The 135,073-nt window shown below is 36.6% G+C and overlaps 2 protein-coding genes across 2 annotated transcripts; both read left to right on the top strand.

Moving 5' to 3' along the window:
* The first annotated feature begins 13,831 nt into the window (after positions 1–13,831).
* Positions 13,832–99,956, top strand: LOC5575188 (cytochrome P450 4C1). The gene is made up of 5 exons (XM_021852746.1): positions 13,832–14,297; positions 98,196–98,451; positions 98,515–98,641; positions 98,851–99,505; positions 99,566–99,956. The coding sequence occupies exons 1-5, from the start codon at positions 13,943–13,945 to the stop codon at positions 99,733–99,735; spliced, it is 1,563 nt and encodes a 520-aa protein (XP_021708438.1). The 5' UTR covers positions 13,832–13,942; the 3' UTR covers positions 99,736–99,956.
* Positions 99,957–116,894: 16,938 nt separating this feature from the next.
* LOC110679214 (cytochrome P450 4c21-like) lies at positions 116,895–128,753 on the top strand. The gene is made up of 6 exons (XM_021853353.1): positions 116,895–117,314; positions 127,363–127,612; positions 127,668–127,794; positions 127,857–128,003; positions 128,065–128,485; positions 128,550–128,753. The coding sequence occupies exons 1-6, from the start codon at positions 116,969–116,971 to the stop codon at positions 128,705–128,707; spliced, it is 1,449 nt and encodes a 482-aa protein (XP_021709045.1). The 5' UTR covers positions 116,895–116,968; the 3' UTR covers positions 128,708–128,753.
* Positions 128,754–135,073: the final 6,320 nt, after the last annotated feature.

The raw sequence follows: 135,073 nt of genomic DNA, 5'->3' as shown, positions 1-135,073 counted from the left end.
GATTATTAGGCATTTCGCAGCGAAATTCTCTCTCTTTCGCTCTTCAACAAATTTTGAAAACAATGGAACCGTTGTTTTCAGATTTTCCGAAGGAGGGAAAAGAACGATTTTCTGATGACGTCACCGTGCAATGGGAAATTGACTGTTTAACGAGAAACTGGCGACTATCTACGCGCCTCCTTTATATATTTAACGGATGGAATTAGAACTAAGTTGGTGGTGATGGTTCCGAAATTTGGAAGTAAACATCACCTCCAAACACTAGCGATTTTGCGGTGGGATGTTGACGTTTAATTACAAATAGGCAAACGAAAGATAAATAGAAAAAGTGCCCTCCTGAACGGCAATGCGCATAGTTTTGCATCATTTGTTTGGTTCGGAAAGGGGAAATTGGCCGAATATCGTGTTCGTGTCCGGTCGAATCGTGAGCTTCTGGTGAAGAATGAGGAAGCAAAAGATCGTGTAACCGTTGGATACATTCGCACGGTTCAGTTCGCTCTTCTTTTACGAGTCACTGAATTGCTAAAAAATATGTGATTCACCGAAGTGAGTGATTTGGGATCGGATCGGATCCGTTCACTAAAAGAACCGTTCTGCCCATCTATAATCTATACAAGTTCCATTTCGAAAGTTAAAAGAATCTTCCTTGCTGGAATACAGGAAAAAATCACCCAAAGACTGCCTTGGAAGAAATTTGATCAGAAGTCCCAAAAGAAAATCCTGTAAAATTTTTGTGAATACCATTGTTAGCATTTGAAACCAAACACAAAACAAATGTTTGGAAGAATCTCTGGAGGAGCCGAAGAATAGATAATTCCTTTGAAAAATGTTTTGAAATATCTATACAAAAAATACATAGAGGAATTCTTATAGTTTATCTTTTGAAAGAATCAATGTGAAATAATTTTACAAATGGTAACATTTTTCTCAGGCATTTTGAAGGTGAAGGAGTTTTTTGAAGAAAATCCTGCAAAAATCCTTATAATATTTCTGAAAAATCATAGTATTTTTTTTTTTTCAAACAAACCTCAAAAAGTTACTTGGATGAATTTCTGAAGAAATAACCAGAAGTATCTGGAAGACTATTAATGAAAAGAACTCCGAGAGTAATTCATTTAAAATTGGAGCATAACTAAAAGTAATTTACGCGGAAAACGATTAATACATCGTGGCAGTTAAACCTTGATAGAATAAATAATACCGTTTGATTCATATTTCGGACACTTAAGGCATCAGCGAAGTGTAACTCAGCATAGAGCATACAAAATAAATTATGTGGAGCAATCGACTGTATATTTTAATTGTGGAATTTACGGCTACGCAGTCTTGAAATGATTGAAACGAGTTTTATTTCAACCCAACGTTTCGACACGGGGATTGCGTCTTCCTCAGGGGAGCTGTATTTTTTTTTTAATTGTTAATAGTGTTTTACACATTTGTGTTATTTGACTTACATTAATTTGTCGTTTTTTATCTAATGTTTGGTTTAACTTTAACTGTCCAATGTTTGAATTTTCGTTGGTACATGCTGTGAGATGGATATTGCTCGTTATTACTTGTCCAAAAATATAAAATAGTATGAATAAATTTTCGAAAAAGATCTTACACTATTTGGAACCACTTTCAACTAACGTATTTTTTGTTTGGCACTCTCGTCTAAATTACCTTCACTAGTTGTTTCGTTTTTTTACTTGTGTTCTTTATGCTATGAAGTACTCCTGCATATGTTGTACTTAGGTTATCTATGTCTGTTCGTTTGTTGACTGTGTTGTTGGTGTTTGTAATATGGCACATTTCAAGAAATGTGTAGTGTGGATTGTTTGTGGTTGTGATCTATAATTTTAGTTTATTCTAGATTGAACCAGTGATTGTGTTCAATGCAATTGCCCATTGCACGGTGACGTCATCAGATAATTGCTCTCTTTCCCTCCTTCGGGAGATCTGAAAACAACGGTGCCAGTACCAGTCAAAGTTGATAGGTACTGGCACCATTGTTTTCAGGTTTTGTTGAAGAGCGAAAGAGAGAAAATTTCCCCGTGAAATGTCTAGTGTTCAATTAATGCTGTTATCGTTTCTACAAGTGTGGCTCTTGCTGCTCTAGTATTAGTGTTGTTTCCGTCCATCAGTTTGTTCAATTTGTTTACCATTATTAGCTGGTAGTGAATCATTTGGACTATAAGAAAAAAAATATACACTGAAAAAATATTTTGTTTATTTTCATAGAAAATTCCAAAATAAAATTTAGATTTTAAATTACACAAAAACCCCATTTTTAATATTTTTAAATTTTCACCATAGAATCTTGATAGTAGACAGATGTTTGGGACATAGTTTCATGATGGAGAAATTTTTAATAAAAAAGTTTTTCTAGGAACAACTCTTGGTCGATTTTCAAAATTTTGATTTTTTGTCAAAATAAATACGTTCTGATGATACAGTAAGCATTTTGACATGATTCTAAGCCATAATGATTACAAAAATAATTTCTCTAAAAGTAGCCATTTTCAAATTATATGAAGTTTAATGTAAAAATATTGTTTGAATATTAAAATAGGCCATTTTTATAAGTTATTTGTGTTTCTCCAAAAGTTGTTCTTAGGAAAACTTTTTTATTCAAGATTTCTCCATCATGAAACTTTTTCCCAAATATCTGTTTACTATCAAGATTCTATGGTGAAATTTAAAAAATATTAAAAATTGGGTTTACTACCACTTCTTCGTAGAACATTTTTCTCTAAAATCAACAGTTTCGGAGTTACTCTAGCGACGCAGAAAAAAAACGACCCCTTTTGCTTAGGTTTCACCAAGCGCACTCATTCATATAGAAAATCTTGAGGAAATTCCAGAAAGTATCCGAAGAAAAATCACTGTAATAGTTCTGGATGAAATCCGTAAAATGATTCCTGAAAAATCCACTGGATTAAGTATTCAACCAGTCTAAGACTGTACAAACTCAGGACAGGACTTCAGATTCTTCAAGAAAAAAAAATTAAAAATTCAAAAGATATCGGTGAGGAAGAAAATCGATTTTATTCAATCTTACATCGAATCACTGATATTTTTTCTCAAAGTGCAACTTTTCAGATAGTACTTTTTATAACTGAAACTGATTAGAAGACATCATTTTAATGAAATTCAGCGTTTTTTAACTATACATTTTTAAATTATGAAAACATATGATAGGCATATTTCAAAACGTATCCTAGATTACGATTATTTAGCAAAATTTTGAACGGAAAATTTTCTAAAGCAAAGTTTTGTTCAAGGTAACGTCCACGTGATTTGCGTTTTGAGCTGGAAATACTCTTGAGAGAATCACCTATACGTAACTTAAAGTGAAGGAATCCACTCCTAACTATCCTAAAGTATGAAAAATTTCCATCTAATGATAGTCCACGGCCGAGAACCTGCACAATGCGCAGTGCACATTGTCGCAAGGAATCCCCCGCTCCAAACAGATCGAACCAGTTTGCAGACCTCTATGATTAGTTGCACCATTGCACGCTGCGCCTGAGCCTCTGAGCTTCCGTTGTTCATTCCTGTGCTCAATCGCATTACTCCCGTTAGACAACTATTTAATTACATTGTTTAAAAAACTATTAGCGTCAATGTTTTCGACGAAAAGTAAACGTGATTCAGGCTACCGGTGGAAAACGTGTGATGACGTGAACTATTTGTGTCTGGGAATATTTCTGTTTGCGTGTGCCACATGCCGACACTTGAAATGAGGATAGCGTACCTACTTCAATTAGCATAGAGAGCAAAGACTAATTTGCGGTTGTGCTGACAAAAGCCAATTGACTGCTGAACTCCTGATGACGATAGCGATTGGCCTAGCTTCGGTACATGCCAAGCAAGTGGATAATGATTGATGCACTCCACACGTCTCAGCTATTATTCATTAACTTACAACTGAGAAAACGTCATTATGCTCGATGCAGTAACTGGTAATCTACGAGATCACTGAAACAATAGTTCACCATTAGTCTAGCAAACATAACAATCTTAAAAAAAGTAATTCCTTCCTATTTAGTTGGTTTTCGTATTCTTAACAGTTGATTAATATATAGGGTGGTTTGTCAATTGGTCACCCGCATAGCTTCATTTTTTTTGTGTGCTGTTCTCATACTACCTCATTAACTTGTTCTTGAATTATTGTTAACTTGTTCTGTTATGATGTTTCGTCCAATATTTAATTCATTGCCGATTCTCTCTAGTATCCACGCTTAGGCAGCATCCACAAATTACGTAACGCTCTAGGGGGAGGGAGGGAGTAGTCTCAAGCGTTAAGGCTCATACAAAAATTTAAAAAATTTCATACAAAAAGCGTTACGTAGGGGGGGGGGGAGGGGGTCAAACATTTCCAATTTTAGCGTTACGTAATAAATGGACGCCGCCTTATCAGATCCTTTTGCATCTGATCAAACCATCTCTCTGGGTACCACGGTCCCTGTTTCTATTAGATTAAATACAAATACCATTTTTGCAGGCGTCAGAAAACTTGCAACATGCAACATGACATGACCTTCTTAACGTACACTTCCGGGTTTCGTCAAATTCTAGATATTGAGTTTTACAGTAGAATTGGTAGAGCTTCGGGTTTATTCAGCGCCACCATGCACCGCTGTACGGAACTTATGGAAACGTCAATCGAACGCCCCAAGTGCCTACCGTTTTGACTCATATTCTGAACATTTAAGGCCAACAGTGACTTCAAATGCATCTGATAAGCATTACTTTGCTGATATTTGTGAACGATTTAATTTTTACACAAAACATAACTGTTAGCTGTTGGGTTTGCTGATAAAATTGTTTATTTAAACTTTTTTGTGCATATATTAAAATAGTATAGGTTGAGGAACAGCATGATGCTAAAATTAGCTGCTACAACTTGCAACTTTACAAGGTTTGCACACTTCCATTTTTTGTGTAAAAATCAGAAAATCGTTCGTAAATCTTCAAAATGAAAAGCTAGCGCTCCAGTGTCTTCGGCAAAAATGTGTATTTTACAGCACTTTTATCATTGTAGAACATTGTAAAAATGTAGAAATTCAAATTTAGAGGTTATGGACAAAATATGAATTCTAGAGATAGAGCTTTTCCTTCTTCAACAAATTTTCATGAATTGATGCCGCCTACAATACAGACAGTTTTCAATTTTGACAATATATAAAAAAGTTATATTTTTTCTCAGTGTATATCACCTTTTTTTTCAGTGTCTAAATGAAGTATTCTACAAATGATGAAACTTTGTAGAACATATAAAAAAGCTAAACCCAATTGTAAGAACAACAACAGCAGAGTAACATTGAAATTGCTCTAATTTGAGCCCCTTTATTGCCATGGGCGTAAATAGCCATCAGACTTGAGGGGGGCCACGGCCCCTTCTCATGAGAGACAAAAGTCTTAAAGGATTTATATAACTTAAAAATGCTTGTTTCGATAATATTTGTGAACCGTTTATAGTGGCGCAATTTCATACAGAGGTAGATCAAAACCTGAAAATCGTCCAAAACCGATTGATGAACTTTCTAAGTTACCAAATGTCACTTTTATGGAAAAATAGTAAACGTATTTAAAAATCTTTTTTTTTTCGTTTCATATTGCCAAGATGACGTATTCAACCCAATCTAATAGATCTCGAACCGAATACAAGGATTTAAAAACAGACTATAATCAGGATTTACCTTTCCAATTCGATTTAAACTAGGATTTTTGGAAATTAATAAAACAAGATAAATATTTAAATGTATCAGGTCAATTAAGGTTCAAGATCAATGTGAAATTCTAACCTCTTGAAGCCAACAAGTAAAAAAAAAACCAAGCCTTTGAAAAAAACGCTTGCTGGTTTGAAAATATGGATTATTGTTGCTCAGTATAACTGTAGCGAACGATTCATTTCTCTAAACCTCTCGAAACCAAAATTTGAACATAGGATTGAATAATACCTTTTTTGTTAGAGTCAAAAACTTTAAATCCTAAAACTGCTTGGCTACCGTATCATATTGAAGAATTCAAGGTTTTTTTTTGTATTCGAAAAAAGCTGTCGTCAGCAAATTCGTACCATAACATTTGTTTGAAGAAAGCAGGATGGAAGGTATTTTGCTCATGAATTTATTAATATCCAATCAGACTAAGGTAGGGCAATAGTTCGACATTAGTGGTATAATCAAAATGTTCATAAAAACAATAGCAGTTGAAAAGAAATTACTATACAGTAAGCCTTCCAAATATTTGCTATAATTTCACTGATTGTCTTGAATGAACTTTTGCTTCACCTGTGGGGCAAAAGTTCGCTGGCCGAAACACAAAATACCGACACTTTTACGACAGACATACTTTATACGAGCCATAAACTTATGTTTACAGATTACTTACTAATTTTTCATAATAAAATTGCCCAAAGCTCAAACTTACTAACTTACAAAACTAAGTGAAAATGTGAAATGTTGGTGACTTTTATCGCACGATCGGACCAATTTCGCTAATTTTGAAGATAATATATGAATTTGGGGTCTCGTTAACAAAGACAAAAAAATAATTGATGTAATGTCCATATAACCTACGTAAGACGCCAAAAAATGTTGCGTAGGAAAAATAAATAATTAAACGTCATATTTTAAACACTTATAGCAGAATTAAAAGCGTGTTTAAAAATGATCTTCAGTATGAACAAAGTTTTACGTTTGTTCTACAGAAACAAATAGTAACATGGTTTTATTATCTTTTCAATCTAAAAACTTCAGAAAATTGGTGTCAATATAACATTGAAAAAAAAAATGTTGCGACATCTAGGGGGCTCAGATAGCCGTAGCGGTAAACGCGCAGCTATTCAGCAAGACCAAGCTGAGGGTCGTGGGTTCGAATCCCGCTGGTCGAGGATCTTTTCGGGTTGGAAATTTGCTCGACTTCCCAGGGCATAGAGTATCTTCGTATTTGCGACACGATATACGCATGCAAAAATGGTCATTGGCACAGTAAGCTCTCAGTTAATAACTGTGGAAGTGCTCATAAGAACACTAAGCTGAGAAGCAGGCTCTGTCCCAGTGAGGACGTAATGCCAGAATGAAGAAGAAGAAGGGTCGATGTACCAATAGCCGCATAGCTAAGAACAAATATTCGTATAAAATCGAAAAATAACGCTAGCGTCATTATTTTTACATCATCTGAAAGCTTTTTATCTTGGTTTTGTGAGAAAAATATGAAAACTGCGAAAATTCATATGTTTGCATTTATTATCGCTTGTGCCACTATAGGAATACATGTGCCTATAGTAGCACTATTTCTAATTTCTGTTCCTATAGTAGCACTAGCATCACGGCGTTGGCAAAATACTAATCAAAACCGTATTTTTACAAAGCTTTTATATTTTTCCGTCAAAATGTGGATCAAAAGCTTTCGTTTGATGTAAAAAAAAGTACTTAATTCATTAATTATTTCGTATAATAAAAAATAGTTTCTCTCAGTAGTGCTACTATAGGAACAATAGGTTAACTATAGGCACAAGGGAGCTCAAATTTTAAGCAAAACTAATTATTTCGATCATTTTTTGAACAAAATCAAGCTGTGTATCAATGGTACTTAGATAAATAGCTCCTGACCTTCATGTCAAAAAATATTTTGAAAAGATTCATAGCAAAACGGCCGTAAAAAGCCACTAGTGCGACTATAAGGGACTGTCCACTAAGGGAACACTGACCCTACGACTTTACACGGTTCACGGTGTTGTTTTGTACGAATCCACCACTATTTTACTATACGTAAAGGGATTTCAATGTTCACAGTTTTGCTGTCACATTTGAATACAACTGCTTCACTGTCGTCTACTTACCAGCAGTTCAGATCTATTCCCGACATCTCGGAGACAAATTTATCTAATGACCCACAAATTTGAAAATTAAACATTTAAAAGTCCGCGAAAAATGTATACAAACTAAAGTTTACTTGCCGCACCATTGTTTATTTTTGAGTTTTTTTGTAGAACTTTACCATAACTCTCACACACAAACATTTCCCAGTAACAACGATTCGTTCTAGATAATTGATCACAAAATATCGCAGCTTGATTCAAAATATGAAGAGATTTTGGTTTTCTAATTAACAATACCACTAAAAATGAATCAAGCTAGTTCTACTAATTCTAAAACATGCTTCAATAAACTTCAATATCGGGAAAAGGCAAAAAGGAAACAGTATGGCAGTATGTGACGTTTTAAAATTACATATTGCTATTGCCTATCAAACAATGATCATCCAGAAATTTATATTCAAAATGCATTTAACGCATCATAATGTTTGATACTAAAAACTAGTTTTAACTATATTGTCATTTCTTCTCTTTTTTTTTTTTTGGGGGCCAAGCCCATGATTCGGGGGGGGGGGGGGGGGCCAGGCCCCACCTGGCCCCTCTCTATTTACGCCAATGTTTATTGCGAAATGACGAAGTGAACTCATGGAATATAGTTTTGTCTAGTGACATTGTGGTGTCCGAACATTTGACTGAATGCCACTTGACCGAATGCCATCTGGCCGAAAGGATCATTTGGTTAAATGCCGTTTGGCAGAATAACGAACAAAAAATACAAATTGCTACAATGCTGATGTGCAGGCTTTATAAATGTAGCCCAATAACTAATTAATTTGTTGATTTGTATGATGTGACGGGACGTTATGTTTGTCACTTTTTTAATTGCTCCAAGAGAACGATAAAATTGACCTGTTAATTCAGAACAGTTGTAGATTTCACACATTGCGTAAGACTCAGTCAGTCATTCTTACATCAAATTAAAAATTACTTTATAATTAAGGTACCGTGGGGTAAGTGGATACAGAAAAATCAATAGTCAACTTCATTGTTATGTACAGCTAACGTTCATAATGTATTTCAAACTTTTTTCTGTAAATGACAAATGAGGGACTATTATACTTCAAATCGTCAATTATTTTGATTTTTCTGATTGTTATCTGTTGAACATGAGGGACTTGAAAATTTGCGCCAAATGATCCACTTGCCCCACCATGGTGGGGTAAGTGGATCACCTATAAAAAACCTCTATTCTCAAAGCAAATGTGATGTAATCATGTATAGTAAGAATGATATTACTGTCATTATTGTTACTTGTGGTATGTTATATATTTTGATAGCTTTAAAATTAAACAAATCTTTATTTTATCAAAATATTACAAAAAATATTTGTACATTAGTTTTCACTTATTTGAACAAAAACAAACACTGTAACTATAATATTTTGGAGAAAATTCATCCATTTTATACACCTGAGTTTTACAAAAGAATTGAGGATTATTCCTAACGATGTTTTCGAAAGACACTCGTAGTTTAAAAATATTAATAACATTTACTTTTGTTTAACATACTGAAATCTGTTTATTCTATTTATGGAAATATTTATATCATCTGCCTAGAACAATCGATATGGTAAAAAAACGTACGATAATATGCTTTCAGCTGGAGAAATTGTATTTTTTGCTCTATTGCATTTCACCTTAAAAACAAAGAAAAAATTTGTTTGAATTTTTCAATTTTCATTTATTTTTTGTACTAGAAATACTGTACAACACTTTTAGGTGGATTGAATGAAATTTTCTCAGATCAATTTGACAAATTCAAGCTAGGAATGAAAAATGTAAGAGGAAAACAACACTTGGTGACACTAAAGCTTAATCAAATCCGCATAAGAAGTCTGCCAATATTTGATAACAATAGTTGATCCACTTATCCCATTAAAAAGTGCGGGTAAGTGTACCATGACCAATATATCTGTATTTATTTACAAAAATTACATTTTTTAATTGTGATTCATACAATTAGAACTGAAATGATCACCATGTGTTGAAAAAACTAAAAGTATTCGATTTTAGACAGAGATACAATGGATTTTTTATCGACAGAAAACAACTTTAAATGAATTGATTTTTGCAGTCAGCAAGTTTGTTTGTGTTAGTGCACGTGTAGTATCAGTTTTGCAGTAGTATTAGTGTGTACGTGAGAATATAACCTAAAATAAAGCGTAGGTGTGAAAACATTCGATATATTAAAGTATTTATTCTTATTACGGACGAATGATCCACTTACCCCATTGCTACACTTCCCCCACAGTACCTTAGCTGAAATCCATCCGAGAATTCATAAGGAACAACATAAGTATCGTAATGCCAGATAGAACATAATTATCGTAATGAGAATCTTCGTACCTGCCACACGATATTCACATGCAAAATTGTCAATTGACGTTGAAAGCCCTCATTTAAAAATTGATAGGAATAATGAGAATGATAATAATAATAATAAGAACAATAAGCTGAGAATTGGGCTCTGTCACAGTTGGGACGTAACGCCAGAAAGAATACCAGATCTCTCAAATAAATTTAAAATTCCTTACCGGAATCTAAAAATTCTTTTCGAAATATCAAAGTTTCTACGGAAATCTCAAAACACCTTTCGAAATATCAAAGCTGACGTCGTTTTCCCATGATATTTACTCAAATTTCAATTATTCCATTCATTTCAACAATCTCAAAGCATGAGTAGCAACCTCTGAAGCTAACTACCAGTAGCTTTGTAGTAAATGCAACCTTTATTCATAGCAACGTGTTGTATGTAGTATATTCGAAAGGTGTAGAAAGAGAAATTACACGAACATGTTCCACTCGTGTTCCACTTATAGCGTTTTGAAAGACAAAAACGTCCGTTTCTTCTTTTTATTAATTACTTGACCTATCGGACGTTATTGCTTTTTAAATTTTAACAAATGCTCCATTCTTACTAGAACCTTCATGAACATAGATTCCAATTTTAAATTTTTCAAAATTTATTTTGAATTCATTGGGATTTCGAACATGAGGGACCCATCATTAAAGTTATTGAGATATAGCATTCACACTTAAATTTGATTAAAAATACTATGTGTTTAAGTTACAAGCTTTCTATTTCCATCTCTTTTTGCCCCGAGCTAAGGTACCCCGGGGCAAGTGAGAATCTGGAAAGCGAGGCGTTCCTTCATCGCTCACTTAGGAAACGTTTTCCATTGTGGTATTGTTCTAGAAAGTTGAATATACAATGACAAGGAATGTATTGAGGTGATTATAAAACGAAGCCAAATTTTAAGTTTTCAAGTGCACAAGACTGGAGAATAATATTGTTATTTTTATTACCATGTGTTACATGTAACAGTTTTCAATTCAGCGCTATTTTCAACTTGCATAATAAATTGTGACATGTTTAACGTCTTGCATTGACCCGCAAAAAATAAATGTGTTCTAAAACGAATTTCCACCAGTAATCCACAATTTTTATTAATATTACAAGCTGCTAACGATAAACCGGTATTTTGTTTTCATTTCATACAAGTGGTCCCGGCAATCTTCGATTTGCCATCAAGTAGGCTGTTGAAAAACGTTATGGATTGTCCCATACAAAATGACAGTTCCCTTCATTCTCATTTTTCCGACTTTCCCGGTGAATATCCTAGGATATTTATACACACAAACACGTCGAAACCCTTGACGAACAAAAAGGAAAATGAATCATTTATATCCGTTGACCGAACGGTAAGCCATTTCGAGACATACAATCACCATTCCATCTTTATTTATATAGATGAAATGTTCGACGGTCTAACTCATCAAAAATAAAAACAGAATCAAAACTTTTTCTAAACGTTTCAATTTTTTCCTAAAGAGTAGCACTAAAACATTCAAACAAATGATTTTTATCAAAAAAGGTCAATCTTAAATTACGTAATTGCATAAGAGAGAGAAAAATTGTGTAATTCTTCTATTTTTTTAAATACGAATTCAAAATTGAACACAGCGATGAAATTAAAAATGCATCGTGAGAACGAATTATTTTCAATTTTAATTGACCTTTATTTGTTATTTCTACCAAATTTATTAGTTACGGAAAACAATTCCATCCCATTAAGTGTTTTTTTGTTATGCATTAAATAATAACAGAACATATTTATAACTCCGTCTATCATTGAAAGTTTATGTGCTACTTTTTAATTAATAACTTTAACAATGATGTATTTTGAACACGTTTTATTCCTCTTTACGCTTGTTTGAGCAATTTTCTGTTAGTATTAAGTGTGATGTGACATACTATTAAATAAAAGTTTTCTTCCTAAATCATTACGTTTTTTATGGTTGATCTCTTATGTACATCAAAAATATATTTAAATTAAAAATCTATGATTTATAAGTCCTATTATTGTAATGGTTGACTTACTGATGTGGATTGACGCATGAAACTGGATGTGTCCCACTTGTCACGTGCAGTGAGCTAACTGCGTATAATGGCTCATTCTAAAACTTTCTTCTAAGGTTTTCACAATTTCGAAATGATTCGATCAAACTCATGCACACACCAGTTAATATGTTGCCAAAATGTGATTATGTTGTTGGATTGGAAAAAATATTGACGTCTGAAAATTTCATTGAATAATTTGCTTGAACTACCTTTTTTTTCAGGTCCCACTTGCCCCGGGGTTGCATTTATTATTCATTTTTGTGTTTCAGGTGACCTGTGAAACCTACACAGCTAAAAATATGTTGTAAATTTAAATTTATTTTCATGCACATATTTGGAGCATCAAAATAAACCTAAATTTTGACGACCAATCCATTATTTTTCAATCAAATTCACTTTAAATTTACATGATCATGTAATATTCAACCATTTTTAGTTGAATATTGAATGTATATTCATTTGAATTTACATTAAGCTATAACAACACACGAATTTGATTTATTTTTACAGTAGACTTCAGTTTACATCGCATTGAAAATTAAATATTTTATTCTGTGTTGGGAAAGTGTACTAGTTATGGCTATAGTGGTTCCCTGTTTAGCCATATGTGTTTTCTCGAAAACTATCACATTTTGAATATTTTTGAATGTTTTAACATCAAGATTCATTTCATATTAAACTACTCAACAGACAGAATGTTTGAAAATTTGAAAATTATCAAATTATCACGTATGGCGAAATAGGGAACCATTTTTCCATAACTGGTACACCTACCCTATATCCAAGTGTAGACCAAGGTAACACACACATTAATTTAAAAACTATGTGCGATAAAGAGAAAAAAAAAACGAAATATGAAAGTGTGCAACTCTAACCCAAACCTGTGCTATTTTAACACATTCTCTGGGTAACAATATGTATTGTAAATGAACGGAAGACCAAAATTTGAAAATATTTCAAATTTTAGTCTTCCGTTCCTTTTTTATAATCATATAAGTAGAAATTGATAAGCGTGTCATGGCTGTATCAAGTAGACCTAATGTGGCTGTAAGCGCCGTTCGATATGCAAGTACTGAATTGCTGAACAACGTTGCGAAAGTAATACACTAGCATGCATACCTGTTGTAAGATCAACCGTTTGCGGAGACGAGATCACGTTGTCGTTCCATTGCATTATCCGTAGATGATTCTATATGCTGCATATTTGTCCCATCAGGATAGGAAATTCAGGGACAAGTTTGGCGATCACGTTAGTATAAGGATATGAGCTATAAGCTTGAATGACAAAAGTATGTGGAATATTCATCACAGTGAACCGCCACACCGTTACGGAGCGGAGCATTCACGGCAATACACACCGGTAGCATCCGCGGATAAAGGAGACAGCGATACTATCCCTACAAAGTATGCGATCGCGTAGCGGCTAGAACGTTGTCGCAAATGAGTTTCTATCTTATGCGCCGATTCAGCAATGTTTCTTTTTCGGGTGAGTTTATTGATCGCCCGAGTATAAGCATTGTGACGATTTTCTGGTCTGATTGTGAATTGTATTGACGTGTGATCAACTATCAGTCGTGAGGTAATAGTCGGTGACAACGGTATAATTGGTCTGATCAGTTTCGTCCCGGTTAGGATCAGGATCGCTTAACGTCGGTGTCGTTGAAACGTGTCAAGATGTTTGGGCTCACGTTCGCATTGATCGTGGTGTATTTGTTGGCGCTCTATGTGTATGCCAAATTTAAATACAGATTTGCGAACAAAATTCCATCCACAGAACCGATGGTGCCATTCTTTGGAAATGGGTTGGAGTTTGCGCAGAAAAATTGCTACAAGATTTTCGTGAATTTGAAGCGGGTTTTCGAGAACAACAAACACCATCGTCTGTTCAAGTTGTGTTTTGGACCGATTGTGGTTCTATGTCCAACGCATCCCGATTTGATCCAGAAGGTGATGACCGATACGGGTAGCATGGAGAAACCGTACGTGTATGAGTTTTTGCGCGTAGATTTGGGGCTGCTGTCGGCGAAGTGTAAGTTGAAGATTGGTTTGATGAGCTGTGGTGTGATAAAAGCTTTCAGTAATTCTGTGACAAAAATATCGAAATAATGGCCCGGTGTAAGCACTTCAGTAGTGTTGTTTTTCAAGGAAATAAGAGAACAATTATTACGATTTCTACAACTGTATGGTGAGTGAAGTACAAGCAATACGATAAATTTGTTTTGCTTTGTTGGCAACAATTCGATTGGTGACGATTCGAGAAAAAATAAAAGTGAGTGGGTAGAGGTTTAATGCCGGGTGCCTAGAGCTTTTACGAAAAATTGTCTTGTATTAAACATAAGAGGTGGCCCAAGAATTTGAACAGGAACTTTGGGATTTATATGAATCCCTTGTTCTAGAAATCCAATCCTAACAATTTTGAAGTTCCATAGCGGTGTAGAGATTATTGGGTACTTGATGTTATTTTTTTCTGGAATGGCTTTTATCTTTTCAAGTTAACCTTCGTAGTGTCGCGCTATTGTACTTCGTACAACTGTTGTGGTTTATGTGCTATCATTTTGCAACAAAGATATTCATCTACACCAAACCAAAATGTATTCCTCAAGAACCTTCTCAAGAACATTACTTGACAGTTTTTATTTACAGTATGTCCCTTTATAATGCGGTAAAATCAACAAATGTACATGGAAGTCGTATGATAATGAACGCACTATATACGGTTCGAGTAAACCACAGTTTGAAATCGGTAATCTCAAAATCCAGATAATTGGGAAACTTGGGGTCTTCAGTCAAGTTGTTCTGGAGGTGAAGCGCTATCTGATGGTACCTCATTTAATTCGGAATTCGACCGCTAGGTGGCACTAATGGTGGTGTCTTCGACAAAGTTGTTCAGTAGCTCAAGTGCTATCATTATTTGAGCCATGAAATAGGATATTTTGTCACCAGGTGGCGCTAGTGAGTATGAAATTGTTGTTTTGGGAATGCTGCAAGATCTTGAATTTTACGACGCTTGAATTCTGCAAGCGTATTTGTGTCGAAAAATGTCTTATTGAACAACATTGCAGAAGGAAATTTAACTAGAAAGAATTAAAACTGATCTAGATGATATGCACATCAAGAGCAATAAAAGTTTTGGCATGCAAAATCCGTAATCTACACAAATCTGCCTTGTTAAGGATGCTAAAATTTGGTTTTTGCATCACATTCATTATTTGTCTAGTTATCTAGAGTCGTTCGGGTTTGAAATACATTAGATTATGAAATTTGTCATAAAATAAGGCACGATTCTCATGTCACTTCTACGTGCGAAACAAATTTTATTGGTTTAATTGCTCTTGGAGAAATTTCATCACCTCTATAAACGTTTTTTTCCTTTTTTTCTAACATACTAAGCTATGGAATATGGACATGAGATACTTGAAAGAATCGGTTGAACCGTTGTTGAGATATGGCTGATAGAAATTTAAGGTACAACTTATATTTGACCCCGGGGCTCCTTGTGTTAAAAATACTTCTTCTAATATTTTTTATTCCTTTATAAGGTGAATTTTAGCACACTGACATATGATTAGTTGATCACCAGGTTAGGAGCATCGTAAGGGTGCTTTGTAAATAAATTTTCATTGAATAACTTATTTCACAAGTGTCGGATTGTTTCGCGGTCTTCGGCAATATTCTTCATTATAAAAATACCTATCGAGGCCTGTGTTCAGAATTTTTATAGAGGCGACCTCTGACGATTTTTTTTTGCAAAAGTAAGTTTTCCCATAGTAAACCATACAAACTTTGAAAGGCTGGCGCTAAAATATAGTTTCACCGTTCGAGCTGAAATTTTGCACAGTTGTTATAGGACCTAAATGCAATCCAAAAAGTGGACTGGGGCGAGAATCTTAATTTTTCATATACCCGTGTCCCAGGCTAATGGACAGTAGTTCTGTTTGATCTTTCGACCTTGACACTTGCTTTTCCCGGGGCAAGCGACGAGGGCAGGATCAAACATGTCGCGCGTCGGTCTTGTTAGTGAAAAAGTGGCGTGATCGGTGAGTTCGGTTGAAGAAAGTGAAAAAGTGCCGCGATCGGTTAGTTCTGTTTAATCTTTCGACCTTGACACTTGCTTTTGCCGGGGCGAGCGACGAGGGCAGGATCAAACATGTCGCGCGTTGTTCTAGTAAGTGAAAAAGTGGCGTGATCGGTGAGTTCGGTTGGAGTAGCTGAAAAAGTGCCGCGATCGGTTAGTTCTGTTTGATCCTTCGACCTTGACGCTTGCTCATGGGCAGTGCGTCAAAAAAGCCCGAACAGTTTTTTTTTATTCTTTTTGGGTCGCGCGCTTATTTTTTTTCCTGAGTGCTTTTTTTTATAGCCGAGCAAACGAGTGAAGCCGAAAGTGGATTGTGGCTGCTCAGTCAAGGATAACGGATCAATTGGTGAGCTCGTTTCATGCTACTATTTCTAATCTATAAAATATGTATGACTGCACATTCAATCGTTACAATGGTGGGATGTAAATATGATTTTTCAACAAACTATGGATGGTTCGTCACTGTGAATGTCGACACAAACTCTGATTCATGATTTATTTATGTTTAACATTTTTTTTTTCAGAACACCTCTTATATACCTTTATTTTTGTAATTAAAAAAACTTTGAATGGTTCGACACTACAAGTGTAGACTTGCGAAAGGTTCACTTTATTCAACAAACTTTGGATGGTTCGCCACTGTAAGTGTCGGCATAAGAATAAGAGTGTTCTATGATGTCCCAACCAATCGAGTTTTTTGTTTCTTTTCAAATGAGTAAAATATAATAACACATGCTTTCGTCCTGACAGCTGTAGGAATGTTACATTTAGGTATTTGTTCAACAAACTTTGAATGGTTCGTCACCTCAAGTTTCGGCATAATTTTCCTCTACATAGAAATTGTTCATATCAAATGAAAATATTATATTTACGTATAAGCATGTATATATCTCACAAATCATTGTTTATCATGGTCTAATCGCTTATCAAAGTGAATCCTATGACCCAACGATCCTCCCCATTAACAAACATCCCTCCCAGTAACCTTTGTGGAGATGCAGAGGCAAACACGGTCTCCAAAAAGCAAAGGTTACACACTAACATTCCTTCCCCCAATCCCACCTGACTGCAAGGACGTGGCCGGCGCCGTTATTGACCCTGTATAAATAGAGGCACTGAATTATGCACACTGAAGAAGATTATGGCCAATCCCAGCCGAACTTCTAGTTGATTCTTTGTGCATTTTCACTGACTTCGGTCAATCACGGAATAGCAACCATTGATATGTGTAGTCAGTCTAAGCTAAGCTAAGCTAACCGTGTCCCAGGCTAATGGACATCCCATGAAAAAGAGGTAAGAAAGGATGGCCAGAGGGACCAACCTTTGAGCTCTACCGATGAGTCTCACCATTGTGGGTTTTTGACAATAAAAATGATTTTCCAAACATACCGTTCAGAGCAGTTTACTTCTAGCTTTTGCACGCTTTGGAAGGCGGCTAGCAGAAGGCTAGGACGGATCTGTTACAAATGAACTTTCAATCAAACTTAGACGTTAGACGATGGACAACACCACTTATTAAAAGCGGGACGTTCGCCTTTGCTGGTCCGACGACTTACTTACTTACTTACTTATTTGGCTTTACATCAATTATCTTGATAAAGCCTCGCCAACAATAATTCGCCAATTCACTCGGTTCATGGCTGCTTCTCTCCATCCTCGACTGTGACCCACGCTCTCCAGGTCCTGGTGCACCTGGTCAATCCACCTACCTCGCTGCGCCCCACGCCTTCTTGTTCCGACCGGATTCGTAGCGAATACCATCTTTACAGGGTTGTTGTCCGGCATTCTTGCAACATACCCTGCCCAGCGTATCCTTCCAGCTATAGCTACCTTCACGATACTGGGTTCGCCGTAGAGTTGAGCGAGCTCGTGGTACATCCTTCGCCGCCACACGCCGTTCTCCTGCACGCCGCCGAAGATCGTCCTTAGCACTCGGCGTTCGAAAACCCCAAGAGCTTGCAAGTCCTCCTCGAGCATAGTCCACGCCTCATGCCCATAGAGGACTATCGGTCTTATGAGAGTTTTGTACATCGTACATTTGGTGCGAGGGTGAATCTTTCTTGACCGCAGTTTCTTCTGGAGCCCATAGTAGGCACGACTTCCGCTGATGATGCGCCTTCGGATTTCCCGACTAACATTGTTGTCAGTCGTCAACAAGGATCCGAGGTAGACGAACTCGTCCACCACCTCGAAGGTATCCCCGTCTATCGTAACACTGCTTCCTAGGCGGGTCCTGTCGCGCTCAGTTCCGCCAACCAGCATGTACTTTGTTTTCGACGCATTCGCCATTAGCCCGACTCTTGTTGCTTCGCGTTTTAGGCGGGTGAACAAATCTGCCACCGTTTCAAATTTTCTCCCAATAATATCTATGTCGTCCACGAGGCAAACAAATTGTCCGGATCTCGTGAAAATCGTGCCTCGACTGTTAAGTCCGGCTCTCCGCATAACACCTTCAAGCGCAATATTGAACAACAGGCACGAAAGTCCGTCGCCCTGTCGTAGTCCCCGCCGAGACTCGAACAAACTGGAGTGTTCGCCCGAGATTTTCACGCAGTTTTGCACACCGTCCATCGTTGCTCTGATCAATCTTGTGAGCTTCCCGGGAAAGCTGTTCTCGTCCATGATTTCCCATAGCTCTACGCGGTCGATACTATCGTATGCCGCCTTGAAATCGATGAACAAATGGTGCGTAGGGACCTGGTACTCACGAGTTCCCACGAACTCGTTTGCTATAGGTGATAGACGACGGAAGAGAATCTGGGATAGCACTTTATAGGTGGCGTTTAGGATGGTGATTGCACGATAATTTTCACACTCCAGTTTGTCGCCCTTTTTGTTGATAGGGCATATAACGCATTGCTTCCATTCCTCCGGTAGTTGTTCCGTTTCCCAGATTCTGACTATCAGTCGATGAAGACAAGCGGCCAACCTGTCCGGGCCCATCTTGATGAGTTCGGCTCCGATACCATCCTTGCCAGCGGCCTTGTTGTTCTTGAGCTGTTGAATGGCATCCTTCACCTCCCCCATCGTGGGAGCTGGTTGGTTTCCGCTGTCCGCTATGCTGACGTAGCCATCGCCTTCGTTGTCGTGACCTTCTGTGCCTGTGTTCTCTGCGCCATTCAGGTGTTCATCGAAGTGATGCTTCCACCTTTCGATCCCCTCGCGTCCGTTCGTCAAGATGCTCCCATCCTTATTCCAGCACATCTCAGCTCGCGGCACGAAGCCTTTGCGGGATATGTTGAGCTTCTGATAGAACTTCCGCGTTTCTTGAGAACGGTACAGCAACTCCATCTCTTGGCATTCCACCTCTTCCAGGCGGCGCTTTTTTCCCGGAATAGGCGGGTTTGCTGTTTCCGCTTCAGTCTGTATCGTTCCACGTTTTGCCGCGTGCCATGCTGCAGCATTGCAGCCCGCGCTGCATTCTTCTCCTCTAAAACCTCCTGGCACTCCTCGTCGAACCAATTGTTTCCTGAGCTCCGTTCCACTGCTTTCGTCAGCGTCGTTAATGGCTGCTTTGACTGTCCTCCAGCAGCCCTCAAAAGGGGCCCTATCGAACTCGCCCTCATCCGGCAACGCTGCCTCAAGATACTGCGCGTACGCATTGGCAACATCCGGTTGTTTCAGCCGCTCGAGATTGTACCGGGGCGGGCGTCAATACCGTACATCATTAATGACGGATAGTTTTGGGCGCAGTTTCACCATCACCAGGTAGTGATTAGCGCCACGATAGGTTCTGACGTCAGTTATGTCGGAGAAGTGCCGTCCATCGATCAAAACGTGATCGATTTGCGTTTCTGTCTGCTGAGGTGATCTCCAGGTGTACCGATACGGGAGACGGCAAAATCTATCAGTCGTAGGCCGTTCTCGTTCGTCAGCCGGTGGGCGCTGAACTTTCCAATCGTCGGTCTGAACTCCTCCTCCTGGCCAACCTGAGCGTTCAAATCTCCTATGATGATCTTGACGTCGTGGCTTGGGCAGCGGTCGTACTCGCGTTCGAGCTGCGCGTAAAATGCGTCCTTGTCATCATCAGTGCTTCCGGAGTGTGGGCTATGCACGTTGATTATGCTGAAGTTAAAGAATCGGCCTTTGATTCTTAACTTGCACATTCGTTCCTTGATCGGCCACCACCCGATCACGCGCTTTTGCATATCACCCATCACTATGAAAGCTGTTCCCAGCTCGCGTGTGTTGCCGCAGCTCTGGTAGATGGTATGATTACCTCTAAACGTTCGCACCAATGCTCCTGTCCAGCACACCTCCTGCAGCGCTACGATGTCGAAACCGCTGTCAGTACATCGGAGAGTATGCGAGTACTTCCATTGAAGTTGAGGGATTTGCAGTTCCACGTACCGAGTTTCCAATCGCTAGTCCTTTTTCGTCCCTGTGGTCTTTGCCGATTGTTCCGGTCCGTATTCTCTCGTTAACGTTCCTGTGCTGATGTGTTTTTACGGTTGGCTTGCAGGGCCTGACACCAACCCACTAGATTTCCGGAGAACCATTCCCCCTAAATGTTCGGAGGGCCATAGTGCGCAGTTTAGCTTAACCCATATCCGCCCAGCGTCCTAAAAATAGGACAGAAGCCCCGAACGCCCAGCGTCCTATAAATAGGACAGTACTTGTAGTGTAAATATCTTGAAAATAAAAAGGTTTAGGAAAAAACTGTCTTCTGCAAAGTTGATCACAGGATTGCTGACTTCCAATTGGTAACTATTTTATTTCAGAATTAACTCACCAGGTGGTGCACAGACGCCGACAAATGTCGCATTTATAAGCAACATATGAAACAACTTTCCAGCGTACAAATATTTGCTTCGTTTATATCTCAGTCCAGCTATGAGATACAAAATTGGTGTCTTCGACAAAGTTGAACAACTAAATAATACCTATTCGCGTAGAACCTTATAAATTCGGAAAACACTCCCAAGATGGCGCTAGTGAGCCAAAACTTTATTTGCTTATATCTTAGCCCAGTTATGAGATACAAAAATGGTGTCTTCGACAAAGTTGAACAACTAAATAATACCTATTCGCATAGAACCTTATAAATTCGGAAAACACTCCCAAGATGGCGCTAGTGAGCAGAGATTTTATTTGCTTATATCTTAGTATAGTTATGAGCTACAAAATTGGTGTCTTCGATAAAGTTGATCAACTAAATGAGAACTATTCGCCTAAGACCTTATTTGTTCGGCAAACACTCAAAAGATGGCGCTAATGGTAGAACATTTTGATTGTTTATATCTCAGTTCAGTGATGATATACAACGTTGGTGTCTTCGACAAATGTATTTAACTGAATGAGATCTAGTCACCCGAAAACTTATTAGTTGGGAAAACACTCATTAGATGGCGCTTGTGAGCAGAGATTTTATTTGCTTGTATCTCAGTCCAGTTATTAGATACAAAACTGATGTCTTCGACAAAGTTGATCAATTAAATGAGACATATTCGCCTAAAACCTTTTTAGTTCGTAATACACTCAAAAGATGACGCTAGCGATCGAACATTTTGATTGTTTATATATCAGTTCAGTGATGAGATACAACATTGGTGCCTTCGACAAATGTGTTCAACAGAAAGAGATCTTTTCGCCCGAAAACTTATTAGTTCGGAAAACATTCACTAGATTGCGCTAGTTGGCAAATATTGTATTTGCTTGCATCTAAGTTCTGTTATGAGATACAAAATTGTTGTCTTCGACAATGTTGAACAACTAAATTATACTTAGTCACATAAAACCTTATAACACTCACAAGATGGCGCTAGTGGGCAAAGATTGTATTTGCTAATAACTCAGTCAAGTGATTAGATACAAAGTTTGTGTCATGGACAATGTTGAACAACTAAATGAATCCTATTCGTCTAAAACCATATAAGTTCGGAAAACACAAGGGGGCGCTAGTGGTCAAATATTTTATTTTGTTTATATCAGTCCAGCGATGAGACTGAAAAAAATCGAACTCTCGAAATTGGTATCTTCGACAAAAGTGTTCAACTAAATAGGATCTTTTCGCCCAGAAACATAGTAGTTTGGAAAATTCTCCCAAGGTGGCGATAGTAGACAAACATATTATTTGCTTTTATCTCAATCTAGTTATAGGGGATTTTTTTTTATTATCGGACAATTTGGGCCGGAGGTTCTCCGATTTGCATGAAATTTTCACCAGAGGTAGAGCTCGTGGATACATGATCGAAAGTGAAATTCAAATAAATTATAGTGGCCTATTTTCCCGGAAAACTCTAGATGAATTTTCACGATTTCTCTATACACCTCAAACTTTGAAAATTCATATCTCCTGAACTATGCATCGTAGAACAAAAGTTTTTTAGTGAAATCGAAAGGAAATTTTCTCAGCAATCTATTGAAAATATAAAAAGAAAAACATTTCTCGGAAAATTTTTCACCATGGAGAAAATTGTCAGAAAAAATGCGAAAAAACTATCGTCTGTATCATGAAAAATTTTCAAAAAAATATGTTTTGTTTCATCAATCCATACTCTAACTTTCGTCCATAGACGCCAAAGTGGTATCTTTTACCGTTTAGGCGACAGAACTGAAAAACCGATGACCACCCGAACGCTTCCCATAGAAAAATGTGTTCTATTGTGGGCCTCATAACCGTGCGCTAACGGCGGCAGTAATTTACACGACACATCGACATTGGTAAACATTGGCTTTGCAAGCCGCTGTTGAACCCAATTCAACTCGATCACGCTCACGAATACCACTATCAGGAAGAGCTAACACCAATCTTTCTGATAGTGGGGTTAGTTTGCGTGGGCGGGCTAAAAAGGGCTCAACAGCAACGTTTCTGAAAAAGGCTCAAGACCTCTTGGGCCCTTTTCAAATGTTTGTCCTTTGTCCGAATTTTGGTATTACATTCGTCGACTGATCAGATGCCATTTTTTGTTTCGCTTAGTGCTCGCCGAAGAAGCAGAATGGGAACGGGAAATTGAAACGTTCGGCTTGGTTAAAAAAACGGCTTTCTCGCTCCCGACTGTGCGTGGAAGCGAGTGAGGGAAACACAATAACTGAGTGAGTGTTTCCCATGCTTGACCCTCAGTATCATATAGTTGCCAAGCAAAAAGGATATTTATGCATACATAAAGTGCTATTTGTAATGTTCTTGCTTTTTTCCAAATTTTGTTCAATTTATCAAATATTTAGATAATTAACTAAAAGCGCACGAATAAATTTTCAGTTTTGTTTTCTATACAAAGTGAAATATTTGATATAAATTCTGATTGTTCCTTGGAAGAATATAGTATAGTATTTGCATGTATATAATATCAATCAACTGTATAACAGTCAGGGACGCTATCTATTGTTCCATTGATGGCTGCTGTGGAATATTCCACTACCAGTCAGCTTGCAGCCTCTACAGTTGGCGCCAACCCATCAGCGCGCCAAACTGTATTGAGAAGCGTACGCGCGTAATGAATAATTATTGTATGTGTTGTCTGGCCGTATCGTGCGCCTATATAAGGCACACCCATTGAATTTGTAAGAATGTAGTTTCTTTCGTTTCTCCACCGAGTAGGCATGCTGCCTCTCAGTGGTAATAAATCTGTTAAAGTGAAGTCGTTCGCTTGATTTGCCGTCCGTTGTATCGTAAAAGACACAACGTAGGAAAGACGTCCTGGCCGAAACAACATATTAACAATATATTCATAAGATTTCAAAGAAAGTGGATCTTGAGATTTGATCCTTCAAACGTTACCATAATGATTGATTGTAACAAGAACTTCTCGTGTGGCTTTCATAGAGGCTGTTAGCTTTAATACTAAATAACGTTGCTGATGAAGGGCACACAAAACACCCAACTGACCAAAGGAGAGTGGTCCGATTGACGAAAAGCTTCTTCTGACTGGAAAGGAAAGGATGGTTTACTGTGTTACACTTAAAATACGTGTAAATTACTGCCGCCGTTAGCGCAAGGTTATGAGGCCCACAATAGAACACATTTTTCTATGGGAAGCGTGCGGGTGGTCATCGGTTTTTCAGTTCTGTCGCCTAAACGGTAAAAGATACCACTTTGGCGTCTATGGACGAAAGTTAGAGTATGAATTGATGAAACAAAACATATTTTTTTGAAAATTTTTCATGAAACAGACGATAGTTTTTTCGCATTTTTTCCGACAATTTTCTCCATGGTAAAAAATTTTCTGAAAAATGTTTTTCTTTTCATATTTTTAATAGATTGCTGAGAAAATTTCCTTTCGATTTCACTAAAAAACTTTTGTTCTACGATGCATAGTTCAGGAGATATGAATTTTCAAAGTTTGAGGTATATAGAGAAATCGTGAAAATTCATCTAGAGTTTTCCGAGAAAATAGGCCACTATAAATTTTTTGAATTTCACTTTTGGTCATGTATCCACGAGCTCTACCTCTGGTGAAAATTTCATGCAAATCGGAGAACCTCCGGCCCAAACCTGTCCGATAATTTAAAAAAAATGCCCTATACGAAGTTAGTGTTTTTGACAAAGTTGAACTGAATGAGACCTATTCGCCTGGAAACTTATTACTTCGGAAATCACCTAAATGGCACTACTGGGCACACATTTTATTCGCTTATATATCAGTCCGCTGATTAAATCCAAAGAAAGCTATTCGCCTAAAACCTTCTTAGTTCGGAAGTCATTCTCATAATTGAAGTCCAGTGATGGAAAATTTGGTATCTTCGAAAACGATGATCAACTAAAGGAGATATTTTCGCAAAAAAAAACATATTAACTGGGAATTGCTGTTATGTGCGAATCATCAAGGAAACAACCAATAAGAAATTGGTCTGCCTAGATCAAATCAATGGATACTTACTATCGATTCGAGCAACAATCGCTTATTTCGGATGCAATGCTCCTTACATTTTTAGATAAACCTTGACACCATTTAGATCTTTTGATCTTTTTAAGGGAGTGAAGAACGAAAAAACCGACAAATTGACTTATCCATCCATGAACTGAACTCCAAGGGTGAAGGGCGGCTGTCAAATGAGAGTAAAATTGAATAGCCGCCAACCTAAGTCAAAATATTTGATGTAAGATTTTATTTTGTTTTTGGTATAAATGGTTTAAGTGTGCATAATTGTACATGTACATGTATGGAAATGTATGTATGTCTGTATCTTACTTACGTGGTAGAGCAGAAAATTGAATTGAAGTCACTAAATGATTTAGTTCTGGCATGCACCTTTCGCCTCTGAATTTTTTATTCTTTATGTTGCAATTTCTTTATCAGGGTGCGTTCATAAATTACGTCACGCAAAGTTTTGCCATATTCATCTACCTCAATTTTCCTCTTTTTTACACTTTTGGTATGGATTCCAATTTTTATATGGGTAGTCACGTTTCATTGTAACCCCCTCCTTCCTCTTCTGTACGTGACGTAATTTATGAATTACCCCCCACCTGCAGTTTTTTTCCAACTTGTTTACATTGTAATGGATCGAACTGCATGAAAATATATTTGATTAATCTCGAAAATAAACTTATAGAATAACTAGATATGGACGACACACTTTCAAGAATTTTTTTTGGATCCTAACCATAGACTTGAAAATTTTTGGTGAAATAAGGTTTAATTTATGGGAATACGACTATGAATAAAAAAAACGGAGCTGAATTTCAATTGTGAGATACCTTGGGCGTTAACGGGTTAAAGTCCTTCTCTGGTACTCGGACGATGATCAGCCGCCCCTTACATGGGGAACAGACGCTGTTTTGAGCCGCTCCTAACATGAAGTACAGACGCTCCAGGTTTGCAAAAGCAAAAGCAAACCCCCCCGGACATTGTCCCGTAGATGGGCTACATCGCGCCCAAAACCGGTCGACAGAAAGGTAATTTTTAAAACTTTTTAACGATAGTAAGAACTATAAGTGTTATGTCTTGTCTCGCGTCGCGTTTCGTGAAAGCCCCCCTTCCCTGTCAGCATACGACCAAAGTTCCCACCGGGGGTTGGTTACCCGATCTTCCCCAAGGTTACTCGTACCCCGGCCAGTACCACGAGGAGGTAGGGATAGGAGTTGCTGGTCCGACGACTTCTGCAAGCCGAAACGGAAGAGGAGGGATCGTTGGTGTGGTTGCAATGATGATTTTTGTTGTTGGTTGTTGGATGGGCTTTACCCCCGAATTCGGAATCTTTCAGGGAGCCCACAGATCGTGTAGGCGTGATGATTCTTGCAGGTTGGTTGACCTAATGGCGCGGTTGTGCATGGAGTGAGACGAATCTGGCTTCCTTAAGAAAGCAAATTAGTGCCACCAATGAAGCGGGATCGTTTGCAGGGAATCACGAATGCTTCCGGGAATGTTATTAGTACTTCTGTGATGTTCGTACAGAGGGCAGTGACAGATTACATGTTCCGCTGAGTTGTGTACACCGCATTGATCACATTCTTGACGGAAACATCTAAGTTGTAGGCAAAACGTGTATGTCCGTTCCTAAGGCGTGAAATAATTTGCTGGTCGTGGAGCGAGGAGAGCTCTTCCCAGCTAGAGGTATCTCCCTTTATCTTTCGAAGCTGTGCCGAAGTATTTTGATGCCACTCTTGAGCACGTCTGAGGGGAGATCGGAGAGGGTAGAGCGAGACATTTGGTGTCCAGTACCAGCCAGTACCATGCCCAGGACTCATGTAAAGGTGACTGTCCCAGGAGTATGGGAACGTATACCCTGTATCGACGGGTGGGACGGCCACTGCGACTGTAAGGCTGATAGAACGCTGTTGAAAATCGATGAGAGGATCTCGAGACCGTAAAATAGCCTGCTATCTACTATAGCTTGTGGTACCCTGAAGCGCGTAGAGCGATTATTAGACCTATGTGGCTTGGATATCGTTTTAATGATATTCAGACGAGAACGGCAGTTTGTCTTCACAGCATTGAAATGCTCCTTGAATTGCCGGTTGAGGGATTCCACGGAGGCATGCAAGTCAATTCTGATTGACCATTTCAAAAATATCTGAAACTTTGCACAGTTTTTCAGTTCCATCTAAATCGATTAGCTATCTACCATAAAAATTTGGTGATGGTAAGCCAATAAACAAAAAAGTTATGACATTTCAAATATTTCACAAATTTGACACTTAGTGAAATTTTTTTTTTTTCATTGTTAATTTTTTTTAGGACCGCAGTTTGTTGCTGATTTTTTTGTTAAGGGTACCACATGAGGTTAACAAGTTGTTTTCATGATATTTTATTTAATTATTCATAACTATTATAGCATCTATTAGAAAGTTAGACGCGATCCAGTGTTGTGATCTAAAGTCTTGATAGTGTCATATTTTTTATTGTACGTAACTGAAGAAAAATTCTCTCAATAGTGTTGAAACCTTTTGATAAAAGAAACCTATAAGAAATCTAATATTGAAGACAAAAGCTACAAAAAAAGTTTTCTATACAGGTATACGACTAGTTTACCTGCAAAAAGTTTACCTCGTAGAGAACAAGGCGGGTCTATACCCAGGTGATCTAGTATACGTAAAGCAGGTCGGTTTTCTCGGCGCTGGTTTTCTCCACAAAGTTAAAATCTGATTACACCTGGGTATAGACCCGCCTTGGTAGAGAATAGACTTTGTTAATCATATTTGGGAGAAAGCGAGTAACTTCAACAACATCAAAAACATGATAGGTACATACCATGAACATACTCACGAAAAAGCTAAAAATATACTACCACTATGGTTATAAAAGATTTAATTGTAAAATTTTTCTTCAGTCAAGCAAACGACACCAAACTAGTCAGTAAAAACTTAAAAGTGATTTTGTTTATTAAAATCTAACGAGCAACATGAGTAGTCGCTTTCTCAACTGTTGCAGGCCGTTTGCAGAAAAAAAGTGTTCGAAAGAGCTACGAAATCTCACCGAAAGCACCATAGATAAACTGAAAGCGGCTGGTTATGCTCCAATGTCTACATTGAATACAAATTTACGCATTTGTACGTCCTGCCGTTTAAACGTTGACAAACGGGCAATCTGTACATCATCGGTGGATCAGGTTGCAGGAAGTTCGAAAACAACAACAACTGAGGAATTACTAGATGCACCGACAACAACTGAGGAGTTACCAGATGTACCAAGTGCAGATAGTCTTGCCACGGTACCATCAGCGACATCTGTTTCAACAAATCAATCAGAAGAATGATCGCTTCAACGAAGGGATAGCTGGAATAAAAGTGACTCCGATTAAATGGACGAAGATGGGTTACGTCAATTATCCCGGGAAAAAATACCGTGAAATCAACGAAGCTGTACGAAGAAACCTCTTCAAATTAGGACCTGAGGATGTGGAAAATACAGACTACGATGAGGTAAATATGAATATGAAGGAAAGGTTCTCGAATCTAGCCACGACAAGGAAAGAAAAATTATTGATTTTGTCGATGCTGCCGAGCTCGTGGTCTATTCAAGACGCCATTGATGAGTTCAAAACCAATAGAAATACAGCAAAAGAGGCAAAACAATTCAAAAATAACTGTCTTGCAACCAAAAATGCTAGGTCGAGTACTTCATTAACAGATGAGACATAAGAAAAAATAATTCAATATTTTGAAGACGATGAAGTAAGTAGAGCTATGCCTGGCCAAAAAGATTATGTATTTGTAAAAAAGATGGAAAGCGTAAAGCAATCCAAAAACGATTAATGATGACTACTTTGAAAGAAGCGTATACACGCTTCAAGGAAATTATCGAAAATATTAAGGTAGGTTTTTCCTCATTTGCAAGCCTTCGTCCAAGGCAATGCAAGCTTCTATCCAATTCAGGAACACATAATGTTTGTGTGTGCACAACACACGAAAATATTAACCTAATCTTACATAGTTTGAAAAGAATCAATTTATCAAAGGATATTAAAATGTTAACTGGTAGTCTTTTGTGTGAAAATACAACATCAAATTGCTATCTACGATCTTGTTCGGATTGTCCAAGAATCTGGATCATCATTGGAAAATACTTTATTCGCTGAGTTTGAAGAAAATTATATTGATCAGTTATCATTTGAGCAATGGGTGACCACGGATAGGTGTGACCTAGAAACTATTGTAAAACCTGTAGATGAGTTTGTGTCATTTTTTTGCTTGAAATTAGAAAGTTTAATTCCTCACGACTTTATTAAAACAGAGCAATCCCGCTTTTTAAAAAATACGAAAAATACATTACAAGATGGTGAATTTTTAGTCATTTGTGATTTTTCTGAAAACAATAGCTTTGTATTGCAAGATGAAGTGCAGTCCCATCACTGGAACGTACAACAAGCTACAATTCATCCATTCGTTATTTATTTCAATGGAAGTACGCAAATTGAACATTTTAGTTTTATTGTAATTTCCGAAGATTTAAGACACGACTCAGTATCTGTAAATTTGTTCATTGCCAAAATGATTAACTTTTTACGCGTTGATAAGGATAAAGAAATCAGAAAGATATATTTCATGTCTGATGGAGCAGCATCGCAGTACAAAAACCGTAAGAATTTTTCGAGCCTATGTCAATTTAAATCAAAGTACGGAATTGATACAGAATGGCATTTCTTTGCTACGTCACATGGCAAAGGTCCTTGTGATGCTATTGGAGGAACCATAAAGCGCATGGCCACAAGAGCAAGTTTATCCAAAGAACGTGAGCATCCAATTAAAATTGCAAAAGAACTATTTGATTGGGCGAATCGCAGAAAAGAAGAAGATTTAACAAAATTATCATTTTATTTTACTACTACTGAAGAGTACGAATTAACGGCATCAGAGCTCAGCGAGCAATATAATAACGCGAAAACGATCCAAGGAACCCAAAAATTTCACTGTTTCATTCCATTGTCAGAAAATAAAATTAAAGCAAAACTATACTCGAACTGTACTGATAATGATGCAAAAGTGTTCGATATTGTAAAAAAAATTGAATAGCAATAAATAAATAAATAAGTATTAATAAAATGTTTTCATGATCTCATAACGCATACCCAAATCCAAAACTTTTAAAGTTTATATATAACATTTAGAAACTCATCGATCATACTCTAAAAAAAAATATCCTGGTAAAAAAAAATTTATTTTCGTGTAATCTGTTAATTCATTTTAATTTATACATATATACATATACATATAATTTTTATACATATACATAATATTTATACATATCATATACATAATACTAATGAATACATGAAAACGACTTGTTTAATTCACGCAAGGCCCTTAACAATAAAATAAGCAACAAACTGCGGTTCCCGTAATAATTTACACCGAAAAAAAAATTTTTTTTCTACCAAATGTGAAAATTGTGACATGTTTGAAATGTCATAACTTTTTATGGTAGATAGCTAATATAATGGACCGTTTTCCCTCAAAAAATTACGTTGGTATTCCGATAGGGTTTTGAGATATTTGAGTTTTTGTGTCAAAAATTACTGTGTGTATTTTTACTGTGTGTATTTTTTTTGGAATCTTTATTTAGTTGTCTAACTTTGTTTCTTTAGTTGTCTAACAATCGAACGAACCGTTTTTGCTGTGCAGCTTTTTGAATATTTTTGAACCATTTTCACATACACCCTTTTGAAAAGTTAGTCGTGACTCAACTTGGAGATTTGATATCGGAAAATGACGATTTACATGGAACTGGAAAACTGTGCAAAGTTTCAGCTCAATAGAAAAAAATGAATTAAAAAATTTACCAAATTTTGGTGCTGTTGCTTGGAATCACTCGGTTACGGTAAATCAGTATTCCTTACGTCCGCACAGTCATCCTGTTTGAAATGGGTTCCCGTCAACTTTGATTCCTGGACTTTCTAGTTTGTGTCGAGTCATAAACGTGACCGCGGACGCTTCAAGCTTCCAAGAGGGAAAAGAGCGATTCCTCTGAACATGACAGGGGACGGACCTGGTGTAGTGGTTAGAACACTCGCCTCTCACGCCGAGGACCTGGGATCGAATCCCATCCCCGACATAGTCACTTATGACGTAAAAAGTTATAGTGACGACTTCCTTCGGAAGGGAAGTAAAGCCGTTGGTCCCGAGATGAACTAGCCTAGGGCTAAAAATCTCGTTAATAAAGTCAAACTGAACATGACGATTTTTTTTTTAATTTAATTTTTGTATTTTTTAAATCGCCTGAAAATTTGCATACAGATTCTTTATGACCAAAAATGCCATTTTGCACCTTCAGACCGCCATTTTGAACCTCGCCTTATTTTTGAGAAGGGCGTATCGGAAAATGCATAGCAAATCTTCAAAAAACTGTAACTCGAAAACGGTTTGTCCGATCTATTTGAGATCTTCTACAAAGTTGTAGGTATTGCTAAGGACTATATGGAGAAAAATATGCACGGTAAAAAAAGTTACAAATTATTTTTTATTTCAAAAACAAAATTTTTAAATCAATTTTCTCCAGAAACGCAGTTTCGATTTTTTTTATTTTTGGATATGTTTTAGGGGACAACTTATGTGATTTATTGCACAATGTTTCAAAATGAAAGAATTATGGAGAAAAAAGTTATGATTTAAAAAAAAATACAGATTTTGAAAAAAAATCGAAATAGGAGAAAACAATAATTTTTTATGTGATTATTTGAAAGTACAAAAAAATTGCAATCGAAAAGTACTTAAGTAAACTTTTTCTAGGTTGCATCAATTTCGAGATATACTCATATTTACATAAAAATTTTCAAATAAACAAATATTTCGTGTTTCTCCATCCCAGAAATATTTTATTTTGATTGAGTGAATCGTAGCTGAATTTTTTATTGTTTGATCAAAACCTATATACTAAAGTATTTAAAAAAGTATGCACGGTAAAAAAAATATAAACGAAATTTTCAAATGAAAATTTGAAGTTTATTGTTCTTAAAAACCGCAAAATTGATGTTCTGAATTTTTGGATATGTTTTGCAGCATATTGTTTGTAGTTTCTTGCACAATGCCTCAAAACGGAAAATTTTTGAATAAAAAATAAATTATTTAAAAAAAATAAATAAAACAAATTCATGTAAAACGATATTTTTAGTGCGTTTTTTTTTTTTTGAGTACAGAAATATAACTTCATATTTTAAAATATGAAAAATTTCTATCGAAAAATACTCAAGTAAAATTTAGCTGAGATGCATCACTTCTGAGATATACACGGTAAATCTAAACGTGGCATTAAAAATGTGATTCTATCACAACGGTGTACTTTTGGTCCCCAGGGCTAAGCCCGTCTAATGGGTAAAGCAATCTCATCGCGGCAAGATCGTACAACCATGGAAAAGGAGTTTGTTTTTTTTTTGTTTTTTTTTATATATATATATATATATACTGCAATTTTATTTCTTAATTGTTCAACTACTTTCTTGTTATCGTCACAGCTCGAAAATTGTCTAACTTCAAATTGTCTTTCAGAAATAGGGATAAACGAGTGATATTTCTGAGTGCCTTGAACTGTTTTTGCACTTGAAAATAGTTGGTTAAGTTCTTGTGCAATGATATCATATTTCTCAGTAGTTGAATAACAAAAGAAGATTTGTGTAAGCTGCTCTTCTTTCCGATTTTGAGCCCAATCATATAGTTCCTTAGCATTTTTTTATCGGATGTTCACGTTCTTTGGCAAGACTGGCCTGGCAGCCATACGTTTTAGTGTCCCTCCTATGGCATCGCATGGCCCTTTTTCATGTGATGTTGCAAAAAAATGCCATTCAACTTCTATATCATATTTGATTTTAAATTGACAAAGAGTTGAAAAGTTCTTCCTATTTTTATACTGTGATGCAGCTCCGTCAGACATAAAATATATCTTGAAGACAGTTAATTTGTGATCCAATCGCAAACAATCTATCATTTTAGATATGAATAAGTTGACAGATACAGAATCGTGGCGCAAATCTTCTGAAATTACAACAAAACTTTAATGATTGACTTTGCCATCTTGACGATAATATATTACAAACGGATGCAAAGTAGCTTGCTGAGCATTCCAATGATGGCTTTGAACTTTATCTTGAAGAATAAATGTGTAGTTTTCCGAAAAATCACAAATTACCACAAATTCACCTTCTATCAAATTGTTTTTTGTGTCATTTAACACTTGTCCGCCTAAGATATTCGTCACTTACACGGACGACGGAGCCTCAAAATCAGTTGGAACGCTAAATTCAACCCACTATATCTCGGCTGTCCTAAGCCCGATTTACAAAATTTTGGCACTTACAGAAATGTATGGGCTTCTAGATTCATGTCAGATTTTTGAAATATTTTTGGGAACTACTGTTTGGTTTGTAGTACTTAAAACACCGGAGCAAGTCCTAAAAAAAATTCTAACCGGCGGTAATTTGTAGATAACTTAAAATTTATCGCGATAACCTATAGATTTTTTTATAGTATGATGCTCGTATTAGTGTAATCTAACAATTGGCATTGAATTTTTGATTGTTAGCCGTTCAAAGAACTACAATATGTTCACAAAACTGCGTAGAATACAGAAAAAATACATTTTCAATTATAACTTGAAATTCATCGCGATAACCCAAACATTTTATGATCTTAAAATATACTCATATTTAAGGCCATCAAATTTGCAGAACACTGATAATATATTTCTGTTGGAAAAACTACAATATTTTCACAAAATAGTGAAAAATACAGGAAAATACAGGTTTTCTACAGTAATTTCATATTTATCGCAATGACTCATCAGTTTTATAATTTCAATCTCATTGTTTGTTCATGAGAAACAAATTTTCAGAACATTTTTGATCGCTGTTTGTTCAAAGAACTACAATATATTCACAAAACTGCGTAGAATACAGAAAAAAATACATTTCCAACTATAACTTGAAATTTATCGCGATGACCCAAACATTTTATGATCTTAAAATATACTCATTTTTAAGGCCATCACATTCGCAGAACACTGATAATGAATTTCTGTTGGGTAAGCTACAATATTTTCACAAAATAGTGAAAAATACAGGAAAATACAGGTTTTCTGCAGTAATTTCATATTTATCGCAATGACTCATCAGTTTTATAATTTTAATCTCATTGTTTGTTCATGAGAAACAAATTTTCAGAATATTTTTGATCGCTATTTGTTCAAAGAACTACAATATATTCACAAAACTGAGTAGAATACAGGAAAAAATACGTTTTCAACTATAACTTGAAATTTATCGCTATGACCCAAACGTTTTATGATCTTAAAATATAATCATATTTAAGGCCATCAAATTTACAGAACACTGATAATGAATTTCTGTTGGAAAAACTACAATATTTTCACAAAATAGTGAAAAACGCAGAAAAATACAGGGTTTTTACAATAATTTCATATTTATCGCAATGACTCATCAGTTTTATAATTTTGATCTCTTTGTATGTTCATGAGAAACAAATTTTCTGAACATCGTTGATCGCTGTTTGTTCAAAGAACTACAATATATTCACAAAATCTTGTATAATACAGAAAAAGCTTAAATTTCTGCTGCAATGTATTGATTGCCTCTAGATCAATTAAAAGATTTGAAGTATTTTTAGTTATGAAAATAAATACATTTACAGAACATTTTTGATGTTTTTTAAAGAACTACAACAATTTCACAAAACTATGAATAATACAGGGAAATTACGATCCTAACAACAGTTTACAATTCATTGCAATTATACATGGATTTTGTGATTTTAAAATATTGTCATATTTAGGGTTATCAAGTTTTCACAATATAATCGATGAAATTTTATTGAAAGAATTACAATATTTACACAAATTACCATATAATACAAAAATATTCTGTTGCTGCCGAAGTTTGAAAATTTTATCATCTATATAATTTTTCAAATCGTTGTGTATTTGCAATAAAAATAAATGTGCTCAAAATTTTTAGAAGCTGTTTGTTTGTTTGTTCCTTTGGAATATTGTAAGACTTTCTAATTATGAAAACATAACCCAATTACTGAACTGTAGCGGAAATAAATCCGAGGTACATTCGATTTGCATAATCTGCTGGTTTAGACATAGCGTGATATATTCTAGCAATATTAACAACTTTCAAATGAAGTCGTCTGACTTTATTTTTATGTGTCAAAATTATTATTTATATTAAAAACACAAGACGCCTTGAGCGGCTATTGGATCAGTAGGTATTTTTAAAGTTTCAATATTCGCTCATTCAAAAACTATTATGTATACTAATTCTTTTTGCTGAAGTAGGTATAATTTGACCATAAAAAATAGCAGGATAAATAACGAAATTCTAATTATGTAATCCTTTTTATCCAGTATGTTCGTCACAAAATCTGTTTACCGTGAGCGGAAAAGGAACACTTAGATGCAGTAAAACAGTTTCAATTAAATATGTTTTATGAATGTTTTTAAAATAATTTCTATATTAACGCTGATCATCTATACTTGGAGCTACATTGTAACATAAAAAAAAAGTATTGATCGACTCAATAGTTATTTTAAAATGAACCTTCGAACACCTTACTTCCCTTAAATGAAGGGAATATGGTGCACAGATGGTACTCTATTTCTTTTCCCTGCGAAATAGGAAAACTACGGTGATAGTAAACAGTACGATGTGGTTAAAGATTAAAATATCTGTAAGTTTTCCATAGCAATAGGTAAACGAAAGTTTTTTATTGCGTTCAACATTCTATTGTGATTGTAGTTCTTTTAAGAATAAAATGATAGTATTTTGAAGCAGATTTTTTAAGATGTGTCATGTTCAAATATTATTATAGTAAAGCTGGTTGAATCGATTCTTACTGTTTAACTTACTACATGGTAGTCAAAAGTATATGCTATTAGTACAAAATAAAAATTGATCTGAAAAAGTGACATGAAAATGGGTTTTCAATTAAGCCCTAGCTGAGACAGTGATTAGGGTAACTGCATATTTGAAATATTTACCTTTATATTTTTATTCTTAATTCATATTATAGGTTATTAGATAGATTATTAGATTAGATAGAAATTATTAAATTACAAAAGAGTTCTTAGTTTTGAATAAATTATTTAATGAAAATATGTTAGTTCATTGAACTAACACGTATCAATTTTCATTTATATTCTTTTCTCGTGAACATGAAAATGGTTTGAATTAATAAAATCAATGCGTCATCGCAATGAATATCAAACTACACTAGATATGAGAAAATATATAAATTGTAAAATTCATGGGTAATAGCGATTATTTTAAACTATTGCTGAAACTTTTTTTTCTGCCATATGCTACGCAGTTCAATATATATGTTGTAATTCGTTAAATGTACAAATTACAATGAAAAATGTTTGGTAATATAAATTCGAACTTAATTGTTAGATGAGTTCCAAGTTGTGTACACACAAACGCTAAATTTTTATAGACTAGCTCCAGTGTTTGTAGTACTACAAATCAAACAATAGATTCCAAGCACATTTCTATAACCGCACATGAATCTATAAATAAGGACAAACTAGGGTTGGAGCGATCAACTTTTTTTAACACCGTCATCCATGTAAGTAAAATATCATTAATTGCGTTATTATAAGTAAATTAAAAAATGATGTCATTGCGACAATAATGGATTAGCTACAATTTGTAGTTGTAAGTCAAAAATATGAGAATAGTTTAAAACCACAAAATCTATGGGTCGTTGCGGTGAACATGAAGTAAGATTGTTGAAGGTATTTTTTCTGTATTATTTACAATTTTTTGAGAATGGTTTAATGCTTTGGAGAAACTATAAAATTTGCTCAGTTAATTTATGGTTTATAATATGAAAATATATAATAAAATCATTAAAACGATAACTCCTTGCCACAATTATTATATTGCAACGGAAATCTGATATACTTCTGTTCTTCTTCTTCTTCTTTCTGGTGTTACGTCCCTACTGGGACAAAGCCTGCTTCTCAGCTTAGTGTTCTTATGAGCACTTCCACAGTTATTAACTGAGAGCTTTCTATGCCAATTGACCATTTTTGCATGTGTATATCGTGTGGCAGGTACGAAGATATTCTATGCCCTGGGATGTCGAGAAAATTTCCAACCCGAAAAGATCCTCGACCGGTGGGATTCGAACCCACGACCCTCAGCTTGGTCTTGCTGAATAGCTGCGCGTTTACCGCTACGGCTATCTGGGCCCCATTTCTGTTATAATACATAATAATACATAGATATGATTTGTGCAAATATTATCAATAAATAGAAATTGTTATATTACCAATCTTGTAAACTGTTTGTCGTGCTTTGAAAACAGAAATAATAACTGCTCTATTTTTTATATTTATTACGTTGAGAATATTTCAAATCGTAAACACAACTATTATGAAAACGCAACCATAGTCAGAAACTGTTCTGTATTATTCGTGATTTTGTGAAAATATTGTTAGTTCTTAGAGCAAATAGCCATTATAATTGTTGAGAAAGTTTGTTTTTATTTTCAAAACTTAATAACGGTTTCGAATAATAAAATCAATTAGTCATCTTGAATAATATGAAACAAGAAAAGCAATAGTATATTCTTGTATTACATGGTATTTGGTGAAAATATTGAAGTTTTCTAATGAAATTTCGTCGGTTAATTTATACAAGCTTACCAACGACAAAATGAAAACATTTTATATTACATTTTCATATCATAAAATCCATGGAACATTGTGGTCAATTTCAGGTTTTTATTACGATCTGACTTTTCTGGTATTTTCCACAGTTTTGTGTAAATATTTTAGTTCTTCAGAAATCACTCAAAATGTTCTGTAGATATATTTACTTTTATATATAACTAGTGGTCCCGGCAAACTTCGTCTTGCCATCAAGTAGGCTGTTGACAAACGCTATGGATCGTCTCATACAAAATGACAGTTTCGATCACTCTCGTTTTCCCTACTTTTCCGGTGAATATCCTAGGATTTTAATACATGCAAACACGTCGGAACCCTTGAGCAACAAAACGGAGCAATTCTCATTCAAATACGTTGACCCGTTCGTGAGCCATTTCGTGACATACAAACACCACTCCATTTTTATTTATATAGATTATGCTCCAAACCCTTAAAATTATATGGTCTGGAGGCAATCAGTTATTTGCATTTGGCTGACAAAACGTCGAAAGGTGGGACTTGGAAGAGAACGAAATGATCTTGGAAGAATTATTCTCTTCCGAAAAAATAAATAATTCGATTTTTTTTCTTTTCGATGTGTTATTCCTTTAGACAGTTTGACATTCAACGTTTGTTGTTGTGTTTTATCAATTTATATAAGAATCTGAAAAATTCTAAACCGTGGAGATTATAAGAAAATGCAGCAATTTTGAAATTACAGGAGAAATTTTAAATGTTTCTGTATTATACATGATTTTCGAGCACACTTATTTTTCTTGAAAATTTACAACAATTCAGAAAATTATACAGATGATAAAATATTCAAACTTCGGTAGAAACAGAATATTTTTGTATTATACGGTTATTTGTGAAAATATTGTAGTTCTTTCAATAAAATTTCATCGATTATGTTGTGCAACCTTGACAACCCTAAATATGAGAATATTTTAAAATCAAAAAACCCATGGATCATTGCAAAAAAATCAAACTGTTGTTAAGATCGTATTTTTCCTGTATTATTCACAGTTTTCCTAAAAAGTTGTCGTTCTTTGAAAAAACATAAAAAATGTTTTAAAATATGTTTATTTTTATATCTCACAATTGAAGCATTGTCTTTAAATTGATAAGGTCTAGAGGCAACCAATAAATTGTAGAAGAAATTTCAGAATTTAATACAGAAAATTACAATACAAGATTTTGTGAAAGCATTGTAGTTCTTTGAACAAACAGCTATCAACGATGTTCAGAAAATTTGTATCTCATGAACATACAAAGAGATCAAAATTATAAAACTGATGAGTCATTGCGATAAATATGAAATTATTGTAGAAACCCTGTATTTTTCTGCGTTTTTCACTATTTTGTGAAAATATTGTAGTTTTTCCAACAGAAATTCATTATCAGTGTTCTGCAAATTTGATGACCTTAAATATGATTATATTTTAAGATCATAAAACGTTTGGGTCATAGCGATAAATTTCAAGTTATAGTTGAAAACGTATTTTTCCTGTATTCTACTCAGTTTTGTGAATATATTGTAGTTCTTTGAACAAACAGCGATCAAAAATGTTCTGAAAATTTGTTTCTCATGAACAAACAATGAGATTAAAATTATAAAACTGATGAGTCATTGCGATAAATATGAAATTACTGTTGAAAACCTGTATTTTCCTGTATTTTTCACTATTTTGTGAAAATATTGTAGTTTTTCCAACAGAAATTTATTATCAGTGTTCTGCAAATTTGATGGCCTTAAATATGAGTATATTTTAAGATCATAAAACGTTTGGGTAATCGCGATAAATTTCAAGTTATAATTGAAAATGTATTTTTTTCTGTATTCTACGCAGTTTTGTGAATATATTGTAGTTCTTTGAACAAACAGCGATCAACGATTTTCAGGAAATTTGTTTCTCATGGACACACAAAGAGTTTAAAATTATAAAACTGATGAGTCATTGCGATAAATATAAAATTACTGTAGAAAACCTGTATTTTTCACTATTTTGTGAAAATATTGTAGTTTTTCCAACAGAAATATATTATCAGTGTTCTGCAAATTTGATGGCCTTAAATATGAGTATATTTTAAGATCATAAAATGTTTGGGTTATCGCGATGAATTTCAAGTTATAATTGAAAATGTATTTTTTCTGTATTCTACGCAGTTTTGTGAACACATTGTAGTTCTTTGAACAGCTAACAATCAAAAATTCAATGCCAATTGTTAGATTACACTGATACGAGCATCATACTATAAAAAAATCTATAGGTTATCGCGATAAATTTTAAGTTATCTACAAATTACCGCCGGTTAGAATTTTTTTTAGGACTTGCTCCGGTGTTTTAAGTACTACAAACCAAACAGTAGTTCCCAAAAATATTTCAAAAATCTGACATGAATCTAGAAGCCCATACATTTCTGTAAGTGCCAAAATTTTGTAAATCGGGCTTAGGACAGCCGAGATATAGTGGGTTGAATTTAGCGTTCCAACTGATTTTGAGGCTTCGTCCTCGGTGTGTTAAAAATGTAGCTTGCTCTTTTTTGATGAAATCATGAGGTATTAGTTTCTCCAATTTACGAGTAAAATATGATAAAAATTCATCAGGCTGCATTAAAAAAGTTTCAATATCACACCTGTCGGTTGTGACCCACTATTTAAATTGTAATTCGTCAATGCCATTCTCTTCGATTTCTGATAACAAGCTTCGTTCAAAGGTAGTAGAATCTGAACATTTTTTACAACAATGTAAGGTGCAATCCACTGTTTTTGTTTCACATAATAAACTATCAGTAAAAAAAATGTAAATCATGCAGTAAATTATATTTCTTTAAACTATGGATTATCAAATTAACATTTTCGTGAATAGTACATACGCACACATTATGTGTTCCAGAGCTAGTTAACAATTTACAATTCTTCGGTCTCAATTTTGCAAAAGATGAAAATCCTATTTGAACACCACTATGTAATTCAGTAAATCGATTAAACGACTCTCTTAATGTAGTCATCATTAACCTTTATTGAATTGCCAGCCGCTTTCCGTCTCTCATTACAGAAACATAATCACGTTGGCAGGCATCACTCGGCTAGTTTCATCATCTTCGTAAAAGGTTACTACAATTTCTAGTACGAGATTTACTTGTTCCTTCTAATGACTGTTTAGCTTGTGTTGCCAAATACCTGGATGTATTAAATAAATCCATTATTTTCTGAACCGTTCATGACTTCGGCAATATTGAAAATAGTTGGAGTTTTTCGTTCCTGGTGATACCGTCTTTAGAAAATTTATCTTTAATTTGTGCAACCATTTCATCAAACTCGTTAACATTATCTCTGTCAATTTCATCAATTGTATTTAACTAGAATATTTCTCTTCATATTGTTTTATTAACTTCTTCATATTTTCGCTTTACATAATTTATTGAATTCATTTTTTTACGATCAATTGGAGATGTTAAAATACTGGAAATTGATTTGTTAAAAATTTCAATATTTACACTTTGTGAACATTCACCTATACCAGAATCAGTCATATTGACCGAGGTCATTGATGGTACAGTTACCAAAGACTCCTGACTTGGAACATTCATTTCAGTATTAGAAGTTACATGTTCATCACTGCTCGATGAGTCATCGCTACTAGATAGTTGAGTACAATTAGACAGTTTTAAACGACAAGAATCGCACATTTTAAGCTTACTATTTTATTTATTCTGTTCAGCAAATCCCAACAAAACCAATTTCTTAATATTATCTTCCGTAAGATTTCGACAATGTTTAGAACAACTTTGTTTGAACACTTTAATACATCTTGAACTGATATAACTCATTGCGAAAAAATAATATTTGTACAGCTTCACGCACAACAAAAATAAATACCTCTGTAAAACGCCTCCTTAATCCACAATATAATGCTGTATCTTCTTTCGTAGCACGTCAATTTCACAGGCAAATAAACGTCACCTACAATCACTGAACAATCACTGTTGATACAACACTAATGCTCTCACGTTTTCAGACTTACCTTATATTAAGGGTATGCGATATGGATTTTTTCCATGTCGATACGAAACGAAACGATACGCGGAATATCTTGCGCTGATAATTACGAAACGAAACGAAATTTAAAAATGTTTCGTGCAACTCGATACGAAATCAAATACCTGACGGAACTTTTCGAAACGAAACGAAATTTTTAAGTTTGTTTCGCGGAATACACGTTTATGTTTTTTTTTCTTGTCAAAAGCTGGAAATTTGACAAAAGGCTTAAAAAACGTCTTTTTAAATCCTCTACCATATGGAAACCTTAGTGTTGCTCAGCGGAATCTTTACATGTTTTGATAAGACTCTTTTTTGTTTGAAATCTTCTTAATAACTTTCTAAGGTTTCATTTCAACATAGCTGACACTCACACAAGGGAATAAGTGGGTTTAATTTAAATGTTACAACTAAGAAGTGGATCGAAAAGCAGTTACAAACATTTAAAACAATCTCAAAAATATTGAGTGGAGCCCAAGATTAATTTAATTTTTAATCATGTGGATCTGATGTTATGCCAATCTATATCATAATACATGAAATAATGATTTTCATTTTTTTTTTGCTGTACTGTATGCTGCGTGGCTTGAATGAATGTGATTGGGGACACAAGTCGATAAGTGATCATGAAAACACTAAACTGAGAAGCAGACTTTGTCCCACTTGGAACATAACACCAGAAAGAAGAAGAATAATAAGTAGAACAGAGGAATCACTGGAATATTTGCTTTAGTATTTACTGGAGTATTGAATTAAAATTTATTTTAACAAATCCTTCAACACATACCTAAGAAATCAATCAAGATAAATTTAAAAGAACTGCAAGAGTAATAAATTCCAAAAGACATTGCGGCAGCAACTTAACCAGGATTGCCTTTTGGGGTTAATTTAGAAGTTCCAAATAAATTTTCTGGAAAGGCTTGCATAAGCTGTGAATCAATTCTTGGAGGAATCACTCTGGAGGATCAAATCTGGATGAATGCCAAATTTTAGACTAAACGTTGTAGAAAATACTGAAGGTATTTCTATTATTTTGTAGAGCAAATAAAGGAGAAATGATCCTATTCTGTGAAGGAATTTCTGAACGATTTCTGGAAAATTAAGAATTGTTGATACTATCTCATTTTCCGATTATTTGTTTAAAACTGACTACAAAATCACATTTTCACTAAATATTTGAAAATTTCGAAAAAAAAAAGTTTTGAACTGGACTACATAGCATAGAGGAACCGCAAATAAGATTGACAAGTTCACTCATGTTCGTTCAGACGGATTTTTCAATGAGCTAAATATAATGTTTGGCATTTTTTTCTCGAGATTTAGATGTGCGAAAATCGAAAAAAAAAAATTGTTGCGCTTTTCCATTGTGGAATACCCTAGGTACCGTAATCCGGGGGCAAATTGATCACTATTTTACAACTTTTTGTTGTGTTATCCTTCGGAATGCGAATGTTGTCAAAAAAATTTCGACAAAATCAGTACTCCATTGATCTTTATCAGTTTATGTTATCGAATTTTCATGAAATAATATTTAACATATCGTAAAAATAGTTTTAATATCAAAAAATAAAAATGACACATTGGGGTGAAATTGATCACCCTATAAGAAAGCATGCTGAAGAATAAAAAAATTCCCTATCTATTAAATTTGGGTCTCCTGAATCTGGAAATGATGTCAAAATTCTTATATCTCGAGTATTTGATCAATTTATTGCAAAATTAAAATTTGAAAATCTGCCTAATACGCCTAGATGTAGGCAGTTTCCATTGAAATAAGCACATTATACAGAATAAACGGTTTAATCACCAAATAATTTACACACTTAGATTTTTTCACGAGCTCGGCTGTGCAGATCTCGGTTTCCCGATTTTAACCGAGACTCAGCTAACAAATTGTCCGGTTGCTTAGCAACGAAGCACGATTTATTGATACTTGGCTTTAATTTGCTGAGATCCCAGGAAATTTGTTTGCCGACTACTCGGCTGTGCGGATCTCGGTTAAAATTAGCCGAGACTCGGCATTCTAAATTAAGTGTGTACGTGCTATGCTATATGATTTCAAAAATGAGTTCAATAGTTCATACTTAAGCTTACACAGCATTTTAAACACTCGAAGTTGACATGTAGGCAAACCACCAGTGGATTGTTTAGCACTGATATTTCCAATTGCATTGTATGACATGTATGACACAACAACGAAATCGCGGCGATTTTTCGTCGCCGTCGCGGAAAAAATCGCGTTGATTTGGGAGAGCCTTTACTCATGTGGCGCGAATAATTGATGCGTGCTATTAGTTTTCTCTTCTATTCTCCCACTGTTATTATGCAGAGTTAAAAGTGACGTCACAGCGGGAAAGCAAGAGAGAGAACTAATGCGCGCATCAATAATCTGCACTACCTGAGCAAATCCAGCACATCAGGGACTCACGCTCCGCACCTGTTTTTGACATTTGTGTACAAACAATTTTTGCGATATATTAACGGATTTGCTCAAAAGGACACGCGATGTTCCCCGGAGGAAACGAACAACCGTGGTTTTGCCCTCTGCTTTCGGTAGTTCATCAAACGCAATTGTTCCTTTCCTGGGCTATTCGCCGCGAGGACTTTAGGACAAATCTCGAAAACTTATTCTAACAGACTCAAGTCAAAAAAGTATACAAACTTACTTTATCGATTCTACGTGTTTCGCAGACGAAATTCTACACGATGCGCTCTGAACCAACTCGATTTTTCACTTTTAAAACGTTTAATTTCCGGATTTACAAAACGACGAAAGTAAGATTCTCAACTTTCGCAACCTAACCACTACTTTCGCCGCCCCGCTGTATGGAGAGACAAAGTGACTTAACCACGAATCAAAACAAAACACTACTTGAGCCGATTTTACACTGGTAGAAAAACGTCGAAAGTAACTGAATAAATCGGCTTATCATTTTGTAATATTTTTTTTTGTGGGAAATAACAGGAACTCCCTAGTTTTTGAACGCGAGCTTAATGTATGCAAAATTTAAGCGATGTACACGGCGAAAAAAATTTAAAAAGTTGAATAATTTTAAACCAGTTTTAAAAGACAGCTTGTGGTTCTTCTGAATTAATTTTCTCAAAACCATATGAAAGTTACTTACGTCGATTTGAAAAAGTAATCGAGAAATAGGCGTTATTGGAAACTTTACAACAGCAGTGCAGTTTATCATATCCTGCGGACCAGTCAATACTACAGTCACCCCACAGTTATGGACAGCACTCAGATATGGATCAAAGTAGGATTAAACGGAGATTATATAGAGAGTTGCAATTACGCAGAACCCATTTTACCTACGCGAACCATAAATCTATACAGCATCGCAATCAACAATAACATGCTTAAACACATTTGTTCCATTCGTATGAAATAAAATGTCATACATATGCCTAGAAGCGTTGATTCATATCAGTGGGGCATTGGAACCCATAGGTACCACAGTTATTAATCTAAGATAAGATGATGCCTAAAGAAACGCCAAAACGTATGCTTTCACTAGCACACCATTCGTTCGCATCGCAGATAATTTGCTGTTATAGTGTTCTGATCCATGATTTGAGTCGATTTGATCCATAATACGGACTCATTTTTGACTGTAGCTAGAAGTAGAAGCGAGCGCTTTGCCTTTTTTGTTCGAAATGAAACTCGAATTTCGCGAAATTCCGTTTTATTCCGTTTGTTTTCAATTTTCCGTGGAAATATTTTAACAATTTGGCGAAACGAAACGAAATAGCAAAATACAAATTTCGCCTGTATGAATTCCGTGGAATTCCGCGGAATTTCGTTTCGAAGCGTATTTGACGGAATCATTCGGTATTTCGCATACCCTTACCTTATATACTACATAGGTACTTCACACCACGAAGTTTTTGTATTTTGTATTTGTAAGTTTTTTTCAATGATGATTGCTACAGTGATAAAACTTGACAACATAGCGCATTATTTTCGTATTCATGAAGTACGTTTAAAAAAAGCATCGCTTTTCTTTTATTCATTTACCATGTCCAAATGTATGGGTATCGGAAAAACGTGTTTGTTCATCATACCTACTAACACAGGCAAAAGTGATGAAAACCCTTGTGGAGCCTGTTTAGTAGAATGCCTGTAAATATACAAAAAGATGAGTAGTACTGTTCCTTTTAATTCTACTATTGTATCCTTCGACAGATACGCGTATTTCAACCTCAACTGTAAAGCCGTCTTCAGTATTGTGTTCTTGACTTGACTTGGTTTGTGTTGTTGAAATCAAAATAAAATTTTCCGGAATGGAGAAACACGAAATATGTTTGAAAAGGGCCTATTTTTCTTTTTTTATTTGCAAATTTTATATACAGTGGTCCAATTTCATATTCGTACAGGATACTGTTTCCACATCAAGTTAGTAAAAAACTCTTAAACGAAGTATTGAGCTACAAATACTTTATCCACATTGAAGGTAACAGGTGTCATCTATTGTTTGCCAATCACAAAATGTTTCCATTTACATTTATCTTTGGATTAATAGAAAAGTATTGAATTGATGTCTAAAATTCACCCAATTCCATATTCGTACACCTACCAAAATTCATACGCACAACGTTCAAAACTAAATTTAGAAGCTCTATTTGATTACTGAAATGCTTTATTATGATGTTCAGATGTAGTGAAATACATTTGGACAATTTATTAGTGGACATATATGAAATTTAGGTAATGTTATGAGAAATGCCAGTTTTCCAATGATTTTTGCTATTAAATCCTATAATTCGAATAATAACGTTTATTTTTGTCATTGGATCCAATCTATAAATTATACTCGTAAGCTCTGATAGAAATTTAGTTGAAATATATATAGTTTACAAAAATCATAAACAGTTTTTATCCCTTTTGAGTTCAGAAAATTGTTGTGCCATAAGTTCAAAACTCTTCTAAAATGATATTTTTAATCAATGTAAACCAAATTTTCATTCTAAACAACAGGTAAATGTTAATTTTGAATTTGTCTGTAAAAATAATTTGAACTACGAACTTCGTTTTACAATAAAGTACCCTAAACTACGCTATACATTCCTCCACATAATTGATGTCATCGTAATATTAAATTATCTTTGAAATAATATTCAAAATTGCACCCTATTTTGCAATTTATTGATTTTATAAGAAAAATACAAAATAACTCAGGGCTCAGATAGCCGTAGCGGTAAACGCGCAGCTTTTCAGCATGACCATGCTGAGGGTCGTGGGTTCGAATCCCGCTGGTCGAGGATCTTTTCGTTAAGGAAATTTTCTCGATTCCCAGGGCATAGAGTATCTTCGTACCTGCCACACGATATACACATGCAAAAATGGTCATTGGCATAATAAGCTCTCAGTGAATAACTGTGAAAGTGCTCATAAGAACAGCTGAGAAGCAGGCTTTGTCCCAGTGGGGACGTAACATCAGAAAGAAGAACAAAATAACTTGAATGAGCAGAGAGCATTGATATACTATTTAATAGAATATATTCTGTTGTTTTCATCATTTTAAAAAACGTTTGTGTTGCGGTTATGACAATAATATTTATTCTTTAAATCTCTATAATCATGTTTGGTAATAAAGTGTAAATTAAAAATGATAATTACGCAATGTTTTGATTGGAACATTAACTATGGATTATGTATATACATTTAGGAGCCAAACATAAAGAAATTGACTAAAATTTTTGGTTTTGGATTTGTTATAAATGTTATACTACCTAAGATTCAAAAGTATAAGTTGTCGATATCCACTTCTAGCTACTCTAAAACTGATTATAATTTTTTGAAACTTGTGCAATATTCGCAGTTATCATTCTTAAGGAAGTGATGTTGAAAAAAATGCAATTTATTGTTCGACTTACCGAATATTTTAGCAAAAAACAGGGGAAAACTGGTATTTTTCTTAAATTTACCTAAGTTTCAATATGTCCGCTTTTAAATTTTCCAAATGTATTCTACTGCATCTGAACAACACAACGAAGAGCTTAAGTAATCATCTAGTCCATTAAAAATTAGTTTTGAATGCTGTATATTTCTTTTTTGTTAGGTGTACGAATATGGAATTGGGTCAATTATAGACACAATCTCAATACTTTTCCATTATTCCAAAGATTTAAGCAAATGAATACAGTTTGTCATTGCCAAACAATAGATGACACCTATAACCTTCATTATTGATAAAGTGTATCGATGTCCATGCACCATTTAATAGATGTATACCAACTTGATATGAAAACAGTGCTCCGTACGAAAATGAGATTGAGCCACTGTAAGTATGAGTATATCTCGAAATTGATGCAACCTAGAAAAAAATTATTTAAGTACTTTTCGATTGCAATTTTTCTGTACTTTCAAATAATCACATAAAAATTATTGTTTTCCTCTATTTCGATTTTTTTTCAAAATCTGTAATTTTTTTAAATATTCTCCATAATTCTTCCATTTTGAAACATTGTGCAATAAATCACATAAGTTGTCCCCTAAAAAATATCCAAAAATAAAAAAAAAATCGAAACTGCGTTTCTGGAGAAAATGGCATTTTTGGTCATAAAGAATCTGTATGCAAATTTTCAGGCGATTCAAAAAATACAAAAATAATCGGGTTTGCGAAACGGCGTGGAACCGCTCAAAAGCCAATTAAAAAAAAAACATTTGTGTACAGTCGTTACGGCTGCTTGCGCTTAGGCTACGTTGTTTTTGGGAATAGGGATGACGAGACTTTCTCTCCATTCGTCCGGAAATAAATATTTTATGAGAGGGTAGTCGATACCATCAGGGCTGGCGGATTTACCTAGATCCGAGAGCAAAGTTGAACTCTCGCATGGAGAAGGAGTAATTCATCGGGGAGGTGCCATGGTCCTCCGGAATTACGAAATTGGAAAAGCTGGCTTGGGTGTTTGTAATTTTACGACGGAAAACTGGATCGTATACATCGAGGCTGATTAAATAGGCTACCCTAAAGTAGTTTCCTAGTGCTTTGATAACCACAGATGGTTCGGTGATCGTTGAGCCTCTGATGTCCAAGGAAATCGACATGATTTTCTTTTTACCACTAAGAAAGTTAATCTTCCCCCATAAATCTGCCGAGGTTTGGGAAGGATTCATAGAATCAACCTTAGCTTCAGACCACCAGTGGAGAGCTATCCTCCCTGGTCTGCTGCTACTTTTAGGGATGGACGGGGCAGCTGCCTTTATAATGACATTGGAAAAGCTGGCTTAGGAAGCAGAACCTTTTCTTACTTAAAAACAAAATAAATTTTAAATCACATAAAACCCCATTTTTATTATATTTTATTATTTTACCATAGAATCTTGATAGGAAACAGATGTTTGAGACATAGTTCCATGATGAAAGTCCCTTTTATATAAATAGAAATGGAATGGTGTTGGTATGTCACGAAATGGCTCAAGAACGGGCCAACCGATTTACGTGATTCCTTCGCGGTTGCGTTCCTCCAGGGTTGCGATGTGTTTGTGTGGAATCGAAGTTGCGAAAACAGTTATCGAGAAAGTTGAAAGAAACATGAGAATTCAAATTTGATCTATATGGAAGAGTACATGCCATTTTTCAACAGTTTTTCTAAGAACTGGTTTTAGTCGATTTTCATTTTTTTTTTCATCAAAATAAATACTTTTGATGACACAATGAGTATCGTTTCGCTTCGAATTGCCGGATGCTTCGAAAGCCGGATACTATGATAATTTTTGCATATTTTTATAACATAGAATTAGATTTTCTTATAACGTTTATGCAATAAAATATTCTTTAACTTCAATTGTATGTTATAGATATTAATGTATCGCTATAGGCATCATGATATTAATAACAAAAATAAAAGAACGAAATGCGTATCGATACTCAAACATTTTATTTTAAATATTTAACAACGTAAAAATTTACAGTACCATATGGAAATAATTCCAACAAAGCCCCCCATATCGATACACCTGGAGATCACCTCAGCAGACAGAATCGCAAATCGACCACGTTTTGAGCGGTAGACAGCACTTCTCCGACATAACCAACGTCAGAACCTATCGTGACGCTAACATTGACTCCGACCACTACCTGGTGATGGTAAAACTGCGCCCAAAATTAGTCGTTATCAACGATGTACGGTACCGACGCCCGCCCCGGTACAATCTAGCGCAACTGAAACAACCGCCAATGCGTACGCGCAACATTTTGAGGCAGCGTTGCCGGATGAGGGCGAGCTCGATAGGGCCCTACTTGAGGATTGCTGGAGGACAGTCGCAGCAGTCATTAACGACGCTGCCGAAAGAATTGTCGGATATGTGGAACGGAGATCAAGAAACGATCGGTTCGACCGACGAGGAGTGCCAGGAGGTTTTAGAGGAGAAGAATGCAGCGCAGGCTGCATTGCTGCAGCATGGCACGCGACAAAACGTGGAACGATACAGACTGAAAGAGAAACAGCAATCCCGCCTATTTCGGGACAAAAAAGCGCCGCCTAGAAGAGGTGGAATGCCAAGAGATGAAGTTGCTGTACCGTTCTCAAGAAACGCGGAAGTTCTATCAGAAGCTCAACACATCCCGCAAAAGCTGCGTGCCGTGAGCTGAAATGTGCCGGGATAAGGATAGGTGCATTTTGACGGACATACGCAAGGTAATTGAAAGGTGGAAGCATCACTACGATGAACACCTGACGTGCGCAGAGAAAACAGGCACAGAAGGTCAGGGCAGAAGGCGATGGCGCTTTTTGCACAGCGGACAGTGGAAACCAACGAGCTCCTACAATCCATTCAACAGCTCAAAAATAACAAGGCGGCTGGCAAGGATGGTATCGGAGCTGATCTCATCTAAATGGGTCCGGACAGGTTGGCCGCTTGTCTGCATCGGCTGATAGTCAGAATCTGGGAAACGGAACAGCTACCGGAGGAGTGGAAGCAAGGCGTTATATGCCCTATCTACAAGAAGGGCAACAAATTGGAGTGTGAAAATTATCGTGCAATCACCATCCTAAACGCCGCTTACAAAGTGCTATCCCAGATTCTCTTCCGTCGTCTATCACCTATAGCAAACGAGTTCGTGGGAGCAGGCTTGGGAAGTTATCAAGCAGGTTTCATCGACGGCCGCTCGACAACGGACCAGATCTTTTCCGTGCGGCAAATCCTCCAGAAATGCCGTGAGTACCAGGTCCCATTTGTTGCACCATTTGTTCATCGATTTCAAGGCGGCATACGACAGTATTGACCGTGTAAAGCTATGGCATATTATGGACGAGAAAAACTTTCCTGGGAAGCTCACAAGATTGATCAGAGATACGATGGACGATGTGCAAAACTGCGTGAAGATCTTGGGCGAACTCTCCAGTTCGTTCGAGTCTCGGTAGGGACTACGACAAGGTAATGGATTTTCGTGCCTGTTGTTCAATGCTGAACAACGCTTGAAGGTGTCATGCATCAGTCGAGTGTTCAGTGAAGGTGTCAGTCGAGGGACGATTTTCACGAGATCCGGACAAATTGTTTGCTTCGCGGACGACATGGATATTATTGGGAGAAAATATGAAATGATGGCGGTTTTGTTCGCCCACCTGAACCACGAGTTCGCCCAACTCTACGGCGAACCCTGTATCCTGAAAGTGGCTTAAGCTGGAAGGATGCACTGGGCAGGGAATGTTACAAGCATGTCGGACAACAACCCTGTAAAGATGGTGTTCGCTACGAATCCAGTCGGAACAGGAAGACGTGGGGCGTAGCGAGCTAGGTCGATTGACCAAGTGCACCAGGACCTGGAGAGCGTGGGTCGCAGTCAAGGATGAAGAAAAGCGGCCATCAACCGAGTGATTTGGCGAAATATTGTTGGCGTTATATGGATGGGTGGACAGAAATTGCAACAGTTTATGTGTAGACAGAGCGGACCAAGTTTTGAAAAGCAATAAAATGATTGATAACTGCATTTTTTGAGTCAATTTCAGAGCCCGATAAAAGCTTATGGTAGTTCTGTGGTGTATTTATGGAATGTGCTAGAACCCGCTTACTGGACCAGTATATTTTGGTCGGTACTCAAGATTTTCACTTAGTCCACTCTGACTGAACGCATGTTTGAATATTTCTGGTCTTCAATGCCCTGACCCTGCGATACTTTAATTTTCAAGCTATTGTAATGCCTTTGATTTGGATCGAGTTTGATGAGCATTGTTGACAGAGAAACAACTTGGTAGCTTCCTCATGATTCAAAAACGATATATTTATCTATTTTTTCAATTTGTGTTTTGATCGGTTTATTTTTTATAAAAACTTCTCGGGTTTCGAATGGGGTTCGGGTTTGTAAAATGTGGAACCCGACCATCTCTATAAGGTAGGTCAGCTATTGAGTATAATAAAGTCAACTATTGACCTCAGGATTAAAACTTCAATGATGAGCGAGTTATAAAACAACTCAACTCAAATCTTCTTTTGACCTGATAATGATTCGGGCTGATGGCCTTCTACCAATGACCCTCAGGTTTGGGCCAAATGATCGAACACCCCTTATGTTGATGTTAGTCCGCGTATACAACTAAATAAGGGTTAAATTGTTTTTTATTTCAGCATATAGTTTAGTCAAAATTGAAACCTATTTGTAAGCATAAATATGACCACTAAGTTAAAAATTTTGTTGCAATCCAGTGGCCTCGCAACATTATACACTCTCATTCAAATTGTTAAATTTTTAATATAACTTTGATAAAAAAAATTGCTCAATTTCTAAGTAATGAAACGACCAAAATTTTATGTCAATGCCCCATTAAACTCTATTTGCTAATCCTTTAGAAAGCATTTGGAAAATTCTGGCGGAAAAAAATCTTAAAACTATTCAAATTAATAGTTCAGTCGTTCATGCCTTCTTGCAAAAGTCTACTTAGAGCACAAAATATCTGTTAATTTTTTTTCTAGATATGTAATAACAGATACATGCACAAAGAATCTGTAGAGATTGCCTAAATTTATGAGAAAAATCCTTCATCGAAACCCATTTTTTTAAAGGATACAAACAATTAAAATTTGACACACATTCAAACTTTGGTGGATTGTCAATTTTACGTTTGGGATTATCAGCTTTTCAACTTTGTATGAATAGTGTTATAATCATCCAGAATATATTGTACATACAAACTTCAAGCTCGCCAAGCCTCTCCTTAGAGTTGATGGATTACAGTCAAATTTTCACAGTTGCTTGTGAGGGTTCAAATGAACTAATATAAGGGTTATCTCATGCTTTTACCTAGTTGTTTTTTTATTATTCACCTATAAAAAGGGTCACCTTTTTAATTTAAAATGGTCATTTTTTCGCATTCCTATGTCGTGTTGCAGATACGATGATATTTTATCCCAGAAGATAGTCACAGAACTTCCCATTACGAAAAGATCCTGAACCGACTCGGAATTGAATCCAGACACCTTCACAATGGCTTTGCAAGAACGCCACTAGGCTTATGCCCCTTGGAATTTGAATTAGGTTTTCCAAGTTTGTCTATTTAATCTGTTTCAACTCAACGACGCGAACTACTCCAAGTACCTCTAACAAATTACCAATAAAGTTGACCAGCTGCTCAATGAAGTACGTTTACTCCACTGCAATTTCAAGAGCGATAAGGCTGCACTTTCATCGCTATTTTTACTACTGGTAGCATGCAACTGCTTCACTTACACCATCCTTTTTTAATTCTCACCAAACTCACTTAGGGGTGGTTTATAAATAACGTTCAACACTGTTTGACGATGGCAGGCCAAACATCCCTTGAACTTATTTGTCTTTACCCAAAATTTTCAACAACCCCACATCCTCATATTGTGCCATTTTTTGACACGACCCATAAGCCACCGCCAAAAACCCTGTAATCAGTTTTTCGCATTTCACACGCACACAACTCGAACCCATCCAACTTGGGTAACTACACCGGATCGGACAGTAGGTATGTCGGCAATCGCCGACTTCTTGAGCTCATTCCTATATCGATCGAAATTGAGTCACTTTCGTGAGGCTAAGCTGCGAACACATTTCTCCATTCAACAACACCACAAGTTCTATCGGCCGAGCCCCGCACCAATGCACAATGGTCCGAATGGACAATTTAGCAGGGGAAAAAATTCTCTGTTATCATATCCTTAGAAAAGTTATTTGCCTTCCTTTGCCAAGTGTTCGCGGCTACAAAGCATAGCCATGCTGAAGGTGTCGGGGTTCGATTCCTGGTTGATCCAGGATCTTTTCGTATTGGAAATTTCCTTGACTTCCCTAGGCATGTAGTATAATTGTACCTACCACACGATATACGAATGTGAAAATGGCAACTTTGGCAAAGAAAGCTCCCAGTTAATAACTGTGGAAGTGCTCATTGAAGCTGAGAAGCAGGCTTTGTCCCAGTAATGACGTAATGCCAAGAAGAAGAATATATTTGTTAAACTGTCGATTCGGACCATTGTACAATGCGCTTTTCCAGCTGATGCTTTCACTAGTCCGGTACCCCAAGAGTAGCTATACAAGCACCTACCCAGCCTTCGAAGGCGCAACGCTGCGCAGGGTTTAGGCCAGCCATCGATGGTGGGCGCAAACCATGATTCTTGAGTCAGTTTTTCCTCGGCCTTTGGCGCGGTAAAACCGTTCTTTTTCGCGACTAGCCATAACATCGCATGTGATCGCGCGCGAGTTCACCTGATAGTCCACAGATCGACAATGGCCTTGCTCATCACGTTGGCCCTCCTCGGGGGGATCTGGTTGGCCCTGTACATCTACTGCAGGATACGGTTCGGGTTTGCGCGGAATATTCCGGAAGTGCGTCCGCTGAAGTTCTTCTTCGGAAATGGGTTGGATTTTGCGCAGAAGAATTCGTACGAAATTTTCGTTAGCATCAATAGGGTGTTTCGGGAGAACAAGCGTATCTTCAAGATTAGCTTTGGGCCGATCAAGGTTGTTTGCCCGACGCATCCTGATTTGATCCAGAAGGTTTTGTGCCAGAGTGCCAGTATGGACAAGCCGTACGTGTACGATTTCACGCGGATGGGATCCGGGCTGCTGACTGCGCCATGTAGGTGGATTATTTTTGGTTTGCTTTTTGATGCACGATGGTGGAGGAATGGGGGATTGAACTGGTGATGATACGATTAAGGACTGGAATTCGAGGACAATGATAAGTGCGTTTACGTGTTCTGGTGATATTTGTTTTGAAATCAATGAGTACAAGTGGTGGAATTATTTCTGCAATAATGGTAGGTAATAATTAAAGATTGCTTCCATAAATGGAAGAGATTGACGTTGACGAGAACTTGGCATGATAAAAAGAAGCACATTTATGGATGCTGATGCTGTGCCCGTCAGTAATAAAAATTCACTTTCTTAATAAATGTCTCGGAACAGAAAATAACAATCGTCACGAAATGTGGAACCCATAAATTAACCTTCCAGTCGTCGCGCGGTTTGCCACGGTCAGAACCACCACGCTGCTGCAGCATGTTGTTGTAATTGAAAAGCGAGGTTTTTTCAACAGCGTTGTACAAAATACAACAGCGCGACAACTGAAGTGTTAAAATTATTGTTTTATCACAAACTCAGAACTATCATTCTGAACAGATCAAATAGTAACTTGATTCGGACTTCGTAGCCGTGCAGTTTTTTGGCGTCAGTCGTTTAAGCGTATTGTGCTATGGAGTGTGAGGTCGATTCCCGCCCCAGTCGGGGGAAACATTTTGTCTTACGAAAAATTCTTCACCGGTCCACTAGTTGTTTCGTGTTTACGTGTCTAATGTAAGCTCTGTGCGGCCTGTGCAGCATTGTGATGACGAAGCTGTAAGTTTTCTTTGTCTTAACAAAGTATTGGCTTCAACTTTAAATTAGTAAAGATGACAAACAATTGGAATGACAAGATATCATGCTCTGATTAATTTGAATTCGCCTGCTTCTTCGCTTAGTGTTTCACGCGCACTTCCATAGTTATTGACTTAAAGATTAGTCAGAATAAGTGTTTTCCATAAATAAAACGATTATTTAGACTCAAGAATAACTTCTGGAATCGCATATGAGTAATTTAATTTATTTGAAAAGTTCTTGTTCCGACACTATTGAGTTTAGAGGAAATTGTACAAATGAAAAGTTGTAGTGAACCGCTTTAGCCACAATTTTTATCATTATTATTTTTTTTATTTCACCATAGAATCTTAATAAGAAACAAATGTTGGGGTCAATGCACTATGGTCCAGGAATCAGCTTTACGCGGAAAGATGCATTTTGAGCTTTATAATGAAACATTAGACAAAAACGGTCGTCTACAAAGTTGTTTGTATTAGTAAGGTCCTTTGTTTGGTGTTATTAAAAATTAGGGTGGACCACATTTTCATAAAAATTGTCTAACTAACTTTCTCATTTGTAGAAATTATATTATACATGCTTCAGCAAAGTTGTAGACCATTCAATTTCAAGCAACTTTGCCAAACAAGTTTTTTTGTATCTCTTAAATTGACCGATTTAGAGCAATTTTCCTACGGTGACATAGCGTGGTCCGAACAAAACTGGTTTTCTGGCTCTAGAGTTTTCAATTCAAATTTCTCATCAAAGTAGTCTATGAAACACTTTTAGAGCTTTAAAAAAGCGTAACTTGGTGAGTGAAGGAACTCGCTATCTTCTTCCGTTTGGGAGTTATTGTTGCTTTTCTATTAAAAACATGCCTATTTTGATTGAGAATATCTCTGATTGAGGCAAACATAAAAAAATATTTTTTGACGGCATTCAAAAGACAAAATAAAATTGTATATTATATCAAAAAATTTCAGGTGTGTTATTTTTATAACTCTTATAAAATGTCTTGAAAAACAAATATTTTTTATCACAAAAACTTCAGTAACTTTTGAACTTAAATAGATATCAACAATCTTTTTGCATGAAAATTTGCATTTTATTATGTTCTAAAAGTCGTTCATAGACTACTTTGACGAGAAATCTGAAATAAGAAAGATAGGGCTCTAAAACTATTTTGAAGATTTTCATGGTATATATTTTTTATTATTTTGCATTATGATCATGTAAATAAAATTTTAGACAAAAATGATCTTCTACAAAATTGTCTCTTAAAATGTAAGCTTTCATACTGTGTCATTTAAAACAAGAGTGGTCCACAATATCACACAAATCATATAATCAACTTTTTTATTTGCAAAAATACTGGTATATACTCTTCAAATTTAATCATGCGGACGTCAAGTTCAATATCTGTGTGATGAAAGCTTCTAAAACATCAACGATGGCGTGAGATTCTTCACATGCCTTGTCTCCAGCATACGCCCATATAAAATAATAGAATCGGGCCATACCTGGGTAATTGGAGACTTAAACATATTTTCGAAAAAAACGGCTCATTTCGGAGAGCTTTGATTGAACCTTCATATAAGTGTGATAAGCGGCTCCGTTTTGCTCAAAACCTTTGAGCTAGTATTGATATAAGTTGTCTCTAACCGAAGGAACAAATTTTATCCTCAAAAATCTGTTATAGGCCTTCGTATTTATTTTTTATTCAACTTCAACAAAAAACAAAGGCATATCAAACCTTTAAGACCCAAATGCCCTCAAAACTATGACCCTGGCAAAATATTTTAATGTGATCATGAAGAACACGTTCTCTAAGAACTCCTCCATCCTCTGATACCAAACAAACTAAAATTTTAAACAATAAGGTGTGATTTTTGAAGGTGGAAAGTTTATCACCAGAGTATACGACAATCAGACGCTGTTTCTAGCTTTGGGCGCAAAACCCCTTTGAGCTTATTTGCTTTATTACATTATTTAGGATAGTAAAAAAAATATGACAAAATTTGTCCTGGATAGCGAAGTTGTGTCAGAATATACTACAATTATCAGAAATTACATTCACTATCAAAAACAATGAAAATAACGCCTGTGGATGCTATATTCACGTTCAAACAATTTTCGCATTTTTTTATGGGCCATACTGTACAATTTCATTTTGTCTTTTGAATGCCGTCAAAAGATATTTTTATGTTTGCCCCAATCAGAGATATTCTCAATCAAATTAGGCATGTTTTTGAGCGAAAAACAACAATAACTTCCAAACGGAAGGAGATAGCGAGTTTCTTCACTCACCAAATTACGCTTTTTTGAAAGTTCAAAAGTGTTTGATGAGAAATTTGAATTGAAAACTCTAGAGCCAGAAAACCAGTTTATTCGGACCACCCTATGTCACCGTAGGAAAAAAGCTCTAAATCAGTCAATTTAAGAGATACAAAAAATTGTTTTGGCAAAGTTGCTTGAAATTGAATGGTCCACAACTTTGCTGAAGCATGTATAATATAATTTCTATAAATAAGAAAGTTAGTTACACAATTTCTATGAAAATGTGGTCCACCCTAATTTTAAATAACACCAAACAAAGGACCTTACTAATACAAACAACTTTGTAGACGACCGTTTTTGCGTAAAACTGATTCCTGGATCACTGTGCAATGTTCCATGAAGGAGACTTTTTTTAATAAAATAGCTTTTCCAAGCACCACTTTTCGTCGGTTTTCAAGTTTTTGGTTTTGTTAAAATATATACGTTTTGATTATTGAATAATATTAAATCAACTTTAAATAATTCGGAACCAAAGTGACTATCATGTTTTATCAAAGAATTAATACGTTTTTTAAATTAATAATCATGCTTATCAACTAATTCATACGCCATCATCATCAGTTATCCGCGATTGTCCATCAAAAACAAAAGGTTTTCGCGAGTGAAGGTCATATTTTCACGATTTGCTAATGTTTTATCGTTTATTCATTAATTTTTTGCATTGAAATTGAACTTGGAGATTCCCATCCTAGTCGGAGGAATCTTTTCGCCAAATGAAAAATTCTTCACTGGTCCACTGGTTATTCCGTGTGTCCGTTATCTAATGTAAGTAATGTTCAGTCTGTGCAGCATTTGGATGAAGACAGTGTAAATTGTCTTTTGTATTTTATTTTATCATCAAAACGTATTTATTTTAACTACAGTCACCTCTCTCTAGCTCGATATTGTAGGGACCATCGAGTTCGAGAGGTATCGAAGTACAGAACACATATTTTTTCCGAATTTTGAAATTTTCGTGAGTTTTTCAAATTGCATCGAAAATAATTATTTTAACGTGAAAAATAGAAGAATTCTGACACAATCACCTACTTTACACCTTCTGAACAGTCAACAAAAATTTAAAGTTTCATCACCCTGAAACAATTTAGCTTGCATAGGAAACTCAAACATATCGCATCTAGTTATGGAACATCGAGTAAGAGAGGGCTCCATCCAATTACCACGAACGCCACTACCCCGAAAGCCATTATCCCGAATGGGTCATTACCGCGAACGCCACTACCCCGAATGAGCCATTACCCCGAATAGTATGAGATACAGTACAGTATCTCGTTTTGTGGGTAATCAATCTAATGGAACTGGTAATCAATGGTACGTAAAATTTGTCGGTAAAATGTTCATGATATATTTTCCCTTCTTTTGTATGTCAGCTATTCTTCCGAAAAAATCTTGTTGGCAACTATCTTCTTCTCATTTTTTGCGAGACAGTATCTGTTTATCAGCTCAGCGGGCACATTCGCAGTACAAGGGTTCATTCACAAATTTCATAACGCCAAAAATTGCCATGACACCTACCCACCCCTCGTACCATTTTTTGTATAGCAATTCTACATATTGTGTATAGACTGTAACGTTTTGAGGGCAATTATCCACAACATTTTTTGCCCCCTTCAGCGTTACGAATGGGCTTGTGATAATTAAGCCTTTAATCGACTGAGAACTTTTCTTGTCAATTTACCATTCTTTTACATGTGACTCTATGCCTGGGGCGTCAAGGAAATGTTCAATGCATTAGATCTGCCACCGGAGGAATTCGAATCCATAATCTTCAATATGGTCCTGCTGAACAGCTGCGGGATCACCGGTATTTGGACTATTTGTTGGTGTTCATATTTCATTTTAAACATTTTTTTTTCCTTTCTTACTAATATAGGTTATGCCATAGCACCACGTTGTTACAATGATCATTTACGTCATAGCTGCAAACATTTCACCAGAAATTTGTCCTTCTGTCTTAAATAGGCTGTTCTTTCATGTTTAAGTTGGATAAGCTGGTTACTAATATTTCCATATAGGAATATATCCTGGAGTCATTCACTAAAGTGAATCCTGCTATAATTCTAATCAGTAACTTTCCCTTTCTTCTATCTTCTTGTATTAAAACATTCAGGTCCCTTATGGATTTGCTCACCACTTTTCAGCCAACATCATTTCTCCATTGTCAAAAAAAGTTGGTTATCACATCGAAAGTCAAATTAATGATTCCACAAACCAACGAATGTTTTTACTGCAGCGAAAATCAGAGGCCGCCGTATTTCTAACATGTACAAGTGTATTAAAGTTTCCTTGCTATAGCGGAACGGTTGTCTATCAGGTTGGTCTTTACATAGAACAACAGTTTCAACGACTAGCGTAGGGTTATCTTCCATTACCATCGTTAAGAAACAAAACCTTTAGGAAGATCTTAATGCTAATAGCCCGACATCTATAAAACTGAGTAAAGGAAGTGGGTACCAATGTCCAATAAGAGACTTTACTATATCCCAATTTTGTGCATGTTTTAACTATCCATTTCATAATAAATTCACCCTTCTTTTCGAAATAAGCTGTTCTTTAGAGCATTGCAATGTGGCTGTGTGAATCTCACCAAAATAAGAGGACAAATCCAAACAAAACTTAGTATGTAAATATTATTTGCTGAAAGACTAGCTGCATTTTTCTCTTCAAATATTTGAAAATACATTGTTGAGCCAAACTCATATGGAATCATACAATTATCTCCCCACTCTCTAACTAGAATAAGTCTCAAAATGTTATGCATTCGGGGAAATGGCATTCGGGGTAGTGGCATTCGCGTAGTGGCGTTCGGGGTATTGTCATAGAGTCGTTAGAGAGATACCGACTTACAGAGGGATCAAGGTACCGTAATTCGGGGAGTAGTTGATCAGTGGGGAGAAGTTGATCATTCCCGTACCCACATGTATGAACTGCCAAGAGAGCTATTAACCGTTTTCAATTATCACAAGTTATGCCATATCGTATTACCTGATAGCTGCTCTTGATGTTTCTAAATTCGTTTCGTCGTTCAATATAGTTATACCATGGAAAAAAGGATTTTTAAGGAAATGTTCGATGAACTGTTCAAGGGTTCTACTCTAAACATTCGACTATTGCCAAGGCTATGAAAAGACAACATTTAAATAAACTGTTTTGTACATTTCATATATGTTCGATGAACCCAGTTTTATAATTGCATTGAGTATAAAAAATCATTTTCAGAGATAAAAATGTTCTTTTTGTGAGCGAGTTGCCAATTTCAAAGAAAATTGCATACCTTTAGGTTTTTTATTTGGTGAATTCTGGATTTCACAACATTCAATTCTAAAATTGACCGATTTATCAACAAGTAGTAAGATTATTGAGACTTGATTCGGGATCAGTGATCCCAAATTTAGTAATTAGCATGTCTTTTTATTTTAGGAAACATGTCACAGTAATTGATCAACTTCACCCGGAATCAAAAATTCCACTTTTTGATGTCTAAAAACTATTTTTGATATTATGATAACAATTAGTAAAAATATCATTTCTATAATTCGATATACACCCAACCAGTACAGGTTTTAAAAATATTTGGATGAGAATACATGCATCCTACAAGGAATTATAGAACAGAATCGCTCAAAAGTGATCAACTTCACCCCATTTTACGGTATGCTAAATTGAAGAGACCGCGCATTCCATCGAGTTAGGGGAAATATCGTGGTACAGAATATCGAGTAAGGGAGATATGACTGTAACACCAACATTTTGAAAATCGGTCAATTCTTATAAAAACTTTTTCAGTTCTAAAAGTCTCCATTATGAAATCTTGTCCCCAACATCTGATTTCTATCAAGATGTTATGCTGAAAAAATAAAACAAAAATGGAAGTTTTGTGGAATCAAAAATTTAAGTTTTATTTTAAAATTTTAAATAATAGAAAACAGTGAATATTTTTTTCACGTAGCCAAAATAGAACTTTGCTCCATAGTATTTTTTTATTCAAAAATGAACAGTTTTGGAAATTTCTTCAAGCAAAAACTTTTCGACCATTTTCAAAAGTTATTCTTGACTCAAAATGATCGATTTATTGATCGAAAACACGTATTCCACCATACTAAAATCGACTTATTATGGATGGAATTCATCTTGTGTACGAAGCACGATCATTATCCATAATTCATAACGTTTGTAGTGAAAAATATGCAGAAAAAAATGGATGTATTTATGACTGATTAAAAGAAAAGTTGCACTTAATAGAAAAAAAAACTGTCATAAAAAATTGAGGTTTTTTTTTTGTCCCAGAACATGAGAAACCATTCCGCGAATTCCAAATTTTTCATTGCTACATACATAATTTCAATCAGTGTTTTATCTCCCACATTTTAACTTGTACCAATTTGAATTATTTTCCCGACCTTAGCAAAATAATTCACCGACGACCCAACAGCTAATAATTTGGTAATTTTCAATACCGAATCTCGGTACTTATTTTACCGAGGATGATATCCAAATTTAAGTTTGTATGCCCTAATATGAGCTCAAAATTTATTTAATAAGCAAACATTCCATCAACGAGATTTCTTGATTTTTTTAAAATACTCTTATGAGTTTTTCCTCAATACTACAATTGAAATAGTTTTTTATGCAACAATTTGTAAAAGAGGATGATTTCAGCACGAGTCGTACGATACTTTTCGAGATGGATCAAATATTTTCCATATCGAGTTTTGCAACGAGGTGAGGCAGTGTCCATTTATTACGTAACGCTAAAATTGAATTGAACTCCCCCCCCCTCCGTAACGCTTTTTGTATGAAAATTTTATATTTTCTGTATGAGCCGTAATGCTTGAGCCTTTTCCTCCTTCCCCCTAGAGCGTTACGTAATTTGTGGATGCCGCCTAACCATTGTTTTTCCAATTACGAAAATTGTATGTATTGCAGGAGCTTCGATCTTATTTTCAGTCAGAATCCCTCACCTGAGTGGTAGTTGGTGGATCGTCCAATGGATGTCGAATCAGTAGCAAGTTAACTAACTCATTAAGAGATCTAGAGCAATTCGGTGGTGACTCTCACATATAAATTTGCGGACTCCCAAAACAGAACTGAAAAGTACTATTCTCAGCACCGATATCAAACGGTGCTTAAAAGTAGTACTTTACAGTACTGACGAAATCCATGTAGAACTCCACCTTCGTTGATCTTGGGCGATACTTCTCAAGTTAACTCGAACGTTTAGCGTCGCCAGGTCCTCTTCCACTGTGTACAGCCAGCGTATTCGTGGTCTTCTACGAAGTCGTCTACCTTCACCTGGTTCCCTGTCGAATATTATTTTCGCAATTTTTTCTACCGACATTCGCACTAAGTGACCAGCCCACTTAAGTCTGCCTTATTTTACATTTAATATTCGCATCTTTATACACTTGACACAATTTTCCAAACATGTATTGCCCGCAGCACTTTTGCCTCTTTCAACTTTCAATGTTCCGTTTGCAAGCTACGGGACTTGAGCTGGTTACGTAGTCCTTAAAAGGCCGTGTGTCACATGTCACAAGTGTTCCAAGATAATCAAATTATTGAACAACTTCAAACACATCCCCATTGAACAATACCACAGCACCTACATTACCAAGCCTACCTCTATTTCTACATGCAACCATGTATTTCGTTTTGGTTCGTCCTCCGAACCGTTCAGCTGTTGAGATTTCACAGGAATCCGTAAAATAATTTTAGTGTGTATATAATTATCATACGACATATTGCTAACAGTGCAACTAAATACTTTCAAAAAGGCTTGCCTTTCTATAAGCAACTTGTTTTGATTCCGGATTAGAATCACTCTCTACGGTACCACCGGTCTACATCCTATTGCAAATCGATCATGACCATTTAACACACTTTATTTGTTGCCTCATGCAACTGTCTGCCTAAACAAACCGATAGAATGCAATCGTTTTACCGGTTGTGTTATTTTCCGGTGCAGAGGCACGTAAGGGTATGCGAAATACCGAATGATTCCGTCAAATACGCTTCGAAACGAAATTCCGCGGAATTCCACGGAACTCGCACAGGCGAAATTTGTATTTTGCTATTTCGTTTCGTTTCGCCAAATTGTTAAAATTATTCCACGGAACATTGAAAACAAACGGAATAAAACGGAATTTCGCGAAATTCGAGTTTAATTTCGAACAAAAAAAAAAAAAAACAAAGCGTTCGCTTCTACTCCTAGCAGCTATAGCTATAGCTGTATACCAGGCCCATGGCACTGGACGACTTTTAGCGTAGTCAACATCTCAATGTGTTTACTCATTTTCGGGTAATTTGAATCGAGAGTGCAATCAGAATGCGAAGTTTTGTTTGATGTTTATGATCCATAATCGAGCAAGTTTCGCAATAAAATCATTGATTGCTTGCTTGGAGGCTTGCAGGATGCCTTTCAATGTTTGCTCTCGTTCCAAAACCATCGAAATGTTAAATGTGCTTCAACTTTTTGGCACATTATTAGCTGATTTAACAATATCAAATATTGATAATCAAACCATAACAAACAATTAAACAAAACAATGGTCTTTATTTTCATAGTTCTTACATCTGACAGTGGTCGATATTCACTTATCGCCCGGGACATCCTGGCTACGAAGAACACTGTGTATCGATATATGGTTGTCATGGGCCTGCTGTATACAGTCAAAAATGGGTCCGTATTATGGATCAAATCGACTCATATCATGGATCAGAACACTATAACAGCAAATTATCTGCGAGACAAACGAATGGTGTGCTAGTGAAAGCATACGTTTTGGCGTTTCTTTAGGAATCGTCTTATCTTAGATTCATAACTGTGGTATGGGTTTCAATGCCCCATAAATATGAATCAACGCTTCTAGGCATATGTATGACATTTTATTTCCTACGAATGGAACAAATGTGTCCTAAATTCCTCGCGGCGAATAACCCAGGAAAGGAACAACTGCGTTTGATGAACTACCGCAATGTTATCTTCCATAAGAATGAAGAGAGCAAAACCACGGTTTCCTCCGGGGAACATCGCGTGTCATTTTGAGCAAATCCGTTAAAAAATTGTTTGTACACAAATGTCAAAAAAAGCTGCGGAGCGTGGGTCCGTGATGTTCTGGATTTGCTCAGGTGGTGCAGATTATTGATGTGAGCATTAGTTCTCTCTCTTGCTTTCCCGCTATGACGTCACTTTTAACTCTGCATAAGAACAGCGGGAGAATAGAAGAGAAAACTAATAGCAAGCATCAATGAGTTAAGGCTCTCCGCGATTTCGTTGTTGTGTCATAAAACTCTAACATTTAGCAGCGAAATCGCAGCGATTGTTTGTCGCTGTCGCCGTAAAAAATCGCGTTGATTTGGGTGATTCAAAGCTACACCTCAAATCTTCAAGAGCACAAATCTAAAGAACCAGACGTCCATTCAAGCTGAAAACTCTATTGATTGGTTACTCGATGGCCAATCGATCAAGTGCTCAGCTTGAATCGCTGTCGGGTACGTTAGGTTTGTGCTCTTGAAATTCTGAGGTATGCCTTCGATTTATATTCACCTTTAACAAGGAAGATGCATACATTATTTTATATCGAAAAATGAATCTAGGTTTATTCACGTTGTACCGCACCACCAACTCCTCTCTTCTCTTATAACGTGACATAATTTCCTCACGACCCCCAATTAAAAAAAATATGCGAATATTGATAATATATCATTACAAGTATTGGAAGCCAAATGCCGCAAGGCAAAGGTCTTAACCTTTTGAATACCGACATCAAGTTTCAAAATTCTCTAGTTTCGCCACACGAAACGTATTTTTTCTCGCTAGAGATCAGTATTTGATCGATATTTACATAATCGGAAGGTTTTAAAATATTCTATCGGTGAAATTTTTTCCATACATTTTGTATGGGCTGAAATGCGCCGAAAAACGAGGTTTTCATAAGTTTTAGTATGAAAAATAGCTGAAAAGTGTAAAAAATCAAAATTTTACCGATAGAATATTTTAAAACCTTCCGATTATGAAAATATGGATCAAATACTGATCTCTAGCGAGAAAAAAACTGATATACATTCGATTTTTATAATCGTCTGGTTCAGACATAGCGTGCGCCATCTTTCGATCGATTTTGATGATTTGTTTAAAATTTGTAAAAATCACAAATCAGTTATAAATTTGATTCATGCATTGTAAGCACCATCAAAATTGGTTCCGGATTTAGATTCAAGTTTGGTGGGGTACCTAGGGTATTTCACAATAGAAAAGCGCAACATTAAATTTAGCTCAGTGAAAGACGGATTGTCTGAACGAACATGGGTGAACTTGTCAATCTTATTTGTGGTTCCTCTATGCTATGTAGTCCAGGTTCAAAACTTTTTTTTGAAATGTTCAAATATTTTTCAAAATACTCTCGAGGTTCAAAATTCAGTGAAAATGTGATTTTGTAGTCAGTTTTAAACAAAGAATCTGAAAATGAGATAATATTAACAATCCTTAATTCTTCCAGAAATCGTCCAGAAATTCCTCCCCAGATTTTTGAATAGGATCATTTTTGCAGTATTTGCTCTACAAAATAATAGAAATACCTTCAGTATTTTCTACAAGGTTTACTTAAAAAGTTTGCATTCATCCAGATTTGATCCCTTCAAGAATTGATTCACAGTTTATGCAAGGCTCTTCCAGAAAATTTATTAGGAACTTCTTTATTACTTTTGCAGTTCTTTTAAATTTATCTTGATTGATTTCTTAGGTACCGTAAAACGGGGTAACTTTGATAGTTTTTCGAAGAAAACTTCATTATTTATGCATGCTGTTTCAAAGAATTACAATTTATATTTTTAAAACAAGTACTGACATCCTAGCTATCGATTGCACTTGATAGATTGCAAAAAGATTTATTCTGAATGGTTATATAATTTTTCATATAATCGAAAGTCGGTTTTCTGTTTTGGGGTAACTTTGATAATGGAGTATAAATCGAACAAGATTGAATGAATTACGGAACATTTATAGGGCGTTGCATACCTCTAGGCGTTTAACACTATATGGAAATTTCTGACTTAGATTACAAAAATGGTCCCAGTTTGTAAAAATGGTTTTCGCTAAGAGATTTGAGACCGAATTCATGTTCTACTATAATTAGGCTATCATGTGTAAGTGACGAACTCATTATGACTTTATCAAATAGTGGTCGTAGAACAGATTGTTTGTAAGCGTTGCAAAAAGGCTAAAATCTTGTAAATTTTGAATATTTGCATAAAAATCCTAAAATGCACTTGATTCCAACAAAAATAGCTTTGACATGAAGTGTCATATTAATACTCTTTACTATAGCATTCGTTTTTCTTAACTAATTGACAGAAACTTCGTTATTTCGTTTAGTATGTTGGGGGGTCTCGCACTATCAAAGTTACCCGCATTATCAAAGTTATCCCGTTTTACGGTATGTGTTGATGGATTTTTTAAAATTTAATTTAATTCAATACTCCAGCAAATACTAAAGCAAATATTCCAGTGATTCTTCTGTTTCACTTATTTTTCTTCTTCATTCTTGCGTTGTGTTCCAACTGGGACAGAGTCTGCTTCTCAGTTTAGTGTTTTTATGATCAATTATTGACTTATGTCACATTCATTCAAGCCACAAAGCATAAAGTACAGCAAAAATAAATGAATATCATTATTCCATGTTTTATGGTATATATTAGCATAACATCACATCCACATGATTAAAAAAATTGTAAGGCGTTTCTAAAAGTCAAATTAATGTTGGGCTCCTCTCAATATTTTTGAGATTGTTTTAAATGTTTGCAACTGCTTTCGAGAAGTGGGTCTTAGTTGTTACATTTAAATTAAACCCACTCATTGCCTTGTGTGAGTGTCAGATATGTTGAAATGAAACCTTATAAAGTTATTAAGAATATTTCAAACAAACAGAGAAGAGTTTTACCAAAACATGTAAGGATTCCGCTGAGCAACGCTAAGGTTTCCATATGGTAGAGGATAAAAAAAAAGGTTTTTATGCCTATTGTCAAATTTCCAGCTTTTGACAAGAAAAAAAAAACTTAAACGTGTATTCCGCGAAACAAATTCAAAAATTTCGTTTCGTTTCGAAAAATTCCGTGAGATATTTGATTTCGTATCGAGTTACACGAAACATTTTTAAATTTCGTTTCGTTTCGTCATTATCAGCGCAAGATATTCCGCGTATCGTTTCGTTTCGTATCGACATGGAAAAAATCCATATCGCATACCCTTAGAGGCACGCACGCCATAACTGCTTATTACGGTCTGGAAATGCGTGAGCTACTTGGGTAGCATAAGTACGCAATTTTCCACACTATCGATGCGTGGTGTTCTTGCAGTAAGCAAACACGGGTGGCAAGTTGTGATTTGATTTATCGAAACGAAATTATTCTGATTTGGTATGTTTTCATGCTGCGATGGACGAGATGAGTTTTCTGGGTATTTAAAATACCATTGCAGGAAGTGATAATGTCAGAGGTTAGAAGCTTTTGTTTTAATAAAAGCATTTGTAATTCACATAGTTCTAGCTCCGTTGCACATTAATATCAAAAGCTGATAAAATTTCATTGCCGTTCCAATGAACTTGCATTTCACCCTGTGTTTGAAGTTTGACATTATTGAAACGACAAGATTTGCTGCAAATGCCCAGTCAAGTTTATCAAGCTGTATTCAGTACCTTTTCAAACAAACTCTTGCAACATCTCTAAATTTACCGATTTAGAAGTTGCGTTTCTATGTCAAAAGCTGCACTAAACTACATGTTTGACAACTAGAAGTTTGTTGATTTCAATCCAGTTGCGCCAATCGTTGAGTTGCACCTTACGTAGCATGTAATAACGGAAACATAGCTATAGTTTGTTTTAAATGGTATTTCTCAAATATTGCGCGAAAGTTTTTGCAAAAGTTTTGATTTATTTGAGGCGTGGCCTAATTTTACTAGTAATGAACTTCTTTTCCGAAGGGTGCGTTAAAGTAAGCAGTGAGAATTTTTGATTGGTCATGAATCAACAAATAATTATTAATATGAGAAAGGTCTTTTAGTAGTAGCTGACAAATGTATGTAACAGTATCATAATAGTTCTAACCATCAAAAGCATATCTCTTACCTTCAAAAACACTATGGCGGGTTGAATGAAACGCTTACTTTTCCCATAGTAATTCTTATACAAACTTTGAAGGGCTTTAAAGTTTTCATCAAACTCGCTTTTCGGGATTTTAGCCAGGACTACTATAAAACTTAATGCAAGGCTTAAAGTAAATTTAAATTCATGGGCGAACACGAAATCATTGCGACACTGAAAACGTCATGCCAATTTTCTTATAATGTTTAGAATCAAACCAAAATTTTAGGGTAGTTTTATCCATAAATTTACTTCAAAAATCAAAAGAAAAGTTAATCTATGGATCATTGAGTGTAAAATTCAAGGCATTTTCGCTTGATGCCCTCCATCAAAGTCTTTACAGTGTCATCCGGTGCCAGTTTCTCAGTTTTTTTTCCATTTTCTTAACATGTCCTCGTATTTAACTGTATTCTTGCTCTTCCGAAGTTCCTGCTTCATTATTGCCCAGTACTGCTCCACCGGGCGCAGCTCTGGACAGTTTGGCAGATTCATGTGCTTTGGAACAAAATGGACAGAATTGGCCTCATACCACTCCAGGACACTTTTAGAATAGTGGCATGATGCCAAATCTGGCCAAAACAGCGGAGCTTCGTCGTGCTGCTGCAAGATCGGAAAAAGGCGCTTCTCGAGACACTCAGATTTGTAGATCTCGCCATTTACTGTGCCCTTTGTCACGAAAGGTACACTCCTCAGTCCGCAAGAGCAGATGGCCTGCCAAATGAGATATTTGGAGGCGAACTTCGACATTTTATTCTTCTCAAATTTGTCGTCCACATCGAACTTGCTCTTGCCGGTGAAAAACTCCAACTTCGGAATTCGTCCATCACACAGCAGCCATATTTTGTCAGCATCTTCTCGTAGAGCCTCCGTGCCCGAATATTAGCCGTCGATTGTTGCCGCTCATCACGGTTTGGGAAGTTCTGTACCTTGCATGTATGTAGTTAAGCTCTCTTCTTTGCATTCTGGACGTAGCTCTGCGACATGCCGATATTTTTAGCCAAATCACGGCTTAAGACGTTGGGATTTGCTTTAAAAATCCGCTTCAACTTCCCCTCCGTCTTTTTGTTCTCCGGTCCCGGTTTTCTTCCAGCTCCTTTGCCGTGGTCCAACGTCAACCGCTCCTGGAACCGCTTCAACACTCTGGAGACGGTTGAATGGTAAATGTTCATCATTTTTCCCAACTGCCGGTGCGACAGGTCAGGAAATTCCAGGTGTTTGGAAAGAATTTGTTCACTCGACTCACGTTGGTTCACCTCCATTTTCGTTGAATCGTAAAACACGACTTCGAGTTTGACAGCATGTAAACAACACATATCAATGAGAGTGTGCAAATTTTGGTTGATTTTTACCCAATGGTAGAAAAGTTATGCCCAGTTGAATGTGTCGCAATAATTTCGTTTTCCCCCCTTATAATGTGTTAGCTGGCGGGTCGGAAGGACCTGCCTTAGGGGTGAGACTCTTAGGGTCGGCACGTTAGAGCTGGTCAAGAACCCAAGTAAAACTCACTGTCTTGGTTTTAAACTTTATATTTTTTTAACTTACTGGTGTGTGTGTAGTGTCTGGGAGTGGAGTGTGGAACGTTGCGGCCGGCCGGAAGTGGAGCACGTGAGGGTTGTCCTGGGGTTGCTGGGCTGAATTCGGGTTTCTGGGGCGAGCGGAACGCTCTTCGAGCTCACGGATGCTCTCAACGACGGTCTGGGTCTCTGGGACGACTCCTGAAGCCACTTGAATGCTCTGGATGGCTTGTGTACCAGGCGGAATTGGCCTATAATAATGGGTCCTGAAGGGGGAACGGAATCGGGCAACGGTTAAACCGAGCGACAGGATTTACTCCTAACTGTCGTTGATAGTTGGTTCCTTCATACCTGATTCGGGTATAGTTTTCGAACAAACTTTAATTTCAACGGTTAATTTGAGTACACTGGGTATACGGTTTAATCTGAGAAGTACTAAATTGAATAGGCTTTGCTCTTGGCTCAGTTCGGCCCAGATGCCTGTCCCTTTCCCTCTATCCCTTTCATCCTTTATTTTCCCTTTTTGATGTGTGTTTAACTGTGGCAACCCGTTTTCCCCTTTTTGGCTCAATATTATGTGTGTTGTCTTAGACTTGTTCAGTGTATGGTGATAGTGTGTTAATAAATTTTGTTCTCATATATCTTAATTTTCTAATAGTTTACTAACATTTAACAAACAGAAGGATAACAATTAACGCAATATAATATTAACTCTACTAACAAATACTAACCAATTAACAAACTTATTCTTAACAAACAATTAACAAAGTTAGCGTATCTCAACGGTAACAAATGGGCAACAAAAAGCCGAAAATTGTGTATTTTTTATCTTATAGCAAAATCAAACTGTAAAATATTGAGTGAACTGATGCAAATTATGTTTTACCATGTTTGCCATTTTTACCATGTTTTTTAACCAAAAGTGTAGAATATAACTTTGCTTGAAATACCCTGCTTAATCTTTTTTTGCATTTTTTTAATATTCCGAATATTTTGACTAAAATTTCGAATAGCATAAATTATTAGCATTTGAATGAATAATATTACAAATTATTTCATTTGAACCATGTACCATGGACTACATGATCGTCACATCTCCTTGAGTCTAAATAAGTGTTTAAGGCATTAAACATGAGATTCGAATAATCGTTCACCGAAAATTTATTGACATATTTTAATCGAATGTTTAAACGAAATCTTCATACAAAACTCGAGTGTTCGGAACATGAATCTGTCTTAATTTTGGATGCGGTCGATGATATTTATCTAAAAAGATAAAGAGATAGTGCCATACTTTCTTAGTAATACTTCTTATGTGTTAAAAGATGCACTAGAAAATTTAAAAAAGTTCATTGCAAACATCACTGTTCTGCATTAAGAAAGTTACACGAATTCGTTGCATTTATACAAAGCTAAAAATATTGTAAACTTAAATATATTTTCAGGCACATATTTAAAGCATCAAAAGACACACAAATTTCAACTACAAATCACTTACTTGTTTTTAATTATGAACCGTGGTTTACGGCTAACCAGCCGAGTGGAAGTTTAACATCTACCGAAAAGCTAAACATTACATATAATTTGCAATTGGATTAGATGGACAAATTGATGTGAAGATTTGCGAAAAAGTTACACGTCTTCTCAGTGAGAATCGAACTCACGACTCCCCGATCTCTAGTTGGGGCGCGTTACCACTACGCCATGAGAGGACTCATGAACGCAGAAGTTAACCTGAATTCGATTTCAGGTCAATAATCACGTGGTCTTTTTTCGCAAAGTGCACCTCTTTCGGAAGAATTAGATGCCCATCCAAACACAACCCTTTCTATATATATCCAATGCCTAGCCCGAGAGCGCATTGTTTTTTAGGTATAGGAATAGCACACTACACAAGCCAGCAACTGCGCTGGCTGAGGTTTCTATTGTGTGGGCTTCCAATGGGTCGCGACGTTCTCAAACGCCCGGTTACGGAACATGAGTCCGTTGCTCGATAAATACTTGTTTTTAATTATGAATCGTGGTTTACGACTAACCAGCCGAGTGGAAGTTTCACAACTACCGAAAAGCTAAACATTACATATAATTTGCAATTGGATTAGATGGACAAATTGATGATAAGATTTGCGAAAAAGTTACACGTCTTCTCAAAGAGAATCGAACTCACGAGCGCTCTCAGGCTAGGCATTGGATACATATAGAAAGCGTTGTGTTTGGATGGGCATCTAATTCTTCCGAAAGAGGTGCACTTTGCGAAAAAGGACCACGTGATTATTGAGCTGAAATCGAATTCAGGTTAACTTCTGCGTTCATGAGTCCTCTCATGGCGTAGTGGTAACGCGCCCCAACTAGAGATCGGGGAGTCGGGTTCTTTGTTGAATATTATCTTTGCTTGTCGTTCTTCCGGCATACGGGCAACGTGACCAGCCCAACGCAGCCTGCCGTGTTTTATGCGCTTGAAAATATCCACCTCTTTATACACTTGGTACAACTCGTGATTCATGCGACGCCGCCAGATGCCGTTTTCTAGTTTACCGCCGAGTATTGTTTGCAGCACTTTACGTTCAAACACCCCGAAAGCTCTCCGGTCGACTTCCTTCAATGTGCATGATTCATGGCCATATGGGACAACCGGAAGGATCAGTATCTTGTATAACGCGAGTTTTGTTTTCGTTTGCAGGCTCTCGCAAGATATTCAAAATAAAATACAAAGGTACATCGAAGAATCTCATTGAAAAATACAAGAAAAACATGCCAAAGATCATGGAATGCACCAACGGATATCTTGATATCCTTGGCACAGTTCTGGTATCTATACATAAAATTTGTCATGATTCTCTGCAGACATCTACTGAGAATCTATAGAGGAATCTACTTAGTATCTTTCTGACAGTACGTTCACTAACATCCATAATTTCTCCCAAATTGTACAAATATTGTGCAGGTGAGTTTCTTTGGAAGATTCCTACGAAAAATTTAACCAGGCACTCCCAGGAATTCAATGAGGTTTCACTGAGGAAATTTTAAGAAAGATTTTTTGGACGTTTCCAAAGAATTTTACCAGGAATCTCCTCTAGCAAAGAAGTTTTACAAAGCTATTGTTTTGAGTTCAGCAAGTATATCACTTCTGGCGGCTGCTTTGAATGTTTTAACTTACTATTAGGCTTTATAGGAGCTCATTGTTTACAGTAGAAGGTATCCGTCAAAATATGTCAAGAATCTCTCCAGAAACACTGATAACTTCGATTAAATAAACTCTGAAAATCTGAGAGGTAACAGAGAAGAATTTCAATTTCAATTTCAATTGCTTACCCAGAAACTTTCTAAACACTTTCCATCCAGTTCTCTAGGAAATCGACAAAAATCTTAGATGAAATCTGTCAAGTTATTAGGAAAAATATACCGAGAATTGTCTGTTAATACTGCCAGAAGTAGTTTAAGTTAAATTTTTCAATAACTGCTTAAGGAAATCACATGAGTAATGTTCATTTTTCATGATTTCTATGTGATTTTCCGATTAATTCCTAACGTGTCATAAACCTATTGAAATTTCAATTCATTCCAATATATGGTAGGTTGCCAATCCACCACTCTCATTGCTCGTTTCGTTTTTGTTCGTTTTTGGCGTTTACACACTATGCCACCTGTTGGCAAATTGCACAGTGCTGCGAGGGCGGACAATTGTAGACAAACTGACTTTCACTATTAATTCCCAAGATATTGCTGTTTGCGTTTGCGTGCAAACCTTGGCTAACAGGGCTTCAAATGCGGGAACACAAAGCAACCATGGACCATATCATCGCCAACCGAGCAAAGAAAATCAAATTTTGACTTCGCCTTCCTTGTAAAAAATCTTACCGCGTTTGGTGCTCCCGCATTTGATATTTGCGTTTCAAACGCACACAGCAATATTTTTTTTTATTTTGATACAATAGTTGAAAAACCTTTTTAAAGGCCTCAAGAAGATTGAGAGAAAATTTAAATTTTGAAGAACACGACCGACGCAACCGTTGTTTTTGCTCCTTTGTTAAGTATATGGGAGCAATTCTCGCTGAAACCAGGCAGCCATCGCCGATGCATCGGCACCCATCGTTAGAATTCTAATTTTATATCTCTAATCGCTAGTTTTCGATTAAACTTAAGGGTGCTCCTTTCGGTTTACTCAAATTGGTGTACCCCTCGTACGCCAGCTAGCTAAAAAGTTTGCGAAAAAGCCCATTTTTTGATAAATCTTGGGTGTTTCTTTACGTGATATGTCTCATATTTCGCTTGGAACACATAGCAAACTTAGTGGCATCGTATAAAGAAAGGATACAGCTTTGATTTATAGTTAAAAAATAAGGCGGTCATTTTGAATTTGACCGCCATCTTGAATTTTGTTAGAGAAATCGTTTTTTCACCATTAGCGCACCGCTCGTTTTGAATTCTGAGATCATACAGAAACTAGGTGAGCAATGGTATTTACCCTATGAAATGAACGATTTTCTAAATCATGTTCTACGATTTTGACAAAGAAACAAGTTTTCAATCGTTGGTGTTTCATTCGAATCAAGCGAAGAATAAGAGTTTTATTTTGAGTAAAAAAAATCTGGCGGCCATCTTGGATTTTGACGCCATTTTGGTTTTAAGTAGTAGAATAAGTTTTCACCTTGTTAGCACTCATCATGTTGAATTTTAATGCTACCGTTACACTTACTCTTCTTCTTGTTCTTCTTTTTCCTGACATTACGTCCCTACTGGAACACAGCCAGCCTTAACCTCAGCTTAACTAGCTTTAAAAACAAATTATCAAGTAGGATTTTTTAACGCTTATTTGCTATCTGAATGATTATTCTGCATATCTTCGATTTGAAAAACAGCATTAATTCTTTCATTTATTTGGTCAAAAACCTATGATAGAAATGAAAAATCAGTTGAACAGCTGAGATTAGATAAGAAATAAGGAATCTGATGGTTTTTTTTTAACGGAGGCCTTATAATTTAATTAATTGAGATGGTAAAAATCATTCAACTGCTAGAAACTAAGATGGCGTCTAAATCCAAGATGGCCACCATATTTCCCAACCTCTAGGTGATACACCTGCATTCCGGCATTACGTCCACATTAGAACAAAGCCTTATTATCATCTTTCAATTTCGCTATTTTTCACATGCATGTTGGGCGGTAGTAAAAACGATACTATATGGTTCAGAAAATCAAGGATTTTTTTTGCTTAAAAATTTAAGATTTCTATTCTTAATTAATGCACTTTTCGCAATGTTTTACGCTAAAACTACAGATATTACCACAAAACCTACTTATGTCCAAACGCGCAATTTATAAACTTCATTCAATGACAAAAATACCTATGGTAAAAAAAAGGTATGTTTATTTCAATCAGTGTTTTGGGACGGTTCTTATTCAATAAATTTATTTATTCATTATTACTGAATTCAAAAAAAAAAAGATTTGACGAAGAATTATTCTGATATTAAAAATAGCATTATAAAAGGAAATTCATATTTAATAACCTGTATTTTGCTGTAGCTGAGTATCAGGTTTGGTTCCGGTAGGGACGTAACGTCAGGAAAATAAAGAGAAATAACCTTGTTTTTATTGGTAGCCTCTGGATTCGACATGCTACATGTGCTATCAAGGTGGAAAATTCATTCTACTAATTAAAACCAAGATGGCGTCAAAATCCAAGATGGCCGCTGGTTTTTTTCACTCAAAATAATACTCTTATTCTTCACTCGACTCGAATGAAACACCAACGATTGAAAACTTGTTTCTCTGCTGTTCAAAAAATAATGTTTGCATTGATTGCACTCGCCATATACGTCAAAATAGTAGAACATGATTTAGAAAATCGTTAATATCATAGGGTAAATACCATTGCTCACCTAGTTTTTGTAGCCTATCTTACGCAATTTTTCCTCGGCTTTCTGATGATGATCTCAGAATTCAAAACGCTAATGGTGAAAAAACGATTTTTCTAACAAAATTCAAGATGGTGGCCAAATTCAAAATGCCGATGGCGGCCTGGTTTCAGCGAGAATTGCTCATTATGTTGTTATAATCTCGCGATTTTGAATTGAAAATAAATAGTGTGTTGCTTTATTTAAATAAATCATCAGTAAGCTTTCCGTAATTTAGTGCTGTTCTAGTTTTCAAATGATTACATTTTGTGATTACCGTTTTGTCTCAAATTCCGAACAGATTCATATTCCGAACACTCCCATTTTGTATGGCGGTTCAGTTGAAATGTTTCGCTGAAATATGTCATCAAATTACAAGGAAATGGCAAGCAATTGCAATTCAATTTTAACGTCCTACAATCCTTTTTATACCTCGGGTATAGTAATGATTCTCTAGTTTGAGACCAGTAAAACTAGCTCAGATAAATTTATCTGCTATTTTTTTTATTTGAATACGATTTATTCGCGCTGTTCGGAATATGAGACAGAATGAGAACAATGTTCGACATTTGAATCGAAATGTTGTTTTATACTTTTGCGTGAAAACAACACTAAATAAGTTTAAATTGACAATTTTATCGGTACACCCAACAGCTAACAGTTAGTCTTTGCAGGGAGATCAAAATTATCACAAATATCAGCTAATTTATGCCTATAAGATGCATTTGAAGTCACTGTTGGCCTTAAGTGTTCGGATTATGAGTCAAAACGGTACTAAGATTTATTACTTTCACATTGGCAATTCAAGAAATCTGCGCATCTATAAAATCTAGTAATTAGAAGTACCGTAAAGATACCCCTTTGATAATGGTAACTTTGATAGTACGTAACCCACCTCATACTAAAAGAAATATCATAATTTCTGTTAATAAATTAAGCAAAACGAATGCAAAACTAGAAAATATTAGTATGACACTTCATGTAAGAGCGGTTTTCATTTGAATTAAGAACATTTGAGGCTTTTTATACGAATATTAAAAATTGACACAATTTTAGCATTTTCGAAACGCTTACAAACAATCTTTTCTACGATCACTATTTGATGTAGTTTTGAATAGTTGGTCACTTATCGTTGACAGCCTAGTTGTCATAGAACTTGAATATGGTCTCAAATCTCTAAGCGAAAAGCATTTTCACAAACTGGGACCATTTTTGTAATCTAAGTCAGTTATTTCCATATAACGTTGAACGCCCAGAGGTATGCAATGCCCTACAAATGTTCGATATTCATTCAATTTTATTCGATTCATACTCCATTATCAAAGTTACCCCAAAACAGAAAAGCAACTTTCGATTATTTGAAAAATTATATACCGTTTGGCTCATATTCCGAACACTTAAGGCCAACAGTGACTTCAAATGCATCTGATAGGCATAAATTAGCTGATATTTGTGAAAATTTCAATTAATTTACTATGTCATACTGTTAGCTGTTGGGCGTGCCGATAAAATTGTTTATTTTTTAGCCTATTTAGTATTGTGTTTACCGTTTTGTCTCAAATTCCGAACAGACTCATATTCCGAACACTCGGTTTTTGTATGACGATTTGGTTGAAATGTTTCGTTGAAATATGTCACCAAATAACAAGGAAATGGCAGTCAATTGCAATTCAATTTTAACGTCTCCAATATCATTTATACCGCGGGAGTAGTGATGAGTCTCTAGTTTGAGACCAGTAGAACAAGCTCAGATACATTTATTTGCGAAATTATTCATTTGAGTACGATTTATTCGTGCTGTTCGGAATTTGAATCAAGGTGTTCGGAATATGAGACAGAATGAACACAGTGTTCGGCATTTGAATCAAAATGTTGTTCCATACTTTTACGTAATATCAATACTGAAACTAATAAAATCAACATTACTATCGGTACACCCAACAGCTAACAGTTAGACTTTGCAAAGTAATTAAAATTTACACAAATATCAGCCAATTTATGCCAATCAGATGCATTTGAAGTCACTGTTGGCCTTAAGTGTTCGGAACATGAGTCAAAACGGTACGTTAAAGTATCGAACACCATTTTGATTCAAATGCCGAACACTGTGTTCATTGTGAGACAGAATTCATATTCCGAACACCTTGATTCAAATTCCGAACAGTACGAATAAATCGTATTCAAATGAATAATTTTGCAAATAAATTTATCTGAGCTAGTTCTACTGTTCTCAAAAAAGAGAATCAACACTAATCTAGAGGTATAAAATAGATTGGAAGACGTTAAAATTGAATTGTAATTGACTTCCATTTCCTTTTGATTTCATGGCACATTTCAGCGAAACATTTCAGCCACATCGCCATACAAAAACCGAGTGTTCGGAATATGAGTCTGTTCGGAATTTGAGACAAAACGGTATCCATTCAAAATAAATATTTTGGCATTCTATCGACTGCAATCGATAGCTAGGATGCCAGTACTTGTTTTAAAAATATAAATTACCGTTTTGTCTCAAATTCCGAACAGACTCATATTCCGAACACTCGGTTTTTGTATGGCTATGAGGTTGAAATGTTTCGCTGAAATATGTCACCAAATTATAAGAAAATAGCAATCACTTGTAACTCAATTTTAACGTCTTCAAACCTATTTTATACCTCGGGAGTAGTGATGATTCTCTAGTTTGAGGTCAGTAAAAGTAGCTAAAATAAATTTATTTCCGAAATTATTCATTTGGACACGTTTTATTCATGCTGTTCGGAATTTGAATCAAGGTGTTCGGAATATGAGACAGAATCAACACAGTGTTCGGCATTTGGATCAAAATGTTGTTCCAAACTTTTACGTAAAAACAATACTAAACAAGTTTGAACAAACATTTTTAACGGCACTCCCAACAGTTAACAGTTAGACTTTACGAAGAAATTAGAATTTACACGAATATCAGCTAATTTATGCCTACCAGATGCAGTTGAAGTCACTGTTGGTCTTAAGTGTTCGGAATATGAGTCAAAACGGTATAATTCTTTGAAACAACATGCATAAATATTCAAGTTTTCTTCGAAAAAACTATCAAAGTTACCCCGTTTTACGGTAATGTCTAAAAAATATCCACTTAGCTTACATATTAGTATGCAGAGGTTAGGAAAGAAACAATTATCATTAATCTTTTTTATGATAAACTTCCTGTATAAGTATCACCGATACAGTAGCCATAACGGTATCATTCACCGATGCAGGTTTACTTCACAACAACCCTGATGTTAGCTTTCTGGTTAAAACTGGATTCATTGCTCCGATGTGAATCTAAACTATCAACACCAATTATAATTTATATTTAATTGAATAGTTTACGTGCTCTTATTGCACTTCTACCTATTCTAGCAGTTGATCTCTAAACGTACGTTCACCTCAAGCCATTGGTTCCCAATCCACGTAACCACGGAGCTCACAAAAATAACGGTTTTCGTTAAGCTTACTGCACGGCTGGAAATCCGTGGTTTGTAGTTGAGAATCATCAATTTCACGGAGGTTGCCTATCGTATTAGGTAGACATATTACCATAAAACGGCTGCAGGGCGACATTCGCGTATACAATCTCCTTTTCGGAGTTCCATACCACCCAACTTTGTAATCACTGCCCACCGTAATGCGTTTTGGTCATTAAATACCTCTGCCCTCAGCGCTGTCACAGATCTTGCAGCAAATTTTATCAAAACAATAACACCACCATTACGCGCCGTTGGACTCGATTCCGACAGGTATGGATGATAATGCCCAAAGCAAGTTGCGATCAACGCACCCCTTCTCATAGTTTAACCAATCGTCGCCTTTGAATCGAGACCTTATATCTACAGTCAACCGACTTGATCTTCGCGATTGCCTTCTTGAGCCGAGGACGGACGCTGAGTGACATAACTGTCGCAGCATAGCATACGTGTGTTACGGTCTATCGTATCGTAATTGGAAAACCAGCTAGAACCTTCCTACTTGCGCATGCTTAAGCCATCCCACTGCAACTAAGCGCTAAAAGCATAATTTAATGATCTCGGCATGCTTAGTGCGGTTCTTTGGCAAGGTAACTCAGATTCACATTTCGCAATAATCCATCACTGAATATCTTGGTACTGGATGCAGTAACATAAAACCATAGAAAGGTAAATGATTTCCTCGGTATCCGACCAAGATCGTGATCAGGAGCGATATTCCCATCGACAACATTTCGACGGGTTGTAAGTTTTTCCGGCCTCCCAAATGGATTGTTCTTTCAATTGTTCAAACGGCTCACAAGTCGTAGTTCTCTGCATGGATTCAAGCAGAACCGCCAGTAGCTGCCACGGTGCTCGCTCACGTGCTCGGAACGAATTGGTAATTATGGTATGGATGTTTACACGGTGCGGTGTGTATCATTTCTGCGGGAACGGATCACGGTGCGGTGTGGGGTTCATACTTCTGCGCTGAATGGGCAACCATATAAAACATATAGAAAGGAGCAGAGTTTTCAATGAACTAACGAAGCCAATGGCCTGGTAAATGCAAATGAATTGGTAGTTGGCCATTCAATTGCGGGAAAAGTGTCGAACAGATTGTTTATTTTTACGCTTTTGATTTTCAGTGCTGGCTGTCACGATCTATATTAAAACGGTAACTATGTACTGCTGAATTGAGTTATAAATTCTAGTGAAGACATGAAATCAATGAACTGCATCGAGACTTCTGATTAGAACATCCATAAGTGTAATGCAACAAGTTGAAAAATGATGTTTTTTCAGCACGAGTCGTACATTTATCCAACGAGGCCTGCCGAGTTGATTAAATACGACGAGTGCTGAAAAAATCGAGTTTTGCAACGAGTTGCGTACAACTTTCTTTGCAATTACGTAAAACGCCGTTAAAGCTGGATTATTTCTTGAAGCATGAACATATTTCAAGAAAACCCACATCAGCTTTCATGTGTAGTAACAGCACAGTTTTCCTCAATCAGGTAGGCTGTGGAATGACTGTCACATATTTTCCCACTCCCACTGCCGATTTCATTTTTAATGGCTGATCAGGTAAGACGCTGCATACAATTTTCCATCAATATTGAAATTATAATTTTGTGTTGAATTGCCTGCACGAACCGTCGTATAAAACTCCCGGCAACCCAAGGAACACACATGTTAAAGCCTAGTTCATTTAGAAATGGGGCACTTTCAAATGCGTGTATTTCTTAAACTTTTCTTTCAATCAAAAACTTTCCAAGAATGAAACAAAGGTTATAATGTTTTGTTTCATAAAAAAAATCTGAAACAAATTAATCATCATTATTTCGAAGAAATTCTCGCACTTTTCCGCTGATGCCGCTCATCAGCCGGCGCACACCATCTTTAGTCACGGTTTTGGCAAGACGATTCCACCAATTCTTCATCTGACCAATGTCACCAACGACTGCACCTTTCATCTTGAGTTTCCGCTTAACTATCGCCCAATACTTCTCTATTGGGCGGAACTGAGGACAATTGGGTGGATTCTTCTTTTTTGGGATGAACTGGACCCCATTATCTTTGTACCATTGTAGCACATCCTTGCTGTAATGGCAGCTGGCTAGATCTGGCCAAAACGTTACTGGACCATCATGGGACCTAATGAAGGGCAAAATCCGTTTCTGGAGACACTCTCTCTTGTACACTTCCGAGCAGTGTCGTAAAAATTCAGCCGAATGATACCCGATCAGTACGAAAACGAACAAAAACAAACTCCGCTAGCAAGAAGCCAATCTGACTTCGAGTGCGAATGCGACGAGAAAGAGAGTGGGTGCAACACACGCACACATTCAGTTTCACCCACTGTTGGTGTCATTTCAAAATTCAGTTTCACCTAGAGGCACTGAAATTGAAAATTGAATATAAAAAATTACAAATGAATTTTATATTACTGGTGTAAGAAAACGACAATGTGATGCCTCCAGTTGATGAATCATGATTGTCTTTTAATAAAAAAATACAACTTTTGCAATTTGCGGATGTTTTGTGGGGTATTCTGACGGAAATGATTTTTTTCACTAGTGAAATTGAATTTCAATGTCAGTAGTGGATGAGAATTAGTGTAGCAAAAGTAATTGAAAAACTGAATGCACGTTCTACCAGGTTCGTGCATGTATTGTCAAACAAACATTCACACAAAGAAGAATTCAACGATGACGGAGCCTACTGAGGATCGGCGTTGTTGACTGTATATTGAAATATGCAGACACTGCTTCCGAGTTCATTGCTCTATCTGTTACAAAAACACTGGTTTTCTTCCCAGGAACAAATACCTTGCCAAATCATGAACTTTTTTGCGAACTTATCCGCGAAAACAAACTTGAATCGTGCAAGAACTTTGCCACGAGCAGGAGCCTTGTAGAACTTGAGCCCCGGGATTTGTTGAAAATCGGCTTTCACGTATGTTTCATCATCGATCAAAAGGCATCCATCGAGTTTCGTCAGTACTTGGTCGTACAACTTACGGGCCCGAGTTCTGGCCACTGTTAGCTGTTTAAGACTTCGGTTGGGCTGTTTACTTGCCTTGTAACATTTATAGCCTCCTCGGAGACGGATTCGCCACGGTACAACGGTCGGCATTCAGTTTTTTCGCCAAGTCGTAATCCAAGATATTGGGATAACTCTTGATCATCCGAAAGACCTTCACCTACAGCTGGCGATCAACGGTTCCACTTCGACGCTTAACTTGCACCTTGCGAGCAGTTGTTAGAGTTTCCTTGAACTTTTTTATCACTCGCGCCACGGTACTTTTGGGATAATCCAGCAGTTTCGCCAACTCCCGAGTTGACGCAGATGGATTTTGCTGGTAACTGTGCACAATTTTTTTCCTTTTCTTTTCTTGCATGGCGAATATCTTCGAACCACGTTAGTTTCGAGCTGTGAAAAAAATAGACCGAACAATACTGTTTACAAACAACAAAACGGTATAAAAAACTTGCATATCCGACCAATGGTTGCGCTGCAATCGCTAAAATGAAGTGCCCCATTTCTAAATGATCTAGGCTTTATAATTGATGAATATTAACTCCTATATGACTAGATTTTGTCATATAAGAGTTAATATGCATCAATTATAACATGTGTGTTACTCGGGAAGAGTGAACTAACAAACTCTAAGTACACAAGATGATCACATTCCAACAGATTCCAACGATCCAAATTCGACTCTATTCGAATCTTCAAACGGATGTACAACCAGTACCTAGTTAACTAAGTTATTTAGATATTCAGGGCAATTCAATAAATGAGGTATAGAGGCAATCAGATGTTCATTTGACATCTCCCAAAACAGTGCTGAAAAGTGCTACTTTTCGATACCATTTTTAATGCTGGTAAGTAGCACTTTTCAGCACTGTTTCATTTGGTAGGAAAAGTAGGCCCTTATGTTGTTCAATTCCTAGATGAAAAGTAGGCTGATATACAACGGAATTGCAAAAAACTCATATTCAGCCATTCCATAAAAAAAAAACAATCTAGTGGGTCACCGAATTCCGTGAAAATTTGCTATTTTGTTCCTTATCCGAAATAAGGATACACGTTTTTTTGGATTTTTTGATTGAGATGACCATTTCCAAATAAGTTGACCAGAAAAATCGCGACCTCGCAAAATTTTTCTTTTTTTAGAAATCATAACTTTTGAGCCGCTTGACCGATTTTTAATTTTCTTGGATGAAATAAACGCTAAATATTTTGACTTTTCGAAACAAATATAAAACTTCACAAAAAATAATTTGTGACATAAAAAAATAAAACTTTCTGTTTAATTTCGTGTTTTGAAGGCCTTGGGATCAAATGGGCTATTGCTGTTCTCTTTTTTCTTTAAAGTTCAGAAAATTTTACGTTTAGTGTCAAATTTTCAGCGGTGAATGGTTTTTAGTTTTTGAGATAAATAGTTTTTGAAAATAAAAAATCAGTCATTTTTTATCGACACACACTGTAGGTCTCAGCGCCTTAGATTTTTTATTTCATATCTTTTTAAAAATCATAACTTATGAACAGCTCAACCGATTTCCAATCTTCTTTTATGGAATGAAAGCTTCAGAATTCAACTTTTCAGAAAAAATATAAAACCCTGAAAAAAAATTTTTTACGTGAAAAAATATTTTTTTTAGTTTTTAGGCTTTTTTTAGTTTTTTGGGAGTTTTTCGGTTCTGTGACAAAAAACGGGGTTATTTTTCTTATTTTTGTAGAATACTACTTGAGTTTTTGAGTTTTTTTTTTCTTAAATTTAAAATCAGGTATCCCACAATAATAGATTATTAATAATTCAAGTGAACTTTGATGAAACACAGCTTATTCTACTGTATTTACCAATCAACTGGTGTTTTAGGAAATTCATAAATAATTGGAAGAAGGTAAAAATAAACAGGGACGATCAGTAAATAAAAACAATTCTCACTCAAATTCGATATATATTATTTTTATCATATATTTATCTCAAAAGACCTACAGTGATTGCCGATAAAAAATGAGTTTCAAAAAAAAATATATTCCGATGGAATTCTCAAAAGGAATGGAAATTTCTGGAGAAACTATGGAGGATTTCCCAGAAAAGAAGAATTCCCTAGGAAACTGTGAAGGATTTTTGGAGGAGTTCTTGAGTAATTCCTGAAGGAAGACTGAAGGAATATTCAGAGAAACTCTAGAGGAACCCCGGAAGAATTTTCGGAGAAACTACGAAGAAATTACTGGAGGAACTCTCGAGGAATTGCTGGAAGAACCAAAAAGAAAATCTGAGGGAATCACCGGTGGAGCTCCGAAGCATTTCCAGAGGAACTTTGAAGGGATTTCTGGAGGATATCTAAAACAATCCTAGTGTAACTCCATAAATGAAATCCGAAGGAACTACGGAAGAATAGAAGGAAGAACTTGGAAGCAATTGCTGGAAGAACTTCGGAGGAATTTTTGGAAGTAAGGAATCTGGAGGGATTCCATGTGGAACTCTGAAGGAATTCTAGGAGAAACTCGTAAGAAATTCCTGGAGGAACTTTGGAGAATTTCTTGGAGAAACATTAGAGGATTTCCCGGAGGAAATCTAGGGGAATTCTCGGAGTAACTCCTGGTGGAACTTCTGAGGATTCCCGAGGAATTACTGGTGGAACTTTGGTGAAAATCCCAGTGGAGCTCAAAAAAAATCTCGTTGGAGCTGTACAGAAATTCCTCTGGAGATTTCCCCCCAGAACTTCTCCGCGATGTTCTCCAGGATATAATCATGGGATATCCAATAGCAATTCCTCCGGAGATTTTGTCCAGGGTTTTCTCTGGGGATTTGCACCAGGAATTCCCCAGAGGTTTCCTCCAAAAATTCCTCAGAAGATTTCCGATAGCAATTCCTTCGTGTATTTGATCCAAAATTTTCACTGGGTACTTCGCCCAGGAATTCATTGAGAAATTCCTCTGACGATTTTCTCCACAAATATTTTTGCGGATTTTTCCAGATGATTTAAACCAGGAATTTCTCCGGGAAGCGCTATGGGGATTTGCAAAAGGGATTTCTCCGGAGATTTCCTCCAGAGATTTCAACATTTACGCCGGGGATTCTCTCGAGGAATTCCGCAGGGAATTTCTTTCAGGCAGTCATCCGGGGATTTGCAGCAGGAATTTCTGCAGGGATTCGCTCCAGGAATCCTCTCGGGTATATATTTCCTCCAGAAATTTCTCCGTGGATTTCGTGCAGAAATTCTTCCGGGGGTTTGCTCCAGGAATTCCTCTTAAGACATTCTCCAGAAATTTCTCTAGGGATTTGCATCAGGATTTTTTCCGAGGGGTCCAGGAATTCTTCCGGGGATTTTTCCAAGGACTCTTCCGGGGATTTCGTCCAGGAATTCCTCTGAGAATTTTGTCTAGGAATTAATTAAGAAGTTTCTCCAAGGACTTTATCCAGAAATTCCCTCGAAGACTTTTTCAGAGGATCTGATCTAAGATTCCTTCCAGGAATATTTCTGGGGATTTGTACCAGGAATTTCTCCCCGATGATTTCCTTCAGAAACTCCTCTGGCGATTTACTCCAGGTATGTTCTCCAGAAATTTTGTTTTCCACCAAGAACTCCTTCGGGATTTTCTCCAAGAATTTTTGAGGAAATTTCCAACAGCAATTTCTTAGGGGATTTCGTCCAGGAATTACTCTGTGGATTTCATCCACAAATTCTTCCGGGAATTTACTCTTGAAGTACCTCCAGAGATGTCATTAATGAAAACCTCTGGACGTTCAATTATGAAATTCTTCCAGAGATTTTCTCCAGAAGTTCCATCGGGGATTTTTCAGAGAATATTCCCCTAGATTTCCTCTAGTAATTCCTCCAGAAATCCTTCAGGGGATGTCGTCCAGAAATTCCTCCGGGGATTTCATCCATGAATTCCTCCGAGGATATCCTCCACAAACTGCTCTGGTTATTTGCTTCAGAAAAACCTCTGGAGATTTTTTCAAAGAATTCCTCTGGGGATTTTCTCCAGAAATTCCTCCGGGGATCTTTAATAGCAATTCTTCCGGAGATTCGCTTCTGCAGAAATTCCTCCGGGAATTTTCTCAAGGAATTCCCATGATTTTCTCACGAAACTCCTCCGGAGATTTTTCCATAGAATTTCACCGGGAATTTTCGCCTGGAATTCGGGAATTTTCGCCAGAATCTAAGCAATTCTTTCGGGGATTTCCTCCAGAAGCACCTCCGGAGATTGGTCCAGGAATTTCTCCAGAAATTCTTCTGGCCATTTGCTCCAAGAATTCCTCCAGGGATTTTCTCCAGGAATGCCTCCGAGAATTTTCTCCTTCAGGAAATTCTATAGAGATTTCCTCCATAAATTTCTGCGGGAATATCTCCAGCAATTAATCCGGGGGTTTCTCCCAAGAACTCCTATCAATGTTTTCATAAGGATTTCCTCTGGGAGCCAAGGATGTCCGTCAGCGATTTCCTCCAGAAATTCCTCCGGAGATATTCTCTTAGAATTCCTCCGGGGATTCTTTTGGAGCTCTACCAGGAATTTCTTCAAATTTCATCCGGAGTTCTTCTAGAAACGCCTTCGGAGTTCCTCCAGAAACAGATCCGGAGTTGCTCCATGAATTACTCCGTAGTGCATTCAGGATTTCCTTCTGGGGATTCTCTAGAATTCTTTCCAGAGTTCCTACAGGCTTCTTCTTTCTGGCGTTACGTCCTCACTGGGACAGAGCCTGTTTCTCAGCTTAGTGTTCTTATGAGCACTTCCACAGTTATTAACTGAGAGCTTACTATGCCAATAACCATTTTTGCATGCGTATATCGTGTGGCAGGTTCGAAGATACTCTATGCCCTGGGAAGTCGAGAAAATTTCCAACCCGAAAAGATCCTCGACCGGTGGGATTCGAACCCACGACCCTCAGCTTGGTCTTGCTGAATAGCTGCGCGTTTACCGCTTCGGCTATCTGGGCCCCTAGTTCCTGCAGGCATTCCTTTCTAAGTTCTCTTGGTATTCGTTCAGGGGTTCCCAAACTTTTTGTAATCACGGCGCCCTTTGACATTTTTTATCAGAAGCGCGGCGCACTATTATCATTTTATACAAAAATATGAATATTTTCGACAAAGTTTCTGCCAGACTTTTCATGCTAGAACAAAATCTACTTTTGCAAAAAGTACGTTTTTTGATAATTCAATAAAATTATTGATATGAAAAACAATTGCACATTTTTTTTACAAAAATAGGAATCTGCAAAAAATATTAAATTATACTTTGAACTATCACAGTTTCTGGTGTTTCTGGATCCTGTAGTGAACTTTAAATTCTTGTAAAAGCATAAAAATAGAAAAAACGACAAATTTTGATCGAAGCAGGATTTAAAAAAAATCGTCAAAGGATTCCTTTCAATTCGAGGCTATAAAAATGTCTTTACATTTGCGAAAGATTTTAACATGGTTAACATTTTTGCATCAGAATAAGAAATAAGAAAAGTTAAATTGTTTCTCCCAGTGTTGTGAAACCCCCTTCTCGATATAACTAAGCGACTTTAATTTTGATAAGGAGAATAAAAATTATGGCATTTTCCAGGTTAGTTTACTTTTTGACATATGATCGCAGAAATGAGCCAGCCTAGGGCTGCAATTCTCTTAAACAATTAATAACATAAGTTCTTCCGTTTCTATGAAAGTGTGTAGTATAACACAGGTAAACAGAGGAAGAGCAAGCAAGCAAGATGAAAAAATCATAGTGGAGCTTTTAACAACACAATGTAACTCCATCCAGCCTGAAGATCTGTTTGTTACTGAGATCCCTACCAGCAAGGTTGTGACTATAGCGTAATAACAATTTGATATCATTTATAGAGGATGTTGTTTCAGAACTTCATCAATATATAAACTCTGAGAAAGTTCTAACTAATCCTACAGAAAACTCTATTACAGTAGACGTTCGGTCGGTGCAAACGGTTTAACTGCAATGCTTTTTAACTGCAAGTCCGGTAACTGCAACAATTCTCCAGTTATCGCACCACCAAACGTCAAAATGGTGCGCCATGTTAGCCCCTGTTAGCCCAAATGAACAGTCGAATGAATTTCACGTTCATTTTACGTCAGTTGATGAGTTGTTGACGTTTGTCAGTTGTTGCAGTTATCGAATTTCGTTCGCTAAGTGAAACGTAAACATGTTGCAGTTACCGAACGTCTACTGTATATACCTTTACAATGTTTGTCAACATAAATTTGGAACATGGAATTTGAAAAACTTTGAACATAGATATTAATTTTTTTTTGAACTGGTGAGCGATATCTCAAAGCTATCTTAATGTTTTCACTCCCAAAAAGTTGCATTCAACTTCTGTGGCGAGCAGCTTAATTGTCTTCTTTGTTCGATTTTCGTATTCAACTTTCGTCTGATGCTTTCGATCAATGTAATACAATTATAACATAAGTTGAGATGGTTTGCCAAGCCTTACTTTTAATCAGCCCACGGCGCCCCTTAAAAAGATTTAAGGCGCCCCAGGGCGCCGCGGCGCACAGTTTGGGAAGCACTGCAGTAAGTAGTTCCTCCAAAAATTACTTCAGAAATACTTCTAGAATCCCCCTACAATTCTTTACAGATTTTCTCTAAAATCTCTCTTGAGGTCATCCATAAACTACGTCACGATCTGAAAAGGGAGAGAGGATTTTGGGAAATTTATATACAGTGTTTTGGATGAGCTCATGAAGTATGAATTAATGGAGAATTTCTTGAAAAATTTTCTAGAGGCATCCTAGAAAAAAATTATTTAAGAATCCTTGAAAATTTTTTTTAATGAACTTTGGTGAAATTCCAGCTAGAATCTTGAAAGGATTCATGAAAAAAACATTAGAAATGTTGGCGGAAAACACAGAAAGAATTATTCCACCTGCAAACATTAAAGATTCCTTAGTGAATTCCCAAAACCCATTTATGTTTTCTTCGAAAACAAGAATCCTTCCTTGTGGGCCACATCGAGTCAAGGGGTGTGGGCTCGATTCCTGCTTCAGTCCGGAAAACTTTTCGTCAGGAACTATTTTGACTGTGCCACTGGGCGTTGCATGCTAGTCCGTTTTCTAGTGTGGTGCTTCCTTCAAAAGGCAAATCGTCTGCTGGAACCATTAACGTGTAGTGTCTTTAAAAAAATCATGCAACTATATTCGGAAAATGTCTTGGATAAATCACTGAATAAATCTCAGAAATGATTTAGGAATGAATGAGTAAAGATATTCCTGAAACTTTTCCCAAAAAAATGCAAGGAGGAATGCTTGAACACGTCATTGGCTTAACGAATGTAGGTATCAATTTCTGAACAAATCCCTGGAGGAATGACCAACATCTCTCTTGAAAACATGCGCATATATCCACAATTTTAAAATTTTTAGAAAAATCTTTAGAGAGGTTTCTTATCCGGGGCATTCATTAGAAATTCCTGCAGGAATTCGTCCTAGGATTCCACCTCGAATTTCTACGGAAATGCTTCTGAAGATTCCTCAAAGAAGTCTTCCTACAGAAATCTTCAGGAGCTCTACCTGGAATGCTACCGAAGTTCCTCCGATGTGTCTTACAGGATTTCTTCCTGGAATTCCTCCGGAGATATCTTTCAGGAATTTCTTCGGGGATTTGTTACACGAATTCCTCCAGGGATTTCCTTCAGGAATCCCTACGGAAAATTCCATCCGAAATTACTCCATGAATTTTATCCAGAAATTCCTCCAGAAATTTCCTCCAGTAAATCCGATTTCAACCAATAATTCCTCCGTGGAGGAATTCAGGAACTCATCCAAAGATTTCTTCCAGGAATCTCTCTTGAGAATTGCTCTAAGAATTCTTCCAGAGATTTCCCCCAAGAATTTCTCCGGGGACATTCTGCAGGATTTCTTTCAAGGTTTTCCTCCAGGAATTTCTTCGGAGATTTCGTCCAGGAATTTCACTATAGATGTCCACCAGGAGTTCATTAGTGGATTTAAAATAATTCTTCTGAAGATTTCATCCAGAAATTTATTAAAAAAAATCCTCCATGGATCTCTTTTGGAGATTATATCAGAGAATATATACGGAGATTTCCTCCATGATTTTCTCCAGAGATTTGCACCAGGAATTTTGCGGGAGATTAACTCCAGAAATTCGTCCGAGAATTTTCTCCAAGAATTTATCCGAGTATTTCCTTCAGGCATTCCTCCAAGGATATTCCATATGAACTCCTCCGGGGATTTTCTACAGGAATTCCTCAGAGGATTTCCAAAAGCCATTCCTTTAAGGATTTCATCCAGGAATTCTCCCGGGGATTTCCTCCGTGGTCTTTTTTAGGAAACTCCTCCAAGGTTTTTTTTCATAGAATTAATTCGGAGATTTCCTCCAGGAATTTCTCTGAGGATTTACACCAAGAATTTATGCGAGGATTTCCTCCGAGGATTTCAAGGATTCATCTGGGGATATTTCCTTAGAATTCCTCCGGGTTTTTTCTTCGGAAATTCCTCACGAGATTTTCAATAGTAATTTCTTCGGATATTTCATCCAGGAATTCATCCGAGAATTTGAGCATGAGCTGCGCATGATTGACTGCCCACAGTTGCTACTCCGTTATCGCTAGAACAGCTGTACTTACATAAGGAACCAACAGACGCTACTCAGGATGACGCTACTCAGGATCAGTAGCATCCTCAGTGTGTAAATACTGATGCTCTCATTGTTATAACAAACAATACCGGCGCTGGCTGCGTCCGAATGCAGGTCAATTTGGGGATGGGAGAAAAATGTTGACGTGCTACTTGCTTTATAAAATCCGACGAGTCCTCTGCACTTCCACAAGAAAACACTAGGAGTGTGGATATGGGAAAGGATTCGTTTTGGTAAACGATAAAGATATAACACCCAAATAACTCGAACCGGGCACGATTGATCCGAATTCCGTCGCTCGTTCACAAAGGAGCATGCAACAGATTCAACGGATAAATTTCTACTCCCAGGAATTCACCCGAGAATTTAATACAGAAACTCCTCTGGCGATTTGCTCCAGATTTCATCTGCAATCCAGGAATCCTTCCAAAGTTCATCCTGACATTTTTCGGAGTTCCTCCAGGCATTCCTTTGAAGGTCCATCAGGATTTTCTCCACAGTTGCTTCAGGAATTTCTCCAGGGTTTCTTTAGAATTATTCAGCAGTTCCTCCAGCAATTCAATCGGAGTCCTTGCAGGAATTCCTTTGGTGGTTCTTCAAAAAGTTTTAAAAAGTTTCTCATGGAATTTCTTTGGAATTCTGCATGAAATTTCTCTGGAGTTCCTCCAAGAATTCCTGAAGACATTAAGGAACTCCGAAGAATTGAGATTTTTTTTTTTTGGGCTCCATTGGGAATTTCTTCGGAATTCCTGCATAATTCCTTCTGGATATTTCTCGGAATTTCTCTAGGAATTCTTCGGATTTCTTCTAGTAATTCATCGGAAATACTCCAGGATTTCATATTAAATTTTTCAAGAGTTTCTCCGGGAATTCTTCAATATTTTCTCCGGGGATACTTTCAGAGCTCTTCCAGAAAATTCTCTGGAGTTCCTCTAGCAATTCTTCTAGATTACATCCAGTTATTCTTGAAAAATTCTTCTGAAGCTCCATCGGGAAATCCTTCAAATTTGCTCCTGCTGCTGCAAATTTCTTTGAAGTTCCTCAAGCAATCACCCCCTCTAGGAGTGGCTCTGGAGTTCCTCCAGGAATTGTGACGGGGTGCCTCTAGGAATTCCTTGAGAGTTTCTCAAGTATTTTATCCAGAGTTCCTTTGGGAATTCCTTCGGAACTTCACCGGTAATTCCTCCCGAGTTTCTACAGCAATTTCTTCTGAATTCCCCCAGAAATTCCTCCAATGTTCTTTCCGCTAATCCTCTGGATTTTATTCATCATTGCGTCCGAAGTTCCTCCAGAGCACCATCGAGATTTTTTCATAGTTCTTCCAGGAATTTCTCCAGCGTTCCTCCAGTATTTTTTTTTAATTTCTGTAATGAATTCTTTCAAAGTTGCTCTTGTATTTCTTCCTGAGTTCCTTTAGCAGTGTCTTCACAGTTCCTTCAGGTATTCCTCAAGAGTTTCTTCAGGAACTCTTTAAGAGTTTCTTAAGTTACTTCAGGTATTCCTGCAAGAATTTCTTCAGAGTTTCTCCAGGATTTACTTCGTAGTTTTTTGAGGAAATCTTTTGGAGTTTCTCCAGGACTTCATTTGGAGAAATGCTTTCAAAAAATTTGCCAGAAATTTTTTCGGAGTTCCTTCCAAAAATTCCTCTTAGTTTCTCCAGTGGTTTATTTGGAGATCCTGCAAAAAAATCTCCAAAGTTTCTTTGGGGTTTCCTCCATAGATCCTTCAGGAACTTCTCTGGAGCTTCTCTAAAAAATATTTCGCAGTTCCTCCAGCGAATCCTTTGGAGTTTCTCCAGGAATTCCTTTAGAGGCCCTCAAAGAATTTCTTCATAGTTCCTCTTGTCATTTCTAAGGAATTCCTCCGGGAATTGGAACTCCACCTCAAATTCTTCCGGATTTCCACCAGGAATTATAGTTTCTCCAGGAATTCCTCGGAAGAACTCCGTAGTTCTTTTCTGAATTCTTCTGAAGTTTCCTCCGGGAAATCCTACAGAATTCCACCGAGAAATCTCCCAGAGTTCTTTAAGAAATTCCTTTAGAATTCCTCCGTATCTCCTTCAGAACTCTCCTGGAATCCCTCCGGAGTTCTTCCTGGAATTCCTTTCTTCCAGAAATTCTACCAGAGTTCCTCAGAACTCCTCTGGATTTTATCCAGCAATTCCTCGGAAATTCCTCTAAAGTTCCAACGGGAATCGCTCTAAAATTTTTCCATAAATGTTCCGGAGTTCCTCCAGCAAGTCCTCACAAGGGAAGGTCACAATGGTGTTACACGGGGTTTTAAACCGGACTTATTTGTTAGATTCTACATGTCGAAATATGAAAAGCCCCTTTCGGGTGATGGACCAGTGGTGTAGCCAGAAGGGTCTCAGAAAGGGTTGATTTTGTACGAATATCATATTTTTGAGTCAATTGAAAATTTGTCAAAAAGATTTTTCTCAGTATTTATTACGATAGTTATAACAGAATTGACATTAATGTATGTTTGTAATGTATGTTTATGCCATTGGCGTAACTAACATGGAATATGGACACCAAAACAAATTTGGTTTTATTGAAATAGTATACCAACAAGAAACCCATCCCAATTGCGCCTATGGCATGGAAAAATACATATTAAACATACATCAATGTAAATTCTGTTCTCTATCATCACAATAATTACTAAAAAAATATTTTTGTCAAATTTCCAATTAGCTTAATAATATAATATACGTACAAATTTGCCCCTTTTAGAGCCTCTGCTGACTACCCCGTGTAACACCATCGTGACCTTCCCTTGTCAGTTGTTCCTTTGGAGCTGCACCGGGAACTCTTTGCGACTTCCTCCATAGTTTCTCCAGTAATATTTCCGGAGTACCTTAAGAAATTACCTTATAGTTCCTACAGGAACGCCTCCGAAGGTCTTCTTAGAATTACTCCGGATTTCCTCTAAGATTTTTTTCAGATATCCTCCAGTAATTCTTACAGAGTTCCCCAGAAAGCCCTTTGAAGCTCCACTAATAATTCCTTAAGATTTTTTTCCGTTGGTCTTCCAGCAATTTCTTGGAAGTATTTCCAGGAATTCCTTAGCATCTCCTCCAGGAATTCTTCCAGGCTTTCCTCCAGGAGTTTTTTTATATTTCCTTCAGACTTCCTTCGGGAAATAATCCAGAGTTGTTCTAAAAATTCCTCAACGATTTCTCGTCTTGTGACGGAATGCAATTCCTCAATGCATTCTCTCGAAGCACCTGAAGTATTAAGGAAAAATAAATCTCTAGGTATCCCTGGAGGAATTCTGGAACATACTGGAGAAAATAACTAGAGAAATTTCAGTTAAAATCTCTGAATGAAACTCTAGCAGAAACCCAGGAGGAGTTCCAAGAGAAAATTCTGGAAGAACTTCTAAAAGAATCGAAAAACTCAAAGAAACTATTAGAGAAATCTTACTTTTGGGAATTCCTCTGGGGATTATATCCAAAAAAAACCTAAGGGTACTTCCATAAAACAATTCTACGTGGATTTCGTTTAAAAAATCCTCCGGGGATCGTCTCCGGAAAATCCTCCAGAAATACCTAAGGATACTTCCACCAGAAATTCCTCTGTGGATTTCCTTCAGGAATTTCCGGGGATTTTCTGCAGAAATTTCTCCGGAGATTTCCTCCAGGAATCCTTCCGGAGATTTGCTCCCAAAATTTTCCAGGGATTTCCTCCTGGAATTTCTCCAGGGATTTTCTCAAGGAATTTCTTTGGGAGTTTCCTCCGGGAGTTCTTCTGAGGAATTTCACTAGTGATTCCCACCAGGAATTTCTTCGGGGATTTCCTATATCAAACCTTCCGGGGACACACACCAAGTATTCCTCCAGAGATTTTCTCCAGGAATTCCTACAGATTTTTTGTTTTCAAGAATTCTTCCGGGAATTCGCTCAAAGAATTCTTCCAGAGATTTCCTCCAGGAATTCCTCAGGTGATTTCCAATAGCAATTCTTGTGAGGATTTTGTACAGAAATTACTCTGCGGATTTCGTTCAGAAATTTTTCCAGTCTTTTCTCCAGGAATTGCTCCGGGGATATCTACCAGGAATTTCACAAGGAGTTCCTCCGGGGATTTCCTCCATAGTTTCTCCGGAAATTCCTTCACATTTGCTACGGATATCCCTCAATGAATTTCTTCAGAGTTCTTCCAGGATAACCTTTGGAGTTTTTCCAGGAAATCTTTCAGAGGTCCTCTATAAATTTCTCTGGAGTTCCTTCAGGAATTCTTTCAGATTCCTTCGGATTTCCTCCATGAATTCTGCAGGCATTCATTCGAAGTTCCTCTAGAAATCCTTCGGATTTCCTTAAGAAATTTCTCGAAGCTCCTTCAGGAACTTTTTTGGAGATTCTCCAGAATTTTCTCTAGAGATCTCACTCTTACTCGGTCTCTAAAGAGGCCGTGTGCTCATATCCGAGATGACACCTATCGGGCGCTTCATCAAGGAATATGCTCAATGCTTCAACCAGAGAAGTATCGAAGGAATCCACAACGCGTGTAAAAAGGCAACGCTTAGAGGTTGGCAGGAATGGGAAAACTCCACTTTAAGTTGATGGACCCATTGGCTATCAAATGCGTCAGATTGGTATAAAAGAGACCTTGTTAAGTGAACTTCCGCCTGACGCAGTTTCAGTACAGGACATGGTTGCTATAGGCAGTACCTGTATAAGTTTGAGCAGGCTTGGTGTGAGTAACTTAACACCCACCTGCTCGAGAGGACATACCGAAAGAAATAACAAAATATTCGCGAACATTTATTCGCGAGTAAATCGAACAAGGTGTGATTCATAACGATTTTGACAGAGAAATCAATTTCATAACCATCAAATGGACAGTAAATTACTAGTTTGTAGTAGAAAACCATTGAAAAGCTGAAATCTCGGAAGGAAAATGGACTTTTTCCCAAAAGCGAAATTGACTATGAACAGCTACGAACACGTTCACGAATCACTTTAGCTTCGATTACTCGCGAGCACGGCAGTTGCGAGTAAATCAGCACTATGATGCTCGCGAGCATTTAGTTTTGTTCTTGTTTCGGTTCAGCAGATATGTTCACCACTAGACCTGTTCATATTTGAAAAAATGTCTCGAAATCTTCCGGTCAAGAAGTATTCTGAATTCTCATGCTAAGAACAATGTCTGGTCAAATTTTCAGCTCATTTGATAGAGATTCCACTATGCTTCAAGTTGAAAATGTGTTTTTAGGCTTATTTTAAGGTTTGAAAAATCATAACTCAATACTCATAAATCAAAATCACTTGCTTTTACCACCTATTGAAAGCTAATTCTATTCTGTAAAAGTTTGTTGAACACGCCAATCAGATTAAATTAAGTTTAAACATTGTGTGATCGAGATTTGTTCTCCACAGTACCCAGAAATCACGGTTTTCTGAATATGTATGCTATAAAAAACACACATTGGCATAATTTTTCCAGGCCCTAGTCAATGGGAAATAAACATAATAAATCTATGAAATCATTAACCAGAAACAGCTACATGTATGCTTGAGGCAATAAATTACAAAAAATGCCCAAAGATCGAACAACCAATCCCAACCTGATGATAGTTAAATCGTGCATGACACATGTACCGTCGAATGGATGAATTGAACAAGTTAGCATTGCTTTTTCTTTCCGAGTGATGATTGTTTTGATCGTATTTCACTGACTGTTCAGAACGATTTGAAAACAATCATTATCATCGACTGAGAAAAAGCAGTGCTAACGTGTTCATTTTTTACATTCCTTGAAGTTCATGGTGGTGTTCTTGGCAAACCCACAGCTGATTTACGAATGTACTTCCTAATTACCTATTTTTTACAATTTATTTTCGTAAGATAGAAGGTATCTTTAAACGGGATTGAGTTTTAGAAATGCATAGTCATCATGTTCTGGAAATTAAAAAACCGAAATTTTCATACAGGTATGTTTTTCAGGGAGAACACTCCCCAAAAATAGTGATTTTCAAGAACCTTGAAGCACAAACCTCAACCAAACTATGTTAAAACTTGCTCCAATCATAAAACAGTGTTCGACAAAAGTTCCTAGAATTGGATAAACTACTATGTAAAGGTATTTCCGATAAGTTTCAATGTCTCGTTCAGTAGTTATGAATTTTCGAAGCTTGAAAATAGTCCAAAAACACATAATTGATTTGAAGCACATCTAAATTTTCTTCAAATTGACTGAAATTTTGACCAGAAGTTCATTTCGACATGAAAAATTAAAATATAGCTTGACTGAGAAACTTCTAGATATTTGAATAGGTCTATTCACCACTCTCCATTAACTTTGCTGAACACTTCAGCTCGGCATCTCAGCGCAATATTACTTTAGTGTGTAACGCTGCAGCTTTTGAGAACAATTTTAACTTATTTTTGATTATCTTACATTTCAAAAAGCACAGTGAAATGTTTGCTTCAATTGTCTCTCTCAACATCTCTTCAATTCACAGTCTCAATCTCAACATCTCTTCAATTCACAGATGACACCTGGAAGGTTCATCGCAAACTGCTGAATCCCACGTTCAACACCCGCATCCTGAACAGTTTCATTCCGATCTTCAACGACTGCGCGGACAAAATGATCGAGAGCATCCATGAGCACGCAGCCCCCGGCAAAGTACTGAACATTCTCGAATTCACGTCGCCCTGCACTCTGGCCATGATCTGCAGGACGTCTCTTGGTGGAAAAGTACTGGAACGCGAAGGCACCCAGAAGTTTGTGGAAGGACTTGAGATGTAGGTTTCTCTCAAAACACTGAATATTTGAATTGAATTGAAAAATTATTTCCCTTTGAACAGTATTCTTAGCAACGTAGGCCTTCGCATGTTCAACGCCAATCTCCACCCAGATATTGTGTATCGCTTCACACGCTTCTACCGTCGCGAAATGGAGTCCCGGAAGTTCTGCTACGCATTCACGGATAAGGTAGTATTTCAGTCTTTTTGAATATATCTAAACATACCCAGTTAACACATGATCGTATAGGATGAGATATAAGAGTACAAAGGTGGAGGCGATATACGCACATTTTGAATGCAGCCTTATGGCGCATGTACGTATATCGCCTCCACTTATGTACTCTTATTCGCTATCGTATACGAGTTTGTGTTTACTGGGTATCACTCTTTCGACAGATTATCCTAGAAAAACAACAGGAGCTTGCCGAAGCCAAGACCAAGGGAAAGCAGGACACGAACAACAACGCAAGTGATTCCGGCAACGACAACTTCGAGGAGGAGGAAGATGATCTGTTGTCGTACAAGAAACCGCAGATCTTCATCGATCAGCTGTTGACGATTCCTCTGCCCGACGGGAAACCCTTCTCGCATAAGGAGATCTCCGATCATATCTACACGATGATCGCTGCCGGAAACGAAACTTCGGCCACGCAAGCGGCCCACACCCTCATGTACCTGGCGATGCATCCGGAAGTTCAGGAGAAAGCCGTTAAAGAAATCAAGGAGCTGCTTCCCACCCCGGAATCCAAGATCACCTCGGAGGTCATGAAGAATATGGTCTACATGGAGAGGATCATCAAGGAATCGCAGCGCCTTGCACCGGTTGCGGCCGTTTATGGTCGGAAAACTATAGCGGATCTTCAGCTGGATCAGTTCACGATTCCGAAAGGAAACATTTTCATTTTGAACATCTTTGCCCTGCATCGACGAAAAGAATACTGGGGTGAGGACGCTGAGCTGTTCAATCCTGATCGATTCCTCCCAGAAAACAGCAAGAATCGACATCCGTTCGCGTATCTTCCGTTCAGCGGTGGTAATCGAGGCTGTATTGGTTAGTTTAACAAAGTAGTAGAGCTTTATAAAATTTCTACAATAATTCTGATATTTTTAGGAAACCGTTACGCCATGATGAGTATGAAGACGATAGTGTCGGCCATTCTGCGAAACTTCAAGATATCCACCGATCTGGAGTATGAGAAAATCGAATTCAAGTTCAAGGTATCGATGCACTTGTCAGGGCCACACCGTACCTTTGTCGAGCCACGCAATCTCTACGGATGATCATGACCGCGGCAGATCCACTAGAATAAGCGCTTAAACCTTAACAGTAGAACCCACTTAACATACCTTTCACTCTGGTTGTTGCATATGAGGTTCTTTGGTTACCAGTTAGTAGCTTGCAATACCGAACGCCGTGTACTAGTTTATCGATCGCTAGGCTATGTCTATAGTTTGCAACTCTGTAATTGGAAAACAATAAAGAATACGCATACATACGTGAAGGGTTCGCATAATTCACTTAGGGTAATTCGTCAGTTGTTAAAACGGCTCAAATTCTTGCTTCAAAGGAATACTTCAACCGTTCAACAATCGGCCAAATCACCTTACCGTTGCCGGGCATGTTATCCACGCCAAGTCTGAAACTAAATTAATCATCATAAATCCGATAAGTCCAATGAAGGTATAAGTATCTACACCCAGCCCCGGTTATCCATGTTAAGAAATTAAATCAGCCCGCTGCGCACGCCAACGACACGCAACACGATGCCCAGTTCAACCGAATAAACACCTATAATTACCTACAACGGCGTACACATATGTACGTTCCGTACAAGTGTTTTGATCGATATGGGTGGATCAACGACGGTTGGTTGCCATCTTGTCACACTTTTACGCTTGTTAGTGGTATCTTTTTGTTTGATATTTGAGACAAATACCATGACTCCACAGTTATGGATCAAATAGTGTGGAGTCCAACCTATAAAATTCAATAAAACGACATGGTAAACGTAAAATTGTAATTTAAAAGCACGAATTGAATCATTAGAAATTGTAAATTGTTTTGATTGTAATATTTACACAGGATTACATAAAAATTAAAAATTGTATCGGTTTCTGAAAACCATATTATGGATTAATTTTCATATTATGGATCAAATTGTGACATATTACGGATCAATGCGCAAAATCAAGAGATTTTCAACTCAATGCATCTGTATTGCATGATTTGGCGAAAGTCAACAATGTGTCACATACTACTGCAAAAAATAGCAGTGTTAGAGCTGAACACAAGGGTAAAAACCCGAGGAGGAACAAATAACTCCCCAATAACTTATGCATACCATTTTTTGGTATCATACCAAAATTAGGTATTGTTCAGATGTCAATACCTCAATTTGGTATTATAATGGTACTGAAAAAAATCTTTAAAACAATTAAAAATACTTCATTGAGGTATTAAACAGCTATTGAGGTCTGCTGGAGGTATTGAACTACAATTGAAAAATTTCATTTTTATATGAAAATCCATCAAGTATTATTGAGGTATTACAATACCTGATCTAGTTATCAGTTTGGTGTTCGTAGAATATGCTTGAGATATTATTTGAGGTATTTTACCTCTTATGCAGGGCTAATTCATACCTCATTCAGGTATGTAGTATTGGAAATGATCTGGTATGGAATACCTCAATTTGGTATTCAGTTGTTATTTTCTTCTGCTCGGGAAGCCATTTTTTTTGTGGTACTGCATTGTAGTAACTGAGACATGAACTGTTTTCGCTCCACACCAAGTTTTCCACTCATTTTTGTCTGCTAAAAAACGAAATTGACAAACTGTGACCTTTAATTAGTTTAATCCTTAGTGCTATTGTCTGAAAATGTTGAATCCAATGCTTATAATGGCAGAAATCTACATTCTTTGGAAGTGATCCATAACCGTGGTAAACAATCATTTCCTGGTCCATATTATGGATCACTAGAAAGAAGTGCTAATATTCGGTATTTAGAGTCAACAATCAAGAACAATGTTTGCCAAAGATGAATTTATACTAAATCGAAGCGAACGAGCATGTTTTATGCTATAACATATGAGTATTAGCACCTGTGAGAGCTTATGAATGCTGACGGCACTTCTTACAGAAAACGACCATATAATGAATGCTTTGTGGTACCAACTAAACATTTGTCAAATACATCGTTATTTAGCGGTTGAATGTTGTGCTTAACATTACAAATGGTAGAAGACAAATAGTATAACATGGGAAAAATATGTTTTACGTCAACGTTTATGTTTTAAGCGAGTTATCCGATGTTGAACGCCAAAGTGATCCGTCACTGTACGTGATCCGTAACTGTGTGGGCATGGTACACAGCTTCATGTATAATTAAATTAACGACGACACAAATAGCTCACAGTAGGCCCAGATAGCCGTAGCGGTAAACGCGCAGCTATTCAGCAAGTCCAAGCTGAGGGTCGTGGGTTCGAATCCCACCGGTCGAGGATCTTTTCGGGTTGGAAATATTCTCGACTTCCCAGGGCATAAAGTATCATCGTACCTGCCACACGATATACGCATGCAAAAATGGTCATTGGCATAGTAAGATCTCAGTTAATAACTGTGGAAGTGCTCATAAGAACACTAAGCTGAGAAGCAGGCTCTGTCCCAGTGGGGACGTAACGAAAGAAGAAGAAGAAGCTCACAGTGAATTTGATGTCCAACATACAATTCTGGTTTAGTCTTTATTTGGAGACCTCTTAACATTTTCCAACAAAATTAATACAAATCATTAAAAATTTCATTTACATTGTATGTAGAGTAAGGAGGAAGAAAAGGTTCGAATTTGGGGACCGTCCACAAATGACGTACCGTAATCCGGGGTAACATTGATCAGTTTTTGGGATATTTCTTAAATGTTTCATTTGAAAATGCAAATATCGTAAGTTTCATATTTTTTAAACAAGAACTGGCACCTACCGCTCGTAGCTATATACTGTATTCTAGTTTTCAAAAGATTTAAGTATGTTTAAATACATGTTTTAAGTGATTTTTCTATTAAGCTGATATGGGGTAACATTAATCACCCATGTAAACAACGTTCAGTGATAATGAAAATGCCATTGCTCATTCAAATCATGACCCCTGAAGCCGAATATGGAGACCAAACTCTTACAAGTCATTTACTTTTCGAGTAATTTCAAAAATAAAATCACTTTGGACCACGCAATACGCCTAAAAGTAGGCAATTTCCTAAGAAAATTCTGCATTCTTAATAGTTGTTCATTAATGTTGCTTAATTGAATAAATTCATGAAAGATTTGACAACGGAATCGTTTTCGGTGATGTTATTTCTAGTAACAATCGCATTTTCCTTGCTCATACCATTTGCAGATCTCGAGTGAGACATGAATCTTCGTTAGTGTCACCCATAATGATAAAAATCATTGATTCAAAAAGTTGACAAATGTATGCATGAACAGAACGCAATTTTCGCAAAAACCTCACCGAAAACATAAATCCAAAATTAAAAATATGCAATTTGTTCTACAACAGTTGCTAGAAAGTTTTTGAAACATGTAATGTCTCACGTAAGTCGTCGTTTTGTATTTTTAAACCTTTCAAAATTGAACTTCAGTGCGGATGTTTTACTAAGGCTTATAGTTTGTTTTGTAATACAAATCTGCCATTTTTTGGGAAATGTTCTAATTATGTTTACTATGTTTCAACCATATTATGTTCCATAGCTGTCTTCTCATGTTTACCAAAACATATGTTTGGTCATATGTCTTATTTCGGTTGTTTTAGACTTATGCGAAAAACAAACACTTTCAATTTGTCATATTCCTGTCACATATGTTATAATATATATTATTTTCAATCATGTTCTGTACAAACAAAACATGTTTATTTTCAGTCAAATATATGTTATATTATAAGTCTATCAAACAAATGCAACAAAAGTGATATTTAATTCTTTTGATAGCATGCATGATACACTGCCGGCCAATAAATTCGCCATATGGTGTTCAATAAATACTCTTAAGCGAATGTTTTAAGAAAATAATTAAATTGAAAGCATGCTTTAAATACCGATCAACCAATTTATATAAATGCATATAGTGTGGTGATTGTATGCCCATGTTTAATACGAAAAAGACTCCACGGGATTACTTAATTCACCCACAGTTGTGTTCGTGCAAGGTTTACTCGTTTTTTAATAGAATGTAGGTAAAACATAAATACTTGGAATACACTTTATAGTCACTTGGTATACGATTTTTTTTTGAGAAAAAATGACAAATGCAACGAAAGTTTTATCTCTTCTTAATACACTCGTCATGCAGTGTATCAATGGGACCATCTTCTTCTTCTTCTTGGCATTAACGTCCTCACTGGGACAAAGCCTGCTTCTCAGCGTAGTGTTCTTTATGAGCACTTCCACAGTTATTAACTGAGAGCTTTCTTTGCCAAAGTTGCCATTTTCGCATTCGTATATCGTGTGGCAGGTACGATTATACTCTATGCCCAGGGAAGTCAAGGAAATTTCCTTTACGAAAAGATCCTGGACCGACCGGGAATTGAACCCGGACACCTTCAGCATGGCTTTGCTTTGTAGCCGCGGACTCTAACCGCTCGGCTAAGGAAGGCCCATCTTTATTTCATTAATTTTACCTTGAGTATTTACTAAAATTATATGATTTTTGCTTCCAAGTTTTGATGATAGTAAAAATAGTTTAATAAAATTGATGTGTTTTCAGTAGAAAACGTAATTGATGAATTAATTTGTAAAAGGCGATGATCTCTACTTTCAAATATTTACTTGGTCTGATGTAAAACAATGTATAACTTACGATTTATAAAGGCGAGCTGGTTTTTTTCAAAGCAAAAGTGCATGTTTCATAATTTGATTCGAACATGTATTTACTGTTAAATAACAGTTTTCTTCAGCCGTAATCCTGTAATTAAAATTGTCAATGTTGGCACTTTTGCATTTTTCATTGTTGACATCCCAATACATTTACAATACCAAATATTATTAACATTTTGTTGCGTTTATGGTTTGTTGAAAAAGGTAGAATACATATTTATGTATACCTAAACTCATATGATACATAATTTTGACAATAAAAATATATTGCACAAGCTCCACCTTCTGCGCTTTTCCAGTCATATATAAGTATAAATAACAGTTTTATCGCTATGAAACAGAACATTCTCAGTAGTCATATTGGAGTCACTGTGATTTCTATGAGACATGTTGTGTTACTTGGGTACCGATCATTGTTACCCCGCTGATCAATCTTACCCCGGATTACGGTACCAGGCATTTGGATAAATTCAGAGACATTATCTCTACCGACGCAATTAACTAATTTCTCACATCTTAAATCAACAAACAGTCATAACTTTTACAAATCTAAATCGAATTCTATAATATTCATATTGGAATACTTGAATGGCAAATGAAACCATAATGACATTTATAATATTTTTTCTAGAAATCTTGACAAGGAACATTTTTCCCACTTTACTTTATAGATATTTATTGGCGTAAAATCTTGACCAAAGAACCACACGAGACAATGGGTAGGGAACTTTTGCTGTTCCCTTTCGCTGAATGGGCTTGCAAGAATGCCACCACGTTAAAGAAATGCTTGTGCCATATATATTCGTTAAAGTAAAACAGAAAATAATTGGTAGCAACTTAAGATGATTATAGAACGAAGCCACACTTCAAATTTTCAAGAGCACAAGTCTTGAGAACCAAACAGCGCTTCCCATTGAAAATGTATTCCATTGGTCACCACCAGCAAGCAAGCAAGTTGATTTGATTTTCCACGCGATCTGTTGCCAGATTCTCCAGTCTTGTGCACTTGAAAAGTCCAAGTTTGGCTTTGCTTTATAATCACCTTAAAGCTACCGTGCTCGCAAGGTACATTCACAGATTCGGTGTTGCGATTGGCTCGAATATAAATGGTATAATAGAATCAATGGTTCATAAATCATTCTGTAGAATAATATGTTTCAACAGTTGAAAGAGACATTCATTATCGATCGATTGTGCCAATTGTAAGAAATAATAACAAATGTTCGTTTCTTTTGCTGCCGTTTGACTTTTTTCAGAAGGGCCAATTTCCATATTTTCACCTCCCCAAATTATGAATCTATGGGATAAGGTCGAAAGCAGCCCTGTCGTCGTAAAATTTGAGCTTCGTAGTCATACCCTTTTGAGGAGGGCGTTGCTATTGCCCAGAGCGCGGTTGTACTTCCAGGCGTTAATGAGGGAGTCTCACAAGAAAATTGTATTTGTATATTATAACTCAGCTTTTATTTCATTTCAACATGATAAGTATGATCATACTAAATAACTTATACTATAGCTTAAAATTAAGATGGCGTCATAATACAAAATGGCTACCGGATATTTTACCCAAAATTTAATCTAATTTTACATTTTACTCGAGGAAAGAACCAGCGATTGAATACTTATTACTTTGTTACACAGAATATGTTGTTTTCTTAAATTTAGAAAATCGTTCATTTCAAACGGCTAATACCATTGCTCACCTAGTTTTTGCAGCTGTTCTAACTCAATTTTTTCTTAGGGAAGTTTCAAATATGACGTCCATCATTTTTCGGGATGTCTAGACCCCCACTCTCCTCTGTCACGCTTTTTCCAATACCTAATACATGCACTGTCACACTTTTGTAGACAACCCCCCTCCCTCAAATGATAAATATGATTTTAGGGCGACCCCTTAGTAAGCTTTTTGATGGTGATCATAAAATGAACAACAAATGATGCACAAATGGTGAAATATATTTTTTTTTTTTTTGATAAAATTCAAGATGACCAAATTTAAAATGACCAAAATTATTGCATGTGAAGCTACATATTTTCTCAGTTTGATTTTTGTTTTAGGATATATGAAAAAAGATACATGAAGATATACCTGAAATGTATCAAAAAATGAGCTTCTCTTCAAACTGCTAGCTAGCGTACGAGGGATCCATTAATATGCCTGCTTCCTCCTGACGGGATTTCCGAACAAACAATCTCGCCAGAAATGCCATTGTTTGAAACAAATACGCCTCAAAATGTGGCTTTTGTGGAATTGCCGAACAGATTTGCCTCCAGTTTTTATGAGAAAGGCTGCCGAAGAAAACAAGGATGCCGACAATAGCTACAATTACATGAGATATCTTCAATTGTAAAAACATTTCTAAAAAGTTAGTTCAGTTCATGTAACAATAATTTGGGTCCGAAGAATTTCTCATATTTTTCGCGTCGTTCTTTTAGTTTTTTGTTGCTTGTTTTACTCCAGGTTGGGCTGCCTGGGAAATCAGCCTCAGCACTCACGTGTCGGAAATGGACGAGAAGATTTGAACTGTGAGTTCCTCCCGTGATGAGAAATGCGTGAGTGGTGTTTTTGTGGTTTTCGGTAGAACGACGGTTAGCACCAGTTTTCCATTCAGAACCGTTTGGAACATGATCTTTTTCAGCCGTACTCGATAGGTGGTCAGAATTGTTCCGATATTAACTAACAACATAAAACCCGGCCTGATGTTGGGTTTCTGCCGGGAAAACTAAACTTGACGGACAGTCCTCCTTGAGGTGGCGCTTAAGCTGTCCGTTTTTCGAGCTAGACCACGTGTAGAGAACGAGCGGAGCGTAGCCGCATTTAGCGTGCTACACCTGCCTGTATAATCCAAGACAGGATCAAAGACATAAATGTAACAAACATTTAGATTGTCTGCGTATGTCCGAGAAAATTTCAAATGAAATGGGGACGGACCTGGTGTAGTGGTTAGAACACTCGCCTCTCACGCCGAGGACCTGGGATCGAATCCCATCTCCGACATAGTAACTTATGACGTAAAAAGTTATAGTGACGACTTCCTTCGGAAGGGAAGTAAAGCCGTTGGTCCCGAGATGAACTAGCCCAGGGCTAAAAATCTCGTTAATAAAGTCAAACCAACCAACAAATGAATCGTGGCATCGGCTTAGACTGCTGAAAATACGTACATTCCCTTATATTATTTTATATAAAAAATAGAATTTAAAAATTAAGTTCATGAACAAATGATTCGGTTGGTACAAGAAGGCGTGGAGCGAGCTAGGTGGGCGGATCAAGTGCGTATCGATTTGGCGAGCGTGGGGCAAAAGCGAGGATGGAGAGATGCGGTCACAAACCGAGTGTGGCGTGAAATTGTTGATTCAGTGTTATCTGTTTAAATGTTAACTAAATAAATGAACATTAGATAATCATCGACCCGATGTACATATGAAATCAACCATCTAGGCATCGACGTCGTACTATGACAGCAGTTTTCTAGAAGAATGCAAATAACCATTTAATGTTATAAAAACTGACCTTCTTGAACACTGCGGCATACAGTATCAATCAACCTGGCAGAGGATAAAAAAGTGACAAAAAATTGTGAAAGTGAAATTCCAGTTTTCATTCTTGTTAAAGAACAACCCCTGGCCCTGACCATTTTCCTTGAGGCAACAAGGCGCCCCAACAGGCTTAAACAGTTTTCAAAATTTATAAAAAGTCTATGCTCTGAAATTAAGAGCGAAACAAATCGTATAAAATTAAAATCATATTTGTCAACATTGGACCAATAACATTACCCACTAGAATAAAAAAGAAGGAGAGCCTTACGTTTTAATTGTGACTGTTACATTGAACTGAATTAACGGAGAACTTTATATGCCCACTTATTTTATGAAATAGATGTCTCGAAGAATTTTATTTTGGCTTATTCTGCGCGACGTGTGAGTCGGGACGAATCGCTCTAACCTCAAGTGACGTGAGACGACTAATGTTATTCAAATGAGAGCGAGTTGACAATTGTCACCTCACTCGACTCGTCGCACCTCACACGCTGAACAAGCACAATTGCATATAATCTTTTTTTGAAAAAAACATCTGATGTAGTGACGACATTGGTTGGTTCAATCATAAAAAGTAAATAGTGCGATATTTTTATTTTGTTTAGAACATCACAGGATGTATGTCATTTTCGGGAAATACGGAAAACAGAAAATTAGTTCCAGGACAACGGGAGTCCCGGGTGATTCTTCCCGGGATTGGAAACCCTAATATTTAGGTTTAGAGGGCAGTATGATTATTATTGAACCATTGAATAGAGTATACTTTGAAGGAACTACAGGTTCCCTTTGTTATGTGTTAGAGACAAAGCGATCGACAATAGCCTCCAGGGACCAAGAGAAGACGTGCTGAACCTCGACTAGTCATTCCATACAACAGTTGGTGTTTTTTTTTTCTCGAATCCTCATTTTGGATTTTTTTTTGGCAAAAAAATTCAAAGTTATGATCCATTCGAGAAAATTGTAGGTATACAGATTAATGGTCTATTCGGGGTAATGGATTTCGGGGTAGGGGAACTGGGGGTAAAATGAACACCCTAAGCATTTTTCATGTTTTCTTGCTTATAAGGCTGTCAGATTATTTTTCAATTGCTCAGAATTGAAGAAGGATGTTTATGCAATGTAACAAGTTGAACTATTGTGATGGAAATAGAATTTTATCAAAATTATTATTATTTTGAAAATTGCTTTCCACAGAGTCGATGTTCCAAACATGTTGGTAAAATGAACATGTAACGGGGGTAATATGAACATATACTTGGGGGTAAAATGAACATGTAGTGGGGGTAAAATGAACACCATTCAAATTCAACGGGTTGTGGCATGATTCTCGGCATCTGGTAAGTACATGATCAATGCATATTTCATAGATATTCTGAAATCGATGGATCGTTCAGCCGCGAACATTTGGATGGCTATCCATTACTGTCTTTGTATTTCTTCCGGAAAACTTTCAGTGTTTGATATAAAATCCGGTAGTATTCGTCCTGCCATGGTGTTCATATTACCCCCATCTCGAATGGTTCATTTTACCCCCAAAGGATCAACTTTTTCAAATCATTTGTTCTAAGAATTTAGAAGATAAAAATGCTTCCTATTTCCTTCTACTTATCATAAATACTTTAAAGTTGCACATCGTCAACGCAGTTCAATAGATTTTTGATTATTTTAGTCATAAAAACCTTAAATTCCACGAGTGAAAATATACATCATATAAGAAAACGGAGAGGCATACTTTGTTTTTGTTTACTTTTACAACTTTTGACAGTTCAAGATCGCGCTAGAGTTGTCGAAATAGCTCCTTTATCTGAGGATTAAGGATGCTGCTATGTTTTGCATAGATTCATAGCATGTTTACCGTAAAACACTAACCTGTTCATTTTACCCACAGTTCCCCTACTTAACCATTCGAGATACTTGACCGTGCGGGTTATGACTTGACCCCGAGGATGATGATTTTCGAGGTAAGGTTATTGCTGTTTGCCTTTGAGATGCAAATTTTGACAGAATGCGTTCCGAATAGGGTAGGGGAACTGTGGGTAAAATGGACAGGGGGGGTAAAATGAACAGGTTTGTGTTTTACGGTAATTCTGCTATAAATCTATGCAAAACATAGTACCATCCTTAATCCTCAGACTAAGGAACTATTTCGACAACTCTAGCGCGATCTAGAACTGTCAAAAGCTGAAAAAGTAAACAAAAACAAAGTACGCCTCTCCGTTTTCTCATATGATGTAAATTTTCACTCGTGGAATTTATGGTTTTGATGACTAAAATCATCAAAAATCTATTGAACTGCGTAGCACACCATATCTTTAAAGTATTTATGATAAGTAGACGGAAATTGAAAGTTTTTTTATCTTCTCAATTCTTAGAACAAATGATTTGAATATGTTGATTCTTTGGGGGTAAAATGAACCACTCGAGATGGGGGTAATATGAACACCTTGCCAGGGCGAATACTACCGGATTTTTTTTCAGATGCCGAGAGTTTTCCGGAGAAAATACAAAGACAGACATGGACAGCCATCCAAATGGTCGTGGCTAAACGTTCCATCGATTCCGGATTGTCTGTGAGATATGCATTGATCATATACCAGATGCAGAGAATTATACCGCCACCCGTTCAATTTGAATGGTGTTCATTTTACCCCCACTACATGTTCATTTTACCCCCAGGATATGTTCATATTACCCCCATTGTATGTTCATATTACCCCCGTCACATGTTCATTTTACCCACATGTTTGGAACATTGACTCTGTGGAAAGAAATTTTCAAAATTATAATAATGTTGAAAAAATTCTATTTCCATCACAATATTTCAACTTGTTACATTGCATAAACATCCTTCTTCAATTCTGAGCAATTGAAAAATAATCTGAGAGCTTCATACGCAAGAAAACAAGAAAATTGCTTAGGGTGTTCATTTTACCCCCAGTTCCCCTACAACAAAACAATCAAAGGACACCTAGAAAAGTTTATCAATATCACCGCCAACCTAGCAAAGAAAAGCTATTTTTGACATCGGATTGCTTGTGGAAAATTTTACCGCGTTTAGTGTTGCCGCATTTGAAATTTTCGAAATGTTGTAGGATCTTAAATGTACCATGCTCAAAACACTTGTAATAGCACTAGTTGACCTAACAAACCTTGATTTGTCCCGAAGTAGGCTGTTTGCTAATGTGAAACAAAATTCTACTACAAAAGTGTCAGTTTCCTAACCCTATTTATCTCAAATTTACGGTGAAGTTCTTCGACTTTTTGTACACATTAATCCAACGTGTCCGACTTCCAGAACCGAACTGTGAAAAAAAAACAGGTAAACCCGTTGACTCGTTCTCTAGTTGTTTCGTGACATACAAACACCACTCCTTTTTTATTTATGTAGATCAGTCTTTTATGGGCATGAAACATGGACCATGTTCGAGAAGGACCAGCAAGCTTTTGGGATTTTCAAACGCCGGATGGTAAGGATGATCTTCGGCAGCGAGCAGAAGAACGGTGTGTGACGACAAGAATGAGCCACGAGTTCACCTAACTCTATGGAGATCCCATTATACAGAAGGCTACTTAAGCTCTGATAGAGAGAGAGGAGACAACTCACTGACAGTTGGCATGTTTTATAGCCTTCTTTAACTTCTTTCTTCAATTCTTGGGTTGTGAACAACGGTCAGATGAACTTATTTTGGTCAAAATCATATATGCTTCTTACACAACAAGAAGTGGATATGAAAAACAATGTAGGTATAAAAAACACAATAGAATTTTGAGAACACACAACTAGATTTAGGCATTCAACATTTTGAAATGTGAAATCACCAAAAAAACCTACAAATTTTAATAACGTTTACTTGAATTTTGACTGTTCTCCATGTTATGCCCTTCGAATGTGCGGTTTTCCGGTGACAGTTGATGACAGGTTCCCTTGACTTTCGGGAACTCTCGCTCGAGGCCAGCTATCTCCTCTCTCTCAGCTTGAGCTGTAGGTGGTGTACTAAGTAACGGTGCTCCCCTGACCGTTATTATCAAAAAAAAAAACTCCATCAAATCTGTGCTCACCAGTCGTTTTCTATAGCTAAGCTGCATGTCTGGGCAAAATTTAAAAAAAAAATCCACACTTTCAAAGGAAATCTGAAGTATTTAAATGGGGTCTCATTCACCGTGATTATTAGAATAAATATATTGCTATAATTTGAATCAAAGTTGGTTTATATAGTTATTTGTAACTTATGGGCGAAGTTTGAAATGAGAAAACCTACAGAATTTGGAGTTACGCCCTTTTGAAGGTGTAATCATTAAAAACACTAATGTGAAATAGAATTATCAGGCATTCTAATATCGTTAATCATGTTCAAATGTTTTCAATGACACATTGTGCTTACTTAGGGTCAAGTGCTATAAGGCATTACGGAGCCAATTTCACAATGTAACCAAATTAGTTTTTGTAGCACAATATTCTGGCTAGTTTGGTGAACCCATGTACTTACGATTTAGATTAGTTTTCATGCAAATCATTGGTACATGTTGTGTAACGAAACGCATGTATACATACAGTGGGGGACCGAAATCCGTACAAGCTCCGAATACTTCATACAAATATTAGGCGTTATGGGTAGCAGTAGCAGAACAAAATTTACAACGTAGAAAGCAGCGATACAAAATGAAAGAAAATAATGCAAAGTTTAGAGCATCCGTTATCATTTTGTTTAATGGAATTTTAAAGCTCAGCACTAACAGAGCTTAATTTTAATTGTTTTGTCTTCGTCAGCTTGGGAAAGTTTGGGTCGCACCCAAAGTATGATTTTTGTTTGTGCAGGTTAAGCAGCTGGTGAGTCTTTACATAGAAATCTTTAGTTTGTGTAGGATTCAAACCATGTTATGATTAGTAGAGCAGCAAGTAAACAACAGGGCCACAGAACAATTAACAATTTTTCGGTAACCTAAACTGGGATTTACGCATGTTTTTACCATATGTTATAAATCTTTTTTTTAAATATACCCCTTAACTCTGAATTCCATTACCCTAAATACTATAAACCTGAAGACCATCACATCGAGTTCCAGTTTGTTGAATGGTATTACTTCGAATTCCATTATCACGGGGCATTTCAAAGTGTTTATATATTGCGGTCAATAGCATTCAGCGTAATAGTGCGTTCAGTGTGATGATACTTGGATTAATGATATTCGGGGAAATGAAATTCGAGGTTAAGTTATAGAATCATCTCAAGAGTGTTTTGATTGTTCCCTTACCTTGGTTATGCGACCTTGCCACGATGGGAGGGCATAATCCATTAGCCCATATGATGGAAACCAAAGGCGTAACCTGTAGTGGTGGTATCACATTTTGGCATTTTTTTGCTTAAAGCCGCGTCATAATTTATATGGCATAGACGCAATAATATCTCGGATGTGATCCAACGGACATTCTGCGTCATTGATAGAATTGATGCCCATTTTAAATAATTAATATATTCGAAGTGGACATTAATACTATTGGTGATGTTCAGTTTGCCTTTTGCTAACCAGAATGATCCGTAGCCACTCTTACTATTAGCTAGCTAGATACATCGTTATCATATACGACGTAGGGAATACTTAGGAGCTCTTAGGAAAATGACTAGTAGATTCACTGAGTAGAAATAAGTGGCGACAATCTTATTTTAATATGGTTTTTACATTGCCATAATAAGAAATACCTCTTTTGTAACAACGGTATAAATAATCTAATTCCAGCTTCATTTTCGCAAAATTTACAAGCAGAAAGTAAGCGTTGTGAAGCATTGCATTTGCCACCGAAAACTGAATCTTAAAGGATTACATTCTCCTAGAAGCCTAAGGTAACTTTACTGTTCAATATTCACTATACAAATGACTATGGAAAGTAAGACGCTGAGATCGATCATTAGGGTACACTTGCTAGTTGCGAAAAATTGTTGAACAGACAAGGAAAGCGACATTTTCTTTAAGGATATATGAACGTAATGATCAATAAATACTTTTAACAACAAAAAATGAAATTAACTAGAACTCTTACTAAACAGCCTAATTTTGTTAAGACTTAACGACAATTGACATTTAAGACTCTTATCTTACGTAGAAGACAGGAGTAATGAGAATAGCACTTGAATGACAAATTTTTCAAAACCATTCCGATTAGACAGTATTAGTAATGACACTACTACACTACTAATTCCAACAAATTCTGATGGAGCTGCTGATTTTCACAATGCTTCCTTTTCTCAGAAGCAAGGGAATATGGGTACTTTTCAAAAACTACCACGTCACAATACTAATAAAAAAAGCAGTGTTCATGTGGGCGCCATTGCCTAGTCCGTCTGAGTATTGGTCCTGGTAGAGGGGAAACTTGGCAAAAGCCAGACCGAGGGTTCAGCCTTGACAAGTTAAGCTGTCAGGCAGCTCCAACTGAATATCATACAAAAAAAAGAGGGTTTTGATTATTAAGCTAGACAAGTAAAATAAGGCTTTAACTATTGTATTTATCTAGGACTTTTACGTGTTTGTGTAATCGAAAAGACCGGGAAACATATATGTAAAGTTGAAGATTTGTGAAAAATCTAAATGAATTTGTGAAAAATGCTAAAAATGAGAACATAAGTATTGACACTGGTCTTGACTGACATAGTTTGGTCAATACTACATTACTCGGCAATTGAAGTTTATGTTCTGGGGTAGTACAAAGTTAGCCGGAAAAGCCGAGGGGATAGCTAGTTGAGCTATAGCAGTTCATACATACACAGACAAACATACGTAACACTTTTTTTTTCATGGCACAGCAGAATAGCGCCCAATTCAAATATTTTGTAGTTGGCCGACATGCCAATCGTGGCGCTCGCATCACTTTTGTTCGAGTTTGACGTTTTCTCACTACCACCACCTAGTTCGCGGTTGGCCAAATGAAGTATTTTTAGCATTGGGCGTAAATGTTCACGTGACTATGATTTAAGTTGATGATTGTTCTAGTTGTTACGTCTGTTTGTATGTTGTACATAATTGGCTCCGTAATGCCTTATAGCACTTGAGCCTATGAAAAATCGGTTAATGGTGAAACACTTTTGCTGCATGTAAATGCAATGTGCCATTGAAAACATTTGAACATGCTTAATGGTATTAGAATGCCTAATTATTCTATTTAAAATTAGTGTTTTTAATTATTACACCTCCAAAAGGGCGTAACTCCAAATTTTGTTGATTTTCTCATTCAAAACTCCACCCATAAGTTACAAATAAATAAATAAACCAACTAATTACCAAATTTCGATAGTATATTGCTTCTGGTAGTCACGGCTAATGAAAACACGTTCAAATATTTCAGATTTCCTTTGAATTTGTGGACTTAAACAATCAAAAGGGGGTAACTTAAAAATGGGCCCAACGATTTTTTTAAAATTTTGTCCAGACATGCAGCTTAGCTATAGAAAACGGCTGGTGAGCACAGATTTGATGGAGATTTTTTTCTGATAATAACGGTCAATTAAATTAAATTTGTGCATGAATCCAGGATTCTCGGGTGTAAAAAAAATGAAAATTTTAATAAACGGATCAAACTTCTTTTGTCTCAAAAAATGAAGGATGCACGTATCGAGAAAATATGTAATGTGACGGTGGTGATTGTGAAATAAATACTTGGCTTAAATTTATTAAATGTCTACTGCAAGCGATGCTATTTGTAGAATTTAATGTCAATATCCATCAATAACGAATATGAAAAAGAGAGATAGAGAAATATGGGTTCTTAACTACGGGCATCTAGCACCATTGGCACATATTCTCGCAAGAATCATAAAACCAGATCTCAGTTTCAAATTTCCTCTAATTTCGTACTCCTAAGGCGACAGACTTGACGTTGTCAGCCGCTGTAAGGAAAACAAAACCGTTCATCTGCTATTTGACGAATGACACTTGAAATTAAACGTAACCAACCTGTCTCGCCTGTCGGACGGAACATTCATAATTGTTAATTATCATTACCCATTGCAGGCTACAATTTATGCTTCACTTCTGCTAGTAACATACAAACGCATTTCAGCATTCCCAACGATGAATATTGGACCCTTGGGTATTCCAGTAAGTGCACTCACCAATGCAACATGCCGTAGGAACAGCTCGACTTCGGACGGATCAATCAGTTCTTTAAGCAAAAGTTATGACCACTCATAAATTTGATTACAGAGTACACCGGCGCCATTCCGGAGTCTTTTTGAGCCATTGGAGTGCACAGGATTACGCAATCATCCTTCTTGCGTTGAGTGGTTTTTCCAGTTTCGTTGCGGAATTTTCACCATCAAAGATCTGCGCTGCGATTAGATCAATGCCACCAGTAGCGCTGACAAGGGCCGTTGAAATGTATTCTTCTAGAATGGTTCGGAACTGCTGATCAAGGTAAACGATACGGTTCGGTATGGTTGCAATTTTACACTTACTCCGGTTGAAAAACTCGGCGTGAAGGTCGGTTAAACTGACCTGAGGACATTCATCTTAAACATAGATATTTTCTAGATATAATGGTTGTTCCGCTCAAACATATGTGCGGAAATGTGTTCAACGCTCGGTAATCGGAAAAAAGTAATCCGAACCGTTTCGGAACTTGGCCGTTGCTAATTCGATAGTTCTGCTGTGATAAACGATCAAAACAGACGCATAGGTTCACCACCATTGCCTAGTGGGAATTAAAATTCAGCCACCACCCTTCGATGAACACGAGCACTTATTTAGCGAAGCGAGGTGCTAATAAGGGCTTGCAAATCGAATTGCTGCTCAGCCGACTGCTGTAGCAGTCGATGCGTCTTTGTTTGCAGGAAACTACACGTGGAAGGGGACATCCCATGCATAATAAAGTGAACAACAACTTTGTTGATTATCTGCACGATGCTTTAGAGTGAAAGAAAATTTCCGTGATGTTGATTTGAATATGTATCGCACGTGATTTCTACTACGTGGCAGACGAAATCAGATAATGTTCCAATTGCATTAATCAAGCACGCAATTGTGAACTTTATCCAATGGATTCTCATTCGGTGAAACATATTAACAGTACTCAAGAGAGCTTTTTCGCGAGAACATCAGAGCTCGAAATCCGTTCGGTTGCGCCATGTTGATTACTGAATTCTTAATCTTATTATCAATAGTTCTTGTGTTCATAAAATTAGTAAAACCCTTGATACAGTTTCGTAGTATACCTTACGTGCGACCATGGTACCCTCTCGTAGGGAATGTTTTTCTCTTCCTTGGGAAAACCGGAGAACAGTTGTTCGATCAGATGAATTCTATGTTCGCTCAGCATGATCGCTTGTTTCTGCTGTGGTTCGGGATACGGCCTGTAGTCGGAGTCAGTCACCCTGAATTTATCCGCAAAGTGTTGACCAGTAGAGCATGCCTGGAAAAGCCCTTCTTTTATCGGTTCTCTCGTATCGATCAGGGCCTGTGGGCAGCCAAAAGTAAGTAAATAAAAAAAAAAGTGAAAACATTAGTGTAGTGAAGCTGGTATCTAATATTGCACACAATATTTTGTATGTTTTTGATTATGTATGATTGTAGCAATAAAAGTGGGTGAAACCATTTCTAGCTTTTACACATGGAAGAAAAGTGTACAAGAATATCATGTACAAAGAGAAAATTTTCTATTTTACATATACATCTTCAAATGCATGTTAAGCTTGCAGCTGGGGCATATTACCCTTTCATCCGATAGTGGTTCTGTTTTCCATATTGTACCTGTCAATTGGTGCAGACAAATGGCCATCTTCCTTGGGCCCATCTTGATGAGTTCAACTATGATGCCATTCTTTCCAACAGCTTTATGATTCCTGAGCTGTTGAATGGCATCGAGCAGTGATAGATTATGGGGCCTTCCTTAGTCGAGTGGTTAGAGTCCGCACGATATACGAATGCGAAAATGGAAACTGTGGCAAAGAAAGCTCTCAGTTAATAACTATGGAAGTAATAATAAATAATAATAATAATCAATTTATTTACCTTTTGCTAATAACATTAATATACAATAATAAACACATACAATATCAAGAATTTCCTTATCTATACTTAAGTTTAATCCACGTTACACAATTTCTTTTGAATTCTGTGGCGCATCTTGCATTTCTTATTTCAACTGGTAATTCATTAAAAATCCTTATTCCATTGTAATAAATTGATCTTTGGGTACCGTAATTCGGGGTGTAGTTGATCAGTGGGGAGAAGTTGATCATTTCCGTAGCCACCTGTACAATCAGTCAAGGGAGCTAAAATTCGATTTCAATTATCAACATTTCTGTGTTGTTGCATTGTCTAGTACCTGTACTTCATTTTGCCTAATTTGGTTTGACATTGAAAATAATTACACCATGGAAAAACAGAATTTTAAAGAAATGTATTATGATCTGTTGAAGGGTTCTTCTACAAACAATCAACTATTTCTAAGGCCATATGAAGACACCACTTAAATAAACTGTCGCATTCATCCAGATATGTTTTCTTAACCCACTTTCAAATATGAGTTGAAAAAAAAAAATCATTTCAAGTGAAAAAAATGCTCTTTTCGTGAACAGGATGCCAATTCCAATGGAAATGTCCTACATTTAGGCGTTCAATGTGGTTTATTCTATAAATCACAAAATGAAATTCATAAATATACCGATTTACCAGCAAGTTGTAAAATTTTTGAGACTTGATTCAAATTCAGTGATTCCATATTTAGTGAATAGTATATCTCTTTAGTTTTGGAAACCTATCAAAGTAATAAATCAACTTTACCCCGGAATCTAAAACTTCAATTTTTGATTTCTTAAAATTATTTTTGATAGAGGAAGCTGGTCCAATTCGGGCCCTGTTTTAATTCGGACCATCAAGCATTTCTCAATACAGGCGCTACAGTAAAGATCGTGTGTATACCGTAAATTCGGGTGAAATTGATCACCGTGTCACACGATTTTATTTCTTACTAATAGATCACCGATATCAATGTTAACTGTAGTAAACGAACGTTGTTAGTCTTAGCAATGGTCAAATAGTGTGTTGTGAAGTTTTAGGAGTTGAAGAATGCTTATTTCTATGAAAATAATGTGAAAATGCAGAGTCATGTAAGGTGTGGTACTGACAGACTTCCATAAACTTCTAGTTCTAAACAAGGATATGAACATGGTGTCAGCGTGAAAATTTTAGAGGATGCTTAAATTATTTCCCCAAAACAGATTTTATCATCGAAATTCGTACCAATTCGCTCATTTGGTTAAAATAATAGAATTTCTGTTAGTTCGTAATTCCTTTAGAAATTGCCCACATAGGCGTTTTACGCGGTACTTTTGAAATTTAAATATGAATTATCTCCGTTAATATTGCATTGTTTAGAATTTGGCAACCATATTCGGATTCAGGGAGCCCAAATTTAGTAAGTAGAGTTGTTTTCAAAACTAACAATAATTCCCCCGATTTTTTATTTTAAAGATAATTTTTAGCACCAAAATCACATTTGTTAGAAAATTTCGTTACATGGGCCAATAAGGCTCACCGTCGTACTTGTTTTCCTGCATTCAGTTGATTGAAATTGACAACATTATAGGAAACAGATCAGAAAAACGTTGAAAACTGATCAATTTCACCAGAATTAAAGGTACTCATTTCTCAAAACTTTGTATCGTTGCCAATCGACTTCATTCCAACTAGCACTGGCTTTCTTGTACGCTTCATCTCTTGCTTCTTGTAATGTTTTCAATTCTACTGTGTACCGTAAAACGGGGTAACTTTGATAGTGTGAGACCCACGACATATTTAACGAAATAACAAAGTTCCTGTTAATCAGATAAGCAAAACGAATGCAAAAGTAAACAGTATTAGTATGACACTTCATGTCAAAGCTATTTTCGTTGGAATGAAGTACATTTCAGGATTTATATGCAAATATCAAAATTTATAACATTTTAGCATTTTTGAAACGTTCACAAACAATCTATTCTACGATCACTAATTGATGAAGTCATAATGAGTTTGTCGCCTATCCTTGATAGCCTAGTTGTAGTAGAACATGAATGCGGTCTCAAATCTCTTATCGAAAACTTTTTTTTACAAAGTGGGACCATTTTTGTAATCTAAGTGAGAAATTTCCATATAGCGTTAAACGCCTAGAGGTATGCAACGCCCTATAAATGTTCCGTAATTGATTCAATTTTGTTCGATTTATACTCCATTTTCAAAGTTACCCCAAAACAGAAAACCGACTTTCAATTATATGAAAAATTATATATCCATTCAGATTAAATCTTTTAGCAATGTATCAACTGCAATCGATAGTTAGCATACCAGTACTTGTTTTAAAAATATAAATTATAATTCTTAGAATCAGCATGCCTAAATATTCATGTTTTCTTCTAAAAAACAATCAAAGTTACCCCGTTTTACGGTACCATTTTTTCTGCTATTACATTTTATGCTCCTTACAACTACAAGTCTGTTTACGTTCTCTTTCAGCATAATACTCAACACATCAGCTTTTTCATCTAATTGTCTTTCACTGTTTCTTGGCATACTATTTCTCAGCAGCGCGAGGAATGCACTTTTAGAATATTTTTTTTTTCAACATTAAATTGTGATATAACTCTCTAATGATTGTGAAAATTTTTCGAATTTAATTGTAAGTGCTCATTTAACAATAAGCTGAGAAGCAGGCTCTGTCACTGTGAGGACGTAATGCAAAGAAGAAGAAGATGTATGTAGAGTCATGCATCAAATATTGAGTATTAATTCCTGACTACATCCCTGGTTAGTCAATATAAGTATTGGTGTGATAATTAGACACGATCTCGGGCCCGGCTGCTAGTAATATTGGACGGCATTCGCGATAGAGCATTGAAGTAGATAAGAGATATCGAGTGTTGGGTCGGGCTACAACGCTACAATTTGCGCAGCCGGTACGATGAGATAAAATTTTATTTTGAAGTTATTGAACATGCAGTGCAAATTTGGAAGCTATGAAGTTTGACTCTGTTTGATACGACCGGCTTGGATTGTTTATAAATGAAGTTTGACTACAAGTGGAATAAAACAAGCATTTGCGATAAAATGAAGCTAGAAGAAATAGCCAGACCAGTTTACTCTGAAGGGTATGGCGAGACCGGAAAAAAAGTCCATAGAGAAAATGGAGGATGCTAGTTCAACCGTAGGTTTTAGAGCAGAAATGATGGAAAAGCAAGTCCGGATAACCGAAGCGCTCTCTGGGAAGAGTGGCATCGAGCATTTGAGCTACTTTTGGAATTGCAAGATGTGGAAGAACAACACAATAAGTTGGTGCTACTGTTGACTGTCGGTGGCCGTGGACTGCAACGAGGAAATCCCTCAAGAAGTGCCAGAGTACGATATTGCAGTCATAAGACTGAATTTTTTTTGTCGGTAAGCGAAATGAACGCATCGAACTGGAAGTGTTTCGTTCTATGAAGCAGGGCAGTGACGAAAACTCAACAATTTTCAGCTGCGTCTTCGTTCGCAAGCTGCGCGATACGAATTTAAAGACAGAGAAGCGAAGAAGATTCTCCAGCAAGTCACGGGGGGGAACTTGATGAACGTGTGCGCGATAAAGGTTTGGAAGACGTGATGGATCTGGATGAAATAATAAGCTATACTGTCAACCGAAAGATTCTCAACAAGCAAAAAGAGAAATCGAAATCGCTTCTGAATCTGTTGCGGCAGTGTTAAAAAGAGTGGACATCAAGACCACGAATGAGGAGTAATGAAATAACCAAATTTGAATTCAACAGAGGGAGGCGGCAAGAACGTACTCGGGCGGAGTGCGGTCGATGTGGTGCTTACAGACACTATTCAAATTCGCCAAACTGCCCGGCTCGGAAAGCAAGGTGTAATCAGTGCGATCAAATCGGATCAAATTTGATCAAGTTGTCAAATCCGGATGCAACGGAGTTAACTCGCGCAAATGTCGTGAATCACGAAACGGACAAAACGGGCTTGATCATGAAATCACTAAACTGAGAAGCAGACTCTGTCCCAGGTGAAACATAGCGCCATAAAGAAGAAGAAAAATAAGTAGAACACAGGAATCACTGGAATATTTGCTTTAGTATTTGCTGGAGTATTGAATTATATTTAAATTTAAGAAAAATCCATCAACACATACCTAAAAAATCAATCAAGATAAATTTAAAAGAACTGCAAAAGTAATAAACTCTAACTAAGATATTGCGATAGCAACTTAACCAGGATTGCCTGTTGGGGTTAATTTATAAGTTCCTAATAAATTTTCTAGAAAAGCCTTGCATAAACTGTGAATTAATTCTTGGAGGGATCAAATCTGGATGAATGCTAACTTTTAAAGTAAACCTTGTAGAAAATACTGAAGGTATTTCTATTATTTTGTAGAGCAAATAATGGAGAAATGATCCTATTCCAAAATCTGTGAAGGAATTTCTGGACGATTTCTGGAAGAATTAAGGATTGTTGATATTATCTCATTTGCACATTCTTTGTTTAAAACTGACTACAAAATTACATTTTCTCTAAATTTTGAACCTCGAGAGTATTTTAAAAAATATTTGGAAATTTCGAAAAAAAAAGTTTTGAACCTGGACTACATAGCATAGAGGAACCGCAAATGAGATTGACAAGTTCGCCCATGTTCGTTCAGATAATCCGTATTTCAATGAGCTAAATTTAATGTTTGGCTTATTTTTTTTCTCAAGATTTAGATGTGCGAAAATCGAAAAAATAAATTTGCGCTTTTCTATTGTGAAATACCCTAGGTACCCCACCAAACTTGAATCTAAATCCGGAACCAATTTTGATGGTACATGCAAAGCATGAATCAAATTTATAACTGATTTGTGATTATTACTAAAACAAATAATCAAAATCGATCAAACGATGGCGAAACTAGAGAATTTTGAAACTTGATGTCGGTATTGAAAAGGTTAAGACCTTTGCCTTGCGGCCAAATTTCAATTCTAATAATAATATATTATCAATATTCGCATTTTTTTCAATTGGGGGTCGTGAGGAAATTATGTCACGTTATAAGAGGAGAGAGGAGTTGGTGGTGTGGTACAGCGTGAATAAACCTAGATTCATTTTTTGATATAAAATAATGTATGCATCTTCCTTGTTCAAGGTGGATATAAATCGAAGGCATACCTCAGAATTTCAAGAGCACAAATCTAACGAACCCGACAGCGGTTCAAGCTGAACACTTGATCGATTGGCCATCGAGTAACCAATCGAGAACCCATACCACAGTTATGAATCTAAGATAAGACGATTCCTAAAGAGACGCCAAAACGTATGCTTTCACTAGCACACCATTCGTTTGCCTCGCAGATAATTTGCTGTTATAGTGTTCTGATCCATGATAGGAGTCGATTTGATCCATGATACGGACTCATTTTTGACTGTAGCTGCTAGGAGTAGAAGCGAACGCTTTGCTTTTTTTGTTCGAAATTAAACTCGAATTTCGCGAAATTCCGTTTGTTTTCAATTTTCCGTGGAAATATTTTAACAATTTGGCGAAACGAAACGAAATAGCAAAATACAAATTTCGCCTGTGCGAGTTCCGTGGAATTCCGCGGAATTTCGTTTCGAAGCGTATTTGACGGAATCATTCGGTATTTCGCATACCCTTAATATACATAAGTATTTTAAAACGATTTTAATGTTATTACGGTCTAACATCATTGTGTAATATTCTCATCTCTGAATCAAAGTCTTGAATCACTTCTTTAAAACATAGAGCTTTTCATCATCATGTACATAGGTGCAGAAAAAAATTATATTTTCATTTTTAATCGATTAAAAATGAAACAAAAACATAAAATACATCTAAAATCCATCTCAAACCATGCGGAATAACTTTTTTCTCCAACGACCAGTGAATCAATTGTCACCCAACACGCAGCAACAAAGACATTGTCACCTCCTATTCTTGTTGCAACAATTTTATTCCGCAACATGAGTTTATCATCACTTGAACCGAATATGACAAAGATTTTCTGGAATCTATGACAAAAGGTCGAAAGACAAAAGGTCGAATGACAAAAGGTCGAATGACAGAAGGTCGAATGGACAAAAGGTCGAATGACAAAAATGGTCGAATGGACAACAATTTAGGAAGAACAAAAGGCTATGCTCTTTAGATAAAAAAGCAAGTTATCACAAGCGCTACAGCTAAACAAGACGTGACGAATACGCGCATATTTTCAGAAGGACCATACTGAGGGAAATTCAATTCAACTGGTCAACGATTCTTTCGGGGTGAAATTTTGTTAGGCTTTTCAGGTCGTAGTGCATCCAGAGTTACTGTGTACGTGCTGTAGCCTTATGTGCAAGAGCCACATTCCTTTCATGCTCACCCGTGCACTGTAAATTTTGAGACCTATGTTGGTGTTCCTCGCTTTTTTTAAGGTCTCATGCGCTTCGTCACATGCGTTGTTCAAAAACAGCACAATAATTGATGTGAAGACAAAATTTTAAAACGAGATTCGAAATTGTAGCTTCCGAATCGTGCGTCTTCGACCGTATCATGTAAACCATCTAGACACCTGCATAATAAGGTAAAAATAGCTGTAGAGACTCTTCGTTACTGAGCAGTTGTATTACAACTTGGATACCGATGGCGAGCGTAGCACCGATCAGCGCAGCGTGTTGAATCTCCCCTAGCGCGCGCTCCCAGAATTTTTGTGAATCTAGCACAGCACACTACGATTCTGATGCGTTGAAAGGCGGTTTGGTTGGAGACTCGTTAGTACATTTATGTTCTCCTGGTAATTATGTAACTCTAAGTGCATCTAGGTGCATGCCATTCGATGTGCTATTCAGATTATACTGGAATTATAGCACCTGTGTCATTCAGATTATACTGGAATTATAGCACCTATGGTGTGCCGCCATGAGTCGAAGGTTCGCTCTGCCGAGGCTGGTTCCCTGTAACAAGCTTCAAGGCGGCTAGGAGTAGCAGTTTACCTAGGCTTTTTCTGCTGCATATGTTAAAGTGCTATATGAAATAGCCTCTCCTCGTAGGGGAAGTGGTGGTAAAATAAACAGGGGTGGTAAAATGAACACCGTGCCTTTTACCGATAAAAACAAATTTCAATGAATTTTTATCACGCACGGACAATTTAGAGCATGAATTCGAGTGTTCGGATTGAAACGGAGGTCAATTGAAGTGAAAATATCAACGAAAACTAAGATTTTAGAAAACCACGTTTGAAAATTGGAGCTGACGTAACTTTTGGCTCGGATGTCTTGAGGTTTTTCAGTGATGGGAATATCGTTGTGATGTGATGTCAAATCTGAAACTTTCACATTTCTTTTTGAATGGGTTACAATCATTTATAGATATATTTTCGGGAATGCAGCAAAAATTGTTAAAAATATTAGTTTTGCTCACGTTTTTTCAATGATGTTCATTTTACCACCAACAGCTGTTCGTTTTACCCACATAGTGCAGGTAAAATGAACATTTCAATTGTTTTTTGCTAGCGATAAAAATATGTGAAAATTTGGCTATTTTGGTCTGAATTCGTGTTCCTGCTTTAGCTAATATCCTTGTTTTTGATCTTGTGCGATAAAACTATACATATTCCTCGTTTTTCTATCAGAAACAAGATCATATCTTTAAGGTGTTCATTTTACCACCCCTTCCCCTAGTAAACCCATCACTTGGTTCGGAAGAGAAATGAGTCTGAGTCCAAGAGTAATGTATGTGTTTTCTGTAAACTTCCATTCAGAGCATAGGTAGATTTCAGATCGTCGGTGGTGCGACATCACACCTGCATTCCTTGAATTATCTTCTAACGGTTCGGGTTGCAGATCATCTCCTAATAAAAATTATCAGAAAAGCTCTCAGTAAATGCTAGAGTAGCTGAGAAGCAGACTCTACCCTAGTTGGGACCTAATTCCAGAAAAAGAATGATTATTTTTCCCTGACTCTAAGTTAAATCAGTCGAAACCAACAGTCAGATAAAACTCTAATGCATAGCCCTAAAACAGCAGAACTTCAAAAGAAGGAAAATTTTTTGTTAGAAATGCTCATAAATACTGTAAAGCATGAAGAACAGCCGATGTATAAAAGAAGGAATAATCGTCGATACATGTGTCTACAACAGTATAAAATCACTATAATGTATAACTCCAAAAGAACAGCCAATGTTTAAAAGAAGGACAAATCTCTATTGAAAATGTATCAAATAAAAAGCTAATAATAATTACTTTATGCTTTGGAGTATCAAAATAATAACAACCGACATTCAGAAAATGAATCTTTTGTTTGGAAAATAATAGCATTTATACAAATTATTGCTTCAAACGATAGTTCTGAAGAACAGCTATCATTTAAAAGAAGGAAAAACTTCAGATGAGAAGGGAGGATATTGTGGTTAAAATGTTAGTAACTGAGTGTACGATAATCCTTCTAACGGTACAATTTGGACCTTTCGTCCATTCGACCTTTTGTCCATTCGACCTTTTGTCCATTCGACCTTTTGTCCATTCGACTATTTGTCCATTTGACCTTTTTTTCCATTCGACCTTTTGTCCCTTCGACCTTTTGTCCCTTCGACCTTTTGTCCATTCGACCTTTTGTCCTTCGACCTTTTGTCATTCGACCTTCTGTCCTTCGACCTTTTGTCCTACAACCGATTTTCTGGGCTTTGCATTGCAATTTTCGAGAACTTTCTTCGTGTTGGTGAACATTGACACATTATCAAACAGCATCCATAAAACAAATTTGGTTTTGTGTTTGAAATAACGGATTAATCGCGAGTTGAAAAGGTTGCAACAATATTGCTCTCTGTGATTGTCATGACAATTTTGCTTTTGATTGTGTCCTTATCCGCAACAGTTGCGACAAACGGTTGTGAGCGAGCTTGCTTTGTTGTTTGTTTTTCGTCTATTTTGATGATACAGTCGCCTCTCCACATCTCGATATCGAAGGGACCATCGAGATACGGAGAGATCGAGACAAAGAACACATTTTTAATGAACACTAGATTGAAAATCACTCCGTTGCCAGGAAAATAATAAATAAGCAGACGTCATCTCGCATTCTGAAATTGTTTTGAATCCCTAAAATCTAGTCTAGTCACCTTTGATTATGGTCATATCGACATACGGAGAGAAAATTTGGAACAAACAATCAACAGGTGCCCATCGAGATATGGAGATATCGAGATAAGGAGGATATCGAGATATGGAGAGAGAAAATGTATACAGACTGAAGGGACCGAAGAAATCATCGACATAGGGAGAGATATCGAGATATAGAACATCGAGATGTGGAGAGTCGACTGTAATTTGATTCACTGCCCACGACTGATATTTTTGATCCGATAAAAACTTTTTCTTGTCCTACTTAGATCTTTCAAATGACATATGACTCATCTGTGTACATTCCGGGCCCAGATTTGCCTAATCTCTTTTAAACTCTTTTATTATAAACAAAACCTTCTGTGGCTCTAAATTGTAATAAAAAATAACAAAGAAAAAATCTTTTCTTTACAGCATCCCTCTGGCGAAGTCAGCGGAAGGCTCTCAATGCTACTTTTTCACCATCGATACTCAAAAACTTCATTCCCACCTTCGAAACATTTTCGAAGCAGCTCGTAGATAAACTACATCAGTACGAAGGTAGTACCATTGACATTCTTCCCATAACATCGGCATGTACACTTAGAATGATTGGCCGTACCACAATGGGCGTCGATGAAAACGATGAGATGGAAATCGCAAAGTTCGTGTCCAATATGGATAAGTAAGTTTTTGATAATACTTGACGAATCCTTTGACGCAAGTTTTCCGATTTTTAGGATCACAGAAGTTGTGTCAAATCGGTTCCTTTCTGTCCATCTTCACTCAGAACAAATATATCGGATGACACAATTATATGAACGAGAAACTCAGTGCAGAAAAGAGTGTAGTAATTACACAATGAAGGTCATACCAACGAGATATTTGAAATTCAGACGATTCAAACTTTCTTCATGTTTTCATATCAGGTTTTAAAGGAAAGAAAACGGAAGGTACACATGGAGCTACCAGGACTTCAAAAGGTCTTTATCGATCAACTTTTGGATGAGTGCGCACTTGGAAGATCCTTCTCGGACACCGAAATCATACAGAATGTGTACACGATGCTGGCTGCGGTAAGACAAACGTGTTTCATTTCCAATCGATGTCTCCCTTATTATATTTCCATTCAATTAGGGGAGCGAAACTACTGCTCGATCCATTTCCTACGCTTGTCTACTCCTTGCTATTTATCCGGATATCCAGGAGAAAGTCTACGCTGAAATCATGTCCTTATTGTCGGACGATATCCATCCTCTCACGACCGCAACTTTGGCCGAACTCACCTATATGGAAGCCTTCTTGAAGGAATGTCATCGCTTGTATCCTGTGGCTCCGTACATTGCCCGAGAATCCACAGAATCGATAGAACTCGACGGAGTTTGCTTTCCGAAAAGATCTGTATTTATCTTCAACTTCTTTGCCCTACATCGAAGTTCCGCCGTTTGGGGAATTGATAGCGAACAGTTTAATCCAGAACGGTTTCTGAATGAACAAAATGGAGAACATCATGCATTTGGGTATTTACCTTTCAGTGGTGGTCAACGAAATTGTATAGGTAAAAGTTCGTTTGGTAAAAAAGCCTTTCGCCATACTTCAAAATTAAATATTATATATTTCAGGTCAGCGGTACGCAATGACGAGTCTGAAAGTGATGCTTATTTACTTGATAAGATACTTCAGAATGGAAACGCACTTACGCCAAGAAGATTTACGATTTAGTTTCGGAATGATGCTGGAACTCTCATCGGAGTGTTTGGTTCGATTTAACAAACGATGATCGTTTTCGTTTGAGTGAAATACAAGTTTGTAGTAAATCATTCGGAGAAGCCGAGTAGTTTTCGACTTGTTTATTTTCCACTTATCAAATTTCTTTTAAAGTGAAACATCTCGGAATCCAAAAATGGCCGCCACAATGGCTGACTTGTGCCCCTACTCACGTTTCCAAAGGCACAAAACTGGAGAAATAGTTGGAAAACGTGTCTGATCTTCTTATTTTAAGCTTTCTGTTAGTGCACAAATCCAAAATAAAAAGAGCACGGTGGTTGGATGCTCTGTTCGCTAGATTTGCGCCTTTGAAGTTTTAATGCAATCTTAGAAATTGTTTCCTATCTGTTTCACCTTAAAATAATTCTTTTAAAATACAGTGTTATTAGCAGACATCAAAACGCAGCGAACTGATTAATGTGAAAACATAATTGGGAATTTTCAGGATGTAACGTGATTAGGAGAAACAAATTTCAGAAAACGAAACGAAAATTCTTCTAAGCTGAACAATGACCAATGAAACTATGCTATTACAATGGGGTGGTTCAAAATTATAAAAACGCATTAAAATTCAATCTCACACATCAAATTTGAAAAAAAAAAACTACACATGATAGAACTGTTATGTAAGTACAAACTACAACTAGGGAAAGTGTACCTGTTATGGCCATATGTGAAATTTTAATAACTTTCACATTTTAAATCTTTTTGAATGTTTTAACATCAAGAACTTTCTAAAATCTGACTACTACAACACACAAACATTTTCAAAATTTGAAGGCATGAAAGTAATCACATATGGCGAAATAAGGAACCATTATGTTCATAACTAGTACACGTACCCTACATCGTTTTTAGGCCCCCTCTAAATCACCACCGAAAGCTATAAATTTCACAAAACACTATTTTTATCGTAAGAAGTGATCCCTTAACTGAGGGGTGATTGTATACGAACTAGCGCAAAGAGGTTAAATGCGTGCTCAAGCTTTGCTGGTTGCATATTGATAGGATAATTCAACACTGCAGGTAAACAGTGAACATGAGCATGAGTCGACAATTACGCATAGAGTTTTCAATCCCGGGAACATTTCCCGGGAAATGAGATTTCCCGGGATTCCCGTTTCCCGGGAAATGATTTCTTGTTTCCCGGGATTCCCGTATTTCCCGGGATTTCTGTATTTCCCGGGTAGTTCTATTGAAAAAGGATTGACCCATCCATTTTCAAACCTAAACTATCGTATAATTTACTTTTCATATCAGTCTTACCAATGCAATTATCTTGCTAGATCACTAGCTATACTTGGATATTGATTTGTTGTTTTTTTTTGTAATCAAATAGTTGTTGATAAAATTGATAGCTCTTTGGCGATATGTTTTTTTTCCAAAACATATTATATGCTGTACAAAATACAGGATTTTTCGAGGGATCATCCATGAATTGAGTATGCTCATAAAGTTTTCATGGATTTAACCGTCACATTTTCCATCGTTATACTCTATTTGGTTTTTATTCTAGTGTTTGGAAGGTTCAATTTAATGTTGGTACAGGTCGGACTCGATTATCCGTTGTATCATTTTTTTTTCACTTCGGATAATCGAATCTTCATAATAATCGAATCACTAAAAGAAAAAATAAAATCTGCATTGAAAGAACTTAAATATTATATTTTTTCGTTGTTTTGTTTGTATAATGCAGTGGCGTAGCCAGAAGTTATTTTTAGGAACATTAGGGGTCTTGGGAAGAAATTATTTTGACCGGCATATAAAAAACCTCTTCTTCAAATCCCCTTTTTTACCTACATCCAAAGCTGCAAAACCATTCATATTGTATGTTGCAATACCAAATTATCTCAAATTTATACATAAAATCTCAAAAACAAGAATATCAAAGAACAAACTCCGGATAATCGAGTCCGTCCTGTACATATTATTTGAACTTCATACGATGTGTCAAGAATAATCTCCACATGGACTCAATATCATAATTTGTGTTGTTCTGAAACCTAGCGTACACAACGAAATCGTGTGATTTTTTTGAGAAACATCAATAAATTACTTAAAAAAGAAAATGTAGGTACCATACAAGTTTACTGGTATAAAAAAAAATATAACAAAAATACGAATAATTAAAATAAATCATCAATTTGCTTAATTTTCACGTTTTTGAAAATTTCCCGGGATCCCGGGATTTCCCGGGAAATGGCAAATTTATTTCCCGTTTCCCGGGAAATCAAATCCCGGGAAATTTGAAAACCCTAATTACGCAGCACATTGTCCTCTCCTATTCTTGCTGCTACAATGGATTAGCTGCTTTGCTCTTGTCCTCAGTTGATCTGCAGGAGTTTTTTTGGAGGATGAGTTTTGAAGAATTTCTATTTTGTATGGGGAAAGGCATCAAACTTCAAATTTCTCATAAATGAAAGCAATAATCGAAAAAAATATTTGGTAGGCGTGATAACCATTATCATTGCGCACTACCGGTACCTACACGGAGAAAATGAAGTACTCAAAAGTGAGTTCATTCCACTCAATTCCGGGGGTTCGTGCGTTAACCTAATTTTGAGTTGATGGGGTAGAAGTTGTTTTCATTTGCAGCCATTCGAAAAAATACCTACTGGCTAAGTTCTTTTCACTCAACCGGCAGATCAAATAACTCAACTTCCAGTACTATGTCACTTACTCAAATTTGAGGTAACGCACAAAGGTTCGGTTTTTGGGTTGTTTTGCTCTTCGCTCTCTGACAACAATAGAAAGAGCGAATGAAGTAGGGAGAGAAAAATAACTCAAAAGTAAGTTAAAAAAAAACTCAAATATGTGTTTTTCGTTTTCTCCGTGTAGGTACCGTAAAACGGGGTAACTTTGATAGTTTTTTCGAAGAAAACTTGAATATTTATGCATGCTGTTTCAAAGAATTTCAATTCATATTTTTAAAACAAGTACTGGTATCCTAACTATCGATTCCAGTTGATAGATTTCCAATAGATTTATTCTTAATGGATTTATAATTTTTCATAGAATCGAAAGTCGGTTTTCTGTTTTGGGGTAACTTTGATAATGGAGCATCACTCGAACAAAATTGAATGAATTACAGAACATTTGTAGGGCGTTGCATATGTTTAGGCGTTTAACGCTATATGGAAATTTCTGACTTAGATTACAAAAATGGTCCCAGTTTGTAAAAATAGTATTCGCTAAGAGTTTTGAGACCGAATTCGAGTTCTACTATAACTAGGCTATCAAGTATAAGTGACGAATTCATTATGACTTCATCAAATAGTGATCGTAGAACAGATTGTTTGAGAGCATTTCAAAATTGCTAAAATCTCATAAATTTTCCATATTTGCATATAAATCCTCAAATGTACTTGATTCCAACGGAAATAGCTTTAACATGAAGTGTCATACTAATACTCTTTACTTTTGCATTCGTTTTGCTTAACAGATTAACAGGAACTTTGTTATTTCGCTTAGTATGTTGAGAGTCTCGCATTATCAAAGTTACCCGCATTATCAAAGTTACCCCGTTTTACGGTACCTGAAAAAATCCTCGCAATTGTTTGCACTCTCACTCGAATCGCTTGAGGATCTGTGTTGAAAATTTTAAGTTTAGTTTTTCCTTCTCAGAAAAACGGCAAAATTGCCTCCGCTTTGCATCGCAGAGGAGTTTCTATCAAGCCTGCGTGTGGCAAGTACGATTATAGTCTATGCCCAGGGAAGTCAAGGAAATTTCCAGTACGAAAAGATCCTGAACCGACCAGGAAACGAACCCAGACACCTTCAGCATGACTTTGCTTTGTAGCCACGGACTCTAACCGCTCGGTTAAGAAAGGCCCATGAACAATGTGGTTTATGAAACTTGAATAACATCTTGATTAAAATCAAAATAGGGTGCCGGTGCCATTAGTGGACTACCCAAGCTATAAAAAATCATAACAAAATAACAAAAAGCTTTAACAGAGATCTTTTGGCGTCAACAGAAAGATTTCAACCTCTACTATATGGAAAAAATATAAAAAGAGTGATAAAACTAATTTTTTAACATAAAATTGCTTGAGCCACTATTGGTACACGTGTTCCAGTAGTTTCGCTAATGCTCCAGTAGTAGGCGTTCGGGAATGATACAAGGAATTTTAAACAAAATGGTAATTTTTTACATAGGTTTAACATTTTTCCCTCGTAACAGCAATTAATATCTTTCGAATGAAGCATAGAGATCATCTCTGGGGCTTTTCTTCATTTTTCCATTTTTTAAAACTGCTTCCATCCGTTGATCCACTACTGGAACACGACGGCAACTACTGGTGCAAGGGAGCAAATTTTTTGCATAAATTAAATTATTTATATGACTTTTTGATAAAATAAAAAGCTGAAATTTGGCAAATCGATTAAATTAGAGACAATCTATCCACCAAAAATAGCACATGTCGTTTTTATCGGAAAATGTTCGTTTTATTCCATAGTCCAATCTACTGGTACATCACAACCATTGGTACCGACACCCTACTAGAGTCAAATTTCGTTCATCTAGCGAATAGGGAGTCATGGGTTCGATCCCAACCTGAGCACGTGGTTTCTTTCCGCAGTTTCAATTTCAATTTGTACATCTGACACGTGTTCCGTCGTGTACCGTAATCCGGGGTAACATTGATCGGGATGACTCATCTTGTTAAACGTTCAAATAAAGATTTATTGATGAGGCATTTTCGGACCATGAATGGTGCCTCTCTTTCGTATATTCATAAGCTAATGATAATTAAGGTTTTTGCCAAAATTGCGTTTAGTTCATGTGCAAATTTGTCAACTTTTTGAAACAATGATTTCTATCATTTTCACTGACATTACCGAAAATTCATGTCTCACATGAGTTCTGCAGACGATGTGATCAAGGAAAATGCGGGTGTTACTAAAAATGGCATCGCCGATAACGATTCCGTTGTCAAATCTTTCATAAGTTTATTCATTTAGGCAACATTAACTAAATAATATTACGAATGTAGAATTTCCTGAGGAAATTGCCTACTTTTAGGCGTATTACGCGGTTCAAGGTGTTTTTAATTTTGAAATAACTCAAAAAGTAAATGACTTGTAAGAGTTTGGCTTCAGGGGCCCTGATTTTAGTAAGTAACGACATTTCCAATATTAGCGAACGTTGTTTACTTGGGTGATCAATGTTACCCCATATCAGCTGAATCAAAATATCACTTAAAACATTTATTTAAACATGTTTAAATCTTTCGAAAAACAAAATAAAGTACATAGTTAGGAGCGGTGGGTGCCAGTACTTGTTTTAAAAATATGAAACTTGTAACATTTGTATTGTGAAATGAAAAATTTAAGAAAAACTAAAAAAAATGATCAATGTTACCCCGGATTACGGTACATATAAACTTCAAAGCGTCAAAACCTTATAACCTTAGGCGGGAATTGCCTACAACTTGATCATTAATTAGGGTTAATTAGGGTGCAGAACCACTTAGGCACTTCCATGATTCACTTTGGCATGGGAGGTTTTTCTTGGCCGAATTGTCTGAAACTTTGCAGTAAGATGCGCTGTAGTACGACGCATATTGTTGCCAAATATGAGCCAAGAGTGGCCAAGAATGGGGTCCGGCTCCCTATGTATTTTGGACCGGCTAAGGATATGTCTGGAAACGGCGATCGATTAACTGCTTTAGATACTAATATTTTATTATGGTATGATACCTATATGCTCAATGTCTCATTGTACCGTAATCCGGGGGCAAATTGATCACTGCACAATGGTCGGAAAAAATGAAGTTTGGCCAAAATTAGTTTTATCACATAAGTTGATTATATATGTAATCTGAATATGTTACCTGACGTTTTAATTCTTTCAGAAAGGGTTATTCAAATATTACGTAACTTATTCAAATCGGTTTTTTATTTCATTTTTTTTTTTATTAAAAATGCAATTAAATTGGCTGAAAACACAACTTTTGTTTGTATTTGATCAAGTTTGATCAAAATGTGTATGAAGAGTGGATAAATATGTTTTAAATAAACTTTGTATGAAAAATATCGGAAAAATATATGGAAAATACAGGATTATTCAAATAGCTCTACACAGTTCGAACGAAACGTGTATATTTCTGAGACATGTAATGCACATAATTGGAGCGTGGAAAATCATGGATATTTACATGATATGTCATGTAAACTTCAATTATATGTCATGTAACCCATCAGGATTCTGTGTGATTACATGACATATAACCCATTTTTACATGATTTCAGACTTAAATTTACATGACGTCATGTTTACATCGCATAAATGAAGTTTACATGACGTGTAATCTTCATTATTTTTAACTGTGTAACTTACATATCAGCAAATTTCTGCAACAAATTTAACCGTTTT

The sequence above is a fragment of the Aedes aegypti genome, chromosome 3, assembly GCF_002204515.2.
Source record: "Aedes aegypti strain LVP_AGWG chromosome 3, AaegL5.0 Primary Assembly, whole genome shotgun sequence".
NCBI lineage: Eukaryota > Metazoa > Arthropoda > Insecta > Diptera > Culicidae > Aedes > Aedes aegypti.
Note: the sequence above shows the minus strand (reverse complement) of the source record. Positions and strands in the feature narration are given on the sequence as shown.

Bases quoted from the DNA above. Each gene is read 5' to 3' on its own strand.
- LOC5575188 (XM_021852746.1), top strand. From the start codon at position 13,943: ATGTTTGGGCTCACGTTCGCATTGATCGTGGTGTATTTGTTGGCGCTC. The intron at 14,298-98,195 runs GTAAGTTGAAGA...TTCAATTCACAG, and splicing joins GGGGCTGCTGTCGGCGAAGT to ATGACACCTGGAAGGTTCAT. The intron at 98,452-98,514 runs GTAGGTTTCTCT...CCCTTTGAACAG, and splicing joins TTTGTGGAAGGACTTGAGAT to TATTCTTAGCAACGTAGGCC.
- LOC110679214 (XM_021853353.1), top strand. From the start codon at position 116,969: ATGTTGATTACTGAATTCTTAATCTTATTATCAATAGTTCTTGTGTTC. The intron at 127,613-127,667 runs GTAAGTTTTTGA...TCCGATTTTTAG, and splicing joins TTCGTGTCCAATATGGATAA to GATCACAGAAGTTGTGTCAA. The intron at 128,486-128,549 runs GTAAAAGTTCGT...TATATATTTCAG, and splicing joins TGGTCAACGAAATTGTATAG to GTCAGCGGTACGCAATGACG.